The sequence below is a fragment of the Cibotium barometz genome, chromosome 35, assembly GCF_041138505.1.
Source record: "Cibotium barometz isolate CiBa-2024 chromosome 35, ASM4113850v1, whole genome shotgun sequence".
NCBI classification, from domain to species: Eukaryota; Viridiplantae; Streptophyta; class Polypodiopsida; order Cyatheales; family Cibotiaceae; genus Cibotium; species Cibotium barometz.
The window spans coordinates 8,545,727-8,689,905 of NC_141080.1; the positions used below are offsets into that span (position 1 = coordinate 8,545,727).

At 38.9% G+C, this 144,179-nt stretch overlaps 1 long non-coding RNA gene across 1 annotated transcript; it reads right to left on the reverse strand.

Moving 5' to 3' along the window:
* Positions 1 to 3,433: 3,433 nt before the first annotated feature.
* Positions 3,434 to 64,593, reverse strand: LOC147618111 (uncharacterized). The gene is made up of 4 exons (XR_015262181.1): positions 63,510 to 64,593; positions 63,241 to 63,392; positions 8,438 to 8,570; positions 3,434 to 4,036 (listed from the first exon to the last, which is right to left on the reverse strand). It is a non-coding gene; the product is annotated as an uncharacterized LOC147618111 (long non-coding RNA).
* Between the last annotated feature and the right edge of the window lie 79,586 nt (positions 64,594 to 144,179).

Genomic DNA, 144,179 nt, shown 5'->3' on the forward strand with positions numbered 1-144,179 from the left:
AGCAATGGGTTTGGATTGAGTCTCCATGTTGGGTGCACGAAGTGTAAGAACCAAGGTTATACAAAAGAGGAATGTAAAATCCCTCCTACCCATAAGTGTGTCACCCTATGTAACAAGACCAATTGCACAATTTAACAAGTGTTACTACAACACCAAGAACCCAAGGGGTTAGCAACAGAAAGGTAGTAAAGATAAAATTAGTTATGACATGTAGATCAAGTAGCATCAACACAGGTGGAAGGATTGGACTAGGAGAAATTTACACACAGGACATAGTGCCTAGTCTAGAGAATGCATCAACATTAGTAGTTAAAAATACAAGATAATAATGTGATGCGGACCCATGAGGACCAAATTGTAAACATGGTAAGAGTGGATACATCACATTGGAGATTATTCCAAGAGAAGCCCCCATAGGTTATGCTAGAACTGGTTCACAAGGGAATGGGTTGTAAAGTTCAAGAGAGAAACCAAAACTAGAAAAGATGAAGCTAAAAAAATGGATGGGACAACAAAGGGTCCAATAATAGGTCACCGAGAGGTCACCAAGCTTGTCAAAGAGGCATAAGGAGGAGTGATCATAACAATGCAAGATAACCCACACAATCATTAGAGAAAATTGGGAGAAATTTGGATAGGGTTGGCTTGATAAGAAGAAATAGATGTTAGAAAAAACCCGCAAAATTGTGGTGAGAAAAAGGTAAGGAATGGGTGCAATAGTACCAGAAGGAGCCAAAAGCAACCCTAAAGAGGATGGATAAGAAGACCATAATTCCCCAAGATCAACAGTGGAACCCAAAGATGAAAGTGAGAGGCACTTCTCAACAAAATAAAGGTCAAGTGGAAAAGATAGAGGCAAGCAAGTCCTGCCAAGGCCTGCCCCAAGAGCAAGACAACAGGTCACACAAAGAAAGGGAAATGCACTATGATATGAGCATTGGGAAGACCTTAGTAAAATGAATCTCAATATCACTTTGATCATTTCCTATCTCTACTAGTACCAAATTACATGCAAAATTTGCTTTAGAAAGCTGCTACCCAAATTACTACTGATAATATCAGTGTATAGAAGATTACATATTTTGATACAAACGTGCTAGGAGTGGTGAGAGTGAAGATGAGGTGACATGGCATACCTTATTTGATTGTGGATGGAAGATCGCAGGTCAACATACTATCAAGAGAGGTGCTAGAAGTGACGATCGAGATGTGGGGACGCGTCATTGTGGATGGAAGATCAGGGGTCAACAAACTATCAAAACATTTGTCCAAAAGAATGGGCATAATGAGAATGCCTGTACCATTTCAAGTCAAAATGGTGGAGCATAGGTAAAGATAGTTAGAGGCAAAGAAATAGAGATGGAAGGATGTGTATTCCCTATAGTAATCATTCTATTAAAAATAGAGGAATTATTAGGTGCCCAGTGGTAACAAAGGCATTGCCCAACTTTTATTAGCACAAGATCAACTTAAACGAGGGTGTAATTTCTATTAAGAAAATTAGACACCAAATGAACCCAAATTATTCCAAGTAGGTGAAGGAGGAGATAGATAAGCTGCTTATTTACATAATAAACAAGAAAAAATCTCTATCACCCATTGTCATTGTCCCAAAGAAGAATATGAATTTTAGAGTGTATAGAGTATAGAAAACCAAATACATCTACAATAGCTGATATCCATTTTTGTTGCCTTTCACGGATTCATTGTTGCATGTAGTGGTAGAGAAAAAGATGTACTCTTTCTTGGATGGATTTAATGGATATAATTAGGTTCAAAAGGCCAAGAAAAGATTGTATTTGTGTCTAAATGGGGATTTGCATCCAATGTGATGATATTTGGTTAAAAAAATACACCAATAATATTCCAAAATAATGGTTAAAAAAATATTTGATGCATATTTTAACAACATTCATGAGAGTATGTTGATGATTTCAACATGTTTGGAAGAAGGATATCACATTAGGAAAATTTAGTGTAAAAAAAGGGACCTGTAAGAAGAGCTGTGTCATACTTTTCTAAAAAGAGGGGGCCGTGGTGAGCTTTATGTATTTTTACATTAAAACCCACACAAAGACCATATTAGGGAGTTTGGGAAAATCCCAATTTCCATTTTTCAAGATCAAAAAAGGGGGAGCACGGTGAACCCATTGAAGATTTTATGAAAACCCCCTCATGTGACATATCATTCAAAAGCTCTTGAAGAGTAGGTTCTAAATCCACATTCTCCGAGAACTTAGGAACTGGTATGCTTAAGATACACCAAAAAGAAGATTAAAAAGAAAATTCCCAAAGTAATGGGGTTTTCCCAAACTCCGTAAGGTTTAGAATTTACTTTTCAAGGGCTTTATATCACATGTGGGAGTTTTGACATAAGATACATAAGGTTCACCACAGTTCCCTTCTTTCTAGAAAAGTGATGACATAGCTCTTCTTAGAGGGAAATTTTTGAGTCCAATGCTTTTCCAAACACTTGCATCAATTAATATTGTTTCCAAAGAAATATCGAAAGACAAGGCTTATCTTGAATCTAGCCAAGTGCATTTGTAGTTATAAGTTAATCCTTGTTAGGAAACTTGGTGTCGAGAGATGGTTTGACAGTAGACCCAACCAAGGTAAAAGTGATTGAACACCATATTGGGGAATATGGGAATTTCCCACAAGTTTGGGACACGTCGTCAAAAGTTTGGATTAACCATAACTTGAACACCACTAATCCAAAATGAGCGCTTTATAGCTCTTTAGATTCCATTTTTCAAGCGCTTTCCAACGATAGGTCATATGATAGGGTTTTGAGAAACTTACAAATATGTTATCCATGTCCCCTTTTTTAAGTATTCAAAAATGGGAATTGGGAAATTCCCAAATTCACTAATATGGTGTTATTGGTTGAAATGTACGAATAACTCACATACGTGACTTTGTGCGACATTGTTTTTGTTACATGTTGTGCACAACTATTACATAGGAGTAACAACAGTAACACAAAATATTTGTAGTAGCTCATAGACATGTACAGGCAACAACAATATGAGTAGCACAATACGGTTTGCAGTTGTACGGTGGCAATAACTGTATGAGCAATAATAGTATGGTATGTTAGCTATACGATGGTGCTAGACTATACGAGTAGCGGTTGTACGACAGCGAGGGGCTGTACAGTCAATAGTTGTACAATGTGTGAGGTTGTATGGGAGGAGTCCCTCTTTGAATTTTGAGGAGTTTAGTGCTATGATTGTGAGGTGCCTGTTCACCCGAACCCCAAACACATAAAAATTACAAAAGTTATAAAACTATAATATATATGGAGTTTTCAGACAACAAGGCCTCCTCACTCTCATCATCATCATCAAACAACTTGAATTCATTAAAAAGATTATAAAAAATAGAGATTTGTATAGAAAATAACTCAAAAAATAGATTTACACCATACTATAAACAATCACTCTATGAATGTTCTATCAATAGAAAAGTACATTTACTCCATGGTGGAGGTGCTCAAACCTCTCTACCACCCTTGAGCTTTCTCCCTTGTATTTAAATAAATCTCCCCTCCATACAAGTTTGATGAAATTACATGAAAATATCTGAAAATTGTACTAGTCATAGTCTAATCAGTAATTTAGAAATCCCAAAAATTAGCTTGAGTGAACTAAAAATATGCTAAAAACGGCCTTCTTTGATCATCTTTCTTGAAAAGCATGCGTACAACCAATAATAGCCAAGCATTCACTCCAAAGAGGCTAAAGGAGAGGGTAATGTCAAATAGACATGTATTCTTTTTTTTAAAAACTGGGAAAATGGCCCTATTCAAGAGATTATATCTCCCAAACTATGAAGGATTAAAATTTGCATGTATCATTTTTTTCTTAACACTGGGAAAATGGCCCTTTTTAGGAGCCCATGTCTCCCAAGCTGTAGGAATTGAAAAATCTCCATTAAGACAACTTCTGTAGTCCTCTGAATTTTGCACATTTTTCTTAAGAGATGTTGGTGCCAAAACCTTTGTCTTCCACCCCAAACCTCACCTGCAAAACTACAACACAAAAACCATGCAAATGATGAGCTATAAATTATATGTGTATCATCTTGGAGAGCGAATATTTGGGCATATAAACAAACAAACTAGGTTAGGGTATGCTTTGCAAAAAATTTCTACTCTAAAGTATCTTCAGGTCTCTGATATAGACTATCTTCTAATTTTGACTCTAAACAAGTCTAGCATATAGACTTTCTTCTAATTTTGACTCTAAAGCATCTACAAGTCTAGCATGTAGACTTTCTTCTAATTTTGACTTTCAACTACTTAAGAATAGTTCACAAAAGAACAAAAATCATCCTCCGGGCACAAAGTGAAAACTCTTATTGTTTCAGAAAATATCCACACAAGATCCTAGATCCACATATCCATTCTAAACTCTAAATACATGAAGTTTTTGAAACTTTATTTTGATTGGAGCTCCAAAATTGGAGCATTACAATGCTCTTTGAGCATGATATACATGAAAAGGCTAGAGATGACGGTGATTCCACCTTCTCAACAAGCATAAACAAAAGGTAAGAGAAAGGAATATGGTAAACCGCCTTTTTGTTGTGAGATAAGCTCAGTCACATACTATCCAAATGTAGACAAAGGGAAGAAAATGTAAACAAAGGTAAGAGAAATGAATATGGTAAACCGCTTTTCTATTGCGATAAGGGTAGTCATGTCCTAGCCAAATGTATGTAGACAAAGGGAGGCAAATGAGAAGAATGGAATGCAAAAGGATATAGTTAAACATGTTGAAGTGGAATTAGAGCTCTTTTAGCAATCAAAGAGATTAATGGAAAGGCATAGCATTTCACCCAATTGTTCATGGCAGTAGAGTGTCGTGACACATGACTAGGCAAAAAGATTCTACACTTCTCTATAGCCAACATGGGAGTCCAAATTGAATATGGTAGCCATATGTACATGTATGTATGTATGTATATACTTCTATATCTACATATGTATGTATTTGTGTATGTATGTAATTATATACGTATGTATGTATGTACACATTTTTCTCTACATCTATAATTATATATCTCCAAATGATATAAATATTTCTTTTAAAAAAGTAAATATACATAAAAATATGTGTATTTATATGAATAAATATATAATATATAATGGAATATATAATTTTATAATTTTATAAATAAATATGTAAACAAGCTCTTCAGAGGATGAATAAAAGTCTACATATATATATATATGTATAATTTTTGCTAGTAAATCGTCTATCCAAGATGCTACTAGCCCCATTTGTATCAGTGTATCCGTACACCTGTAACTATATATTAGCCTCATAGAAGATTTATTATATGTAAACAAGCTCTAACGAATAAAAGTATATCTAGATATATAATTTTATTTACTATATGTAAACAAACTCTGATGAATAAAAATATATCTATACATATATTTTTTATTTATTATATGTAAACAAGCTATAATGAAGCTATGTGCAAACACCCAAGACTACCTATGTGCTAGGCTATGCAAGACAAAAGAAGATAAACACATGCTTAAGCCTTTTTTGTGAACATCCCCTTAACTATAAGGTGAACAATAATAAGCATGATTTTTAAGGTCTTTATGTATACCTAGTTGCACCTTACCACAACCTTTGTGGCCTTCACATGGCTCAGCTCAAGTTGCTACCCCATCAGCTTCTAGTACAGCATGTAGTAGAGCGTGCATCTTTCTGTTGGCTCACAAACAACTGTGGTCCCAAGCAGAATGCATGTGCTTCAGCTCCACAGCTTCTAGTACAGCTGCCAGTATGTAGTAGAGCGTCCAACTGTCTGCTTTCAGCAAGGCTCACAAACAACTGTGGTCCCGAGCACAATGCATGTGCTTTACTGCGTCAGCTCCACAGTTACTAACCCAAAATGCCAAACCGAACACGACAAAGGCTAGTGGACTGAGTGCCCATGCCCGTCACATCTTGATCACCCCTCCTCTACGCTTCGTTTTTGCACTGCCTTATCTTGTACAAAAAAGCAGGCCCTTCTTACATATAGAATGAACTCCTCCCTCTCCTATTATGAGTTCTCCTACGTGATCACCTTCTTTTCTCAAACACCAGCAACAGTTTCCCACTTGTTCTATGTCACCTTAATCTCTGTGTACTTCCCTTGTTACACTAGCAACACTATTGCATCGTTGTTTCCATACTATGTCGGCTCTAGGTAGATTTTGGGGTGCTTGTGTACGTGGCACCCGGTGGGCCCGGTCATCCAATCAATGGTCGGTGACGGGCCCATTTGTAGACATATGTTGATAAGGTGTTATGAACATGTGTGTATATCACAAGTGTGCGCGCGGTGTAGTGGATAGGAGCTTCTCCTTCCGTGGCCCCAGCAAATGCACCAACATATGGACGTATGTTCATAACTCTTTTGCACCACTGTCTGCACCACTGTCTAGACCGCAACGGTCACCGGCTAGGTGACCGCTCATGCTGGGGCCTGCGGGGTACCACGTACACAGGCACCCCGAAATCTACCGTGAATCTACTATGTCCACCGTAATCTCTGTGTACTTCCCTTGTTACATAGTGCAACCACTCTATGCAAGCACCCCATACTCAATTGTGCCTCTAGCCTCCTCTAGCCTGCAGTAGGCAGCTCCTTGATTTGTGCGTCTAGCTTGATCTAGCCTGCCATGGCTTGGATGCCTTCTTCTTGTGTCGATTGCATGTGTACACAACCTTCGTACAAGTCACAGCCTTCACTCTGTAGCCTTTACACGTGCACTATCATGTTACCGCTTCTATGCTGGTAGGTATGATGGTAGTGTGCTGTCTCACAAGGTCTCCTCCCTCTGCAATATGCTTGAGATGGCCGCCTTTTCGAAGATATTATCATCACCACCTTCACGTGTTTATCACCGTGCTGGGTCCCAGGAGGCTCACAAAGCTGGTTACCTTTCCATAAGCCACTTGTCAAAAGCACATCTGTACTCAGATCTTAATAGCCTTATTTCTTGCATTTATACCCTCTGAAGAGGATGTTCCTATGCTAGATGTAAATTAGCCATGTTTTCACTTATGCATAAAAACAATGGCCACACATACACATACACATACACATGCCTTTGTTTCTTCATATAGACACCATTCTAAGCCCTTTAGACCATATTTATGAAGACACCATGCTAAGCCCTGTTGATCATATTTATGAAGAGCCAAAGAAGTCCTCCTTGCTTTCTATCCCTTGTACATATGTATAATTTGACGGATGTCTGACACATCCAAGCATCACCAAAACTCATAAACACATAAGCTCAAAACATCACAAAATCCCAAACCAAAACTCATGTACACATAAGCTCAGAACATCAAATATATACAAAATGCACCCCCCCCCCCAAATTTTTCAAGTAGCTATGAAATGCCTACTTGGAAAAATGGATCTAACAATTGTACCTTGCCACTATCATGTGTGGAATCTCCTCTAGAAGAGACATCCTTACATCACTACAACCATAGCTATGAAATGCCTACTTGGAAAATGGAGCCAATGTCATGTGTGGCATCTCCTCTAGAAGAGACATCCTTACATCACTACAAACAGGGCAACCCCATCTTCAAGACACTTTACCCATTGTAATTTTATCCTACAAAATGAAGTTATGGAATAGAGATCACCTATGTTCATACCACCTATGAACCACCTTTGAGCAATGCCTAAATCTGGCATCCCCACAAATCAATTTCCATGTTGTCAACCTATGAGTAATGAGGGAATGTGACATCCCTACAAATCAATTTCCATTTTGTCAACCTATGAGAAATGAGTGACTGTGACATCCCCACAAATCAATTTCCATGTAACAGTTGTCAATGTATGCGCAATGAGTGAATGATGCGACATTGCCACAAATTAATTTCCATGTTTTCACTAACAACATCATCCAAGTACTACACCACATGCGACATTATCATAATCAAAGGCTCAATGATCTCTAATGCTTTGATATGTAATGATATGCAACAAATCCTTCCCCCTAGTCTAAAGTTTATGGGCATCTCCTTGTGTACTATCCTCTCATGTATTGCAACCAACACATTTCGGGTGCCCCCTCGGAAAGAGCTACAACTTCAACCACCTCAACCTACTTTCTCAAGCTAGTCAAGTGAAACAACATTATCACTTATGCATCCTCATGTAGCAGTCAGTGGAAGCATCTTCACCCACCTGAACTGCCTCATGATAGTCAAGAGAAATAACACTCACTTACACATCCACATGCTAGTCAATGAGACAACATTATCAGTTACATCCTCATGCAGTGAATGAAACAACATTATCACTTACACATCCTCATGCTAGTCCACAAAACAACATTATCAGTTACACATTCTCATGCTAATCAATTCTAGTCAATGGAAACAACTTCATCCACCTGAAGAAATGTTGAACCATGGTCGACACACTATGTTCCACAGTAGTAACAATGGTAGAGAGAGCATTTGAATTCCTTCGTCTCCAAGCTTGGACAAGATCAGCCAACAAGTGGTACATGTTACTCTCTGCATCTGTTTGGTGGTAGGTGAAAATCAACACCAATGTGACGGTGTTTGAGAGCTTAGAGAAGCAAAGAATAATGTTAAGCTTGAACTTCTAGAGAGTATAATTGCTACCGTTAAGTTTCCAGAGTGCACCAAATGGTGGTGGTTGGGTGAGGTCTTGTGGAATATTTCATTTCTTGAAGGGACTACTACTAGACGTCAATTAGTAAGAAGTTTTATACCCAATAGGATATCTGATACACGAAAGAGGATACGTGCAGTGTATACAAGAGAAAATTCATAAAACGTAGGATCTATTACAACACAAAACATTAAAACTCAAATTGCACAATAGTAGAGATAGAGAAGAACTCGGGGAGGGGGGAAGGGGTCGTCACTCATAAATATGTAAGCGTAGCACATGGGTTCAACAGAAGGGGTTTTTATAATACCTTTTTCACACATTTTTTACATACAGAAGGGTACCATTTAAAGGGGGTATTTACAAATTGAAAAGAAAAAGGGTGTGTTTTTTTCATGAAAAATTTACACATAAGGGGTTTTTAAAATAGGCCTTGAATGCATGTGATATAGAGAGTTTACATATAGTGAACCCCTCGAGGAGAAGAATAGTAGATTATTGAAGTGATACAATAGATGGGAAAGTGCACACCCTAAAGGGATCCTAGATGGTGATCTAGAACTATTAATATAAAGGCAGTATGCTTGTGGAAGCTAGGGAGTAAACTCACAAAGATTACTCATAAATTATGTGAAGAAGAAGGGGTTGGACTTGTATTGAAATAGGCCTGCAATGTGGGGTGGCCATGACATGATCATGTAGATCCACGATCATAGTCGGTGCACCTTCGGTGGTGTAGACTCGGCCATCTGGGCTCATCTTTGGGCCCCATTTAGGCCTCTGCAATGTCAAGACAAGGTGACTAAGAGTAAATTCTACCTATTCCATGTGTGGATAATTATGAGATAACAATCAGTTGAGATATCAAGCTCAACTATTCCATGTGTGGATAATTATGAGATAACAATCAGTTGATATATCAAGCTCAACTAGTCTGGATATGGGTGACACACTAGGGTGAGAGGCCATGCTACTCATTCTCTTTATTGCCTTTAGAAACTTTCAATTGGTGGGTTAACTCACGGGCTACATCTTTTTCCGAGTCATGGTTTTGGGGCTTTGTGTGCTCATACTGGCATCATTTACAAAGGTCAGAATTTTTTGGTGAAAAGATTTTGTTAATAATGTTGTAGATGCCTAAGTTTTTATCGATGCAATTTGATGATGATGACTTTCTTGAGATGACTTTGTTTCCAATGTTGGTGATGGCTCCCTTAATGAAGCCCACATCATATGTACAATGAAAACACTTGAAAATGATGAGCACATGTGAAGAATCCCTTATCAAAGACTCTTTACACCATTTTAAAAATACTAAGGGTTTGAACACTTAGGATTTTAAAAATGAAAGATACAACATTATCTAAAAAATTATGAATAAAACCCCCACTATGGGAGTTCATGGCATGATGCATAAGCATACATTTATTGGCAAAAAACTATATTTGGCACACTTGAAAGTGTTTGGCTACATTGCCTATGTACATGTTCCAGATGAAGGGAGAAGCAAACTAGATCTAAAGGTAAAGAAAATATATCTTTATTAAAAGTCACTTGAACAAAAAGATCATAGATGCTATAACTCCATAACTCGTGAGACATAAGTGAGTAGGGGTGTTTTGTTTCATGAGATGAGTGAAGGATTCCATAGAGAATAATGTAGGCAACCATATGGCTGCAGAGAGAATGGAGAGAAATAATAGTATATGCTTAGTGGATGTCAAGAGTCCTTTGGCAATGGGGGTTTATTATTAGACGTTAGGCATAATGGTTGAGGAAGAATGCCAAGAAATATGACACATTACTTGGTGGTACTACAGGTGCTAAAAATTCAACAAATTCACATGTTTCACGAAACCGCAAAAAGGAGGTGGATCAACCTTTTATAATGCCTAATATTTGAGCAAGTTGTTCATTTTTTTTCATAGGGATAGTGGCTCAAAATGGATCCTTGATGAGGCTTGTGGGATCCCTCTTATTGTTGTACCAAGTGTATAAAGAGCTAAAGTAGCATTGAGAACACGTGGCCATGATCTAGGTGTACGTATGTCTATGAGGATTAGATATCCAGTTGACATGTTGAGATATAACAGGTATACAACCCATCATTATGCTTATATATTCAAAGCAATCCATAAAAATAGATTCCATATGTTTTGAGAAGGAACTTGGACATAAAAATTGGGAAGATTCTATTGATGTGAAAAGATGGTTGCATTGGATGCGAATGAGATGTTGGAGTTAGTGCCTTTAACTAAAGAGAAGAAGACAATTGGATGAAACTCTATAAAGTAAAGCAGAATTCAAATGGGTGTGTGAGTAGGTACAAGGAAAAATTGGTAGCCTTTCCTTAAGGAGAAGAAAACAATTGGATGTAAATGAGATGGGGGAATTAGTGCCTTCTTTTCCTAAGAAGAAGAAGGTAAGAGGATGCAAGTGAAGAAGACATTTGGGATGCAAGTGGGTCTATAAAGTAAAGCAAAGTTCAAATGGATCTGTGAGTAGGTATACGGCAAGATTGATATCGAAGGGATATGCACATACCAATGGAATTAGTTATGAGAAAACTTTCAGTCTGGTTCCTAGGATGGCAATAGTGAGAGAAATCATTGTTGTGCAGATAAGAAATGGTCTTTGTATATGAGGACCATGCATATCCAGATTTTTAACGACTTTAAACAAGAACCTAGAGCATGGTCAAATAGCATAGGAGAGTATCTTGTCACTATTGAATTTCTTATGTCTATAAAAAAAATCGCTTTATGTGAAATTTAGTAACAAGGGCATTGTTTTAGTAGTCATATATGTTGTTGACTTGATTGTCTCAGGGGATGGTGATGTTGACATTCATGAGGTGAAATGAGGTGAAATGAGGTGAAATGAAGGACTCGGGTGAATTGCTATACTCCGTGAGTATGGAGGTGATTAGATCACGTGATGGCATTTGGCTGTTACATAGAAAGTAAGCTTTGGACATGTTGTCTAGATATGGAATGATAGGTTACAAGCCAATCTCAGTGCCATTGGAGTAGAACATTGTCGTGCCATGGCACGTCTATGGTGTGAAACCACGCATGTGAGGCCATTAAATACAAATTCAGATGCATGGGATTAAGTGCCATGACTTGAGTCATAATATGATGCCCATGTACATATGTTCATATTGTAAATGAGGTTCAATAAGATGAGCTGAAGCTGAGCCAGGTCTCGAAGCCTCAATACATGAGTGTGGTGTGAATCGTGGAGTTTTTATGCTTATGGTGAACCTTGGGGGCTAGCAGAAGTCCCTGTGCCTTTGTACATAGGTTTGGATCTTGCTTGAGTATTTAACAGCTTTTCTTGGCCCCACGAGATGGTAAAATGCTCAGAAATCATGCTTGAGATGATAGTAGCATTTGATTGAGGTTCAAAATGGCACGGATATGGCCATGGTCATGACTACATGGTGACGGAGACATGTGAAAGAGGATGTCAAGAATCTTTGGTCAATGCGTGGGAATTACCCCTTGTGAGTCTTGGTGTAAATAAGCCCAAAAAAATGTTGATGCTTATCAACCTTAAGAAATGGAGAAAATGTAGAGGGGTGTGGCCATTATGAAGCTTTAAAAAAAATAAAAAATAAAAAAATAATAATACATGTGGCCACCTTATAAAGAGCCAAGTGGAGGCCTTATTGGCGGCCAGCACATTGTCTAGAAGGTGGCGAAGGCGCTGGAAGGTGGGTGAGCGAGTGAAAAAGAGAAGGAAGGCCGACGAGAAAAAAAAGATCGCTAGGCGCAAAAAGCTGCAGCGATCAAGAGGGTCGCCTCAATGGTGGCCGTCAAGGGCTCTGGGAATCGTAGCGTGGAGCTGCCTAGTAGGAGCAGGTAGAGCTGGCTAAAGAGAAGCTGATCGTGAGCCTTACGGAGGCGCTGCAGGTAACTAGAGAGGAAGCAAGGGCTGTGAAGGGAGCGCTGCGCAGGCCGAGCTGGTGAGTAGTAGTAGCGGAGGTGCTCGAGAGGCAGCAAGCGCAGAGGTGAGGTGAAGGCCTTGTAAAGTGGTGGTCGCCTCTAGACAAGAGAGAGCTGGAGCAGACAGACGCGAGGGGAAGCTGGAGGCCACCTTGTTTGTTTGGGCTTTCAGGCACAGATGCAGGTACACACAGCCGGGGCCTCCCTTGTGACGAGGAGTAGAGAGGTGGGGGTCATATACAAGCGCAGAGCCAGGCTGGTGATATAGCGAGGACACGCAGCCGACGAGAGAGAGAGAGACACCTTGCTGAAGGCTGTCGCGCAGACGGGTCTGAAGAGGAGAGTAGCCGGTCGGTGCTCAAAGATCGCTTGGAGTGTAGCTGCAGGCGAAGAAGGTTTGGTTTATATTCTTGTTGTTGGATTCAATAAGCAGGTTTTCAAGAGATCAAAATCTCATCTTCATATGATGAAGCTAGCAAAAAGTGAAGTATGTTATGTGAATGGTTACATGTATATGGGAATCTTTTGAAGATTGTGCTATGCCTACATGTGTTATGTATGAGGCACTTGGATAAAGGGTCAGGAGATCTATGCTTGAAGCGGGTCATGCTCTTGACTCGTAACATATATGCATTCATCAAGCTGAATTTGGGGTTGCTTTGAAGTGAATTGGCACATGTACATGTCGACCAAAATTGAGATGTCATAACCCCCTTGAAGAGTTATATGTTTTGTTCCCGTGCTGAGATTTGAAGCTACTCTCACAGCCAGAAGTCTCGCACTTGCCCAGCGATACCGCCCATGTCACGAGAGGTTTGGTGAACCCGACGTGAAACTGCTGGGGTGAGAGTTAGTGGTGAAATACACAGTGCAAGCTATGGCTGAGAATCCTGAGGGACAGGGGGTTCGTTTTGACCCTGGGGTTATGCAAATGTTTCAGATGTTTACTATGTATATGCAACAGTAGCAAGCGGCTGAGAGGGGGCAAATTTCCACGACTAAAGCACTACAGTCAATTGTGAGAAAGGTGGATCAATTTGATGGTAAAGATATCACAAAGTACCTGCGCAATTACACAAAGAAAATGGAGCTAAACAGGGTGACTGAGGAGGATATGGTTCAAAGCTTTGAGCTGGTATGTGTTCCCGAAATAAGAGAGCGCATAAGAGGATTACAGGCAGCACATGGTGGCAGAAATTGGGAGGAGTTCAAGCTTGCTTTGAAGGATGATTATTTCATGGAGGATTCCGAGCGGGTGACCAAACGAAATTTCTTGGAGTGGGTTACAAAACCCAAAATTGGAATTTCTGCCCCACAAAGTTGCTAAGAGAGTTTGAGAAGCGCTATGCCCAGCTGTCAAGGATAGAGCGCACAACCTTAGACAGGGAAAAAACAGAGCTCTTCTTACAAGCTGCTGGGAAAGATTCTCCTTGATCCTTGGTTCAAATACACATAATGGCATCATAGCAAGCCATTCAACACATTGTGCTCTTTTGCATATTACCTCCTCATCTATCTTCACCACCAATATGCTGTCAAAGCCTTTACATGCTTCACATGCATCTATGCAAACTGGTGCAAGAAAATCAAGGTGTGATGCTACATCAAAATGTCCCGGTCCATCAATAGCATAAACATCAAAAGCATCATCTTTGCCATGTAAACAAAACACATCTCTAGCATCATCAAGAGTGCAAGAAGCCTCATTCATAGATTGTTGGTTACCGATGTTTGCAAATAGAAACTCATCATCATCAAACAGCTGAGCCATCCCAAGATCCTCACTGTCTTGAGCAATAGACTCATCCACATAAACATTAACTTCACTAAACTGTTCCTCTAACAAAACCTCCTTGTCTTGAAAGAGAAACTCCAAACAAAAACCACCATCTGCAAAGCAAACATCCTCTGAAACAACATTCGTATGACTTCCGGTCACATATGCACTATCCTCCATAACATCATTAGCAACATGCATATCATCAACACCTTGAATACTATCAAACAAACATGGCAAAGCATTCATAGAAGCATCATAACCATCATCCATGGCATCTCCTTCGTCATTTTCCCTCTTACGCTTTTCCTCTACCTGTGCCTCATTATTCTGGCATTTTGCAATGTAGGCATGAACAGATAGAGAATCCACAGGTTCTTCCCAGCCAGTCTCAAGACGTATACAGTCTCCTGCCTCATGCAAAGCCTGCTTAGACACCTTCTTTGACGCAATTAGCTCCATTGTTGATGGCCAAAAATCTTCATTTTCATAGTCTTCATCCTTCTCAGATTCCTGCTTTGATTGACTGGCCTTTAACCCATAGGTTGCTACCTCAACCATAGAGATGGCATGGCTGGCAGCCATATCTTCAACCAGTTTTTTCATCCCTCCTTTTCCAAAGTTTGTGTTTAACAGAAGACCAGTCTCTGTAAGGTGGATTTTTCCATCTTTGAAAAATACAAGTTGGTTTCTGAGAGCTTCCTTATAACTGGCACAGTCTTTCTTCTCATGTTCTAGGTCATCACACCATATACATCTGAATGTAAACCCTTCTTTGCTTTGAGGCCTTTGCATAGAAGCCTGCCCTAATGGTAGCCCTTTTTCCTCAATCCTGGACATCTTCAGTTTTAGCTCTCGCATGCCCTTAATAAGCTCATCCATCGGCCCTTCTACCTTTGGGATTGCAGCAGGTTTTGGTAGATTCTCAGGGGTAACAGCTATAGGAGTTGCCGAGCTCATCACCATTTTATCCCTCCTTCGCTGCCGCTTTGCTAGCATGGCGACCGCATCCTCGACAGGCTCATGTGGAATGCAAATGGGTATTTGATCGTGGTATATGGATTGTTGGCAACCATGACAAATGTATTTGGGGATTGAATACAGAACAATGGTGGATAATCAAGAAGGCTTTGTTTTTTTTACTTGTTTGATATTTATGGAGACCAAAGCTTGGTTTGAAACACTTTAAAGTGTTCCAAACATGGAGGTTGGCCAGATGACAGGTTCTTTTTGCTGATTAATGTATGAAGATGACATTCAGATATATGTGGATCTTGATGATGACTTGGCACATACCGGAGGATGTGCAGGTTTAGAGGGAGTGGATGTCATGCCATGGCACGTCTATGGTGTGAAACCATGCATGTGAGGCCATTAAATACAAATTCAGATGCATGGGATTAAGTGCCATGACTTGTCATTATATGATGCCCATGTACATATGTTCATATTGTAAATGAGGTTCAATAAGACGAGCTGAAGCTGAGCCAGGTCTCGAAGCCTCAGTACATGAGTGTGGTGTGAATCGTGGAGTTTTTATGCTTATGGTGAACCTTGGGGGCTAGCAGAAGTCCCTGTGCCTTTGTACATAGGTTTGGATTTTGCTTGAGTATTTAACAGCTTTTCTTGGCCCCACGAGATGGTAAAATGCTCAGAAATCATGCTTGAGATGATAGTGGCATTTGATTGAGGTTCAAAATGGCATGGATATGGCCATGGTCATGACTACATGGTGACGGAGACATGTGAAAGAGGATGTCAAGAATCTTTGGTCAATGCGTGGGAATTACCCCTTGTGAGTCTTGGTGTAAATAAGCCCAAAAAAATGTTGATGCTTATCAACCTTAAGAAATGGAGAAAATGTAGAGGGGTGTGGCCATTATGAAGCTTTAAAAAAAATAAATAAAAATAAAAAAAAATATAATACATGTGGCCACCTTATAAAGAGCCAAGTGGAGGCCTTATTGGCGGCCAGCACGTTTTCTAGAAGGTGGCGAAGGCGCTGGAAGGTGGGTGAACGAGTGAAAAAGAGAAGGAAGGCTGACGAGAAAAAAAAGATCGCTAGGCGCAAAAAGCTGCAGTGAGTGGTGATCAGGAGGGTTGCCTCAACGGTGGCCGTCAAGGGCTCTAGGGATCGTAGCGTGGAGCTGCCTAGTAGGAGAAGTAGAGCTAGCTGAAGAGAAGCTGTAGAACCCGGGTGATCGTGAGCCTTACGGAGGCGCTGCAGGTAACTAGAGAGGAAGCAAGGGCTGTGAAGGGAGCGCTGCACAGGCCGCGCTGGTGAGCAGTAGTAGCAGAGGCGCTCGAGAGGCAGTAAGCGCAGAGGTCAGGCGAAGGCCTTGTAAAGTGGTGGCCGCCTCTGGAAAAGAGAGAGCTGGAGTGGACAGACGCGAGGGGAAGCTGGAGGCCACCTTGTTTGTTTGGGCTTTCAGGTGCATCTGCAGGTACACACAGCCGGGGCCTCCCTTGTGAGGTGGAGCAGAGAGGTGGGGGTCGTCTACAAGCGCAAAACCAGGCTGGTGATATAGCGAGGACACGCAGCTGATGAGAGAGAGAGACACCTTGCTGCAGGCTGCAGCAGACGGGTCTGAAGAGGAGAGTAGCCGGTCGGTGCTCGAAGACCGCTTGGAGTGTAGCTGCAGGCGAAGAAGGTTTGGTTTATATTCTTGTTGTTGGATTCAATAAGCAGGTTTTCAAGAGATCAAAATCTCATCTTCATATGATGAAGCTGGCAAAAAGTGAAGTATGTTATGTGAATGGTTACATGTATATGGGAATCTTTTGAAGATTGCGCTATGCCTACATGTGTTATGTATGAGGCACTTGGATAAAGGGTCAGGACATCTATGCTTGAAGCGGGTCATGCTCTTGACTCGTAACATATATGCATTCATCAAGCTGAATTTGGGGTTGCTTTGAAGTGAATTGGCACATGTACATGTCGACCAAAATTGAGATGTCATAACTCCCTTGAAGAGTTATATGTTTTGTTTCCTTGCTGAGATTTGAAGCTACTCTCACAGCCAAAAGTCTCGCACTTGCCCAGCGATACTGCCCACGTCATGACGACAACACAAAATTGGCTAGAGATATACATGTGATCTTTTGGAGGAACCTACTATGTATAGACACTTTGGACATGTTGTCTAGATATTGGATGATAGGTTGTAAGACAATCTTAGTGCCATTGTAGTAGAATACAAAACTGCAAATATACGTGTGAGCTTTGGGAAGACCCTACTATGTATAGATGAAGTTTAGGAAATTTGATTTACATAACTAGCACCAGATTTTAGCTATGTTGTTTGATTTACATAACTAGCACCAGATTTTAGCTATGTTGTTTGATTGTTGGTGAGCTAGTTTATGTGCTTGAGGAAGACACAATTGGATGTAGCTAGGAGGATACTCAGATACATAAACTCCATATTTAAATGCTATGACTTTTTCTATGAGGCTAGATTACAAGTACATGTATATAGATATATGGATAAAGATTGGGCTCTGGTAGTGTCTCAGACATGAGATCTACTAGTAGTGGCTTTAAGTGCTGTTGTTAACTGGAGAAGAAGGAAGAAACCAATGTTTTTTTGAGTACAAAGGAGCATTTCTATGGTAACATGTGAGGTAGCTTGGTAACATAAGCTACTAGGAGATATGAGTGAGCCCATGGATAGGGCTATTATCATTTTTTATGATACATGAGAAACATAGAGTTGGCTAGTAACCCACTATATCATGCTAGGAAAAAGAACGAGGTGTATTCTCACTTTTTGAGGGGGGAGATTGTTGTAGTAGGAGGTGTGGATTTGGTGCATATTAGCACAGAGGATAAGTGAGCCAAAATTTTCACGGTAGAAAGAATCTCTACAAGTTAATAAGCTTACTTGGAGTGCCAAATATGGAGTTGAGCTGCTGGAGCAGAAGTGTTGAGATATCAAGCTCAACTAATGTGGATATGGGTGGCATGTCAGGATGACATATCTGCACTTATGCCATTGGCATGGTTGGTGAGATTATGGGTGATATGCCACCAATGGTCCATAGGCTATGTGACAGTTATTTTGGTTTACTAGAGTTATGTCATAGTTAAGTGCCAACTCATGGAGCTAGGTTTGCACGATGGATCATCTATTGTATATTCTAGTGGGAGATGTACTCTTATCTTCATGTTATGGTTGTTGTAGACAAGAGAAGATAATAGATATAAATTTATCCATCCATCTCTTTTGTGTGCTTGTCTACTCTTATGTGTGTGTTTTCTTGCAAGGAGCGTAACCTCACCCTCTCACTCATATTCTTGTAACGATCCAATGTAATATGTAGCCTATTTACTAGTGGTAAATCTAATCTAAGACATCTTCTTCTCATCATCTAGTGTAACATGTAGCCTATTTGGCAGTGTAGCAAATCTAATCCAAGCCATGTAGCTAGCTCACCCTCTCCCCCCTATTCTTGACACAGTCTAATGTAACATGTAGCCTAGTAGTGTGAAAAGTCTAATCCAAGAAATATCCAAACCATATAGCCTATACGCCATATTCCCATATGAATATAGGTATGATGGGTGCTTGTAAAAAGATGTAGGGGAGAAGAGAGCTTGAGCTCTTGCAAGCACACACACACTCACATAACCCTAAAAGAGAACACACAAGGTGAGAGGCTGAAAATCTTCTTCTTCTTCACACAACACTCAACACACCATATACAAAGATAAGAGTACACACCATATGAAAAGATACTCAACCAAATATATACTAGGGTTCTCTATAGTGTGAACCCAACTAAATGAGCTGCCACTATAACTATGGCTGTCACGTAGCCTTTCATCCCACTGGTTGCATATCACCCATGATCTCACCAACCACGCCAGCGGTGTAAGTGTGGAGCCTATCCCCTAGGCAGGTCATCAGTGTCCACCGCCTCACTAGATGAGCTCAATATCTCAACACTCCCACTCGAGCTCAACTCCATCTCATGTACACCAAGCAAAGCCCTGAATGTGCGGAGCTTCTCTGTACCCAATGCTTTGGTGAAGATGTCAACGACATGATCTTGTGTGCTGACATAAACAAGGTCAACGTCTCCTGCCAAAACCTTCTCTCTAACAAAATGGTAGTGGACCTCTATATGCTTCGTGCGAGCATGAAAAATGGGTTCCTGACCAATTGTATACTGCTAATGTTGTCACAAAAAATGACAACTTGTCTATCCACCATAGACCCAAATCTGTAATTAGCTTTCTCAACCAAGCTACCTCACATGTTGCCATGGCAGCACCTTTGTACTCGGCCTTTGGTACTGGATAGAGCAACTCTAGGCTGCTTCTTGCTGCTCCAAGTCACAACAACACTCTCAAAGAAAACATGAAGCCACTAGTAGATCTTCTATCTGAGATACTACCAGCCCAATCAGTATTTGTGTACCCATGTACACATATCTCTGTCTCCCAGTTTCATAAAATAGTCCACAATGCAAAGTAGACCTCACATACCTTAGTATGCATCTCAATGCATCCAAATGCGGCTTCGGAGGAACCTACATAAACTGACTCACCAACTCAACAGCATAGCTCAAATCTAGCCTGGTGATCATGTAGATCTACTATGCGCCTATACATAGTAGGATCCTCCAAAATCTCTCCTGAATTTGCACTCAATCATTCTGATCCAATGGCACTCAGATAGGCTTACAGCCTGTCATACCATACTTGGACATGTCTAAGCCATACTGTCTCTACAGTAATCCAATACCATGTGGTGACCTAATCACCTCAATGCCCAAGAAATATCTGAGCTCCCCCAGATCCTTCATCTCAAACTTCTGTCTAAGCAAGATCTTTACATCAAAGATCTCTGCATCATTGTCCCCTGCAATGATCAGGTCATCTACATAGATGACAACAAGCATAACCCCTCTATCAGTGTGTCTCACATACAATGAGAAATCTGCATTGGCTACATGAAAGCCAATAGTGACAAGATATTCAAAAATCTTGTTAGACCATGCTCTTGGTGCTTGTTTTAAGCCATACAAGGCTTTCTTCAACCTGCAAACATGCTCGGGGTGACTCACATCCTCATAATCAGGTGGCTGCAACATATACACCTCTTCCTGCAAATCCCGATGCAAGAATGCATTCTTTACATCCATCTGATGTAAAGACCATTGCTTTGACGCAGCCACTGCTATCACAACTCTTACTGTTGTCATCTTGGCAACTGGGCTGAAAGTTTCCTCATAATCAATGCCATATGTCTGCGCATATCCTTTGGATACCAATCTAGCCTTGTACCTGCTTATGCTTCCATCACTGTTATGTTTTACTTTATACACCCTCTTGCATCCAATGGCTTTCTTGCCTTCAAGCAATTGCACTAAATCCCAAGTCTCATTTCCATATAGTGCATCCACCATCTCCTCATCCATAGCTTTCTCCCAACACACATTTTCAACAGCCTCATCAATGCATGTGGGCTCTACAACCTGCACAACTTTTGCCATGTATGCATAGTGATGTGCCACATAACCATCATAGGTAAACCTTTGCACAGGATTCTTCACTCTCCCATATCTTCACAGCTTTGCATTCATGGCTTCCATAGCCTTCTTTACACCAGGTGTTCTCATAGCTGGTATCCCAAGCTCCTCATCAAGGCTCATCTCTAAGCCACTAGACTCTCCATCAACATGAGAATGCCCTGCAGAAAAGTCAGGCATACTAAGGGGCTCAACCACTTTCTCTTTGCCTTTATGTGATGTACTAATCACATTTGCAGGACTGGTATTATGATGCAGCCTGCCACTCCATGGTCTATCACTTGAACCACTAGATGAGGACTCTCCTGGTCTCCACTCAAAGACTGTGATTACTGACTTGCGTTTTGTGCAACCACATTTCCACTCACATCAGCCCCCAACAGCTTCTTTTTTAGCAGCATTCATCTCATAAAAAACAACATCCTTGCTTACCCTCAACTCACATGTAGCAGGGTTATAACACCTGTATCCCTTTTGCTCAAGGGAATATCCAATAAACACACATTTTTGAGCTTTTGGATCTAGCTTAGTTCTCAGCTCACCTGGCACATGCACATATGCAATGCATCCAAAGACTTTCAGATGAGACAAATCAGGTTTTTTGCCAGTAAACCTCTCCTCTAGAGTTACATCATGTATGGTTGCAGTTGGTGGAGTCCTGTTCATGATGTAAACTGCTGTAGAAACAACCTCAGTCCAATAGCTATATGTGGCATATTCTTCTCTTCCATCAATGCTCGTGTAATCTCAGCAATGTGCCTTTTTTTTCGCTCAACAACTCCATTTTGTTGCGGAGTGTATCTGCATGTAAACTGTCTCCGAATACCATTCTTGTTCAAAAATTCAGAGAACTCATTGGAGAAGTACTCTCCCCCTCCATATGACCTAGGCACTTTACATATTTCCCTCTTTGCTTTTCAACCATAACTCTAAAATTCTGAAAATGAGTGAACACCTCACCCTTCTCCTTCATGAAGTATACCCACACTTTCCTTGTATGGTTCATCAATAAATGTCACATAGTACCTGTAGCCTCCCATAGACATGATCTTTGTAGGACCCCATACATCTGAATGCACAATCATCTAGTGCATTTCTGCTCACATTTCTATTACATGGAAATACATGCTTTGTTTGCTTTCCAAATTGGCATGCTTCACATATTCTCTGCATACCTTTAACTTTAAACTTTGGCAGCCCTATCATAATTTCTTTAGTCTGCATAGATTTCATTCTTTGCACATTCACATGTCCAATTCTTTTATGCCAAATGTCTATGCCTGCAACAATTCCTGAACCATTTGCAAACATCGCAGCACTCACTTTAGGCATGTTTACATTTAATGTAAACATTCTGCCCACTCTGTTGTCTTTTGCAACCAATCTGCACTTGTCTTTAAAGTCTTCAACATAACAACCATCAGGATTAAACCGAACCTGCAAACCTTGCTCAATCATTTGGCCAACTAAAACCAGATTCTTTGTTATGTTCGGAACATGAAGTACATCTGCAAGGTACTTCACTTTGCCATCCTGCGTAGATAATGGCACATCTCCAACATGGGCAATTGGATGAGCAGTGTCATCCCATGTTTCCACAAAACCTAGTCTTTCAATGTTTTTCATCTCCTTGAACCACTCCCCATGACTTGTCATATGGTTCGAAGCACCTGAATCAACGTACCATACATCATATTTATGTGCTGCTTCAAGATTTTCAGACATGGCATTAACGACATGCTGCATAACAAACAACCTTTTATTATCCTCATTGTTTCTGCTCGAGGATGCATAGTTGTTTTGCTGCAATTTTTCATTTTCCATGTCAGCCTACTTCTCATAATCTGTCTGCACATGTCCAGGCTTACCACAATAAAAGCATCCATGTGTATCACCATAATGCCTTTGCCAATTTCCATGACCTCTTTGACTCCCCCTGCCTCTGAATTGCCTTCTTCCACCTGCGTGTTGTTGTTGTTGTGACGAATTCTCGGACTGTTGTTGTTGCTGCTCCTGGCCATAATTCTGATTACCTATTCGGCCACCTCCTTGGCCACGTCCATGGCCTCCTCTAGCTCATCCTCTTCCTGAACTTGTGTAGAAGGCCTGTTGCTCTGAATTGTTTTTGTTTTGTGAAGGTTGTTGGTCTTCACCCAAGCTCTTCTCTTCTATAATCAACATAGACACACCAAAGCCATGAAATTGGAAATGTTTTCCCTCCCGAGTGTGAATAGACGTCTTGAACGCCTTGTATTGTGGCTCGAGACCATGTGGACAGACTTCCACCTTATCATCATCATCTACTGAAACGCCAATAGATGCAAGGGATTCCACAATACCCTTGATCTTCAATGCATAGTCATTCATAGACACTCTTTTTCTCCACAGTATGTTCATTCTTCAACTATATCTTTCGTGCCTTGGTATTCATTTCATAGAGTTTTACCAAGGTGTCCCACGCCTCCTTGGGGGACTTGGCATCCTGTATGTGCCCAATCATGGTGTCTTGTATACTGATAGAGAGCCAATACATAACTTTTCTGGCTCCTTGGTTCAAATCCTTGAACTCTTTCACATCTGCAGCAGTCGGATTGATCTCCGGTATCTCCGGTGCCTCTTCATGCTCACCTCCTATATAGTCCCAGTAACCCTTTTCCATCAAAAAATTTGTCAGCTTAAACCCCCAAGCATGGAAGTTGTTCTTATCAAGCTTCTTAGCAACAATCTGGTCTATGCCATCATTTGACATCTTACCAGACACACAAATTTACCAGAAACAGCACTCTAGTTTGTCCTGCACCCCACAAACTGCTGTATTTTCTGCGGTATTGTACTACACTCAAATGTCACAACCAGTGACCTCAATGTGCATACATATACCCAATGGCAACTGCTGACCTCCTTGAAGCACACACAATGTCTGCACAACCAATCTGTCTTCCTGTAGTTCTTAAAACAGAGTTCTGCAGAGAAGTGATGACTTACTCGTAGTGCTTGAAATCGCTTGCTTTCTAAAAAACGAAGGTCGTAACGCACCCAAAACGCATTTTTGGCCCGAACAATTTTGTCCAATAGGACCTAATAGTTACCCTATAGCTTTACTCTCGCAAAGAAAGCTCCTCAATTAGAGATCGTTTGCAGGTGCCTCCCATAGAGCTCCCGACAAGGGTGTAGTCACCAACACAAATAGGGAAGACTAGATGAAGCTCTTACCCTCGTACCACTTCTTGTTCTTCTCCTGCTTGGCTCAGTCGTTAGCATGAACCAGGCTCTGTTACCATGAAAATATGTAGGGGAGAAGAGAGCTTGAGCTCTTGCAAGCACACACACACTCACATAACCCTAAAAGAGAACACACAAGGTGAGAGGCTGAAAATCTTCTTCTTCTTCACACAACACTCAACACACCATAAACAAAGATAAGAGTACACAGCATATGAAAAGGTACTCAACCAAATACATACTAGGGTTCTCTATAGTGTGAACCCAACTAAATGAGCTGGCGCTACAACTATGCGAGTCTCTAGAATGGCTATCACATAGCCTGTCATCCCACTGGCTGCATATCACCCATGATCTCACCAACCATGCCAGCGGTGTAAGTGTGGGGCCTATCCCCCAGGCGGGTCATCAGTGTCCACCGCCTCACTAGATGAGCTCAATATCTCAACACTCCCCCTCGAGCTCAACTCCATCTCATGTACACCAAGCAAAACCCTGAATGTGCAGAGCTTCTCTGTACCCAATGCTTTGGTGAAGATGTCAATGACATGATCTTGTGTGCTGACATAAACAAGGTCAACGTCTCCTGCCAAGACCTTCTCTCTGACAAAATGGTAGTGGACCTCTATATGCTTCGTGCGAGCATGAAAAATGGGTTTCTGACCAATTGCATACTGCTAATGTTGTCACAAAAAATGACAACTTGTCTATCCACCACTGATAGACCCAAATCTGCAATTAGCTTTCTCAACCAAGCTACCTCACAAGTTGCCATGGCAGCACCTTTGTACTCGGCCTCTGGTACTGGATAGAGCAACCATAGGCTGCTTCTTGCTGCTCCAAGTCACAACAGCACTCCCAAAAAAAACATGAAGCCACGAGTAGATCTTCTATCTGAGATACTACCAGCCCAATCAGTATCTGTGTACCCATGTAGACATATCTCTGTCTCCCAGTTTCATAAAATAGTCCACAATGTAAAGTAGACCTCACATACCTCAGTATGCGTCTCAATGCATCCAAATGCGGCTTCCGAGGAACCTACATAAACTGACTCACCAACTCAACAACATAGCTCAAATCTGGCCTGGTGATCATGTAGATCGAGCTTCCTACTATGCGCCTATACATAGTAGGATCCTCGAAAATCATACTGTCTCTACAGTAATCCAATACCATGTGGTGACCTAATCACCTCAATGCCCAAGAAATATCTGAGCTCCCCCAGATCCTTCATCTCAAACTTCTGTCTAAGCAAGATCTTTACATCAAAGATCTCTGCATCATTGTCCCCTGCAATGATCAGGTCATCTACATAGATGACAACAAGCATAACCCCTCTATCAGTGTGTCTCACATACAATGAGAAATCTGCATTGGCTACATGAAAGCCAATAGTGACAAGATATTCAGAAATCTTGTTAGACCATGCTCTTGGTGCTTGTTTTAAGCCATACAAGGCTTTCTTCAACTTGCAAACATGCTCGGGGTGACTCACATCCTCATAATCAGGTGGCTGCAACATATACACCTCTTCCTGCAAATCCCCATGCAAGAATGCATTCTTTATATCCATCTGATGTAAAGACCATTGCTTTGACATAGCCACTGCTATCACAACTCTCACTATTGCCATCTTGGCAATTGGGCTCAAAGTTTTCTCATAATCAATGCCATATGTCTGCGCATATCCTTTGGCTACCAATCTAGCCTTGTACCTGCTTATGCTTCCATCACTGTTATGTTTTACTTTGTACACCCACCTGCATCCAATGGCTTTCTTGCCTTCAGGCAATTGCACTAAATCCCAAGTCTCATTTCCATATAGTGCATCCACCATCTCCTCATCCATAGCTTTCTCCCAACACACATTTCCAACAGCCTCATCAATGCATGTGGGCTCTACAACCTGCACAACTGTTTTCATGTATGCGTAGTGATGTGCCACATAACCATCATAGGTAAACCTTTGCACAGGATTCTTCACTCTCCCATATCTTCACAGCTTTGCATTCATGGCTTCCATAGCCTTCTTTACACCAAGTGTTCTCATAGCTGGTATCCCAAGCTCCTCATCAAGGCTCATCTCTAAGCCACTAGACTCTCCATCAACATGAGAATGCCCTGTAGAAAAGTCAGGCATACTAAGGGGCTCAACCACTTTCTCTTTGCCTTTATGTGATGTACTAATCACATTTGCAGGACTGGTATTATGACGCAGCCTGCCACTCCATGGTCTATCACTTGAACCACTAGATGAGGACTCTCCTGGTCTCCACTCAAAGACTGTGATTACTGACTTGCGTTTTGTGCAACCACATTTCCACTCACATCAGCCCCCAATAGCTTCTTTTTTAGCAGCATACCAGCTGCTCATCTCATAAAAAACAACATCCTTGCTTACCCTCAAGTCACATGTAGCAGGGTTATAACACCTGTATCCCTTTTGCTCAAGGGAATATCCAATAAACACACATTTTTGAGCTTTTGGATCCAGCGTAGTTCTCAGCTCACCTGGCACATGCACATATGCAATGCATCCAAAGACTTTCAGATAAGACAAATCAGGTTTTTTGCCAGTAAACCTCTCCTCTGGAGTTACATCATGTATGGTTGTAGTTGGTGGAGTCCTGTTCATGATGTAAACTGCTGTAGAAACAACCTCAGTCCAATAGCTATATGTGGCATATTCTTCTCTTCTATCAATGCTCGTGTAATCTCAGCAATGTGCCTATTTTTTCGCTCAACAACTCCATTTTGTTGCGGAGTGTATCTGCATGTGAACTGTCTCCGAATACCATTCTTGTTCAAAAATTCAGAGAACTCATTGGAGAAGTACTCTCTCCCTCCATATGACCTTAGGCACTTTACATATTTCCCTCCTTGCTTTTCAACCATAACTCTAAAATTCTTAATATGAGTGAACACCTCACCCTTCTCCTTCATGAAGTATACCCACACTTTCCTTGTGTGGTCATTAATAAATGTCACATAGTACCTGCAGCCTCCCATAGACATGATCTTCGTAGGACCCCATACATCTGAATGCACATCATCTAGTGCATTTCTGCTCACATTTCTATTACATGGAAATACATGCTTTGTTTGCTTTCCAAATTGGCATGCTTCACATATTCTCTGCATACCTTTAACTTTAAACTTTGGCAGCCCTGTCACAATTCCTTTAGTCTGCATAGACTTCATTCTCTGCACATTCACATATCCAATTCTTTTATGCCAAATGTCTGTGCCTGCAACAATTCCTGAACCATTTGCAAACATCGCAGCACTCACTTCAGGCATGTTTACATTCAATGTAAACATTCTGCCCACTCTGTTGCCTTTTGCAACCAATCTGCACTTGTCTTTAAAGTCTTCAAATAACAACCATCAGGATTAAACCGAACCTGCAAACCCTGCTCAATCATTTGGCCAACTAAAACCAGATTCTTTGTTATGTTCGGAACATGAAGTACATCTGCAAGGTACTTCACTTTGCCATCCTGCGTAGATAATGGCACATCTCCAACATGGGCAATTGGATGAGCAGTGTCATCCCATGTTTCCACAAAACCTGGTCTTTCAAGGTTTTTCATCTCCTTGAACCACCCCTCCCCATGACTTGTCATATGGTTCGAAGCACCTGAATCAACATACCATACAATATATTTATGTGCTGCTTCAAGATTTTCAGACACGGCATTAACGACAAGCTGCATAACACACAACCTTTTATTATCCTCATTGTTTCTGCTCGAGGATGCAGAGTTGTTTTGCTACAATTTTCCATTTTCCATGTCAGCCTACTTCTCATAATCTGTCTGCACATGTCCAGGCTTACCACAATAAAAGCATCCATGTGTATCACCGTAATGCCTTTGCCAATTTCCATGACCTCTTTGACTCCCCCTGCCTCTGAATTGCCTTCTTCCACCTGCGTGTTGTTGTTGTTGTGACGAATTCTCGGACTGTTGTTGTTGCTGCTCCTGGCCATAATTCTGATTACCTATTCGGCCACCTCCTTGGCCGCATCCATGGCCTCCTCTACCTCGTCCTCTTCCTGAACTTGTGTAGAAGGCCTGTTGCTCTGAACTGTTTTTGTTTTGTGAAGGTTGTTGGTCTTCACCCAAGCTCTTCTCTTCTATAATCAACATAGACACACCAAATCTGTGAAATTGAAAATGTTTTCCCTCCCGAGTGTGAATAGACGTCTTGAATGCCTTGTATTGTGGCCCGAGACCATGTAGACAAACTTCCACCTTATCATCATCATCTACTGAAATGCCAATAGATGCAAGGGATTCCACAATACCCTTGATCTTCAATGCATAGTCATTCATAGACATACTCTTTTTCTCCACAGTATGTTCATTCTTCAACTGTATCTTTCGTGCCTTGGTATTCGTTTCCTAGAGTTTTACCAAGGTGTCCCATGCCTCCTTGGGGGACTTGGCATCCTGTATGTGCCCAATCATGGTGTCTTGTATACTGATAGAGAGCCAATACATAACTTTTTTGCCTCCTTGGTTCGAATCCTTGAACTCTTTCATATCTGCAGCAGTCGGATTGATCTCCGGTATCTCCAGTGCCTCTTCATGCTCACCTTCTATATAGTCCCAGTAACCCTTTTCCATCAGGAAATTTGTCAGCTTGAACCCCCAAGCATGGAAGTTGTTCTTATCAAGCTTCTTAGCAACAATCTGGTTTATGCCATCATTTGACATCTTACCAGACACACAAATTTACCAGAAACAGCACTCTGGTTTGTCCTGCACAAACTGCTGTATTTTCTGCAGCGGTACTGTACTACACTCAAATGTCACAACCAGTGACCTCAATGTGCATATATACACCCAATGGCAACTGTTGACCTCCTTGAAGCACACACAATGTCTACACAACCAATCTGTCTTTCTGTAGTTCTTAAAACAGAGTTCTGCAGAGAAGCGATGACTTACCCGTAGTGCTTGAAATCGCCTGCTTTCTAAAAAACGGAGGTCGTAACGCGCCCAAAACGCATTTTTGGCCCGAACAATTTTGTCCAATAGGACGTAATAGTTGCCCTATAGCTTTACTCTCACGAAGAAAGCTCCTCAATCAGAGATCGTTTGCAGGTGCCTCCCGTAGAGCTCCCGACAAGGGTGTAGTCACCAACACAAATAGGGAAGAGTAGATGAAGCTCTTACCCTCGTACCGCTTCTTGTGCTTCTCTTGCTTACAGCTCAGTCGTTAGCATGAACCAGGCTCTGATACCATGAAAAGATGTAGGGAAGAAGAGAGCTTGAGCTCTTGCAAGCACACACACACTCACATAACCCTAAAAGAGAACACACAAGGTGAGAGGCTGAAAATCTTCTTCTTCTTCACACAACACTCAACACACTATAAACAAAGATAAGAGTACACACCATATGAAAAGGTACTCAACCAAATACATACTAGGGTTCTCTATAGTGTGAACCCAACTAAATGAGCTGGCGCTACAACTATGCGAGTCTCTAGAATGGCTATCACATAGCCTGTCATCCCACTAACTGCATATCACCCATGATCTCACCAACCATGCCAGTGGTGTAAGTGTGGGGCCTATCCCCCAGGCGGGTCATCAGTGTCCACCGCCTCACTAGATAAGCTCAATATCTCAACACTCCCCCTCGAGCTCAACTTCATCTTATGTACACCAAGCGAAGCCCTAAATGTGCGGAGCTTCTCTGTACCGAATGCTTTGGTGAAGATGTCAGCAACATGATCTTGTGTACTGACATAAACAAGGTCAACGTCTCCTGCCAAAACCTTCTCTCTGACAAAATGGTAGGGGACCTCTATATGCTTCGTGCGAGCATGAAAAATGGGTTCCTGGCCAACTGTATACTGCTAATGTTGTCACAAAAATGAGAACTTGTCAATCCACCACTGATAGACCCAAATCTGCAATTAGCTTTCTCAACCAAGCTACCTCACATGTTGCCATAGCAGCACCTTTGTACTGGGCCTCTGGTACTGGATAGAGCAACTGTAGGCTGCTTCTTGCTGCTCCAAGTCACAACAGCACTCCCAAAGAAAACATGAAGCCACTAGTAGATCTTCTATCTGAGATACTACCAACCCAATTGATCAGCATCTGTGTACCCATGTACACATATCTCTATCTCCCAGTTTCATAAAATAGTCCACAATGCAAAGTAGACCTCACATACCTCAGTATGCGTCTCAATGCATCCAAATGTGACTTCCAAGGAACCTGCATAAACTGACTCACCAACCCAACAACATAGCTCAAATCTGGCCTGGTGATCATGTAGATCGAGCTTCCTACTATGCGCCTATACAAAGTAGGATCCTCCAAAATCTCTCCTAAATCTACACTCAACTTGCCATTCTAATCCAATGGCACTGAGATAGGCTTACAGCCTGTCATACCATATTTGGACAACATGTCCAAGCCATACTGTCTCTACAGTAATCCAATACCATGTGGTGACCTAATCACCTCAATGCCCAAGAAATATCTGAGCTCTCCTAGATCCTTTATCTCAAACTTTTGTTTAAGCAAGATCATTACATCAAAGATCTCTGCATCATTGTCCCCCGTAATGATCAGGTCATCTACATAGATGACAACAAGCATAACCCCTCTATCAGTGTGTCTCACATACAACGAGAAATATGCATTGGCTACATGAAAGCCAATAGTGACAAGATATTCAGAAATCTTGTTAGACCATACTCTTGGTGCTTGTTTTAAGCCATACAAGGCTTTCTTCAACCTGCAAACATGCTCGGGGTGACTCACATCCTCATAATTAGGTGGCTGCAACATATACACCTCTTCCTGTAAATCCCCATGCAAGAATGCATTCTTTACATCCATCTGATGTAAAGACCATTGCTTTGACGCAGCCACTGCTATCACAACTCTCACTGTTGCCATCTTGGCAACTGGGCTGAAAGTTTTCTCATAATCAATGCCATATGTCTGTGCATATCCTTTGGCTACCAATCTAGCCTTGTACCTGCTTATGCTTCCATCACTGTTATGTTTTACTTTGTACACCCACCTTCATCCAATGGCTTTCTTGCCTTCAAGCAATTGCACTAAATCCCAAGTCTCATTTCCATATAGTGCATCCACCATCTCCTCATCCATAGCTTTCTCCCAACACACATTTCCAACAGCCTCATCAATGCATGTGGGCTCTACAACCTGCACAACTTTTTCCATGTATGCATAGTGATGTGCCACATAACCATCGTAGGTAAACTTTTGCACAGGATTCTTCACTCTCCCATATCTTCACAGCTTTGCATTCATGGCTTCCATAGCCTTCTTTACACCAGGTGTTCTCATAGCTAGTATCCCAAGCTCCTCATCAAGGCTCATCTCTAAGCCACTAGACTCTCCATCAACATGAGAATGCCCTGCAGAAAAGTTTGGCATACTAAGGGGCTCAACCACTTTCTCTTTGCCTTTATGTGATGTACTAATCACATTTGCAAGATTGGTATTATGACGTAGCCTGCCACTCCATGGTCTATCACTTGAACCACTAGATGAGGACTCTCTTGGTCTCCACTCAAAGACTATGATTGCTGACTTGCATTTTGTGCAACCACATTTCCATTCACATCAGCCCCAACAGCTTCAATTTTAGCAGCATACCAGCTGCTCATCTCATAAAAAACAACATCCTTGCTTACCCTCAACTCACATGTAGCAGGGTTATAACACCTGTATCCCTTTTGCTCAAGGGAATATCCAATAAACACACATTTTTCAGCTTTTGGATCCAGCTTAGTTCTCAGCTCACCTGGCACATGCACATATGCAATGCATCCAAAGACTTTCAGATGAGACAAATCAGGTTTTTTGCCAGTAAACCTCTCCTCTCGAGTTACATCATGTATGGTTGCAGTTGGTGGAGTCCTGTTCATGATGTAAACTGCTGTAGAAACAACCTCAGTCCAATAGCTATATGTGGCATATTCTTCTCTTCCATCAATGCTCGTGTAATCTCAGCAATGTGCCTATTTTTCCACTCAGCAACTCCATTTTGCTGCGGAGTGTATCTGCATGTAAACTGTCTGTGAATACCATTCTTGTTCAAAAATTCAGAGAACTCATTGGAGAAGTACTCTCCCCCTCCATCTGACCTTAGGCACTAATCAACATACACACCAAATCTGTGAAATTGGAAATGTTTTCCCTCCCGAGTGTGAATAGACGTCTTGAACGCCTTGTATTGTGGCCCGAGACCATGTGGACAGACTTCCACCTTATCATCATCATCTACTGAAACGCCAATAGATGCAAGGGATTCCACAATACCCTTGATCTTCAATGCATAGTCATTCATAGAGATACTCTTTTTCTCCACCGTATGTTCATTCTTCAACTTTATTGTCACGTAGGCTGTAACGCCTGTGTGACCGACGGCAGATCGGATGGCCATGTCCGGGGTTCAGTGGGAGAGGACGCCCATGCAGAGTCATGGGTGGCCAGGCTAGTGTGGATGGCAGGCCACACACTATATAGCCTGGGGGATGAGGGGAAATCCTCATTCTTCCTTTATGGCTGGGTGGTGAGCCAGAGGCCGTCCCCTCCTATGATAACGCTCGTAGCGGTGTTACAGGTATCTAACACTGGTATCAGAGCGTCGATTCGATGGGGTCGTCAGGGTCCGCGCGTGACTGGGGGACCGGAGCCACTCAATGGTTTTCAACCATTCATCTCCTCATCCTTATCTCCACAATGGAGTGTGTGGAGGGAGGCGGCCAGAATTGAAGGGAAGAACTCTCTCTCTCTCTCTCTCTCTCTCTCTCTCTCTCTCCCTGTCACACACAACAAGTGAATTGCAGGTAAGATCTCGTTGTGTGTGACAGGGAGAGAGAGAGAGAGAGAGAGAGAGAGAGAGAGAGAGAGAGAGCTCATACTCAAGTTGAAGGGAATCGATGCATTCCAAACATTGAGGGGCTTCAAACGAGGCCTAACAAATGCTTATCTTGAGTATGTAGAGCCCTTGCAGCCTAAGGACCTCTCTCGGGCCATCAAGTATGCGTAAATCTATGATGACATCAAGCGCCGTGTACGCGAGATGGGGCAGGGAGATCAGTGGATAAAGAAAAAAAGGGGTCGGGGTTTAAAAGAAAGGGTTTCCATAGTGAAAAAAAAGGGGAGAGGACGGAGGGGAGTCAAGGGGTCGTTGGTCTAAAAAACCAAGACCCTTCAAGAAAAAATGAAGTTCTGAAACCTAGAAAAAGGAGAAGTACTTGCAAGCACAAAAGGAAAATCGTTGCTTCAACTGCAATGAAGTGGGGCATAACAAGGCTGATTGCCCAAAGTTAAAAGCAAGCACTAGTGGCAAGGTGCCTAAGAGCGATGGTAAATCCTCTAGGTAGTTGCACACGGTGCAGACGCTACCTCTTAGTGCCGGAGAGTTCAGAGAGGTTACGGTGAGTCTTTGTGACGAGCGTCACACTTGTTCAGTGACACTAGCTATGTGGCATGACATGGTGCACATGTATGGCACCATAGGTGGCCGTAGAGTCACTGTCTTTATAGACGATGGGGCTAGCCATAACTTTTTGAACTATTCATTGGTCAAGAAGTTGAAATTAAAAGAGACCACAAGTGATCATGAGTATACCGTTGGTTTGGCCGATGGTTATGATAAAAAGGTATGGAATACCGTGGTCTTGGGAGTCCCTTTGATCATGCAGGACTATGAGGCCGTGCTTGACTTCTAGGTCTTGGGAGTCCCTTTGATCATGCAGGACTATGAGGCCGTGCTTGACTTCTAGGTCATGCGTTTGGCTAGAGCAGATGTTTACTTAGGCAGGGAGTGGCTGTATAGCCTCGGTCCTAGCCTAGTTCGGAGTTATTTACACAACACATTACAGTTTGAGTCTGGGGGTAATATCATCACCCTACAGGGAGACCGTAGTGTCCCCTTTTCACCACTTATATCATCGCTCAAGTTATGCCACACGGTTCACAGCGGCCAGGTAGCACAAGTATACGCTTGTTACCCTCTTGTAAATTCTGTTTCCGTAGACAAAAGCTGAAACTGAAAGTAATGTTTGCGTAGACAAACATGGAAAACAAAGCCTTGGAAGAGACCCACTATTTTTTGGAAACCCTGTTTGGCATGCATGTGATGATGAAACAATAAATTCCAAGGCAAAAGAGACTCTAAAAACAAAGTACGTAGATGCTTTGAAAAGTTTATTGCAGGAATTTCAAGATGTCTTTCCAAATGAGCCGTTTGTTTTGGAAACAGACACTAGTAATGAGGCCATTGGGGCCGTACTTATGCAAAGGGGATGCCCAGTTGCATTTGAGAGCAAGAAATTAGATAGGGCTTAGCGTAACTACTCGGCTTACGAGCAGGAGTTACTCGCCATCGTACATGCACTTAAAAAGTGGAGACACTATTTATATGGTGCCTTTCTTGAAGTACGTATGGATCACGAAAGCCTGACATGGCTTTCGAGTCAAAACGAGTTGAAAGGTCGGAAAGCTCGGTGGGCGGAGCTCCTATAGGAGTTTGACCTTCAGATTCGCTACCAAAGGGGTGAATATAATGTTGTGGCAGATGCGCTTAGCCGCATGCCACAAATTAATGAGTTAAGCTTTACAATTTTCAAGAATGAGTTCTTGGAATCACTCCGTGGCTTGTGTGAGCATGATCCTGTCTTTACAGAGGTCTGGTGCGCTGTACACGTACGCACTTTATCACAGCCACGCCCACCTTCCTCGCCAGCACGTAATGCTAGTTCGGAGAGACTGGCTGTAGGTACGGAGGGTCGCGAGGCGAGAGTTAGTCCGGAGAGGCTAGCCGAGTCTTCGGGGTATAGTTTTGAGCCGGAGAGCTCAGACGTAGGCCCTTCATCACCTTTGTTTTCCGACACGGTTTCAAAGGATGATGCTAAACTTTGTCGGGGGGAGAAGTATGCTAACTACTCCATTGACGACGGGTACTTACTCTACAAGGGTAGGGTGTGTGTACCAACTATTGGTGACTTTCGAGCATGCATTCTTAGAGAAAGTCACGATAGTCCAAGTGCTGGTCATCCCGGGATACAAAAGACCTATGCACTAGTCAAATGATAATTTTATTGGCCTAGTTTGTTCAAGGACGTCAAGACTTATGTGCTGCAATGTAATACGTGTCAGGTCAATAAGCATGAAAGGCTAAAGGTTGGGGGCTTGCTCCATCCTTTAAGCATTCCTCAAGAAAAATGGGAAAGCATTTCCATGGATTTCATCACCAGTTTACCCACGACAAGTCGAGGGAATGACTCAGTCTAGGTGGTGGTGTGGATAGGTTAACCAAGATGGCAAAATTTATTGCTACCAAGAAAACGGTAAAAACGCCAGAGTTGGCAAAACTCTTTATTGAACATCTCTACAAGCTATATGGCTTGCTCGCAGATATAGTGTCAGATAGAGATAGAAAGTTCAACAGCCACTTTTGCAGGGAAGTCTTCAAAAAGCTAGATATACTACTCTGAGTATGAGTACGGCGGACCATCCGGAGTCTGATGGTCAAACAGAAAGGGTTTAACCAAATACTCGAGGATATGTTGCGTTCTTATGTAAGTAAGAAGCAATCAAATTGGGAAGAATATTTGCCCATATTGGAGTTTGCTTATAACAGCTCCAAGCATTCAGCCGGCGACTGGATTTACACCATTCATGTTAATGTATGGATTCCAGCTGAGATCTCCAATGGTTGTAGGCCTAGAAAAGGAGAAGATTCAATCTGTCAAGGATTTCCTTGAAGATATGAATGATATGCTCAGAGCCGCACGTGAGAGCATTCGTAGCGCTCAGGATCGCGCTAAAACTTATGCGAATAAAGTGACCTTTGCAGAAGGTTACTTTGTATTCCTCAAGGTTCCTGCCTAGTCAGAAACCATGAAAATGGAAAAGTGTGATAAACTTTCTCCGAGATATTGTGATCCTTTTAAAATCCTTAAGAAGATTGGGGAGGTAGCATATAAACTTGAGTTACCGGAGAGTTCTCAAGTCCATCTTGTCTTCCATGTCAGTAAACTGAAGAAATCAGTTCACGGGTTAGAGAATGCAGTTTCTCCAGAGATTTTGCTGGACTTGATAGAGCCACCAAAGATACCACATTAACCTGAAAAGATTCTACAGTATTGTGATAGACAAACCCGACATAAAGTATACCAGGAGGTACTTGTTAAATGTACAGATAGGGATGAGGAGGTAGCTACCTGGGAATGCCGTAGTGCAATTTCCAAAAGGTTTCCCCAGTTTGATTTCGAGGATGAAAACTCTTCTTAAGGGAGGGGTAATGTCACGTAGGCTGTAACGCCTGTGAGACCGACGGCAAACCGGATGGCCATGTCCCGGGTTCAGTGGGAGAGGACGCCCATACGGAGTCATGGGCAGCCAGGCTAGTGTGGATGGCAGGCCACACACTATATAGCCTGGGGGATAAGGGGCAATCCTCATTCTTCCTCTATGGCTGGGTGGTGAGCCAGAGGCCGTCCCCTCCTGTGGTAACGCCCGTAGCGGTGTGACAGGTATCTAACATGTATCTTTCGTGCCTTGGTATTCGTTTCATAGAGTTTTACCAAGGTGTTCCATGCCTCCTTGGGGGACTTGGCATCCTGTATGTACCCAATTATGGTGTCTTGTATACTGATAGAGAGCCAATACATAACTTTTCTGGCTCCTTGGTTCAAATCCTTGAACTCTTTCACATCTGCAGTAGTCGGATTGATCTCCGGTATCTCCGGTGCCTCTTCATGCTCACCTTCTATATAGTCCCAGTAACCCTTTTCCATCAGGAAATTTGTCAGCTTGAACCTCCAAGCATGGAAGTTGTTCTTATCAAGCTTCTCAGCAACAATGTGGTCTATGCCATCATTTGACATCTTACCAGACACAAATTTACCAGAAACAGCACTCTGGTTTGTCCTGCACAAACTGCTATATTTTTATGCAGCGGTACTATACTACACTCAAATGTCACAACTAGTGACCTCAATGTGCATACATACACCCAATGGCAACTGTTGACCTCCTTGAAGCACACACAATGTCTGCACAACCAATATGTCTTCGTGCAGTTCTTAAAACAGAGTTCTGCAGAGAAGCAATGACTTACCCGCAGTGCTTGAAATCGCCTGCTTTCTAAAAAACGGAGGTCGTAACGCGCCCAAAACGCATTTTTGGCCCGAACAGTTTTGTCCAATAGGATGTAATAGTTGCCCTATAGCTTTACTCCCACGAAGAAAGCTCCTCAATCAGAGATCGTTTGCAGGTGCCTCCCGTAGAGCTCCCGACAAGGGTGTAGTCACCAACAGAAATAGGGAAGAGTAGATGAAGCTCTTACCCTCGTACCGCTTCTTGTGCTTCTCTTGCTTGCAGATCAGTCGTTCGCATGAACCAGGCTCTGATTCCATGAAAAGATGTAGGGGAGAAGAGAGCTTGAGCTCTTGCAAGCACACACACACACATAACCCTAAAAGAGAACACACAAGGTGAGAGGTTGAAAATCTTCTTTTTCTTCACACAACACTCAACACACCATAAACAAAGATAAGAGTACACACCATATGAAAAGGTACTCAACCAAATACATACTAGGGTTCTCTATAGTGTGAACCTAACTAAATAAGCTGGCGCGGGTATACTAAATTATTAGAAGGGTCTCCTAAGTAAGTTGGAGGACCCTATGGTACAGATGGATACAGTGAATAAAAAACAAAAGCCACCACAATAATGGTTAAGCTAGATTGGAAAATAGCAGTTCTTGAAGTAACACTCAAATTCAAGTCACAACACATTCTTGGCATTCTCTCTTGGATGGAGGGTCTCGAGTAAATATTATCCTAGACACTATGCGAGTTAGAACTTTCTCCTTTCTTAGTCAAGATGGTGGATTAAAGGCATGCCCTTAGGGCTGATCTGTGGAATACAGATCCAAATCAGAGGATGTGGTTATTCCATAGTGTTTGTGGTAATGGATATGGAGGAAATCACTAGACCCTATCTGATGCTACTACGATGGTTAGGGTTATAGTTACGGGTTTCGACCCAAAAGCCACTAAATCTGCAAACCACTTTTTGTGGAAGGTTTGAATTGTTTAGCGGGAGTAAAGGAGGATGAGGAAAAAAGATATTAAATGAAATTTGGATTTAGTCTCACTCTTTGAGTTACATATGAACTGGATTATTTCCCAACATGGTCCCTCTTCCCTCATAATGCAACTAGAAGTTAGTAAGGGTCTCGTTCTGATCACAACAGAAGGTAGTAGTATGGAAGCATGAGTACTGATGAAGCAAGATATTGTCTACAAGCGAAAGGAAGAATACAATAAAGTCTTCAAAGAGCTCAAACTAATGTTGATGGTAGCCCCACATTAGGAAGTGAATGGGGTCTTCTTGGGCCCTTTAATTTGCCCAAGCCTAATCAAGGTGATTAAGGAATAGCCAAATGGGGGGTTGCCATGTGGACTGAAATGTTGGGTTTATAAGAGAGGTGTAAATATGGTCAAAGGGTGCACTTTTTCCCCCAAAAAGGGAGGGAGGTAATTTTACAATTTTCGTACCTCCATAACTTCTACATACAAGCTCCGATTTGAGCGGAGATTATAGATCCGTGATCTACGCATCAAGAGCTTTCCATAGATATGTTACATGATATGGTTTTGTCCGCTAGATTTTAAATTCCATTTTTCCCCCAAAATTCAAATTCGAATAAAGTAGCCGTTTTGGAGCTTCTAATTAGAAAACGTTTCTTCTTAAGAGAAAAGGTTTGACTCCTTAAACTGCCAAATAAAAGGGCCCAAGAAGCCTAATAAAAGGGCCCAAGAAGCCTTCCATTGAGGCCCAAGAAGCCTTCCATTGAGGTCCTAATGATCTTAATAGTCCAATTGGTCTAGGCTTTTTATACGTTTGTAGACATTTCAAATGTTCCTATTAGTTGTGCATTTATGTAGGAGTCTAGAGATGGATGGTTTCGGCCCATTTATTATGCTACTCTATTACTCTCTTTTGGGTAGAGAATAACTATTCTACTATGAAGAGAGAATCCCTTGGGATGATTTATTCTATCAAACAAATTTAGACATTATTTGTTGGGAAATGAATTTATATGGATCATCAAGACCTTCTATACTTGATCAATAAGCCTAACATGTTGGGTAAGTTGGCCCAATGGATGTTGCTTCTTCACAAGTTCCCTTTCCAAATCCACCACAACCCTGAGAAAGAGCATGTAGTGGGCTTATTCCTTGTCAAGAATTGACACGGGTCTAAAGCTCACTTTAGTGTGATTGATTCATTCCCTCGTGCAGATATCTTTTCATTTGAAGTGATCCTAAACTTCTCTTGATTGGTATGATGAGATTTTTATGTTTCGGACACAAGGGAATATTGTGCCTACCCTGACATATGATCACTAGAAGCTATTGGCCTTAAGAAGAAAAACTTTCATGATGATTACCAGCCAATTATATAAGATGGATATCAACCAGGTGCTCCAAATATGTATACTAACACATGAGTAGCAAGCTATCTTGGTGGAGGCCCATCAAGGCATTATAGGCAAAGACTTCTCCGGAGACATTACGAGGCAAAACGTGGTCCATACCGAACTTTGGTGGTGGCCAATGTTCCTTAAGGATGCATGGCGGATGGCTAGAGAGTGCAATGCATGCCATTGCTTAGGCTAACCTGCAACAATCGGAGGACTGAGCGTCTCATAATCTAGTGTTGCACTTGGAACCTTTTTAAAAATGGGGGCTAGATTTTATGGGTCCTTTTAAACCCCTGTGCAAAATACTGGTAACAAATATATTTCAACTGCCACCACTAATGACTACTGCACCAAATGGGTGGAATCTCGTTCCTTAAGGGATAATCGGGTAGAAATTTGTGGCCAACTTCTTGTATGAAATGATTATGACCCATTATGGGTGCCCAATTGAATTAGTAAGGGATCCTGCTTATTGTTGTGCCGGGTGTACAAAGAGCCAAAGTGGCGCTGAAAGAACACTTGGGAGTGATCCAAGTGTACGCATGTCTATGAGGGTTAGATATCCAGTGGACATGTTGAGATATGACTCAGGGGGTGCACTACTAAGAAGAAGCAGAATTCAAATGGGTGTGTGAGTAGGTACAAGGCACAATTGGTAGCCTTTCCCTAAGGATAAGAAGATAATTGGATGCAAATGAGACGGGGGAATTAGTGCCTTCTTTGTTTAATTGGATGCAAATGAGACGGGGGAATTAGTACCTTCTTTGCCTAAGAAGAAGAAGGCAATCCGATGCAAGTGAAGAAGGCATTTGGGATGCAAGTGGGTCTATAAAGTAAATCAAAGCTCAAATGGATCTATGAGAAGGTACATGACAAGATTGATATCAAAGGATATGCATAGACCAATAGCATTGATTATGAGGAGAATTTCAATCTAGTTCCAAGGATAGAAACAATGAGAGTAATCATTGTTGTGCAGATAAGAAATGGTCTTTAGATCAGATGGATGTAAAGAATGCATTTATACATGGTGATTTATAAGAGGATATCTACATGGTGCAGCCACACAATGATATGAGGACCATGCATATCCATATTTTGTTTGTAGGTTGCATAAAGCCTTGTACGGCTTGAAACAAGCACCTAGAGCATGGTCAAACAACATAGGAGAGTATCTTGTCATCACTAGTGAATTGCTTATATCTAGAAAAATCACTTTATTTGAAATAATGTAGTAGGGGCATTATTTTAGTAGTCATCTATGTTGTTGACTTGATTGTCTCAGGGGACAATGACGTTGACATTCATGAGGTGAAATGAAGGACTTGGGTGAACTGCAATACTCCCTCAGTATGGAGGTGATTACATCATGTGACGACATTTGGTTGTTACATAGGAAATATGCTTTGGACATGTTACCTAGATATCGAATGATAGGTTATAAGCCACTCTCAGTGCCATTGGAGTAGAACACAAAATTAGCTATACATATATACATGTGATCTTTTGGAGGACCCTACCATTATATAGACACTTTGGACATGTTGTCTAGATATGGGATGATAGGTTGTAAGTTAATCTCATTATGCTATTGGAGTAGAACACAAAATTGTCTTGCAAATATACATGTGAGCTATCGAAGGATCCTACTATGTATAGATGTGATTTAGGGAGTTTGATTTACAGAACTATCACTAGATTTTAGCTATGTTTTTCGATTGTTGGTGAGTTAGTTTATGTGCCCGAGGAAGCCACAATTGGATGTAGCTAGGAGGATACTTAGATACATAAATTATACTATGGCTTTTTCTATAAGGCTAGAGTATAGGTATAGGTATAAAGATATACTGACAGAGATTGGACTGGTAGTGTCTTAGACATGAGATCTACTAACTAGTAGTGGCTTTATGTGTATTTTTGGTAGTGCTGCTATTAGCTGGAGAAGAAAGAAGCGACCAATACGTTGTTGAGTACAGAGGCTAAGAGTACAAAGGAGCTTTTCTTTGGTAACATGTGAGGTAACTTGGTTATATAAGAGATTATGCATAAATTGCACATTACACACAAGTTTTCAACCCCTTATTATCCATAATGTAATGGGCTAGTTGAGATGTTCAATGGGGAGTTGTGTACAATGCTAACAAAATGTCTGGAAGAACATCCCAAGCAATGGGACTTACATGTATCTTTAGCTCTATGGGCCTACAAGACAACTGTGAGGGTTTGTATGGTAGCAGTCTGACACTGATAGTCAGTTGATAGTTTTTGAGGATTGATTCTCATTGTGTTTAAGTGTTTTGAGGTCCCTGTGGTTTTAGATGACTCAGAGGAGAGATTTTCTATGTTAGCCATGTCAATTAGGTTAGTTGGGTGGAAATAGTCCTTTTCAGAGGTAGCTGTGGGCTTGTAATAGTCAGTAGAGAGCTTGGGAGGTGATAGCTTATAAATTGAGTGACGTCAGAGTGTTTGTGGCTATCAGAGGACATTTTGGGAGGTTTAAGATTAGCTGTAGACTTCGGAAACAGATAGCTCTATGGCAAAATTCTGATGCAGAACTCTGCACAAGGAAGGTGAAGAAAAGGTCAGAGGAGGGTCGGTAGGATAGTCATGAGGGTCTAGGGAGTGTGTCTATAAGTCCGCAAACATTGGAGGATTGAAGAGGATACTAGAGGACCAATTTTGGACTAGAGTAAGCCATGTGATTTCGAAAGAAAAAGACAGATAGAAACTGACTTTTCTATGGCAACCAAGAGAGTTTATGGTCAAACAAAGGTCAGTTGAGGGAAGCTGCTTGGTTCTAAGAGGCTTTAGGACAAGGATTTAAGGCTAACAGATGGTGGAGGACACTTTGGGACTCTGAAGAGTAGTTTTTTGTGATAGAATACAAAGAGAGGACTTTGGAGGCAAAATCTAAGCACTTCTACGTCAACTGGAGATGATTTTAGTTTGTTGGATTTTAGCTATGGTCAAGAGAGGCTGTTAGGTGGTAGGTCAGAGTCATTGAAAATAGGAGTTCACCTTAGAGAACATTTTGATTCAGCTGCTCGATTGATTTGGGAGGTTAGAAGGGTATTAAAGTATCCCATTGGGGCAGCTGAGGCCCAAGGGATAGTGGCTGGGTGTTCTAGGCCTTCTATTCTTCTTTTTGCTAGGCTGTGGTGCTTGTTATAGACTCCTCTCATGGTGGTGTGCTTTAGACAGATCTATAGAGGCAATATCTCCTGAAGCTATCACCGTGCAGCAAGGGCGGTGACAGACAAGTATGGTGAGGTAGATCAATTATTTGGATTCTCCAGCATTTCACAGGATACTCTAAGCATAATTAGTGTGCCACCTAGCCTGACAAAATCTCTTTATATTAGAAGCCAATCTTCAAAAGATGGGTTAGATGACTACATTCTGCCCATGAATCCTTGTAGTGTCGCTGCTGCTGCCAACTCATTGGTAACTGGACTTCTCTTGTTGGCAGATCTGGTCGCTTTGTAACCACCTCCGCAAAATCTGATTTTGGGGTTATTATTCGTCACCTCTCCAAACGGTGCAACAACACAATGATAAAATGAAGTACCCCATTTTCAAAGGGAAGCATTCGAAGGATCTTGATACTCATGTTAGTATGGCAACAATCAGAATCGACCAAATGATTTAAAAGGAAATGTTTTTGCCTATACCTTGGGGTCCAAAGCTAGTGGTAGTCGATGGAAAGCACCGTACACTCCCAATTATACAACATTACGTGACCTGTTTCTTCAATGGTATTACACCATAAAAATGTCTTTAGAGGTGCTAGATAAGCTTCAATTTACTCAGGTCGAAGAAGCTACCCCATGGAGGATTATGGAGCAAAAATTTTCACTCCACTCGAACAAGTGGATGTGGCCAATCATCCATCCAATGAAATCATTGGTGGATGTTTCATCTAGGGATTATAGCCGAATCTATTTCAAGTACTGTCTCTGATGGATCTAGCTCACATTGATTTTGATGTACTAGTAGAGAAAGTTGTACAATCAGAAGGGTGCTAGCAGTGGGATTTACATACAAAGAAGAAGAATAAAAGAAAAATGAAGGCACATGATGAGTCAAGTTCTACAACATTTGATAGTGGGATAGATTCTACATCCAATGATTTGAAGGACTCATTAGATGAGAATGAAAAGTACAAGCAGTGAAGGAGCCGAAAAGCTAGCAAGACACTCAAAGAATAGCTAATTAGAGCTCTGGCTAAAGCTACTAGAGGTAATGTGCAAACATATAGATTTGGATGTGCCTCTCGGTACACAGTATGCCTTGTGTTCTGATCTCTAAATCCAAGAATCCTCTTGGGTTCATGTGGAAGAGTCGTTGGTTCAAAAAGCTCCACCAAAATGCCTAGAGAAACTACGTTCTCTTTATGATCCAAAGTTTTTCTTAGATTACTAACATGAAAAATAGGATGAGCTCGAGAGCTCTCGAGCAACTCAAGTTTGTATGCTAATCTACAAATCTTTTAAAGGATTTTAAAGGGATCGCAATATCTAGGCAAAATTTTTTGACACTTTCCTGTTTTTAACGTCTCCAACATCGCAAGGACTTTCAAAAATGTAAAATCACCTTCTTCAAAGGTTACTTCTCTGCGACCCTTGTCTATATACATCTCTGAAACGATCTTGTGCACTACGTACGCTATCTTTTGCTACTTGTAGCATATCTTGCATGTCTTCAAGAAAATCCTTGATAGACTGAATCTTTTCCTTCTCTAGCCCTACAGCTCAGGAGACCTCTACTGGAAACCATACATCAACATGAATGGGCTAAATCTAGTCCGTTGAATTTTTGAACTATTATAAGAAAACTCTAAATATGGCAGGTACTTCTCCCAATTGGATTGCCTTTTACACTGACATACTCTCAAAGCATTTCTTCCAACACTTGGTTGACTCTTTCTATCTGATCATTAGACAGGAAGGATGATTTAACGTACTCATACTCAGAGTAGTGTACAACTTTTCACCTCCTTTTAGTAGGTATAAACTTAGCTTATAGAGATGCTCGTTAAACAGCCTAGCCAACTCATGAGTTTTCACCTCCTTTTTAGTAGGTACAAACTTGACCATCTTGGTCAATTTGTCAACCACTACCCAAATTCAGGAGTTTTCACCTCCTTTTTAGGAGGTATAAACTTGACCATCTTGGTCAATTTGTCAACCACTACCCAATTGAATCATTCCCTCAATTTGTTCTAGGTAAACCCATGATGAAATCCATGGAAATACTTTCCCATTTCACTTTGGGAATATCCAATGGATGAAGCAAACCTCCTACCTTGAGGTGCTCATGTTTGTTGACCTGACCCTTCTTGCATTTCAACACAAAGTCCTAAACGCCTGTAAACAAACTAGGCCCAATAAACTATCTTTTAACTAGTGCATAGGTCTTTTGTATCCCCAGAGGACTAGCACTTGGACTATCATGACTTTCAATAAGAATTTGGCATCCAAAATCACCAATAGTTGGTACACAAACTCTACCTTCATAGAGAAGGTACTCATTGTCAATGGAATAGTGTTTGTACTTTTTCCCCCGATGAACTTTATCACCCCCAAGCTCTCCATCTTAGTACATAACCCAAGAGACTTGCCTAGACTCTCTGAACTAATTCGCGCTCTTCTCATGGAAACCTTAGTTAGTCATGCTGTGGACTAGCACTGCTTTCCAATGAGGAAGGTGTAGCCTGCTGGCAATTGTGTGTGCATATAGCAAGTCATACCTGTGAGAAAACAAGATCATGCTCACAAATATCATGTAGTGAATCCAAGAATTTATTTTTGATTATAGTGAAACTTAGCTTGTTCACCATCAACGTGCAACTCAACACATCTGCCACTACGTTAGACTTACCTTTTTGGTAACTGTGTTTAAGGTCAAAATATTGTAGGAGCTCCGCCCACCAAGCTTTTCTACCCTTCAACGTATTTTGACTAGAAAGCCATTTCAGACTTTCATGGTCCATTCGGATCTCAAACATAGACCCATACAAGTAATGTTGTCACTTTTTCAAAGCATGAACAATAGCTAGTAACTCTCGCTCATAAGCCGAGTAGTTACGCTTGAGCACAATCAAGCTTTTTTCTTTCAAATGCAACAGTAGGGTGTCCTCCTTGCATTACAAAGGCCCCAATGGCCTCCCCACTCACGTCTGTCTACACTACAAACAGCTTTTTTGGATCCACAATACTCAAAATAGGTTCCGTTGCTATGGTCGCCTTGAGTTTCTCAAAACTCCTTCATTGGGTATCCTCCCAATGAATGGTTTTATCTTTTGTTCTTAACTGATCCATTAAGGGGACTGACATCTTCACATATTGTTGGTAAAAGCCTAACAATCCTAGAAAAATTTACAATTCTTCTAGATTTCTCTGCTCATACCATTTGAGAATAGATTCCACCTTTCAAAGTCCATCTGTGTTCCTTCTATGGATATGATATGGCCTAGGTAATGAATTTCCTTAGGGACAAATGTGCATTTGCTTTCCTTTGCAAATAGCTTGTTTTCCCTAAGCAATTCGAACACCAAGCATAAATGCTGTAAGTGTTCTTTCCTTGACTTACTATAAACAAGTATGTCATCTAGGAAAACTACTACGAATTTTCCTAATTATGGACATAACACACCATCCATAAGCATTATAAAAGTTGCCGGCGCATTCATCAAGCTAAATGGCATGACAAAGAGCTCGTAATGTCCAAAACGATTCCTGAACGCGTTCTTGGGAACATCATGTTCCATTATTTCTACCTGATGATACCCCGATCTAAGATCAATCTTAGAAAAATACCACACACCATTAAGTTGGTCAAACAATTCATCAATACGTGGCATGGGGAACTTGTTCTTAATTGTAATCTAATTAAAGGCGCGGTCATCTACGCCTCAAGGGATTCACTTTATGTAAACCCTCTGTATCACGTGCATTCAAGGCCTACTTTAAAAACCCCTTATCTCTGAATTTTGCATGAATAAAACACACCTTTTTTCTATTCAACATGTGAATACCCCCTTTAAATGGTATCCTTCTATATATAAAAAATGTGTTAAAAAAGGATTTTAAAAATCCCTTCTATTCAACCCACATACTACGCTTACATATTTATAAGTGATCCCCGGGTGGTTGCAAGATCAGGGTGCCCAGTTTTGTCCACTCAGGCACCCTGTAAACAGTAAAAAAACAGGCATTTGTTTACCTTTAGTGGCTAATCTCTCCTAGTAAATGAAGGAATTTCGTTTCAAGTTCTTTTGTTGGAACATCATATTCAAAGTTGGAAATATAGTTGCATAATTTGATTAAGCATTAGATGGTCAAAAGTCCTCATTTTCTTAGGTACAAGGTCAATGTATACACCCTGTCCCAAATTTGAACTGATTTCATAAAATGCTAATATCTTTTACATATAAACTCATATGAGATTCCCACTTTGTACCTTAGATCTTCACATAATATGGAGCTTAACTTGATTTTTCAAGAAAATTTTAAGATATTTGTCTATTTTCTTTAAATATTTCAAGGTCTCTAAAGTGTTATAATATACGCCTGTTTTTGTACCCACAATAGCTACCACTTAAAATCCTCAATCTTGTAGATCAAAAGAGTGGGTAGATACTAAGACATTAGTAGAATGTGGTGGTTAGTAAAAATTACAAATCCAATGGTTGGATTTTTAATGATCTCTTTTTCAAAATTCTTCCAGACTATTAGAAGGCCTGCAAATATTAATAATCTAATTAGTAAAATTACATTTTTGATGTGAATCATCTAAAACCTATAGGAACTAGTGTACTTGTAATGGTGCATCTATGGAAAAATAAATTGGATCACTCTAAGTATGGAAAGATCATTTGTTTATTATTTCATCATATTTTTGATTAATTTTGATTAATTAGACTAATTTATATTAATTTAAGTTATATTAGGTTAATTTAAGGGCAAGTGTATTTTTTATTATTTGCTTGATCTAATTTTAAGTACCTTGCCCCCCAAAATTTGCTCTCCAAGCTATGTCCCAGTTCTGCATAAACTGGACAAAACTGGATACCCTGATCTTGCAACAACTCCCCCCCCCTCCCGAGGTCTACGCATATCCGCATAGATTTATATTTCTTTTTAACCAAAAGACTGGGCGATGCCCAAGGTGAAGAACTCGGTCAAATAAACCCTTTCTTCACATACTCGGCTAATTGTGTTCCACCTCCTGTGCCTCGGAGTGGCTGATCCTGTATTACAGGTTTTGACCCAGGGGGCACTTCAATGCTATGGTCAATTTCTTTCGATGGTGGAACACCATCTGGAAAATCTTCGAAAAAAACATCCCTAAACTCTCACAATAAAGAACATAAAGTAGCTAGGTGCTTATTAGTTTTTATTGACTCGATTTCTGTCTTGGATTGTTGTTTTTGTTCACAAGACGACAAGACATTGTTGAAGAAATAGGGGTCTCATCCACCAAGGCTAATTAAGTTTCCTCTAGTTTCAACGATGAAAACATTAACTTTATCACTTATTTCATCTATGAAAATAACATTATTCAAACTTGTTTCATCTACGCAAAAAAATGATGTAGCAAGGTACAAATATATACCTCTCAGAGATAAAGTCAATGTCGAAAGGCACGGCACAACTCTAGGGAAGATATATGGGGTGGAATTGGAATGTCTCTCTCACCCTATAGCCTCACAACTCTACCCTCATACATAAACTCTAGGCTTTTTTCTTGGTAACTACAACTCGGGGTAGGGCCGAAATTATATAACCATTCCCTACCTAGATATATATCTGCTTTAGCTAAGAGCATGACCTGGAAATCGAATCTAGCCTCATAGTCTTGCATAGCCAAAGGTACATCCAATACCACCGTGTCCCAAACGGTTTTGTCATGAACATTTGCCAATGAAACAATGTAGTTATGACCACTTTTGGTTTCGAGTAAGCGCAACTTCTTAACCAATGCATAGTTAAGAAAGTTGTGTATGGCTCCATCATCTATCATGACAGTGACTCTACAGCCATCGATCGTGCCATATAGATGGACCAAATCATGTTGTCCCACCATCGGTTGCCACATGGCCGATGTAATGGGTACTATCCATATGTTAGACAATTACCTCTCGGAACTCTCCGGAACTGAGTGGCAACCTCTGGATGGTATATGCCTATTGGGAGGACTTTCCCTCCGCCTCAAAGTAGTGAAAGCATAAATTTTCTTTTCTCGCTTTCTCGTACTACTCTTTTTTAAGGATTCTCGCCTGGTTTTTCTTTTTTAGTCAACGTGGTTTCTTCGATTAGCGTCCACCCTCCCTTCTCTGCTCATCAAAGCCCCCTTGCTCCCTATCACCTTGAAATAACTTTCTTTTAAAGATCGAACCACCCGTTTCCTCTCCTGCTTTACTAAGACTCGATTTAGAATGATGAAAAACATCATCATAAATCTGTGTGTATTTAATGGCCTCATTGAGATCTTTCAGTTCCCTGGACTCCATAAAAGCCTCATAGTCCCGATGTAATCCCCTCGTGAACCCACACAAAGTTTTGAATTCATCAATTCCTTTCAAGTTAAACACAGTCTCACGGTAGTTGGAGATATAGTGGGTGAGAGAAATGCCATTCATGCTAGGATCTCTGCAACTCATTCACAAGTAAAAACTCTTTTCAAAACAACATTTCAAAATCCACCCAGTCGTAATAAGGACATCTAGCACTGTCAACCAAACTCATCCACCATTTATATACTTTGCTTCTCAATGATAGGCTGGTCTCTGCGAGTCTCATATCCTCAAGTGTCTGCCTAAGGTTATGAATATCTGACCATTTCTGTACAAAGATATTCACCGAATCCTTGTTGCGCTCTTTCTCCTCTCCCGAAAGCTCGGTGGGTTGAGATTCTTAAGAAGATCAGCAGCCACTACGGATTGCTTGGCAGGTGTTGCAGCTTGCCTACTTGCATTGGGCCCTACGTCCCCTGGAGAAGGGAATCTTACTCTCTTCTGCGCTAGTCACGCTATGCAAATGTACTCTCAGACGGAGTGGTCGGAATAGCATTTAAACACCTGTGGATGCTCCTCAACATGGTCAAAATCTCAAATTGGCCTCTTTCAAGTTCTTTGGTCCTAGCAAAGAGTTGTGAGATAGACTCTCTCTAGATATCTATATCCGAATCATCTCGATCCATGGTATTAGTGTGGAGAGAATCATCTCTCCATACTTCTCATCCATGAGGTCATCCTCCAGTTGGTCATAAACCACCACCAACATCGTCAAATAAGTTTGTGGTGTCCACCAGTGTGGATGGACCCCACGGGATCATTTACGGACAGGGGTACAATGATATCCCGGTTTAGGATAAAACTGGAACTAGCTACGCCACAACTCTCGAGGTGTCCTGCGGTGCGGCAACGAATCTCACGTTAAAGTTCGGTAATCCGATGACAACGCCATGCGACGGCGCGATGCCATGAAGTACCCGTGGTGGCAGCGCACAACGGTGCACGGTGACTCCAGCCCGAATTGCCACCACTTCTGACTTTGTAATCCTGTTCCCGTGCGCCGTCTATTGCTGCCTTTTCTTACTCGTGGCGTCGTTTGTGGCTGGAACGTTGTGTTAGCCCCGGTCAACTGAAATGAGAGAGAGGGTGAGAGAGAGTGGTAACTTCTCTCCTGAGGGTGTGGCGGCGCTGCAAGAACGCTCAGGCCATTGGCTCTCCGGAAAAGCTGTTTCCTTTACAAGTAAAAGAGAGAGGAGAGAGAGCATTGTTTGCCTCTCCTCGCATGGCTGTGCGCCGGTATGATTTTTTACTTGTCGTTGCTTCACCACGACTCCTTACCGGCTGCAGTGTACGACAAGTGAGAGAGGGAAGTCTTCGCATGCTATTGTGACGACACCTGTAGTATAGCGTGAACAACTAGCGCACACAGGCAACAACAAGGGCACCAACAACAGCAGCGCAGAGCGCCAGGGCAACTCCACGAACAACCGGTGCTGGGTGTTTATGTCGTCTTTCTTATGTGTGCGCTCCACACGGAGATGGCGCATGCCCACTGCCTGAGAGAAAAGGATGGCGGGAGAGAGAGATATTGCTTCTCCAGCTTCAAGATTCCATGCTTCTCCACCACACACAGTCGCGTCCGTGCAAAGCATAAGTTTCCCAAAATCCAATTCTATCCAAAAACTATAGTGGACCTGGCCCCCTTCACGCGCGGTGAGGACGCGCGGTGAGGATGACCACCTATTCTCTGATACCAACGTTACACTATCGTACTAGGCCTGCTGGCTCTAGTTCACCTCCCAGCTGTAGAGAGCAAAATGAGGAGTTCACACTAGCGCTACGTCTCATCCCTGACCCTCGGACTCGCTCGCCGCCCGGTCTCCAGTGTGCGTACTCGAAGCCCGGGCGATCCCTCATGCAATCACTACGAACTACGTGACACATTAGCTCAGTAAATCCACAAGACCACTGTATGCTGAAGGTTTAAATTGCTTGGCAGGGGTGGAAGAGCATAAGGTGGAAAGGATTTTGAAGGGAAAACTAGATTTGGTCTCTATTTTTGAGCTAGATATGGAATAGATTATTTTCGAGTAGGGCCCCTCTCCCTCATAATGCAACCAAAGCTCATGATGGCCCAGCTATGCCACCAATGGAAGATAGTAGTGGGGACACACAAACAAAAATGCCTACTCCTGAAAAAGTTTTAAAGCTTTTGTGGCCGTAGAAGCTGCACACAAAGCAGGAATGCAGAGAATCCACAAGGTAAAGGACGACAAATTGAAAGACGTGAACTTAGGGGATGTCGATAATCCTCGTAAGGTATGGGTAAGTGCCAAGTTAGGTGACAACTTGAAAAAGAAGTTGTATGGATTGCTTAAGTCCTACGTGGATGTGTTTGCTTGGAACTACACTTATACAAAATCAATTGATCCTTAGTTCTATGAGCATTGCATCAACTTAAAAGAGGATGAAGTTGTGATTTGCCAATAGAGGTATTGTATGAATCCCAATTATGCCAACCAAGTTAAGGAGGAGATTAAAAAACTATTACAAGTTAGGTTTATTTAGTGGGGATAAAGCAAATTAGTTGTCATCAATTGTGATTGTATTGAGTGGGTCTCTAAAGATTATAGAAAGTTGAATATAGCCATAGTCACGGGATCCATTCCCACTATCATTTACGAATTCTTTGTTGGATGCAGGCCCATCATGAGATGTATCCTTTTTAGATAGGTTCATCTAGATATAATCAAGTGCTAATGGCACCTGATAATTGGTGGATGTGGTGCACCCACCATTGCATGCCTAGATGAAACAAGACATAATCTTTCTGTGTGGATAGTGGAGTGCAAGTAACCCTTCCTAGCTGAAGTTTATGCTAATGGTGGCCCCTATCTTACAAGTGCCAGACTTGTAAGTATTTTCAAGTGTTTGTAGATGCCTTAAATGTCGCTATCAGCTATGCACTAACGCAAGAGTGAGGATGAATGTTTTTGGCTTGTCTTTTATGCTAATGGTGGCCCCTATCTTACAAGTGCCAGACTTGTAAGTATTTTCAAGTGTTTGTAGATGCCTTAAATGTCGCTATCAGCTATGCACTAGCGCAAGAGTCTGAGGATGAATGTTTTTGGCTTGTCTTTTATGCTAGCTATCTAGATTCCTAGTCAGAAAAGAATTATTACACTAAACAAAAGAGAAGCCATTAGGATGACTTATGTTGTTAACAAGTTCAAATATTATTTGTTAGGAAATGAATTCACTTTCCATGCGGATCATCAGGCTCTTTTATAACTTATCAATAAGCCAAATCTAATAGGTAAGCTCGTTTGATGGATGCTACTCCTTCAGGAATTTAACTTTCAATACTATAGTCCTTGGAACGAGTATGCAGTAGTAGTTGATTTTCTATCAAGAATTGAAACAAGAGAAGCCCCCACTAATGTGATTGGTTCACTTTTGGATGCGGATCAATTCTTAGTAGAAGTAGTCCCATCTCCATTGGATTGGTATGATGCGACGATGTTTTTGACACAAGAAAACTTTTCGCCTACCCTAAATTCTACAAAGGAGAAATCATATGGGATGAGTTCTTGTATTTGTTTTGCTAAAAAAGAGACACTAAGCAATATCTCACCATTGATTACACTTTGCAACAAAAAGGCAATTTCTAAGTGCAAAATTTATCCATGTACTAAAATGGTAAGGAGCATACGGAATGAAAAAAAAATTCCTAAATGCTTGAGGTAGTTAGTATGGTTTTGTACATTCTTAATAGGAATGCAACAACTATTGTCAAATGCATGCCTACTTGGATAAGAGACCTATGTGAATATACATTTTCTAGATGCTAGTTAGATACCAAGGGCCAAAAATGCATTTTCTAAGAGTTGGCTATATGGCCCTTGAATGAAGAAGATTACAATAAGGTTGAGATATGTCATTCTATTAATAGACACATTGGATTGAGGATGATCTTTCATCTTCTTGAGTATGCAATAAGGAAATCACGCAATATCTTCTTCATCATGCAACAAGGAAATCACCAAAGTAACCCTACCTCCACCTACATCATAGACTTCCTAGCATTCTGATGAATGGGAGCCTATACCATTTTCGAAGGATTTGGATTTCAAAAGATTCACAACATGTTATGTATGCCATAAAGAAGAGGCCCCATTTAACTTGACAATTGATATTTTACATAAAGGTGAGGTCCCATTTAACTTTGCAATTAATATTCCACATAAGGCACAACGAAATTGAAAAATTAAAACAAATACATTTTTCTTGATACTTTATAACTCATTTCAATACCTTTAAAAGCCTCATATATTCACTTAAATAATTATTCAACATGATCCATAAATGAAATAAAACATAAAATAGACAAGATATTTCCATAAGAAAATTACACATTTGTAAGATAGAGTCCTTTTATCTTTCTTGCACATAAAAAACTGGCATTTAGAAATAATAAAACCTTTACTTAAATGCCACTTAAAGCCTCGTTTCTTTGGTTTACAGGATATGTATCATATCCACAATTTAAAAGAACATACAAGCAAAATTTATTTCACGCAAATTCAATGCACCATAAGATAAATATACATGAACAAGAAACGGACTCCCAAAAATATAATGATTTATGTTTATACATCAAACTTTCTCCCAAAAAGAGTTTATAACCCCGTGATCATCCTCAAGCTCCAGAGAGACAAACAAGCTCCTACCTAGGTCCCCCACCATTGGTCATAGGATCTAGGTTACACCATTCCCATATAGAGGTGCCACTAGGAATTCCTCATCTTGCAAGTTCAACACATCACCAACGACATGCGAGGAATTTCCACTCTAGTGGACTCCAATCTCGAATCCACAAAGTAAAAAACTTTCATAGAAGCTAGACAACTACGATCGCAATAGTGTGTAAACCAACAACCACAACAAGACCCATGAAAAATTCCACAAAGACTCTTATTATGCATACATCAAAGAAGACCATACTCATACTATTACCTTATAGTCTTATTAAAACATCGTTATTCTGAGAAATGCATTCTTTTCTCATAAATTTCTAGGTAAAAGGTAAACAATTTATGCCCAAGATCTAGAGGGGTCTACATCCAACTCCTAGGTTATAATGTCCAATGCTTTTATTAATTGGTGGGAATATCCATAGCTTTTTCCCTTCGCACATTGCAAAGTTTGCTCCTGTGAGCCCTTATTGATCTTCTTTCTCTTTTTTAATTCTATGTTCGAGAGAGGTCCCTTATGAATGGGGTCCCTTGTGAGCCTTGTGTGATGCTCTATGCATTATTAGGGGAGCTTTGGGAGACTTGTTCCACATAGAGGCTTTAAATTTGCATTTCTGTGCTCCATTAATTTTCTTGTGTTAGAGGTAAGAAGGCATGGGTTTATTTGGATTCTTATCTCTCACGTTTTCATGTAAGATAATGCACTCACATTTACAAACATGACGGGATTTACCACCCCATATATGGTGCCATAATTGGCCCTCAAGATGCGTGGAGAGGAGCTCTCTTATCTTCTCTCTCACCACTTGGTTAGAAAAGAAGAGAAAACTTTTTATCCTATATAGGGTAGCTAGGAGCAGGCAAAGTATTTGGAAGGTTTGTGGATTTAGTAGCAATGCACGAGAAGCATGCAAGAAGTGCATGGTCCCACAACTAGCTGGGAGCAGCTCCATCATCTTCTCTCTCACCACACTTGGTTAGAGCCTAGAGGAGAAGAGAAGCCTTTTTCACCTATATAAGATAGTGGAGGAGTGGGTTTTTTTGGGGGGGGTGCAAAGTATTTGGATGGTATGTGGAATTAATGAATTCAAGGGTTTCTTATTTTCGTCCACGTTCCAAGTTGAGAGGCATTATAGTGTTTTTCGAATTCATGGGAATAGATGGCTTGTGAGGAAGGTATGTATCTTAAGCTCTTTTTAACATTTTAAATTTCATTTACGTGCTAGTTCAAGGGGGGTGCTTTGGAAGGATCAAAGGACCATTTAATTATTCAAAATATAAAAAATGGAGAATCAAAAAGATAGTTTTCGGGTTTTATGCATTGACTTTGAATTGGGAGAGAGATAGAATCTTTTTTTTGGGTTCTATGCCTTGGTTTTTTGAGAGACATAGAGTCTGTTTTTTTAGATTTTGGGAGTGACATGAAATCTCTTTTTCTAGAGCCTTTAAGCTTTGAGGGGACTAGGGGAGTGACCAATTGCGATCGATTGGGAAGTCTAGATTCTGGTTGTTTCACTTCATAAGGAAAGAATTAAAGGATAAGCTCTTCAAGCGATAAAATTATTTGGACATAATTTTAAATTATTAAGCATTTAAACCTACAAATTGGGATAAAAGAGTAGATATTGATCAACTAGAGTTCATAAAGAAATTGGGGTAACCTCTTTAAGCGATTCAATATTTGGACATAGTTTGAGATTAATAAGTCCTTTGGGGATTCATAATTTTTAAGGAAGCTTCAAGGCTTTTGTCCTTATAAATATATTAAAGGGGGGTTTAAGGGAAGGTAGACCACATCAACTCATACAAGCAAACATGAACTGAGGTCAGTTGCTAACAGCAAGAGGAATATTAAATATTCCACTGTATGGTTGATCAGGGATGCCTAAGACACCATTGTACCATGCTAGTAATTGGTATTATGGGTGATACCACATATATTATCGAGCTAGTGTTATTGGTATATATGTTTGGGGACACACTAGTGTTATTGGTATTCCGAGTGATTCACCTTATACTAAATATCGAGCTAGTATATTTAGTAATCCGAGTGATTTACCTTATACTAAATATCGAGCTATCATATTATTGGTGTTATGTGCTTGTGCCTATGAGCGTAATCATGTTGGGATTAATTGTTGGAGGAGTCTAATTAATTCTTCTAACTAATGTGATGTGAACGATTGTGAGTAATAGGTGTTGAGTGCAAGGGTATAGATTGAGGTGTCAAATGCATATGAACTATTCATGAACCTTCCCAATAATTCTATGAACTATTCATGAACCTTCCCAATAATTCTTGAGAAGCTCTCTATTCTCATGAACTCCACAAATATTACAATGCCTCTTGGCTTGGAACATGGCAGGCAGAATATATAAGAAACCTTTGACTCCACAAATATTACAGTGCCTCTCAACTTGGAAGATGGCATAATATAAGAAACCTTTGAATCCCCCCTCCTCCCCTGGAGCATAAACCACCTTATATAGGACTCTCTTGAGTCTTCTCCAACTGAGTGGTGACAACGAAGACAAAGCAGCTTCTTTCTACGCTTCTTCACGGCCAACTGTGGGACCGTGTTCTTGCAATGTTTCTCTCATGTATTGTTACTTGGTGCTTCCTGCTACAACTTGTCTTGGGCGGCGTCGTGCTTGCCTCTACTTGCTTGTCTGTGTGTTTCTTAAGGGCTTGCCCATGTTTGCGATAATGTCATCCTTGGACGCCGTTCGTCTACGCATGTGGTACTTTGGCCACCTGTCCGTGTGGCTTGATGACGGCTACTTCTCGGGGTGGGTGGTCTTAAAATTGGTGTGGTTCTCTCTCACCTAAGGTTACCCCTCCTGTTTGAGCATGTTGAGCTTGCAAGAACTCTTTTTTTTCGAAAAATACCCCTCTTAAAATAAATTCCAACTGGAATGATAGCTTCTTCTGTTGATTAAATAGTTAACAGCTTCCCGCTTCCCATAATCTTATACTTAACTAATTAAATTTGGCATTTATCCAAAGTAAGAGGTGGTTCACAAGGTTAATTTTATCTCACATTTGCTTCCACATTGGGCTCCGACTAGAGTTTGATACTCTTGTGCACATATACTCATTAACTAAATTTTAAAAAAAATAGGTACTTCATTTATTGCTTAAATTCTCACACGAAGACTTCTTTATTAAGTTCTACCCCAGTTTTAGATCTCATTACAATATTTTTTAGAGGCATCACACCAAAAGGGTAAGTCATTTCCTAAGTGGTATAAGAAACTTCTAGATGGAATAGAAAATATGGCCATTAAGAATGCACCTCAAGATATTTGTACATTTATTCAAAAATAAGCCTAGAGTAGACTAGTAAGTCCTCTTATAGTCAACGGAAAGATATTTCCCGAGAATCTTGTAGACTATGGTTTTATGTCATGGTATTGAAGATTAAGAGGTCCACCGCCCTTTTTGAAGCACAAGGAAATTTGAATGGGATGTGGCTTCATCCTCAAAAACCACATTTGAGATCTTGTGGATTATTCTTTAAAATCAAAGTGGGTGTATAAAGAAAAAATTAAATATGATGGTACTTTAAGGAAGACTGTACAAGGCATGATTGGCTGCCAAAGATTTTGACTTGTATTAAACGTTTCCTTCCACATCCAAGTTGACCACAAACCACATCCTCCTTGCATAGGTAGCAACTTGGCCTCTTGACCAATTGGATAAAAAATGCATTTTCCTTAAAGAGAATCTCATCGAACGAGTAGGTATATGTGGAGCATTCACAATGGTTTCTTCTCCTTAATTTCAAAAGCAAGGTAAACAAGTTAAAAAACGTACTCATGGTACCACTAGATTGATGTAGATGGAGACTTATTTTATGAGTATTGATCTATTTTTCTACATAACCTTCTATGTATTTTGTGAGCAAGGTAATTGCTAGTGTTCTTTAAATAGATGACCTCATGTATTAAAAAAGATCTCAAAGAAAGAATGTTCATATGCTCAGTGTAAAGTCTGAGATGATTGATCTTGGACTTATACATTATTGTTTGGGGATTGAGGTTTGGAGAAAGCTAGATGAGATTTTTATATCTCAAAAAAAGTATGCAAGTGAAATACTCAAGGTGTTTGGCATGATCAAGGTAGTTGGTACTTTGATGGAGTCTTATTTAAAGTCTTCTATTGAAGGCATTTTAGATCTTATGGAAAAGAGCATATATAATAATAATAATCTAGTTGGTACTCCTATTTTCTTATGAGTACAACACTAGGCTAAACATTTTGTTTTATTAGCATTTTGAGTAAGCTCTCCAACAAGCCCTTGTAAAGTCATTAAAAGTAGGTACACACATGTTTTGATACATCCAAGGTACTCAAGAATATAACATCACGTATGATGTTGCATGCAAGTTTCTTCATGGCTTTTGTGACTAAGATTGTGTGGCGAATATAAAAAATCCTAAACTAGTAAGAAACAACCCCCCACATTTACACTCTTTTTGACAAAGGTTAATTACAAAGCTTTATGCTTTGGATTATGTGAGACATACTCTAGTTGAGAAGGATTTTACATGATGTGGGAGTGGTGAAGAATGAGCTTATAATGTTGGAATGTTACAACCAAAGTTGCATGGCCATTGATTGGAATCATGTGTTTCATACTTGTACAAAACACATTATCACTTTGTGTGCAAGCTCATCATGTGTAGGGAGGTGAAGATGGTATCCACAAAGATAAAGAATTGTGCACACATCGTGTGTGTAGGGAGGTGAAGATGGTCCACAAAGATAAATAACTATGTACACATCAGCATCAAGGCTCTTAGAAGGGACCAAATAGAGTGTCATATGTAGGGGGTGAAGATGGTCAAAGATAAAGAATTGTGCAGACATCAACATCAAGGATCTTAGAAGGATCCAAATAGAGTGACATCTTTATCATCATATATATAGTGCCAGACTATAGAGGCAATTCTTCTTTTTGAGGGGAGAGTGTTGGATATCAATGTTCCACCCTTGTGCTTTATTTTTTAGGCATCATCTAGCTAACTCATGTTTATATAAATCCCATTGTGAGAAGTAGTTGTTGTTGAGCATCTATGGCACAATGATATCAACATATTCATGCAAGATAATGGCCTAGAAGAGAGTTTAGATACAACTTAGATTAGATATGTCACATTGTCAAATTGGCTACATGCTATAGTTGATGATTATCCACATGTACCCACTTTCTAATAGTTCTTTAGGGGCCAAGTCTACATTGTGGATGGTGGAATTAACTTTCTAATTGATCATGTCTTAGCCAATCCACATATACAAACCTATATGGATACACAACCAACCCCTTCTCCAACCTATATGGATACACAACCAACCCCTTCTCCAAAAAGGTCATCTAGCATCATTGTAAGTTTAATTCCTAGATTTGTGTAAGCATACAAACTCAACCTTATCAGTTCAAAATTATCCATCAAAGCTCTCTTTCATTGGAGCAGTTAAGTGTGGGGATTTTCCATCTATTGTTTTCACATTAGTAATATAATATTGTTCTCCATCTTTGTTATTATATGTAATTGTTGCAAGAGACTCATTTTTGTGTATTCATACATAAACAAATTACGCCTCAGCATGACCATAGAGTTTCTCCAAATTATATTTTCAAGGTTCCCTTTGAATTATAATCAATATGGTGTATAAATGAGTCATGTAAAGTTAGCCTTATCATGGATAATTATTTTTAATCCCTAACTTAAGAGAGCCTTATCATGGATAATTATTTTTAATCCCTAACTTAAGAGATAGTATTTCCTTTGGAGCATCTTTGGGTCCTTTTTCTCTACCTAACACTACACCTAAAAAGTTCTCCCTCAAGGATGTAACCCTTAATTTCACTTGGCATACTTGGGTGCTTTTTTTAAACCCATCACTACACTTGAAAAGTTCTCCCTCAAGAATGTAAGCCTTAATTTCACTTGGCATGTTTGAAATTTTTGACCATCAATTTTCTCAATCATGAATAAATTAGATTGGATCATTACACTAGATTTTGTAGATATTAAGTTGAGGCTTTGAGAAGTGTATCTTATTTTTGCATATGAACAACCTCTATCTTTAGGCACCTTGGTTTCATGGTAAATAAAAAATCAAGGATTGACTTTCATGTAGTTTTCTATAGATTTTATTATTGACATAGGTTGCCTCATTAAGCTAAGAATGTTGAGCTCGAGTTTCTCTTTGTTGTGTTAACTCTAGGATGTCTAAAGTGTTGGGTTGACAAAAACGACACCATCTATGTCCAGGCTAAGACCTAGTGGCTAAAACCAAGATCTCTTCCCTAATATTGATATGTACAATTCACATACATCACATGCATTGCTCTCTAGAACAACATCACGATGACAACACTTCTCATCAGTAAATGGATGTACTCAAGCTAGTCAAATCTCATGTCTAGATGGTGTGGAACTTGGGTTCAAACCTCACCAATTATGTCATAATGACCTTGTCTTCTAGTAAACCTACATGAAGTCTTTTGCTCGATTGAACTTGGCATGAGGTTGGAATCCTTTACATCTAGGCACATCTGTGATGTGGAAAGACAACTAATCAAAATTTTCCACCTTAGTCAGTGAACCCTTCTACCTCCATGGTCTCTTTTAGCAACAAGACCTTGGAAATGGAAACCAAGAGCTTTTCACCTACAATAGACATGTGCCCGTCTATGCACAATACTCACTGACAAATGAAAGCTAACATCACTTCTCATTAGAAACAAGTAGAGTCCAAATAGTCAAACTCTTGTACAAATGTTGTGGGACCTACGATTTAAGCTCACCAAGTGTGCAACCATCTTGTATTCTAGTAGAGAAGTTTACATGAAAGCTTCCACTTAGCTGACCCATTGAGGTCAGAATCATTTTCATTTAGGTGGACATGTTAGATGTGGAAAGATAACTAATAAAATTTTCCCACCTTAGACAATGAACCTTTCCACTACTACTAAGGTTTGAACTGGGCTAGGTTGTTGGACATACCATTTTTGCTAAGCAGGATTAAAGTTTGTGGTGTCATGGGCAATTGCTATGGTGGAGCCTAATTATAGTCCTATGGAGATTGGAACCCTCAACACCACCTATAGGCCTATGAGATGGTATGCATAGGGCACCAAGGAGCTAATATAGCAAGGCTTACTTTTGATGATACTTTGCAACTCTTGTGCATGCACATAGAGTGGGTTAGAAAGGAAGAGAGTAGATGAGTGAGGCGCTGCCTATTGAGAAACAATTATGAGCTTCAAAGAGCTTGGAATCATGGCTTTTATACCATGTTGATAAACTATAGTGTGAGAGTGAAGAGTGTGAGCTCTATTTAAGGTAATTAAACAAATCTGTAATGACATGTGGAGGATGCATGGATTTTATATACCATGTTGATAAACTATTGTGAGAATGAGAGTGTTAGCCCTATTCAAGGTAGCTAAAATAACATGTGGTGGATAGAGGAAAGAAAGTTGTTGATAAGAGATGCGATAGATAATGCTCAATCTCAAAGATTTCTCATATTATCCCAATGTCAATTACACGTTTTGAGGTTCTAGGATCTCGCCCATTTCATACTCTACAAGGTTCCCACCAATTAAACTCTCTTACAATGCACTCACCTAATCAAATACCTCACTTTCAAACTAAAAAACACATTTTCACATGCACACACATGCAAGCATGCACATGTGCACACACACACACACACAAACACACACACACACACACATGTGTGTGTTAGCACTTGCTCCTATTGAGTTTAATTGTTAATAGACAGACCTGTTGGTTTCTTTTTTAACTTACCTTTAGGTTATTTTGACAATAAACATCAAATTTGTGTTTATTTTTACATGTCTGCCTTCTTTTTATAAGAATCCAATTGTTGTATACAGATGCTTTGTACATGGGGCAAATTGAGGATTTTCAAGTTTGTCTCTTACTCATTTGTAGGTTTTTAAACAATGTTATCACCAAAATGGGACAGATTAGGATAAATCCCCTAGTTTGTGCACAATAAAGTTTGTAGGTTTTCAAAATGTTGATAGAAGTGTTGATCGACCAGACCGCAGTTCAACATTTATATTAGTATATATAACAACACTTATAGAAGCACCCCCGAGTTATGCTTCTTTCATGGCATATATAGAACACTTTGGGATTTTTTGTTCATCATGTGCTAGCATTATCTCGAGGGGTTCACTATTTATAAACCCTCTGTATCACATGCATTCAAGGCCTACTTAAAAAACCCCTTATCTGTGATTTTTCATGAATAAAACACACCCTTTTTCTATTCAATCTATGAATACCCCCTTTAAATGGTAGCCTTCTGTGTGCAAAAAATGTGTTAAAAAAAGATTTTTAAAATCCCTTCTATTGAACCCACATGCTATGATTATATATTTATAAGTGACTCCCGCCCCCCCTCCCCCCTCTCCCTGAGAGGATTATAAGCCTCAAAATCAACCTACTCTCTTCTAGTTAGAGGTCATATATTCGTTTCCCTTGGATGCTAAAATCTCTCTCTCTCTCTCTCTCTCTCTCTCTCTCTCTCTCTCTCTCTCTATGCACACATGTTTGCATGAATGTGTGTGAGTACATGTATGCACACATGTTTGCATGAATGTGTGTGAGTACATGTGTGCGTGTATGGGTGTGGGTGTACATAAACAATTCTACAAGAATCAAAGATGTCAAAGAAGTTTAAAGTCAAGTCCTTGATGTCTTAGAAGAAGTGAACAAAAGTCATTCATGAGCTCCAATAGTATTAAGTACATTGACCTCAAAAACACATTCACATAGAGCCTTGAAGGATTTGTTAAAATAAATTTATTTTAATATACGATTTGTTAAAATAAATTTATTTTAATATATGTAATGAGCATCATAACCTCAAAATTTAAATTTGTTCTGTTTTTAAAGTTAAGGCATGGATCAAATTAGATAAGTCACGTTCATGGGGGGCTAGATTTCCCCGTCCAATTTTGCCTAGTGTTCTAAATGGTATGGTCTTCCAGCTTTTGTCTTCTTTTGTTCAAAAAAATTAAATAAAAAAAAATCTATTTCTCTTTCGCCCTCACGCGCACAGGCTACTAGTCTAAAATTAGTAGCAATAAACTTTCTTTGCTTGGATTGCGAGCAATTATGTGTGCCTCGCTCAATTGAGTTTCCCCCTACAACCAAACCTTTAAGCTAAAATATGATTTAAAAAATTAATGGCTATCTCTATGTTTACAGAACAGAAATTATGTCTTACCTGGTATATATCAGCAGCACACCAAAATGTTTGGAAGCAGGAACACAGATTGCATCGTCAGGCACAGCTAACGGCCTTCGTCCTTTGCACTACTGTCAAGTTAATAGCATGCTTAGGCTCAAGCTTGCACAACGTTCAGGGGGAAAGTGTACCTACAAGGCAGTAAACACGATGTTTTGGCGATTAAAGCCTAGTTTCACTAGCACAGAAAGGAACGCTATAGTAAATAAATTGTAAGTAGACAGTCATAGGTGTGCACTGCAGCTTACCTCACGTAAACAGGCTTGTATGAGGAGAGGCCAGGTACTTGCGAAATTTTAGTACGTCACCCGGAGGTTAGGTGATGATACGTGCAGAATGGCATCTGAATGTACGAGCTTGAGAGGGTCGAATAAGGGGCAACACAAATTAGAGGGCGTTCTTATAACTACCTTTGTGAGCTAGACAGCCAGAATGCTATCCTCTAGGGCGGTGCAGGCAGAGGGGGGTTGAATAAGCGCGACCCTGAGGCTCTTTATGTACAGAATTTGAGGGCTCTAGCGTGCTGATGTTTTGATCTGAAAGACAGCGCGCCATAAGTGGAAATGCGAAGGTATGTGAAGCTGTAGCTGATACTGCAGGGAGTCGAATCAAAGACAAAGCGGCTGGCACACTGCAAAGCGCGTGAAAGAGTTACAGAGCTACTAAGAGACAAGAGTAAAACTCTTGCATGCATTTCATAGTGTGGTGGTATATTGGCTTTTGCTTATGATCACACTGCGAGAGTGCGAATCTCGCAAGTGTAAGAAGTAGTGCAACTAGCCCACTATATACCATTTCCGTTTGGCCAAGTTGCGGTATTGGTGATCTGGAGTTCTGGGCCTGACTGTGACCCATTTGTAAATATCAAATACTTTTCCATCCTTGCAAACTCTCAGACGGCTCTTCAGTCTTTCACATGAAGGTTGCTTCTGAGTACCGGGCAGGATCTTCAGTCTTTCACTTGAAGGCTACTTCTCATGACTGGACAGGAAATATACTAAACTATATAAAACTTTGGAAACAAGTTGCAGCTAGTGATGAGACCAATATTATATTGAAAAGCCCCATGAAGCTCTTAGCTCGGCGCAAGGTGGAGCCTGCAGGTTTTTAAGCTGACCTTGTCTCAGCGGTAGAAGAGAGGAAGCACAGCCCTATCTATCTTGAAAGTAGACTAAGATATGCTTCGTGGGCTGTGCTCTCTCTCTTCTGCACCTGAACCAAGTGCGTTCTGAGCACCTCCTCTCTTCTGGAAAACTCACTCTGGCTTGGATTGGATGGTTTGTATGTATATATATTTTAGGGCCCTACTAGAAACCAAGACAAAATTCATAGTTGGGATTTTTTTGATTGTAAGGGGATTGCGCAGACAGAGAGAGGGGTATTAACGTCGGTAGAATGCAACACGAGGAGTTAAATTACACAAACCGCTACGTCCTTTATATGCACTCCAGAGTCCTATGCATTCTCACGCACCAGCCCGTTATGAGTCATCCAGCACGATTGAAGAATCTCGATAAGCCCACCACCCCATCCAACATCCGCACAGAAGAGAGAAGCTGGGCCTACGTGCACAAGTGTGTACTAGGGACACGCCAGCACAAAGTTGATACCATTCATGTCAGGGCACAAGAGAAAGGCACTTTCGAGAGAGAGTGTGTGAGCACGCGTGTCACGCGTGTCAATTAAAAATCATGTGTTAGAATGTGATAAGGATGGAAGAGAGCTGAACTAGAGAGAGAGAGGGGGAGAGAAATCAGAGTGTGTGGAAGAGAGTTGAAATTAGGGACAGGAGGAAAGAGATCATGCGCAGCAGAGGCCAAATTAACACACCTTATGAGGCCCAATCAAACAACGGATTATTTGCGTATCTAAATAAGTGGAGCCAATGGCTAGGTAGGTGTGCCTATGTTATGCTACGGATCATGCGCATATCCCAATACATATCCAAATACATATGTTCTCGAGCCAATGGCTACAGGCGTAGAATTTCAAGGGCACTTTTTTTTTATTATAAAAAGCTTTTCCTTGTTTTTCCACCCTTCTTGTGAAAGTTTTGACCCCCTTTGAGGGGTATTGCAACCTTCAAATTCTAGCACTAAATGGCTAGATCTAGTAAGTTTTCTGTAATGAAGAAGAGCAGGAGAGGGGACAGGAGTGGGCGGGGGCAAAGGGATAAGATAATCGTTCGTACTGATAAAAATTGTAGGACCAATAATAATGGGACATACGTACCAATAATGGAAAAACCTTGATAATAAAAGTTGAAAGGATTAGTCAATGTCACATGGGCACCTTAGTGTATCTGGCTCATGTTCTAACCTTGAATTACACATTTCGGAGGGGCAATTATTGAGTCGATTGAACTAGCCTATCCCAAAGCTCTAATCTTCAATTACACATTTTGAAGAAGGGGCAATGATTGTGTCTATTGGTGAGAGCATATGTGAAGACGGAAGGGCAAACGTTTCCACGGCGTTTGAAAGCACCCATGCCACCATGACCCACAGGCCTTCCCATGTCGTCGGAACCTGGAAGGCTCGCCATGTCAACACACTTTTGTTCGATGTCCTTGAACAGAACAGCACACGGCCACTTTGATGCACGCACCAATACCACTTCACTATTGATATTGTGATGGTGCCTACACAGTAATGTAATGTAGCTTCTCTCGAGTCTCGACACAGAAGAACGTCATGCCCACATCAAGGCATCGACACCACTCGATGAAAACGGAAAAAGAAATTCTACCCCCCCTCCCTCAATTGAGTCTTCCCTTATCTAGAATCGACGTTCATTGGATCCTCGAGGTGCTTCTAAAATTCTACTCCTCTTTGCCTTTCTCTTTGTGAGCTTAATACTTGCACACTTCCATGGCGTTCCCCTAGGAACTCCTTCCACGCGGGCAGCTCCATAGCTCATGGGTAGTTAATTCCGTCCTTAAAGCACAAAACAATTCCTCCAACTTTGTTGGTTCTAGACTCGAGAATGCGTGGGAGACATCGTCTTCAAAGGGCACACGCAAAGTGCACACTTTTGGAGTCATCATAAATGTCCCAATAATGGAAAAAGTAGATGGGATAAGAATTCTCCCTCCTAAGATTCATAATGCACTCTCTTGAGCTGTAGGCTACTCGCTCCAAGCTTGAGCTTTTTGCACTCATTATGCTCATGTTTCCAACAAAACATATCACCACTCCATGTATTCTCAATCTCAAGGTGAGCTCAAGACTTATGGATGTCGTAAGTAATAAAGGCCTAATATTTACAAGGTGAAAACTATTTTCTATTAATTTATTCAACCTTTTAGTAACAACTTGGTAAATCTTGTTAAAAGTGAAGAATCAATAAATAAGCCTTGTTTTTGTTCTCTTGTCATGTGGAGAACCTCTCGCATTTAGTGAGAGGTTTCACTTTCTTTAGCTACAACATTGCTTTCTCCATGTTGGAGTTTAGAGAGTGCACATTAGTGATCAAGAGAACCTCTAACATTTAGTGAGAGGTTCGCTTACTTTAGCTACAACATTGCTTTCTCCATCTTGGAGTCTAGAGAGTGCACATTAGTTATCCAATGATGGGAGGGCAATTAACATCTCAGCAAAACCAATAGATACACTTGAGGGCATGTAAGAATACCCCCTTCCATATTGATCAACACTCCTACATCAATGCCTTAGATTTTGGTCTTGGTGATGGATAAATTCCTTTTATTCACACCATACTTTATAGATTACCATTTTCCTCCCAACATGTCTAAGACAACGCAAACTAGTGATAGTTGAATAAGTGTGAAGTTCTATGGATGTTAATGATCTTATATTTTCTTGTGGGGTTCACTCTTTGAAAGCCCTACATGGATAGCATGTATATTCAAAGGGTAACTATCAAAACCATTACATATATATTAAAAACTTTAAAATGTTTTATCAAGAATGTTTAAGTGACTTATGTTTTATTTTTTTTAACAAACATTCAAATATATTTTATGTTATGGATTTCAATACTTTTTTGATGATTACTATTGAAACCCCTTTTCTTTAGAACATGTTGTAGGCTTAAGTATCTTTAGGTGACAAACCCACTCGTTCCCAATTGTTGTGTATATTTTCAAACATATGTATCATTATCCTAAGCCTTTCTTCTGCTCCCCATAGCTTGATTGTAGAATTAAGATTCAAGAAAACATGGTTTATTTTGTTTTTAGAAAGTGCTTGACATAAATTCAATTATATGGTCTTCATTGGATATTCATGTTGTTGTTTATATTATTCATAACTTTAGTCTATATATGTAGTTAAACCTTTCGGCAACATTGGATGTGATCTCATCTCAAGAGTAATTAATCCTTTGGGCAACAAGAGTTAAACTTTATTCTCTAAACTAAAATTACATGTGTGCATTTAAAATTCACATTCTTAATATGCTCTAATAAATTTGGATCAAATGAATAAGAAACTTACGATAGAAGAAAAAACTATCTAAGTGAGAATCCTTGCTCTTGCTGTATATCACATATGAATAGCAATAGAAACTAATCTTCTAAAGAATATAGAAGTCTAATTTTTTAATTAAAGACTTGAAATTTAATATGTACAAAGGCATCAAAAGGATAATAATTCCCTAGACCAGGTGGTTTTACATAAAGTTCATTGGTTCTTATCAAAAGGCTAGGTGTACACCTAAAGATCTTTTCGCAATCTTCACCTTTGATCTTTAGGTTACTAATTATGCCTCCAAGTTAGTACCCCAGGCATAAGGAGAAGGTTTTCACCACCCTAATGATGACTTTTTTATAGCATAAGATCCATGACATATCTACAAAGCAATAAGGACCACGACATATATAAGAAATTATCTCAAAGTTGCTCTAGTCAAATAAATTGTTTATTTTTTATATCTTGGTGGTAGGTCCTTCAATTGCTAACATAGACACCACTAAGAATGGATGCAAGAGAATCAACTCCATCAAATCGTGCACTTGATGATCATGTAAGATGATGTAAGACTTGCACTAAACTTTTGGCGTGCTGCTTTAAGTTGTCAGTATATTAGTAAGTCGAAGCCATTACTTTTATGTAATTTTAAAACACAATAGAATCTCATGCTTTGCAATAATCAAGTCCACTTCCTCTCGTGAGTTAAGATTCCTAACTTTTGATCACCAAAATGAACTAATAATACCATGTAAAAGAATATAAAAGTTTATAAAATGGCATAATTTTGCTTACATTACCTTTTTTTCTCAAGGTTTTGGAGAAAGGTTGGAAAATAGTATTTTAAAAAAAGGCTTCTGAAGGTCTTATACAAAAACTTTCTTAATTTTAAATTTTTTAATCCAAATTCGCTCGTTAATTTCCCTTTCCAATGTTTAATCACAAAGTCTATATGAGATTGGAACTTTGAGCCAACATGCAAATCTATTGACATCAAAGGAAGATAAAAAACTAGTCTTTTGAAAGATAATATTTATACTAATAAGAAATCAACTGAATAAAGTGTAACTTCTTGTAAGAATATATTATACGCTTAAGAATAACATCACATTACAAAAAGGCTTTTCTTGTAACATAATCAAGAGATTACAATATAGGGTATATATACATCATGACAATCCTTTCTCTCGAGCTCATTGAAAATCTACAACTTGTGTCTAGGTCAAAGGTATATGTTTTAAAGTGTAATTATCATAATGTATTTAGGAAATGTCAAAGAGTAAACATACACATATGAGTCATAAATGTTCTACAACTCTATTACATCAAATGCCTCTCTTGTTGGTTATAAAAAAAAAGTAAATTTTGATATGTAATGACCAACAATAATGTTGAACCTAGCCATACACATGGCTTAAGCCATGTGAGAGTTTTATTTATTCATTTTTTTTAAAAAATGACAACTATCAGTAAGAGTTGTAAAACTGCTATTTAGTATGCAAAAATTATAAAGATTTAGAACAAAAGTCAAGATATTTTAAAAAATGTTGATTTTTAAAAATACAAAGAAATGATACAAATTTACACAAAATTTCTAAAAATATTCATTATGGTGTAAATAATAATACTTCATAGTTGTGATAATTTTTTAGTAAGTAGATCTTGAAACACCATGCAAAAATACCATAAGTAGGATACTCTGGATGCTTGCATTTTTTTTTAAAATTACTAATTTGTGTTGAGAAAAAACATGTAATAGAGTTATTTACAATTGAATACTAATGTTTTTACTACAAAGGTCTCAAATCCCCATAAAAATAGTACTTTTCTTGACAAGGGTTGTATTAATTAAAGAGACATTTATGTTTGCATTTTAAACTTCTACTGAGCTACAATAATGACGTGTGTTGAAAAATAATACACACCCCAATATTGTTCAAGAGTCTTATGAAAATTCCTTTCAACACATATAACACTATCTCATTAGCAAGTTGATGGAACAAGTCATTCTCAATTCATTGCCAAGTGAAAATTTTAGTTATAAATATCTGTTGTAATATGATGCACTTTAGAATGTCATAATTACTCTAATCAAAGTTGCTATACAATTATATAATATTTTTTTACGCTTTCTTGTTCCACTTTAGACTTTTTCTAAGAGGTACTATGCAATATTGTCAAAGAAGCCAATACCATCACTTTAATGATCTTTTAGGTGCAAAGGTGCATGCTTATACCAAGATCAATGAGGCACTTATTGCAATTGTAATAATACCACTGACAACAAATACTCATAAAAAAGTGAAATTATATTTCGTATCCTCTAATTTCCCACAATTATTGATTTTACAACAAGGGTCATCTATCAAAAAGATATCACTTAGGCCACATATAATGAGGAACATTTAACTAGATATTGCGACTCCTTCATATTTTACTTTCCATTCCACATTATTTTGTGGTTCTTCCCCTTTATCACTCCTCCTTGTAGCTACTATAAGTCCACTTAAGCTACATCACTTCAAAAGCTAACACTTTAAATGAATCCAATTACTATAATAACATAAAAAATGCAAAAATGAAGAACCTAGCATTTCAAAGGCATACCTGGTCCACCCCTTGTGCTATACTATATTCAAAAGTGACCCTCATATAGAATTTAGGGTGATCATACATATTCTCCATGTCTATATATTATTGACCAACCGAATATATTTGTACGTATCACAATGATAAAACGGATCATGGTAGAGCATAAATTTTTACATTATGAATTTTAAGGTAGAAATCAGTCAAGATTTCTCATAAAGCAAATAGTGAAAAATCAATCAAGATTTCTCAAAATGAAAATAATGAAAAAGATCTCATAGATAATTCTAAACTCTTTAACTATATAAAGTATAAATATACATCTAAACATTTCTCTTATTTTAGAGAGAGAGAGAGAGAGAGAAAGAGAGAAGAAGAAGAAGAAGAAGAAGAAGAAGAAGAAGAAGAAATGCTTACAAATTAATCAAAGATATATTACATAAATAAGAGAACAAGAAAAAGAAGAAGAACACGAAACACAAGAGCATAAAGAGGAGGACTTGGAGGTAGAAGAAGAGGAAATAAGAAGTACAATGAGAAGAAGAAAAAAAATGAGAGCAAGAAGAGGAAGAATAACAATGACAAGAAAAAGAAGGAAAATCAAAATAAGAAAAATAATGCAAAGAAGAAGAAGGAAAATGAGAAGAAACAAAATAAACAAGAAGAAGAAGAAGAATCCCATTAAGGAGACGAAGAAGAAACTAAAAAAGAAGATGTTTATGAAAGAAGAAGTTGAAGAAGAAGAAGAAGAAGAAGAAGAAGAAGAAGAAGAAGAGTGCAGGAGGAAAAGATAAAGAAGGACAAGAAGAGGAGGATGAGGACAAGGAGGCAAAAGAAGCAAAAGACGAAGAACAAGCAAAGATAAAGAAGAACAAGCAAAGGCGAAGGAGAAGGAGACATAAACAAGAACAAGAAAAGGAGGAGGAGAAGGAGGATAAAGGAGGAGAATAAAAAAAACAAGAAGAGGAGGAGGAGGAGGAAAAAATAGAAGAAAAAGAATAAGAGTAAAACACGCACACACATATGTGCATGCACGTGCACACACACACACACACACATTGTGGTTACACTTAAACCTTTTTTAAAACATTATAATTATCATTATTATTACATTGTAACTATCATGATTATTAGCCATGAATATGGAAAAATATATAATCATGCCCACTTTTTATTATTATAAGTCGTAATATCTTCAAATTGTGCAATAAACCACATAAACATTAGTCATTAGCATGACTTACATATGATCAAATGTATATGGCTAGAATGAATTTTTTTAGTCCTTTCTAAATTGACTACTATCTATTTAGATGGGTATATGATGCTAACATTATACTCTATTTTTGTTGTGATGAATTATGTACCTAAATCTTTCCCAAGTTAGCAAAGTTTGTGGTGATGGATTATGTAACCTTGGTTAGGTGAGTGATAATACCAATCTTTCTCAAGCTGTGAGTGATAAAAACAAATATTTCCAAAATTGGCAAATTTCTTGTAATATTTTCTAAATCTAAGGGATTTTCTTACTCTAAGATATGCTCCTTCTTGTAAACAAAGTGTTCTTAGGATGCACATGCACATGGGATGGGCCTAGGCACATGGGCTTAGGGTCATTTACATGTGGGATTAGGGCACATGGGCCTTGGGACTATAAAAGGCATGTGCTCTAGGAGTATTGTACCTTTTAACACCTTTTGACCTTTTTACCTTTTGATAATCATCAATATACAAGTCAATTACTCTCTCTTCTCTTTAAACCTACGGTAATCAACCTAATCTAGGCTAATCTAGGCTAATCCAAGGGCTTGCACTGGCCACAACTAGCCCATTTCATGGTGGCTGGGCCAGCCAAGGCAGCCTGCTAGGCCAGCCTACAACATAGCGCATGGTGTGTTCAAAGGAAGATCTTGAAAAGCCAAAGAGCGTGGGTATATCATCATAGAGCCCTGGAGCTATAAGCAATGCACCATGACATTAGAGTTGGGAAAATCAAAAGGGACGATTTGTGGCTCAAGCATAGCTCTAGCTTTGCTCTCTTTAATTTGCCAATCCTTTTCCCACTCGACCGGCCACCTTGGATTGTTTTGAAAGGGTTGCGCCATCCAAGATGCTCTCTGGACTCAAAATTTTCATTTCTTTTTGCTTGTGAAGTGACTTTGTCATCTAAGCAAGACCTCCCATAAAGCAATTGTGTTCTGTATAGCACAACAGCAACCACAAAGTGAGGCTTCCCATAAAGCAGCAGTGGTACTCAATAGCCATGGCCAAAAACCGCACAAAATAGTCGCAAAAACCAACATAAGAGAAAACAGCAGGCTCCAAGGTCTTATTCACTACATCTATCACCAAGGAAGAGTGAAGAACAATGCTAGCATAAAGCGCTTACTGTGGTCGTCACCTTGCTCATGCTCAATGCAGATTCATCATTGCAAGTAGCAGCATTTAACTGTGGCTGTCCAGGTTCAAACGCAGGCAAGTAAACAAAAAAAGAAACGCGTATCATGGCGCATTATCAGTACAAGTTCAATTCATTTTCAAGAGCTGGCAGTAGCACCATTGCCTGATCAAGGCTTACCAAAAAGGCTCAGAGAAACACTGTAACACCTAGCAAGCCATCGCTAGCATGAGAGAGAAGAGAAAATTAGCTCTCAGCTTTAACATTCCTTGCTCTAGCGCGCAGAGAGGAGACGAAGAAGATTTTTTTTCCCTCAAACACAAAATGGTGGCTAGTATGAATTTTTCTTTTTGGGTCTAAGTTCTAGGGTTTGGAACCCATTTCATACGTTGTAAACTCCACACTTTATTCACACTCCACACATCCTTCCCATTACTTGTCCACATTCCCACTATGCCCATCCAGATTTTGTCCAACCACACTTTGTCCACTATTTTGTTCTCAAGACAGGGCGCTCACACGCTAGCTTGGGGGTTTGAGGGGAATTCACAGACGTTTGAGCTTTTCATATGCTATGTGTGGATTACCAGGATTCTCTAATATGTGAGTGCATCTTTATGAGTTTACTTGGATTTGTTCACACGTATTTGATATTGGGGGCCTCATTCACACATTTTGGGCTTCTTTCACATGTCAGTTGAGTCTTGGGAGTTGTGGAGAGCGTTCACACAATTTAAGCTATTGTTCACATGTTTAGGGCTTTTATGGAGCGTGTTCATATGTATTAGCACATTGTGGGTTTTATTCGCATGTTTGGGTGCATATTGTTCTTTGCATGCACATTGACACTTAGTTTGGACACATTCAAACATGGTGTGAGTTCATTGTGCATTGTAGCCCTTGTTCATACAGTTTGAGCATTGAGTAGTATATGCGTGTAGCCATGGTTTATTATCATTACCCCTCTGCTACTCGCCATGGTCCTTTCTTTATTCATCCGGTAATGACATCATCTTGTGACTCTTGATGATTGGGGAAGCATGTGTGATGCTAGATTCCTAGTTGAGATTCTTCATACGCAGTACCATGGGTTACCCACCATGGTCAAATTATACATCACTTTTGCCGACTTTGTGCATACATTTGGGACATCTAGACTCCGACCATCAGATTCTTCATCATCTATGAGGATATAGTTCATTTAGCCCCCATAGATGGAGAATGGAGTTGTCGAGTTTATGGTCTATACATGTTTGACATCTATGGGATTAGAGAGATTGGCAAATTCAACAATCTTTCATTAGTATATTTCTTGGAGGCAGATGGATCAACTTTTCTTAGTTTAGATGACTCCTTTGGTCGCTTATTCGAGTGTCCTACATTCTTGAGTAGTCGTGATTATGTTCTTGAGGATGTATACTGCATCGACATTAGCACCGATGATGATGCATCACACCCATATACCTATGATGATGTATCATGCGCACATACACATAATGATATTGATGTATTGCACACACATACACATGATGATAGTGATTCACATGCACATGGTGCTATTGACACATATGCATATGATGATGATGTATGTGATAGTGATAGCGAGGGTGATGTGTGTGAGTTAGATCATGTGGGCGTGATATTGATGGGAGGGATGGAAGCAAGCATTTCGAGCATTATGATTGATGATACCCCTATGTCTACCTACCTTCAAACAGATCACAGTGTTGCATTAAACTATCATGGGGGTAAACTCTTGACTAGTGATGCATCCATTGCAGTGTGTGAGATTCGGGATGATTATGTGGCATGGCACTTCAATGCACAAGTTTGCGACACATCTTTATCTTGGCCTACGCGATCATTCTTTTGCTCTAAGACCATTTTTCATTCCGACCATGTGTGCTGGTTACATTCGGTGGACGCCACGAATGTCAAATTTACATTATGCTCATGAGGATAGACTTACAAGTTTTCCTTACGACCCAAGAGCTACTATATCAACATCGGAGGCCCGTGATGTGAACCATATCTATCCATTTGACCTAGGAGGGTTGACCAACCATGTCATTGACATTGGCTTTTCATATTTTCCATTCGATCTAGGTGGTTCGAGGACATTGCTTTGGAGTCTAAATGGCTTGGGTTTCTCTTTTATCTAGGCGACTGCACTTATATAGATTGCTTCATCCTCAAGGCGACATTTGTATCTTTTCCGTTTAACCTTGGAGGATACCCGACTAGCCTCATCATCGACAGGATTCCTTTATCTTTTCCATTTGATCCAGGGGGTCATGAGATTCATGTATAGGTATTGGTGCTATGCGATGGTGACACTTGGTCATGTATTTGGTTAATTATATATAGCCTTTATATTTGTTTTGTGCACGACGACCCTTTGATTTTGAGGAAAAAATCATGTTAGGAGGAGATGCTTTGTAACAAATTGTTCTTAGGATACACAGGCACATGGGCTTAGGGTCATTTACATGTGGGATTAGGGCACATGGGCCTTGGGACTATAAAAGGCATGTGCTCTAGGAGTATTGTGCCTTTTGTTCTTTTGATAATCATCAATATACAAGTCAATTACTCTCTCTTCTCTCTAAACCTAGGCTAATCAACCTAAATCTAGGCTAATCCAAGGATAGTTAAGATGATCCAAGGCTAATCTAGATGCTCCTTTCTTTCACTTCTTTTAATAATACTCTTAGATATTCTTGTATAAGCTATTTTCATAAATGGAGAATAATGAATGACTTCCACATGTTAATATGGATAGTTTGTGTTCACAATACCTTTTATGGATTTTTGTGGTGGAAGTTGACTATGTAGAGTACACCTTTATTTAAAAAAATTGGGAATTTTTTATCTTAAATTAGAACTTTATAAAAATTTGACTGCATAGATTACACCTTTACAAAGAAAAAAAGAGAGAATTTTATATCTTAATTTAGAACTCCTTCACACAAATGTTGAAAATAATGTGACTAAGCCTAGATAATCCCTACAAAGAAAGAATATATTTAAAGGAATATAAATAAATAAATAAGAGGCCATAATCCTAGTATAAGTATAGATAGGTTTAAAATTTTCATTAATAAGCTTGAGATTATGAAAATCTTTCACCTTACTTTTCTTATATGTGAAAAATATATAAAGTTTAATAAATTTATCTCTATAGGCTACAAAATAATTAGGAATTTTCAAAGATGAAAAATTAGGCACTTGGAGAATATTTTGGGTCTTAACATTGGGCCTCTCAATATTTCTCTCTAATCACGCTGTTACAATATGTGTGGCATTAACCTTTGCAATATCCCTTGCTATTTGTAAGGAATATTAGAAGAGTTATAACAAGTAATATCACGATGAATATTTGTGATTATGGAGATTTGTGAGGCTTTTTTGATATTTACAATGTATACATTGTGATATTACAAGTAATATCACCATGAATATTTGTGATTATGGAGATTTGTGAGGATTTTTTGATATTTACAATGGATTCTCATGTAATACATATTTACAATGAATATTTGTGAATCGTGATTGTGGATATTCGTGAGGCTTTTTAGATTTTTTTTCGTATTCTCATGTAAGACATCTTTTAAAGTGGGAAAACTACATTATGTTTATGGATGAATAAAATAAAATATTTTTTAAAAGTGGGAAAACTACATTATGTTTATTATGGATGAATAAAATAAAATATTTTTTTAAAGTGTGCATACCAAATGGTATGTATATATAAAAACAATATATATATTGGTGTGCCTAGCACACAAAAGGACCACACGAAAGGAATACATAGAGTGCTTTGCATAAAAATGATAATTTGAAAAGAAAAGCTTCATGCTCATGAGTATTTATCTTTGGCCAAGCTCAATAATAGAGTTTTTCTCCAAATCTTGAAAACTAATAATATGTCTATCTCTAGATCTATAGCTATAGATAGGCCTTAGGTGATATATCATATTACATGTACAATATATCTTTACAATGTATTCTCATGTAATACATTGTGATATTACAAGTAATATCACGATGAGTATTTGTGATTATGGAGATTTGTGAATATTTGTTTATATTTACAATGTATTCCCACGTAATACATCTTTACAATGAATATTTTTGAGTCATGACTATGGCAATTTGTGAGGATTTTTTCTATATTTACAATGTATTCTCATGTAATACATCATTTAAAGTGGGAAAACTAAATTATGTTTATTATGGATGAATAAAATCAATTATTTATTTAAAGTGTGCATACTAGATGGTATGTATATATAAAAAGAATATATAGATTGGTGTGCCTAACACACAAAAGGACCACACAAAAGGAATACCTAGAGTGCTCTGCAAAAAAATGATAATTTGAAAAGAAAAGCCTCATGCTTATGAGAGTATTTATCTTTGGCCAAGCTCAACAATAGAATCCTCTTCCAAATCTTGAAAACTAATAATATGTCGATTTCCAGCTCTATAGCTATAGATAGGGCTCATGTAATACATCTTCACAATGTATTCTCATGCAATACATTGTGATATTACAAGTAATATCATGATGAATATTTGTGATTATGGAGATTTGTGAGAATTTTTTGATATTTTCAATGTATTCTCATGTAATACATCTTTATAATGAATATTTGTGAGTTGTAACTATGGAGATTTGTGAGGCTTTTTCAATATTTACAATGTATTCTCATGTATTACATCTTTTAAAATGGAAAAACTACATTATGTTTATTATGGATGAATAAAATCAGATATTTATTTAAAGTGTGCATACGAGATGGTATGTACTATGTATAAAAAGAATATATAGATTGGTGTGCCTAGCACACAAAAGGAATACATAGAGTGCTCTACGTAAATATGATAATTTGAAAAGAAAATCTTTATGCTCATGAGTATTTATCCTTGGCCAAGCTCACCAATAGAATCTTCTTCTAAATCTTGAAAACTAATAATATGTTTATCTCTAGCTCTATAGCTATAGATAGGCCTATAGTAGACATAGTTTATCTCTAGCTCTATAGCTATAGATAGGCCTATAGTAGACATAGTATAATGCATTGAAATTTTAACACACAAATTATCCTCAATATGATCTTCGTGGTTCCCTACATGTCGAGTAGCTGACTATTGAGGTCTCTTGGAGGTTCCTCTTAATTTTTATATTGTCCTGATTCTATGTTGAGGTCCTCCTATTTTATAGCTAACAATTAACCAACTGGCCATCCAATATGCCCTTTAGCTCCTTGTCTTCTAATTCTTAAAATATTCATTTACTTCTTGCAAAAACTTGTATGACATACAAGCATCTTGGAACATTTTGATCTAAATGGAAAACTTTGAGTGGATTTTTACATTTTAATTGACACATGCTCGTTTTGTTCTCATGAAGGTAATGTACAATACTCTATTATCTTAATCCTTTTAAATATTTAAAAAAACTTGCATCCTTTCTAATACTAATTATGGGACCTCATCATTGTATCTTGAATCACCTCACACACACACACACACACACATATACTTACTCCCTAAAAGTCACCTTAATGATACCTTGTATTGTTCCACATTAATCTAATAAAAGTCATCACATGATACAAATCTTTGGTGTGGTAGCTTTGAAATCTTATACAAAAAGGAAGCCATGACATCACATTAGAATTTTTCTCTGCAAAAGTGTTAGCCTTGTTACTACATTTATGAGTACTTATCGTACTAAAATAAAACAAGTAAAATAGTTGGTATTGATACATCATTATAAATAAGATAAATTCAACTTGTATATAAAAGCTAATCATGGAGATGGAAATCACACACTCTTGTATACTCCCATTTATAATTGGTTACATAATTAGTTTCATTGTCTCCAAATCTCCCTGAATTGTTTTGAGAACTTTTGTAGTCATTTCTTTATCATATCCTTTGGGAGAAGACCAAGGTAATTTGAAAATGCTTTATTTCTATGTCTTCTCTTGGATTCCCTTCAAGCCATCATTTCATTCTTTTTTTTCTTGTTTGTATCTATCAATATTTTTTTGCATTTCCTCCAAAAACATAAAACATAAGAAATTCTATTGTTTTGACACCCATCCAATCTTGACCTTGATGCTTTGCCTTGAGCAAGTTATCCACAAAATGTATCTCATCGATCATAGCTCCATAGTTGTTGTTGAAATGCATATCAAGTACTATTGGAACTAGACATTCAACCATATTCTCCACTGGCTTTCTCCTTACTTTTACTAAAACTTGCAAGCATGAAATCTACTTATCTTAGTGAGAACTATAACATAAGCAATTTAATATGAAAATGGTGAGGACTCTGCACATTCAAGATGTAACTAAAATAAAATGAGTAAAGTAAGGTATCTTAGGAAGTACATAGAATAATCATGCATCATCCACATTAAGGTTGCTTCATGTAAAAGGTTATATATCATATTGGCTTGCATATTGTTGGTATCCACAGGATCACACATCATGCTATGGACATTATAAGAGATCTTCGCAATACCGAAGCTTTCTATACAGATGTTTTTAAGGAGATAGTTTTTTTAGGCATGTGATGTTATTGGCCTTGGTATTTTAATCAATAAATATCATGATATAAGCATTAGTATAACAGTCGTAGGCCTTAGTATTTTCATCATTAAGTATGTCGATATAAGCATTGGTATAATATGCATGTGATGTTATGGGCCTTGGTATTGTCATCATTAAATATGCTGATATAGGAATTGGTACAACAGCCGGTAATACCATCGGTAAATATCAATGTTTTATCAACACTTTAAAGGAAGCGATGCATATACCAACTCAAAAAATAAAAATCCAATGCTTATACACCAACATTAGAGTAACTAAAACCCAAGAACATTTCTACTCTTTTCCTCCTTTTCAATATTTTGGTTTTGAAAAGCTTCTTTTCTCCCTCTTCTCTCACATATGCCCTATCGACACTAAACCTTGCAGATCTTCTATCCTTTTCTCTCATTGTCTCCCTCATCCTTTCCCTAGAGATAAGGGTTTCCTTTATGTAAGAGTTAGTTTTTTTTTTCATTTTGTAGTTTTTTTAAAAAAAACTTTTTTTTAGGTTTTGAAAGATCCTATTCCCATCTTCTCCCATGCAAGACCTCTCAACCCTAAATGTTGTAAATCTTCTTTGTTTTTCCCTCATTCTCTCCCTTTGCCAAGCATGCATTTCCTCTACGGTAGGATTTTTTACCTTTTTTTTTTGAATTTAGTGTTATGAGGAGTAAATTCACAGAATTTAATTTTATAGATTCTCCTAGATGGATTTAGATTGGAGCGCCTTTCTAAATCTGGATGATAGCAGCTTACTTTGTGTTTACGTGGATGATTTTGTGCATGCATGAGAGTATGGGTTGCATCATCTTCATCATCTTGATTTGTTGAGTTTTTTTATGGTTACTTATTTTTAAATCAATTAATTTATTAATTAATTAAAATAGAAAATTCAAGTAAAAATGTTGAGTTAGATAACGAAAGTGAGTTGGTGGTGAGGGGACGGGATGGCCTCTACACCCAAGCCACTTTCCTAACTCACTAAGGGCTACTAGGGGAAGGGCGTCCCTAGCAACCAAGAAGAAGGGGGAACCACCTAGCCAAACAAGGGTGGGCTAGGACACCTACACAAAGACGTGGTCATTCACAATGAGAACAAATTGGTAATACACTAAGATATGACTCCAAATAAATGTCACCTCAAACACACAACTCAAAAATCTCCCAAATGAAATGCTAAGAAACACATGAAAGCCATGAAAGAGGAAAGGAATGATCATTTATTCAAAGAGTTCCTTATATACAAGCTTTATCATAGGGGAGAGAGGATAGGAGAGAGTGAGGAATTGAGTGACATGAGAAAGGGGACCTACACTCCAACATAGAACAATCCTCAAAATATATGAAATTCCACCAAATTCCCTACAACTATAGACTCCTCATGATTCTTGCCCCTCAAATGCTTGGGCTATGATGCGTAACCTTCCCAAAGGTGGAGTTTTCCTAAGCATGGTGCAACAATATGGAGTGCTTGTACAGGCTTGATTGTATGCTTTGCAATATGGAGTGCTTGTGTAGGCTTGATTGTATGCTTCACTAGATATGATGATTTTAGTATTCTGTAATTTCTAAAGAGTGGAAATGGTGAGGTGATGAGGGTAAGGATGCATGGGATTATGATGTTGAGATATCGAGCTCAACTAGTGCTATGGTGGACATTGATGACCCACTTGGGTGACAACTTCCGCACTTATGCCACTAGCATGGTTGGTGTAATTATGATTGATGTCGCTAGTATATGACAGGCTATGCGACAGACACTTTAGATTACTAGAGTTATGGCATAGTTATAGCGCCAGCTCATATAGTCGAGCTCAGACTATACATCGACCATTTTGTATGTTGTTGAAGGAGAGTACTTTCCCTTTATGTATATACTCTTATCTTTTAGTTATATGGACATTGTAGAGAAGAAAAGAAGATAGAAGAAAAATTCAGCCATCCATCTCTCTTGTGTCTTGCACTCTCTTGTGTGTGTGTTTGCTTGAAAGGAACTCAAGGTCTCTCTCCCCCCACATTCTCTTTATGGTATCTGATGTTGGATAGGTGTCATCTCCAGATGGTGTCAGGCTAGTGGCACACTCTTTAGCCTCTAGGCATTTTCGGGATTTATAGCATTCATTTTCATTTTTTCCTATTTACACATTTTTGGGTGGAGGAAAGGGTGGAGGAACTTTTCTAGAGATCCGTTCATCTTGTGCCTATATATATGAGGCATTGTAGTTCATTTCTAATCAAGTTGGCTAGTGGTTCATTGGTGAGTTCTTGAGTACATTATCTCTTCTCTTATCTCTTCTTTCTTACATGGTATCAGAGCAAGGTGGTGGCACACATAGAGCCTCCTTATCCTTCTTCCTCTCTACCTCTAGTCCTCTTCAACAACCTCGCTTTCAATGGCGTATCTTCATTTTTTGATTTTCTGCTAAACGAATGCATTTTTGAGGATTGTGCCCGCGAACCTACTAGAATCATTGTGGTCTACAACTTAGCAGAAGAAAGTTTTCGCAAATTCCTCATCGTTTTTGTGTTATTTTTCACAGACTGCCTGCATACAAAATTTCTACTTACGTTTTTTTGCAGAAGCCCTTACTCATTATCCTTGCACTCATTTAATGACACAAAAGGCTTCAAACCAGTCTCTTACCATCCTCTACAAGTGTGTTTTTAAAGCACTTCAATCCAAGTCCTATAACTCTACTTGCGGTGAAAACATTTCCAACTAGTTTTCCGTACATGCGGTAGCATTTTTTTGGAGGCTTCTTGTGGAGAGATTTGTAGCCATTTCTTGGCTGCGTTTTCATCAGCCCTCTTCATGGTGTTTTGAGGTACATATTCATCCTCTTTTCTACACCTTTCTACCGGTTGAAAATTTCACTTTGCTACACACTTTGTGTTTGCACTTTTGTGGACAATCAACTCCTCCATACTCCTTCTACCTAAGGCTATATTCTCAGCCCTCTTTTGGTGGTTTCTATGGAGTCTATTGGTTCATATATCGGCTGCGTTTTGTGGCTGCATTTTTGCACTATCTTTGTGCATATTTTGGAGATACTTCCTTGGTGGACAGCCCATCTATTGGCTGCATTTTTGGAGGTACGACACTTCTTCCCTTGTGTTTTCCCACCCTCCTCTCCCTATGGGATCTCGGAAGTCCTCTACTCAAAAAGACAAAGGCAAACTTGAAGATACTATGGATCCTACATCTCCTACGATGGTTGGTGGACCGGCAACTACTACAATGGAACATGGTGCAATTCCTTCTCCGGTAGGTGCTTCTACTTTCTCTTTTCCGTCATATCCATTACCTTCTACAGATCCTTTCTCTCTTTCTTCTTTATCCTTTATGCCTTCATATCCACATACTTCTATGTCCTCTATGGTATATCCCCCTACATCATCTATGCCTTTTATGGCAACTTTATCTACTATGATTCCTCCTCCTACTACTTCCACTACTACTCCTCTCCCCACTCAATCATATCAACCCTTTAACCCATTCACTCAATCTTTGAGCCTTCCAAGTCTTTCCGATTCACAAAAGCTTACCCCAAACAACTACCACACTTGGTCCTTGTTTATGCAACTTCTTTTAGAAAGCGCCGGGGTGTGGTCTATAATCACTTCTCCTCATATGGTGCCTTCTCAATATCAAACCTATATGGATGTACGGGCCAAAGCTTTACTTGTGCATGGCATGTCTACATCGGCGGTTGTGTCTCAATTTCTTTCTACAAGGAGTACGGCTCAACAATTATGGCACGCTATACAAATGCAATATGGAAGACTTTCAACGGTTAAGATGGCTAAGTTGGAAGAAGATTTGGATAAGCTTTCTATCTCCGAATCGGACAACATAGTGGAGAAGCTTGGAGAATTCAATCGAATCAAGCGGCAACTTGAAGAGTTTGGTACATTGGTAAGCAATCCGGTCCACAAGCTACTTGATAAATTGCCTTCTTCTTTTGAATCATTCAAAGATAACATCTTTCTTCGAGTTCCTTTCCCTTCCTTTGAAGAGACTATGGGTCTTCTTCATGATAAGTGCCTTACTCTCGCAAGCAAAACAAAAAGGACTCAGCTTTTGTAAGCCAAGGCAAGGGCAAAGGCAAAGGCAAGGGGAATGATCAATGCAAAGGCTCTAATTCCAATGCTAAAGATTCTTCAACCAAAGGCGACAAGGACAAATCAAAGGATTCTTCCAAGGAGTGCACTTTCTATGGTCGTAGTGGCCATATGGAGGATCGTTGTTTTGCTAAGAAGGCGACATCCAAGAAGGTAAAAGCTAAACTTGAATCCAAATCTAAGGGTTCTTCTACATCAACATCTTCTCACGACAAAGACAAAGACAAGAAGGAAGACGGTAACGCCAAGGTTGCATATGTTGCTATGTCTTCTACTTCTTCATGTGACACATCACTTGTGGTAATCAAAGATCTTGATACGCATACTGTGGATGAGTGGATTGCCGACAGTGGTGCTACCTCTCACATGACGAATAGCTCTTCCTTATTGGAAAACCATAAGTCTATCTCTTCATCAATACACATTGGTGATGCTTTGTCTCTCCCTGTGTGATGATTGGTATTGGTGATGTTTCTTTTGGAGATGCTATCTTACATGATGTTTTGCATGTGCCTAAGATGTCTACCAACTTATTTTCTATCTCTAAGACTACTTCTAAAGGTCTTGGGGTTTACTTTGATGATGAAGTGATTGAAATCATTGATAGACAGTCACTTTCTTGTGTGGCACATGGTTATCAAAATGCTGGGCTTTATCATATAAGCTCTTTTACAGCACAGTTGCCACCACATGAGTCTCATCTTCATCAATTATTTGCTTCTCCCTAAAGCACTTGTTTCTAATGAAGATAGTGATCTATGGCATTTCCGCTTTGGCCATGTTCCTCTTACTACTTTGCAACATCTTGTCTCACATGACATGGTTACAGGTCTACCAAAGCTTCAGAAACCTCGCCATCACATTTATACTTCTTGTGCTCAAGGAAAGCAACATCGGGCTTCTTTTCCAAAGGAGGCTACTCATAGGGCCACACGCATACTTGAGCTTATTCATGCTGATCTTGCAGGACCTATGGAAGTACAATCGCTTGGTGGATGATCTTTCTCATTTCAAGGTTTGGCTTGCCCAAATGGAGAATCAAGTAAGTCAAAAGGTATCTTTTCTCAGGACTGACAATGGAGGTGAGTTTACATCATTTGAGGATTTTCTAGCTTCAAAAGGCATATAACGACAAACCACCATACCCTACACTCCTCAGCAGAATGGTGTGGTTGAAAGAAAGAATAGAACGGTGAAGGAAATGGCCCGCTCCCTCTTACATCATGCGACGCTACCTTCCTCCTTTTGGGGTGAGGCTATAGCTACTTCAGTTTATCTTCTCAATCACTCTCTTACGAAAGCAGTGGATGGCATGACCCGAGAGGAGGCTTTCACAGGCCACAAGCCTACTGTTTCTCATTTTCATGTCTTTGGTTGTGTTGCTCATGTGCATGTGCCTTCTTCTAAGAGGAGGACTCTTGATGCTAAGTCCAAACCTATGATATTCACAGGATATGCTTCTCGCTCCAAAGGGTTCCATTTTTGGGATCCTTCTCGTGAGGATATTGTTCTTTCACGTGATGCCATCTTTGATGAGCATGTTTTTGGTCTTGATGAGTTACCACCTTCTACATCTCTTGAGCTTGAGCCTCTCTCATTCCCTATAGTCTCATCCTCATCTACACCATCAGTTCCTACTTCATCCCCTCCATCCATTTCGATTGCGACACCTACTACTTCATTGGATTCTACACGGACTTCTGGTCCTCCAAAATGGGTTCGCTCTCTACTTCAGGATTCAGGTATATCACTTTCAGATGCTCAACAATCTACTACACGTCTCTTACGTACACGCCCTTCAGTAAATATTGCCTTGATGTCTCATATTGGTGATGTGTTTGAGCTCTTTCCTTACCATATTGGTGTGAAGCAATGCAAGCAGAGATTTCTTCTATTGAATCTAATAACACATGGTGGTTAGTTCCACGACCTTCACATAAAAAGGTCATTGGTGTTAAGTGGATTTTCAAAGTCAAGTTTCATTCTGATGGTACTCTTGATAAGTACAAGGCACGACTTGCTAAAGGTTATGCTCAAAAAGAAGGTGAAAACTTTGATGATAATTTTGCTCCTACTGCCAGATATTCTACTATTCGTGTTTTTTTTGCTCTTGCTGCACACTATGCCTGGCCTATATATCAAATGGATGTTAAATCTACCTTCTTGAATGGAGATTTAGAGGAGGAAGTTTATGTGGCACAACCTGAGAAGGATTTCTTGCACAGGGTCATGAACATGATGTGTATTTATTACAGAAAGCTCTTTATGGTCTTAAGCAAGCTCCTCGAGCTTGGTATCAGAAGATTGACAGTTTTCTCCTTTCTCTACATTTTGAGAGGACTCATGCAGATCCTAATCTTTATGTGCTTATTGTGGATGATGATATATGCATTCTTGTGCTTTATGTGGATGATTTGACACTCACTGGCTCTAATTTGGACCTACTCAAATGGGTTCAAACTCAACTCACAACATCATTTGCCATGACTGATCTTAGACTACTCCACTATTTTCTTGGTTTAGAAGTGTGGCAATTTGCTTCTGGCATCTTTCTTTGTCAAAAGAAGTATACTTTAAGGTTGCTTGAGAAATATGGCATGCATGATTGTGCATCACTCACTTGTCCCATGGATCCTAATTCAAAATTATCCAAAGATGATGATTCCCCTGAGGTTGATTCTACAGAGTATCGCCAACTTATTGGTTCTCTAATTTATTTGGTTAACAGTCGGCCAGATCTCTCCTATTCTATGAGTATTCTCAGCCAATTCTCTTCACAGCCTCGTCGATCTCATTGGCAGTAGGCAGCTTTGAGGGTTCTTCGATATCTTCATGGAACTCTTGAGTATGGCATTTCTTATGTAGGTGTGGAGATACACTTATTGGTTACTCAGATTCTGATTGGGCAGGGTGGTGTATTGATACTAGGCGTTCCATGTCAGGCTATTGTTTTATGCTTGGTAAAGGACTTGTTTCTTGGAAATGTCAAAAGCAGCGAATTACTTCTTCTTCATCGATAGAAGAAGAGTACAAGTCATATCTTGATGCCACTTCTGAAGCACTTTGGCTTCAGTAAATTCTGAATCACCTTGAATGTTTATCTACTCCGACACTCATATACTCAGAATCACACAGTGCTATTGCTTTAGCCAAAAATCCAATTATTTGAGGATGATCCAAACACATTGATGTTCATTTTCATTTTGTTCGTGATTGGATTTCTGAAGGTCGCATTCAGCTTGAGTATTGTCCTACGAAAGATAATGTTGCTGATTTGTTTACTAAGCCTGTTCCTCGACCTACCTTGGATTATCTTCTTCAGCGCATTGGCATTGGTCCTCCCATCTGGACCTGAAGAGGAGGTGTTGGATAGGTGTCATCTCCAGATGGTGTCACGCTAGTGGCACACTCTTTAGCCTCTAGGCATTTTTGGGATTTATAGCATTCATTTCCATTTTTTCCTATTTACACATTTTTGGGTGGAGAGGAAAGGGTGGAGGAACTTTTCTAGAGATCCGTTCATCTTGTGCCTATATATATGATGCATTGTAGTTCATTTCTAATCAAGTTGGCTAGTGGTTCATTGATGAGTTCTTGAGTACATTGTCTCTTCTCTCATCTCTTCTTTCTCACATCTGAGATACACTTCGTGTGAGAGATAAGGAGACAAGAAAAATTCAAGAATAAGCAAGCAAGGAAGTAGTACACAAGAAGTAAGAGAATCATCATCTCTTTTCCTTCTTGGTTTAGGTATAAAACCCCTCTGTAGCTCCGAGAGCTACAAATCTCCGATTGAGGAGCTATTTTTACAGGCTTGGAGGTTCCTGTGTGTGGTACACAATACTTTTGTAGTAAAGTTTAGCAGCTAGAATCACGTTTCGGGTGCGTCTTGGTCTCCGTTATGTCATTATAAGGTATTTTCAAACAGTTTCGGGAAGTTCTGGTTGAGAACTGTCTCTGGTCAAAATCTGGTGATTGTAGTGCAACAGTGTAGTTTGGGAGTGCAAACAGTGTTCGCACATGTACTATTTTGAAATTGGGTGTATGCACATGTACTTTGGTCAAATCTAGTGACTAGTGACCTATAGGGTAGTCACAAAAGATATTGCTGTGTTACAAGTTGCATATAGAAATTATCCGTTGCTGTTTTTTTAATTGTTGTAGGAAAAGATGTCTTGATGGAATCAATCAGATTGTCACTGAGAAGCTGGAGACGAACAACTTCCATGCTTGGAGGTTCATAATGACCAATTTTCTTATGGATAAAGGATTTTGGGACTATGTCGAAGGAGACTGAGGAGTCTTCTGAGTTGTCTGAAGAGAATGCCACTCTAGCAAACATAAAGGCATTTAAGGATTGGAACTAGGGTGAAAGGAAAGTCATGTATTGGCTTTCAAATTAGTGTCACATACATGATGATAGGATACATATACAGGATGCCAACACTCTAGCAGTTGCGTGGTAGATGTTCCAGACCAACACAAAGGTAAGAAAATTGCAGCTAAAACAAGAGCTGCATAATGTGGAAAAGAAAAGCATGTCTATCAATGAGTATGGTTTAAAGATCAAGGGTATTGTTGAATCCCTTGGGTCTATCAATGTATCGATGAAAGATGATTACTTGGTAAGTGTCTATTTGAATTTTTTTGGTAAAGAGTACAAGCCATTCAAGACCTCCATTGTAGTTAGGGAGAATATTCCCAACTTTCGGGACTCGGTGTCTATGTTGATCATAGCAGAAAAGTCTTTAGGTGTAAGGACTCTTCTTCACAATCAAGAACACATCAAAACAAGCCTTCTACTCCAATTTAGGTAGAGGTAGAGGTAGAGATAGTGGTCGAGGCCAAGGCGGTGACCGACAAAGAAATCAGAATTCTAGAAAATAGTCCAACTATTCACAGCAGTCATACATAGGTGGAAGAGGCCAGTCTAGAGGCAGGGGGAGCCATAGAGGCCAAGGTAGTTCACAAAGAAATCAAAATGAAAATAGCAGAGTGCTATTATTGTGGAAAACAAGGGCACATTGCAAAGGATAGCTATAAAAAGTAGAATGACATTAAAAGTGGAAAGTTGTAGCAAGGAAACTATGCATCTTCTAGTAAACAAGGAGGTGATGACAGAAGTGAGCAGTTATTTGTGATGCAGCACATGCTCAATTCCATAACAAGATATGTGTCAGGATCTCAAGATACATGATATGTGGATTCTGGCATGTCTAACCACATGACCAGTCATGCTAAGTGGTTTAGAGACATGCAAAAAACTAACAAACCAAGTTATGTAGAAACATGTGATGATACTGCACATCCCATTGTGCATGTTGGTAAAGTGACATTGTCTATGCCAGATGGAAAAATGAAGTACTTGGAAGATGTACCTCATGTTCCAAATAATACAAAGAACATAGTTTCTATTGGACAGATGGTTGATCAGGGTCTGCAAGTGAGGTTTAATCCTCAAGGATGTTTTGTGGAAGACTTCAAAAATCAGTGTTGCTTGGTTGCAAAGGGTAACAAAAATGGAAGGATGTTTACTGTGGATGTAAACATGCCTGAAGTAAAGACAACCATGTTTGTGCATGGAACAGGAAGCACATTGGACATGTGAATGTACAACGATTGAAGTCTATGCAGGACCAAAATATTGTTTTAAGTTTGCTAAATTTAAGGTTGATGGTATGCACAAAGTATGTAAAGCATGCCAGCTTGGTAAGAAGGCCAAACATGCTTTCACACATTAAAAACATGTCAGTTCAAGGCCATTAGATGTCATACATTCATATATATGGGGACCAACCAAGACTACAACAATTGCAGGTTGCAGGTATATTGCTGTACATTCATTGATTGACCACACTAGGATAAAAGTGAGGTGTTTGCTCACTTTCAGAGATTTAAAGCCTTGGTTAAGAAGGAAAAAGGCATGCAAATAAAATTTTTGAGCTTAGATGGTGGGAGAAAATATTTCTCCAATGATTTCAACGATTTCTTGAGGAAGCAGGGAGTCAAGAGATAGTTTACATGTACGTACATTCTGCAAAACAGAAAGAAAAAACAAGCACATTACAAAAGTGACACTTGCCATGATGGCTAAAAAGGATATGCCACATTATTTTTGGGCGGCAGAAGTAGTAGCAATGATTTCTTGAGGAAGCAGGGAATTAAGAGATAGTTTACATGTAGGTACATTCTGCAAAACAGAAAGAAAAAGCAAGCACATTACAAAAGTGACACTTGCCATGATGGGGCTAAAAAGGATATGCCACATTATTTTTGGGCAGAAGTAGTAGCAACTTCTATGTACATTATGAACGGGAACCCCACTGCAGTTGTTCATGGTGTGATGCATGAATGGAAGTTTGCAGGCATAAGAACGGATGTGTTTCGCGTGAAAGTGTTTGGGTGTATTTCATATGTGCATGTTTCTAATGAAGTGAGAACAAAGATGGATCCAAAGGCAAAGAAATGCATCTTTATTGGCTATGCTATGGAGCAGAAAGGTTATAAATGTTATAACTCTACCGCTCATGAGATGCAAGTAAGCAAAGATGTTGTTTTTGACAAGATGAGTAGCTAGTATGCACCAGCAGTGTGAAGGTAATAGAAGATGCAGATGTAAGAAGTGGTGATGTTGCACTACATGTAGAGCAACAATCACAAGTGCTTAGTGGACCTAGAGAGTCCTCTAGCAGTGGAGCCAATGTTAGCCCATGGTTAGGTAGGTTGAGGAAAAATGTAGGTAACATGTATCACGCAGAGGGAACAAAAAGGTAGATCAACCTTTTGTGCTTGATTTGTCAGCAGGTCACTCATATGTGGATGGTGACTCTAGAAAGCGACTATGAGTAGAGCCTTGATGAGGAGCTTGACATTCCATCTGTGGTTACTCCTAGTGTTAGGAGAATGAGGGTTGTTTTGAGGACACTTGGTAGTGACCCACGTGTATGCAGGTCTATAAGGGTTAGGCACCCTATTTGACAGGTTGAGATATGATGGATATATAGTTCATCATTATGCTTACATGGTTAAACAAATACAAGAATTAGAGCCCACTTTTTTTGAGCATGCACTTGGAAATAAGAAATGGAAAAATGCCATGAATGAGGAGATGGTAGTGCCTTTGCCTAAAGAAAAGAAGACAATTGGATGTAAGTGGGTGTATAAAGCCAAACATAATGTTGATGGTTCAGTGAGTAGGTATAAGGCAAGATTGGTGGTATGCGCAAACTTATGGCATTGACTATGAAAAGACATTTATCCCGGTTGCAAGAATGGCAACCGTGAGAGCTGTCATTGCTATGGATGCAACAAAGGGTTGGTCTTTACATCAGATGAATGTAAAGAATGCCTTCTTACATGGTGATTTGCAAAGAAGAAGTTTACATGATGTATCCACCAGGTTATGAGAGTGATGCACACCCAGATTTTGCGTGTAGGTTATGCAAATCCTTGTATAGCTTGAAGCAGGCACCCAAAGCATGGTCAAACAAGATCAAGGAGTATCTTGTTACCATTGGATTTTAGATATCCAATGTAGATTTTTTACTTTATGTAAAAAGACAGATAGAGAGATCATGCTCTTAGTCATCTACGTGGATGACTTGATTATCTCACTGGTGATAGTGATGTTGGCATATATGATGTTAGGAGGCTTTTGAAGAAAAAGTTTGAGATGAAGGACTTGGGTGAGTTGCGGTATTTCTTGGGCATAGAGGTGGTGAGATCACCTCATGGCATTTTGTTATTGTGTAGAGGTAATATGGCTTAGACATGTTACACAATTATGGTATGATAGGCTATAAGCCTATTTCAGTGCCATTGGAGCATAACACAATTTAAGCTTTTTGCAGATATAGGTGAGCTTTTGGGGAGGACCCCACTACATTACAAACGCATAGTGGGTGGCTTGATCTACATGACCATTACTAGGCCAGACTTGAGTTATGTGTGACCAAACTTTGCAAGCATGTGGGGGTGGGCCCCCCCCATGCTTGCAAAGTTTGGTCCCCATCGGAGCATGTTTGGGTGCGATGGTATGGGGAAGGCCTGGATTTTCCATGGCCTCTTGAGCACCAAGAGACTTAAAAAATCCAGACTGGGCGCTAATTACCAATCCAAACATGCTCTGATTGTGACCAAACTTTGCAAGCATGTGGGGGTGGGTCCCCTCCCCATGCTTGCAAAGTTTGGTCCCCACCATCAGAGCATGTTTGGGTACGATGGCATGGAGATTTTCAACAAACAATATGATAGCCAAAGTGTTAAAAAATATAATAAAATCAAGAACATCAACTAAAATGTAATGATACTCAATAATGAGAAAACTCATAATGATATAAACATCAAATAAGTACATCAGAATGAAAATGAGCTACCCCAGCTAGTCTGAGGTTAGTCACTGCCCAAAAATCTAAGTACAATGTAAGTGAGCTAACCCAGCTAGTCTGAGTTTAGTCACTATCAAGATAGAGATCTAGTCAGCAGCACCCTCTCTAGCTCTCAACTGCTCTAGAATGCTCTCATGGTCATCCACTCGAAGCCGAAAACGAGAGTGAGAACTGTGTTTTCGGCTCTGTACTCGAACAAGAGTGAGCTTGGTAGCAACCACTAGATGAGAGAACTGAAATGCCTCTAACTCCCACTTCCACTGCTGGAACTCAAGACTCCCGATGAAGTCGAATCTGCTGGTAGAACCGGCCTGCCACAATCATGCTATGGGCGTCATAAGAAAACCCATGATCATCCACTGTATCCTGGTCAAGCATGCACTTTGGCCTAGTGCAACTCATCAAATAGTAGTCTACTCCCTCGCTATTTTCCTCACTGGTAATAACAGCAAATACATCACCCTCCTGTAGCAAATCTGTCAGGTCATCATAACTGACCATGAACGCAGGACCTGTGTGCTCATCAGACACCACTGGATGTGAAGGATGCTCGAGGGAGAGGAATGTCTGTATCCATGCATCTGCCCATCCTCTCGAGGCACAATGTGACCAATCGCCATCCATACATGCTCCACAGAAGCATGCAAACCGTCGTGTGTAAATCGTGGGGGCCGCCATGCACGTGCTCCTGATGGAATGTAAGCCCAAGGTGCCAGGTACTGTGTCACAATCATGGGAGGCTCTACGGTCAATCATGCCACCATCCACATGCCAAAAAAATCTCCTGACAATCCGAGCATCACGTTTGGGGTACGATGATGCTGCACTCCCACACAAATGTTGGGAGCACCACTCGACTACGTGGCCCGCATCTCTGAACCGCTGAGCATCCTGTCGCAGCTGATGACGCCTCAAGGCACGTTTCACACATGCGCCCGCACCATCATGCTCTCCCTTCCCGTGACCAGTCTCAAAGAATGACCAAATTACTGGGATACTAGACTGCACATGCCACCTATAAATCCATAAAAGATAGTCTTAGTTATTGTTTTCTTTAAGATGTTCTAGTGAATTTAGTTTAATTGTAAATGTAAGAAAGCCATAAGTACTACCTGTAGAGACAATAGAATTGACGTGATGACTTGAACTGTGCGCCACAACCATCCAACCAAACCCATCGCTGGACATGTCTGATCCCACAATCTCCTAAAAAATCGTCATGGAGACGAAAACAGTGTTGCACAAAATGTGCATCATGTGAACGATCATCACTGATATAGAAATGATACTCTCGAATAATGACACGGGTCTCGGGGGTACTCGCTATCCCATCTACATGAGCCTCTGCTGCATGTCGATAGCTAATGTGGACCAAAATAGCAACCTGGTGAGGTAAGCAATACATACGTTTAGGACACAAAAAATCAATTAAGTAATGTAGCTCAAACATAAAACAAATATTACAAAATATAACCATTACCTGCTCTGAGAAGTAATACTCAGATTGTATCTCCTGAAAAGGTGTGAAAGTGTAGTTCTCTGCAAAATCAATCACAGAGACGACCACACCAATAGGAAACTCTGCTAGGCATGCTCGGAACTGATGATCCTGCCACTTGGCACAATGACTGTGCCGTATGTAGGGGTAGATCTGCTCCCTAAATGTGGCTGTGAAGTGACAACGTGGTGTATGTTTGTCCACGAGCTGCAACTTCCTAGAGTGTCCACCACTCTGGAGCTGGTGTGTCACATACTCATAACGTTGCCATGCCACTATCTCTTGGTCACTTGCATCAAGATCTACCATCTGTAGATGTGCAAGTGAACCACATGATGTGCAATTGCTCTCCACACAAGGCATCCTATGGAACTGGGCATCCTCCGTGCGTGCACACAAAAGAGAGTGGATGAAATCACGTGGACTACGAGGCAACTCTCTATGCCCACTAAGAGAACGGAACACATCATAAAAAAGTTTGAACTCAACATGGTAGCGACAACAACATGTGTCACGCTGACGTGAGTACCTCACAAACCAAGGCTTACACCCCTCAAATGACCTTTGCCCAATTTTAAGCTCTGGATACGAAGCCACAAACTGAGAATACAACTCAGTTTGGGTCATTTCAAGAAAGCAAGCACCGTGCTCAATGAACACTCCTCTTGTCACTCTCTTACGCAAAGCTTTCTTGAAAACTGGCGATGTACGACAATTCTCCTCCCAAAAACTTTCTATCAAGGTTCTAGTGGTTTCATCTAGTAGGCGATCATGCCTAGCTACACGACCACTACTCGCCCACATAGCACCAACCTCATTGGCATCTAAACTTTGTCGCCTAATAGACCCAACTCTAAGTGCGTGTGGTGCTATGGAAAGGATGCGAGATGTGGCACTAACCTTACCCTTCATTTGGGAGCTACTTATGGCTACCACAATAGCCCGTCGAGCAGCCAAAGCGTCCGTAGAGTTCCTCTTCTTGTTAACTATATAGGAATGACGAACACTTTGTAGCACCGCCATGCCAGCTCTCCTCTCTCTTCGACCTCCAATGTCGGAAAGCGCCCTGCAGTTGGCCATGTTGGGCAGATCAATCAAAGCATCAATCACACATGCCTGTGATGAAGACGTGAGGTCTTTGAAATAGGAATGGAAGATTGCATGGGCACGACGATGTGCCCCTGACTTTGATAGTTCTTTCTTGTAGAAGAGAGGACTCAAGAAGGGCGGGTTCATGTGGATTATCTAAACTAAGGGGTAGTGGGGGGGAAGAGGGCGAAGGGAGAGGAAGTGGAAGAGGAGGAGCAAGGCTTGGATCATCGCCAACGGAAGGTGTTGCTCGTTGACGTGCTCTCCACTCTCTCTTTCTCTCACGAGCTACCCTTCTCCTCTCCTCCTCTTGAACTTGGTGGATGGGGGGGAGTCTACTCCTATCACGTTTCCGACTCCTACGACTTTGAGAACCCATTCTCAAGGAAGCTAAGAGAGAAAATATTATAAAGGCTCAATGATGGGATAGTACTAGAGATAAGTGTGGGATAGTACTAGAGATGTGTGATTATATAGGAAAAATAGGTTATCCACTTCAAATCTCATTGGATTTCCTATCTAAGATTGATTGGATAACTAAGATAAATATAAAGATAATTAAAGATAAACTATTATCCACTTAAAAATTAATATTATTTATAATATTTATTAACAAGTCTAAATATTTATCATTACTAGATATATAAATATATCTTTAAAGATATCTTTTATTTTATAATTATATAACTGCTTTTTTTAAATAAAGTATTTTTTTCAAATTTTATTCAAAGGTTTATTCTACATAAAAAAATTTCAAGAAATATAAAATTAAAAAATTTATTTTTTTTAAATTAATAATATGATCTTTAATAATATTTTTATTGATCTAATCCCAAAATATAATCCTTTAAAATTAGTGATATTCTAAAAAGAATATGACACATTATTTTTGGGCAAAAGCAGTAAGAACTGTTGTTTACATTATGAATAGGACACCCACTGCAACTGTTGTTCATGGTATGATGTCTGAAACAGAAGTTTACAAGCATAAGACCAGATGTGTCTCACTTGAAAGTGTTTGGGTGTATTGCATATGTGCATATTCCTGATGAAGTGAGAACAAAGTTGGATCCAAAGGCAGAGAAATACATCTTTATATTGGTTATATTATGGAGCAGAAAGATTATAGATGTTACAACCCTACCACTCGCGTTGAGATGTAAGTAGAGATGTTGAGATGTGAGTAAGTAGAGATGTTTTCTTTGATGAGATGAGTAGCTGGTATGCACTCATAATGAAGGCAACAAAAGATGCAGTGTTGCACCACATGTAGAGTAGAAATCACAGGTGCTTAGGGGACCTGGAGAGTCCTCTAGTAGTGGATCCAATGTTAGCCCATGGTCAGGTAGGCAGATGTAGATACACACGCATCATGCAGAGAGAAGGAAAAGGTAGATCAACCTTTTGTGCCTGATCTGTTATTAGGAGGTCACTCATATGGTGACTATACTAGATCTGAGCACAACCTTGATGAGGAGCTTGGCATTCCATCTGTGGTTACTCCTCGTGTAAGGAGAACGAGGGCTATTTTGAGGACACCTGGTAGTGATCCACGTGTACGCAATTCTATGAAGGTTAGGTACCCTCTTGATAGGTTGAGATATGATGGATATACAACCCATCGTTATGCTTACATGGTTAAAGAAATACAGGAATTTGAGCCCAATTGTTTTGAGTAAGCACTTGGAGAAAGAAGAAATGGGAAGATGCCATGAATGAGGAGATGGCAGCATTGGATTCAAATGCAACATGGGAGTTAGTGTCTTTGCCTACTAAGGAAAAGAAGGCAATTGAATGTAAGTAGGTGTATAAAGTCAAGAATTTCGATTGATGGTTGAGTTGAGCAGGTATAAGACAAGATTGGTGGCCAAAGGCTATGCGCAGACTTAGGGCATTGACTATGAAGAGACATTCAGCCCAGTTGCAATTGAATGTAAGTAGGTGTATAAAGTCAAGAATTTCGATTGATGGTTGAGTTGAGCAGGTATAAGACAAGATTGGTGGCCAAAGGCTATGCGCAGACTTAGGGCATTGACTATGAAGAGACATTCAGCCCAGTTGCAAGAATGGTAACCGTGAGAGCTGTGATTACTATGGCTACAACAAAGGGTTGGTATTTACATCAAATGGATGTAAAGAATGAAGTCCATATTAGATAAAATGGGAAAAAATCTTACATTTTGGGAATTTTGACATTGGTATGTTTCGCATAAATTGGGAATTTTCCACTTATTGTGGGAATTTGTACGCATGTAGAGAATGGCCGTTGGGCCATTCCATACTTGCAAGGAGATAGATAGATCATGTAGGAAGGTGGTGTTGATAAACACCATAATAAGGAAGCCACATATGTCTTGTACATAAATACCCATAGACTTTATGATTGTGGATCAAACTAATAAATGATACTCTACCTTTAAAATTTAAATGAAACAATCTTTAAATTTAAATACCAAGTCTTGAACAAGTACGATGGTAGATTATGATGGTGGAAAAACAATCTCGTTTGCAAATTAGGTTGTGAGAAATAGGAAATTTCAAATAAGTGAGAATGCTGCATTTTTACTATCATGCAAATTTAAAGCACAAAAGTCATAGCACCCACACAAAAGTCATAACTCTTCAATGCAAGCACTGTCAAAGTCTTTCTCATGAGGTTGATCTACTCCACCTAGGCGCATTCTTTCTTGTTTTTTTTGGCTTCCTTGACTGGTATCTTGATTCTCGTATAAAGTCCTCATTTTTTGGGCCTCCATGAACAAACAATTGCATCCGCCTCTTCCCACACTCGAGGATCTACCTTGTTCTCCGCCCAAAACCCCTTCCAACAATCAGCATAGGCCTTTGCATCTATCAAACCACCATCTTCTTGTAGTTTCTTGACTTCCTATCCATATCAATGTTTGATTCAGCCATAGCAAGCCAAATAGGATACACATTTCTGTTTGGTGGGAGCAACAAGATAAATTTCTCTTACTAGACATCTAGCATTGGGTTGAATTCTTCCCTTGGTTTCTCTCATTGAGGTCCACAATAATGATCATTGTACTCCACATAACCTAAGAACCTTTAAGGCTCAAAGGAAGCATCCATGTCCCGTTGTTGAGAGCCTTGAGACTTTAGCCAAAAATGTGTGTACAATCTAGCCTATGATGCTATAATTGGTTTATTAAGCTCTTGGATTACATTATTCCAGTAATCTATCATAGGTCTATAATATATTGGAACAAGAAAACTGTTTCCAAGATTTTGCCAAAATCTAATATAAGACTTTATACCTGATGTACATGCTCTGCCATCGACAACAAAGGTGGATTACATTGTGGTAACATTGGCTTACCTTCCACTATATTTCTTCTGCAATGGAATACCTTTGTCATTAGGCCTCCAATCAGGTGTTGCTACACATGCACTTTATATTGCATTACTGGTGTGTTCCCATTAATGAAGAATCAAAATTGAAGTGGCCTAGAGTGGCCTACAAGTGCATCTTGCCAATCACAAATGTATCCATCACAATATCGCTTGAAGTTGGGCACTTGAGTTAGCAAAAAAGGCACTGGTGAAGAGCTTGAGCTGTTCCTTAAGGTGTCCATCAAATGTGGTAAAGTGGAGGTCTATCCGACTCTCAATTTTTCTGAGAACCTACTAAACATCGCATCTATGTCCTCATGTGTGTGTCCGACCATTAAAAATCCTAATTGAACAGTTTTGAAAACCCCCCTTGCAACTAGAAGAGATAGATATGCAAACAAATATCGATTCTTATTTTCACCTACACAATTATCTAGTTGCAGTAGCAAGTTATCTGGCAATCTGCAAAAAGATGAAATCACATTGACACCTTGTAAATCATTTGGACCTGATGCATGTTCTCCTAGAGCAATGGTTGGTGTGGAATTTGCATGTGCATTGTCACTCCATACCTGCTAGCCAATAAGCTCTTTACCATCAGTATCATAGTGGTAATCTAAAGCTTCCCTTGAGCTCAAGGCATGGATAAGTGAAACATTACTCCTTGAAGCCCCATGTGTAGCTAGATCACCAAGGGGGTGCCTATCCAACCGCTCTAGGTTATGCAAACACAATGCAATTGATCCAATTGTGAGATTAGGATCCTATGGCCATAACCCATTTAGCATAAAGTGATCGTAATGCCCCTTCCCATGTCCATGGAGAGTACATGTAGAGGAAATCAAGGCCAAGGATAAGATGATTAAAGATTTCTAGGGCTGGGCCAAAAGGGAAAGGGAAGCTAAGGAAGAGCTGCAAAAAAGTGTCCACAAACAAGCTAGGACAACAAAACCTGGGTGTCTAGAAGGGCCCTACCCTAAATTGCATGCATACTTTAATCCAGACAACCCAAAAGGCGAGCACCATGAGGCCTTCCAACTAGGAGGAGATTTTAAAATTTATGAATCAGTTGGAAGGGCTGAAGATCGATAGGCATGGGTAGGACAACTCTCAAGCGGGTGCATCAGGGCAAGGAAGAAGCCCCTCCCCTGGATCTAGAGTGGTACGTGGAAGCAGTGCTCTTATGACTCATGGATCCGGGTGAGGAGGAAACAACTCATTCAAAGAGCAACCCTACTAAAGTCCCTTGCCAAATGGAGTAAACCAGCAGACAGGCAAAAGGGAAATGCCAAAGCGTGAACCTAGAGGAACACCACCTTATGGGTGGAAATGGGATTGGGGTGGGAAGATAAGGCCCAATAGGGAACCAGAATAGACAGTGTTCAAAGAAGACCTCATCTCTCTACGTGGAAGTAATGCACAGGGAAAGGGCGAGGTGTCCAGATGTAAGGCCCATTGAAGTAAAGTTTTGGAAAGCCGATAAAAGGATCGGCATTGGGCATGCTTGGGTAAGTAGCAACAACAAGAAGAGAGCATATGTGCCATGGTATACCACCAATCACCCATCAAGTTCATCTAAGGGGGCATTGCCATAGAGGAGTCACCAGCAGAAGAAGGCAGCTAGAAGAACAAGCCATAAGGAATCCAGACGGGAGGATCAAGACCAAGTGTTTTTTCAAACCGCAACTATGGGCTTTGTTGCTAGCGTAGTGTCCACCATGATCCGCTAGGTGTTGGAGGGGCCAACCAGCCTGTTTGGCCGCAACCCCCCAGATTGCTACTAGACTAGCCGTTGTGCAACAAACTGGGTCTTCTTATTTTGTAACAAACTTGTACTAGTTTTTTTATGAACGGGTAGTACACCCGTGGTTGTAATGGAAAAAGGGAGGTTAGTCAGATAAGGGGATAGAGGACTGGGAGTGAGTCGAGTCTACCTGACTGAGACTATAGAAGAGGGTGTATCACTGTTTGGATAGAGATACATGTCAAGTCTACTCAGGCTTTGAGGAGAGAAACAACACCGATTAGGGACATAAGAGTGTGGAGCAATCAGTTCATGGGCAGAGTTCTTCTAAGGCATTGTACCATAAGATTCAAGAATGGATTGGTCTCACTCTTGCTTTCTATGTATTCATCTCTATCTATGTTGTATTCAATCTTGTGTTAAGTTATTCCTATCTGGATGTGATAGGTTGTATGGAATACACATGAAGGCATTAAGGTAGGATTTGAGCTTTCCATTGCTCCTTCTCTCATTACTCTCTACCTAGCTTATGCAAACTTCACTTGGGTGATACAGGTGATGGTGGAGTGAACCCCATCGTCTTTACATCAATGAGTTAACCCTCTTAGGGTTGGATAAGTGCATGTTCCCAAATTGTCCCTTTCATCTTCTCTCTTCTCTCTTCTCCCTCTTCTCTCATGCAAGGATAATATTCATATAGGTGAATATCGTTTCCCTTAGCTTCTTCTTTTGACCTTGTAGGAGTAGCTTTGGATGTAATTAAATAATCTATTCATTTGTAGCTCTAGACATTCCCAAGCTAACATTCCCATCATGCTTAGATCCTAATATAAGATTGGTGATCGTTGGTATATCCCCATTGGCTACTTTCCAGCTCTTCAACTTCTTCTCCAACTTGTTTTGTGTCTACATTAATACTATACTCTCCTCGTCATGCAATTAAATTTCTTCTCGAGAGGAATACTTTCATCTCTAATCCCAAACTCATATGCAAACCCCCTTTCAAATGAAACAACAATATCTTGGTTCTACATGTTGTTCAGATGGTATACCTTCTAAAACATCAATCTCTTGGTTCTACATGTGGTTCTCTTGGTATACCTTTTGATACAACAAGGCCATTTTAATTTGGCAGATTTTATTCTTCTAGAATTTAACATTGTCTATGCTTGTTCTAATATTAGTGAATACTATAAGCCATAGTGCATTTAAGGATAACCAAACCTATCATGTTTTGGGGACTGTCACCCTCATTAAACAATCCATACTCCTCACTTCTGCTATTATAAAAAAGTGAGTTTGTTGTGGATAGACCACACATGGTGCATGCCACCTTGCAAACATGTTGGTTGTATCACTGTAAAAACAACAAGAAAGATGGACTACTTTCAACACCCTGGCAATGATGAGAAGTATTGGAGAAGGGGGTAAATGAGATTACAACAGTTTTTACCCAATATTCTATGCTTGGTCCTTGATCTTCTTCCTATCCTATGCTTACCCTCTTCCATAAGGTGAAGACATGTTCAGCCACCTTAGGTATGCTCAAGTTTTTTCTTCATGAAATGATTTCTCTACACCTTTCTAAAAATATTTCTCCATAAGTTTTTAAAGTTATTTCCCCAACACACCACCTGCTTTTGAAAATGGTCGAGTGCCCATTTCTTTCTCTTTTTCTACAAATTTATTTATATTATTTCCACCATTAGAGGACTATCTACAATATGACTAGTCTAAAAAGTGGCTAACCTTATCATACTTCCCCCCCTTATACTTCAATAACTGCATCATATATGTTCCTAGGGAAGGTGAATTCAAGAAGAGGATTTTGATTGAGGCTCATGATAGTCCAAGCATAAGACATAATTGGGTTATGTAAAGATATTTATGAAAATTAAAAGGAGTTTCTTTAGGCCAAGATTAAAAAAGAGGTACTTCAACATGTCTGTCAATGTTGTACATACCAGAGTATTGAAAATGCCAGAGTATTAAGCACGAAAGAAAAAACATGTCTTACACGCCAATAGAGAATTGAATCCAAAAGAGTAACAATTCTTTGAAAATTGCATCCCCTAGATATTTCATAAATGAAACGGGAATACATAAGCATGGATTTTAATAGACTACCATTGATAAGTACATGTCATCATGAGCACTAAGTGTCCTTAGTTAAGGCCTACTGGCCTTGGTGCCCATTAATGTATTATGTGTGATATCACAAGCACTAAGTGTCCTCAGTTGAGGCCTTCCTTGTTAATGTAATGTGCACATTGTATGCAACTTGGGAACCATGATATGAGTTGTGTAAGTACCCACTACAAGTACCCCAAGTACCTCGGTTTCCTTCTTCATGGAAATAGTTAACTTTACCTGCACGACCTAGGCAAAGGCATGCTCTAAGGTCAAATCTATCAAAGGTGCAAAACTAGATGAGGGGAACGTATAGAGTATCCAAAGTGCCTATATACCACCAATCGTCCTACCACTAGCACCTCGCATAATGCCAGTCAATCAAATGATGATTGAAGAGGTGCCAAAAGAAGGAGAATATGCATGGGAATCTTGGTAAGCTATGGAGGAGTTAGATGACATTTGTGAGGTAACCTCAGAATATTTCTTGATGTGCATGGGAACACACTAGTGCCAATGTTCTAGGATCTAGTGTAATGGAAGGGCAATGAGATTAATTCCATAACAAGTAGAGCCCTATTGCAACGCTATCACTACCAAAGGACATCACTATGTGGCTGAGTGTCCTCACACAAGGTCAATGCTGAACCCGTATGATGTTCTCTTGTATAGAGGATTATATATACTTACCTACCATTTCACACTATAGCTACATGCTACTGGATTGGAGTTATACCTCTTGATGGTATGGGACATCAAGGTAAAGGTATGATGTACTTCATTATAATTCATGTGTGTGTCCCTTGGGATCGGGGGTGGTCGGGTGGATGAGTTTCTTCCTGATTTATGCATTTTTATGCATAACAATTATCTAGAGAGATTTTAGGGTTTTAACAATCATATCAGAGCAATCTCTAGTTAATTGTTGTTATTTTTTCTTTCTTATTATAATTTTTGGTATTTTTTGAAGTAAATTTTAATAAAAATATTATTTTGTTGATTTGTGTTGATGATTTGCACGTGGATCGTCGATATGGTGGTTGGAACATGTGTTACTACTATTCAATGTGGCTGAATCGACGTTGCGGGGGAATTCTGTGAGTTTAATGCTATTTTTTCTATTTTTTTAATGGTTTAAAATAAGCATTAATGGAAATTTTTACCAAAATATTACATATTTTATTATGGATATTTTTGGTAGAATGAATTTTTTGAATTTCTATAATTTTTAGAAATTTTTTCCTAATTTTTAAGGAATTTTATAGTTAAAAATGTATTTTTTTTATATTTTACAGGTTTTTCCGTGTGCATGCTATCAAATTTCTATCGATTTTCTGCTAAAATGTAGTAGGGGCAGCATGTTGATGCATGGAATGCTCTCCCATGTGCGTGGGACCCTCTTCGCCTCTCAATTCTGATTTTTCCTTCTTTTTTCCTCTCCCGCGTTGTGTGAACGTCTCTTAATAGGGATTTTTTTAATTAAACATTAATCATAATTAATATTTAATTATGATTAAGAAAAATTTAATTTTTGCTTAATCCTCCTCTCTGATTATAGAGAAGGAGGGGCTGGAGAGAGAATGGAATGGAGAAGAAGGAGAGGAGAGAGGAGAGAAGAGAGAGGGAATCCTCTCACTCTCTCCCTTTTATATTCTCATCTTTGAACTAGACCATGCCAGTATTACCTTAAAATAAGTATATTTTCTATTATCCCCTAAAAATCCTCTACATTTTGGAGAGATTGGAGCTTCTCTCTCTCTCTCTCTTCAATTTTCCTTGGAGCTTTCCTCAACATACTAACCAATTGATTGGTTGGGGGCCTCTCCTAAGAATAGAGAATCAAGCAAAACAAGAGGTAAGGTGTGACTTTATGGTTTTTTCTTAATATTCTAAATGTTTTTCACTTCTCAATCCCTCTCAAGCTTGAGAAGTATTCAATTGTGTAAGATTCCTCCCCAACCTCTCAAGATATCCAGCATCTTCCCCTGTAATCAATCCCCTCTTCATAAATATGAAAGATCTTATTTCTAACTGTTTTAACTTAGAGAGAGAAAATATTCTAGAGAGAGAATATTCATATTTTGAATATTTTTAGATAGAAAAATTTCTCATATTATTAAGATGAATTCCCCTGAAGCAGAAATTCAAAAAGAACTTTCCAATGTGCAATTGGAATTAATTGGAAATGGGTATAAAGGACCTTAGCCTAAGGGTCTAGATTTTCAGAAATTTTTGGATTATGGTCCAATTAAGGTTCTTTTGGGCCAATAAGATCAATCCATGTGTGGGGAGGAGATAAATCCAATTTTGTAAAAGAAGATACCCAAAAATGAGTAAATACTCACATAAGATGAAGAGTTGACTATGTACAAGGTTTATTAGTAAGAAACTATGAGCAATATTAAAAATATGAGATATTTTGGGTATAATGATTCCATTTTGACACATATGTAAGGAAGGGGAGTCCCTTAAAGGAGGTGCATACTTCACATGCTTGAATGAGTTTTAAACTAAAAAATAATGTGATATTTTTATCTCTCCTCTCTCGAATCAAACCAAATCAAAATGGAACCAAACCGAATAAAAAAGGAACCAAACTAGATCCAAATCTAGTCCAAATTCAACCAAACTGAATCTGGAAAATTCTAGAATTCAGTTAGCTTTGGTTAGAGCTTCTCTCTCCTATAAATAGAACATGAGTCCTTTGAAAAAAATAGGAGAATTTTACTATACTAAAGTTATGCTGAAATAATGCTAATTTCTACTATTCTCTAAAATTCTCTCCAAATTGAAAAAATTGGAGCTTCCCTCTTTCTTCAATCCCCATTGGTGACTCCATCAACATGCTAAACCAATTGATTGGTTGGGGGCCTCTACCGTGAACAAAGAATCAAGCAATTTGTAAGGTAATTAGTGAATTTTGATCATTTTCTATAATTTCTCAATGTTTCTCTCTTCTCAACCCCTCTCAAGCTTGAGAAGCTTAATTGGAATGGTTTTTGAATGCTATTGAAGTTAAATGATGAATGGTAGTACTTGAATTACATAAATTGATGAATGCTATTGAAGTTAATTGATGAAAGATAGTAAAGAATTACATAAATTTTCATTTATGCTTAATTCTAATGGTTTTTATGTAATTTCTCTCTCTCACTCAAAGAATGGTCATTCTCATGACCTATTCTCAATCCAAGTGAAGCTTTTCATAAAGCTTTTCTCTAATTTAAGATTAATCTATGCTTGAGAACAAATTAATGGCTTTTTTCTATGCTTTTAGTTTATGTATTTCTTGAATATTGATGATTCAATCCATTATGGGTTAATGATCCAATTAGGGATCATTCTAATCATTCCCTTAATGATAAGCTTTATCCTTCAAAATAATTTGAGATTTATCAATCATAGAAGCGGAGCTATGGTAAAATTTTTATAAAAATTACACATAAAATATTTTCATTCAAAGCATGAAAAGAGGACTTCCTACCATATTCTAAGAATTATCATCCTAGATTAATTGAAAGATATTCATTGTAATCATAGAGAAATTGATTTTTATATTATACTTAATTGGATTTCATGCATAGAGGTATGCATAAAAGATTATTATTTTAATGTAAAAGTGTTACTTTTATCATAATTGGATTTCATGCATAGAGGTATGCATAAAAGTTGATTATTTTAATGTAAAAGTGTTACTTTTATCATATTTGAATTTCATGCATAGAGGTATGCATAAAAGTTGATTATTTTAATGTAAAACTGTTACTTTTATCATATTTGAATTTCATGCATAGAGGTATGCATAAAAGATGATTATTTTATTATGAAAGTATTACTTTTATCATATTTGAATTTCATGCATAGAGGTATGCATAAAAGTTGATTATTTTATTATAAAAGTGTTACTTTTATCATATTTGGATTTCATGCATAGAGGTATGCATAAAAGATATTCTTTTTATACTAAAGGTGTGATTTTCATCATAAATGGATTTTATGCATAACTTAGATGCATAAGAGAAATTCTTTTATTCTAAAAGTGTAATTCCTACCAAATTGAATTTATGCATAAGAAGATGCATAAAAGATTGATTTTTAATTCAAAAGTGTCATTCTCATCTAAATTGAATTTATGTATAGGAAGATGCATAAAAGATTGAATTTTAATTCAAAAGTGTCATTTTCATTTAAAATAAATTTATGCATAGGAATATGCATAAAAGATTGATTTTTACTTCAAAAGTATTAATCTCCTTAAATAGAATTTATGCATAAATAAATGTGTAGAGAAATCTTATATCAAATATAAGAATTCTCTTGTATTTCATAAATAGATATGAGATGTGATAGGATGTGATAAGAGGTGTATGAGATGTGATAGGATGTGATAAGAGGTGTATGAGATGTGATAAGAGGTGTATGAGATGTGATAGGATGTGATAAGAATGCGTATGAAAAGTGATAAGATGTGATAAGAGGTGTATGAGATATGATAAGATGTGATAAGATGCGTATGCGAAGTGATAGGATGTGATAAGAGGTGTATGAGATGTGATAGGATGTGATAAGATGTGTATGAGAAGTGATAGGATATGATAAGAGTGTATGAGAGGAGTTAGGATGTGATAAGATGAGTTAAGATGTGATAAGATGTGTATGGGATGAGGTAAGAAGTGTATGTGATGGGATAAGATGTATATGGGTTGTGATAGGGCGAGAATGGATGTGATGTAAAAGAATAGATATGAAGGCGTATGTGGTTATATGAATGGGAATGTGAAAATGGATGTATGAATTTGAATGTGGATGTGGATGTATGAATGAATGTGGATGTATGAATGAATGTGGATATGGATGTAGATACGGATGTGGATGTATGTATGTGGATGTGGATGTATGAATGAGGACGTGAAAATGGGCGTATGCATGTAGATGTGTATGTATGAATGTGAATGTGGATGTGGATGTGGATGTATGGATGTAGATACGGATGTGGATGTATGTATGTGGATGTGGATATATGAATGAGGATGTGAAAATGGATGTATACATGTAGATGTGGATGTATGGATGTAAATGTGGATGTGGATATGGATGTATGGATGTGGATATGGATGTGTATGTATGAATGCGGATATGGGATTGGATGTATGATGTGGATGTACGAACATGGATGTGTATGTAGAATAATGAATGTGAATGTGTATATGAAATAATGTGTCGTCGAATGAGTGAATGGATGAGAATGAGTACACATATGAATAGAATGTGGAATAAGTAATGTGGACCGAGGAGGGATAATGTGGAAAGACAAGAGTTCGATATAGAAACTGTATTTTGTGACCTGTTTGTAAATGACTGTTTTATGTCAAGAATGTTGGGGAAGCATTTTGACACTCTTGTGGATTAAGGTCATGGAGACCAATCTGATAAAGTTGCAACTGTTGTGACGGAGAGTCAATGGAGGACATCTCGCGTAGCAAGGTCGACCGAGGTCTTGACCAGCCTCGGTTCGATTTAAATGGTGAGCTTCCGGTACGGTGGATGAGGGACCAAGGAAGCGGCCTATGAGTGAAGCGCTAGGTCACCTGCAAAGGATCCTAGAGGGTGCTGACCATACGGTGCTCGGGCTCTGGGTCGCCGAAGATACCCACACGTGCGTCGTGGAAGATATTGGAACAAGGAGTAAGAGTTGTTTTCTGAAACCGGGCATGGATCTGGTTGACTGACCTTGCTGGTCCTCAAAACGGATGAGTCCATGGCTCTCTTATATGGATCTGTTGATTGATCTTGCTGATCTTCAACAAGGATTCCATCTTGATTTTTATATGTGAAAATATGGTCGGGTACTATGAGCTAGGAACTATTGAAAAGGCCCCTGAGTGAACAGGTGGTGAGCGTTCTGGTTGCCAATGATGCCATAAGTACACCGATGAATGAATGACTGGAAATATGGATTCAACTAGAGATTTTGAGGAATGATATCAGTGACATAATGGTTTCATTAAAGGATTGTTTTAAAGTTAGTTGATGCTGAGAAAAAGGCAATTTCATATTGGGTGTGTAAGTGGTGTGACTAATTTTATGTTTGCATGAAATTTCGGCTAGGGGGCCTGGGAACTCTTTTCCCTGGTACCCGGGACAAAAACCTAACCAAATTCCTAATTGGATCCCATCACTACAGTGGTTGGGAGGTTGGCTAACCCATGGGACTGGATGGGGTTAGGCTGGACTGATGGATCCGTAAATCGAGACTCAATTTCTGTTATTACGATAGATAAAGTAAATCCCGGATACTAATTGTTCTATGGATAGGAATCAACGGCTGTGCCTCTTGATGGGGAAAAAGGCGTTGATCCCAATGATCCAAGTGCAAGTTTCTTCCTTGATCCGATCGAGTACCTTTATAGGTGTAGTCGAAACAGTTTGATCAGTAATGGTCTTGACTACGTTAGAGTAAAGAGTTATCTTGGTGGAATCGCCCGTGCTTTCCGGGTGAAGGGAGTTTTTTCCGGGTTCGGTTTTGAAAAAACCGACAGATTAGTCTCTTGTCCGGATATCCGTGGTGGGCGAGGCCCCGAGTGTGGGACCCCTTTCCGCGCATGATGTGCTACTTTCGTTGCTAGTACCCCGAATCTGTTGCGCGGTGGGGACAGGGATCTCACAAATTGAATGGTTTTTCAATGCAAATGAGGCTCTCTAATGAATTTTAATGATTAATCACATAAAGTTTACATTTATGCTTAATTTAGGATTTTTTTATGTATACCTCTCTCTCCCCCAAAGAATGGTCATTCCTATGACCAATTCTCAATTCAAATGATGCTTCTCATGGAGTAATTCCTAATTCTAAAATCAAACTCTATGCTAGTCAAGCTAGAGGCCAAAGAGATGGCTTTTTTATGCTTTAATGTTACATAAATTATGGTAAACTTAGGAATTAAGTCCATAAATTGGATATTGGTCCAAATGATGGTTACTCTATCATAATCGTATTACTAAGTCTTATTCTTTTAGAAAATATTAAAAATTATCAGTAATAGCAACGGAGCTATGGCAAATTTTTTGAAAATTAACACATAAATCATTTTTATGCATAATGTGAAAAGAGGACTTCCTACCATATTCTAGGATTAGTCATCCTATGTTAAATGAATAATTCTTGTCATATCCATGGAAAACTATTTTTTAATGTTTATGTATAAATAGTTAATTAGAGAAAAAGAGGAATTTTTAGTAATTTTGTTTTATGATAAAAGAGGAATTCCCATGATAATGGAGATCCATGTATTCCAATGGAGAAAGAGAAAAGTTGGAATATTAAAATAATGAATATTTTATTTAAAAATTAAAGAAGAATTTTAGTTAAAAATATTTTATGCATGTATAAATTTAAATGGTGAAAGAGGAATTTTCATCATATTTGGAATTCAATCATTTAAATGGAAAAAGAGGAATTCTTGGTATATTTAGAATATTGAATATTTTTATTAAAGAAAAGAGAAATTTTAGATAAATTTATTTGATGATAAAAGAGGAATTCCCATGACATTTAGATTTCAAGCAATTCAATGTAAAAAGAGGAATTCCCATGATCCTGCTGTGTTTTCAACCTTATTAGGCTGCGATCTACGTGGTCGCTTGGAGCGGCGGGCCCAAGGATTGTGCAGTTTAAGCCATTCCAGAAATCAGAGTTCCATCTCTGAACCTACTGCAGAGATTGCCTTGAACCTGTTGCAAACTGCTCTGATTCTGCAGACTGCTCTGATCTTGCAGAGCAGACTACTCAGAACCTGCAGGTGGAGCAGAATCAGAATATGCAAGTGCAGCAGAATCAGAATCTGTAGGTGCAGCAGAATCAGAATCTGCATATCCTTGGATGGGATGGTGAAATTCCTCATTCAAAGTGCTACTTCACATTGGAGGTTGACGTGTTCCAAGTAAGCAAGTTTTGATTGTTGCTTAAAATAATACCTCAAATTCTGATTTTAGAAAGTTTTTAGCAATGTTTGAGCACCTATTTGTCATAAGTGGGGTGGATCTCGGTATAGCACCGCAGCTCTCCATTCCAAGCAAACATATGGCCTCTATTTGGTGTGGTGCATTGAATATGAGAGCTCACATAGCTATCTAATTTCTAACTTCAAATATGGGTAAAAAGAAGAAAAAGAAGTGTTTGATTTGCATGAGGCATAACCATGCCAAAAATGAATGCTCATACATGTGTGAGCCATGTTCAAAAGGAGATCAATGCATGAAATTTTGCATGGTTGGTTTGAGCGCCAAACTTCACAAAATCATTTCAAAGTTCAAATATGCATCCAAAAATGGGTCTTGTGAGAAGATGGAGAGAGCTAGAGAGAAGCTAGAAGCCTTTGAAGAGGTTCTTGTTGATGATGCATATGTATATTGTGAAAAGCATGAGGGTAGGAAGAAGAGAACTTGTTCAAGCCTTAAGCGGGTAGCTAGATTGCAAAAAGCATGTGAAGCATTGCATGAGAGTTATGAAGATGAGTTTGAGTGATGACGATGATGAGTGGGGATACCCAATGGGAGTGTCGATGATTGAGGGAAAGGGAGTACAAGAAGTGGGAGTGAGCCAAAGATGCCACCAAGAACCCATAGATACCCCCAAGCCAACATCAGGCATTCAACCAAATGGGAAAATTCTTCACCACACGCATCCCAACAACCAAGATGATGATGAAATCATGTGCATGAGCAATGTTTTTGCATCACAAAACTCCAACTCTGAATTTTTCAAAAATGGAATCAAATCAGATTTCAGTTCAAAGCTCTCAAAGAGAGTACTTTGAATTTGAGAATTTCATGTTTTTTGCAAGTTTCCTTCACCTAGTGTTGCAAGGTGAAGGGCAGGTCTCAAATGATGCCCAAGATAATGAAGATGGGGTTGAAATGCATCAAATTTCAAATCACAGAAGTAACTCTGAATGTCCCAAAATTCAAATTTTATGCAAATCAATAGATCATGACAAGGTGGATGTGCATGTTGAAGTGTTTGATGTTGTTTTTGATGTTGAGGTTGATGAAGATGATGTCATACATAGTTTTCTTCATTCTTGTGATAATGTTGATACCAAAAGTGGGTATCTTGTTCATGATGATAATCATATGCATCAAATGCATGATTGTGATGAGCATGATGACATTGAGAAGTTTTTACTTTCAATTGATAAGGGATGTGATGATCTCTTTGATGTTGTGGAGAGCCCCTTGATGTTGCAAAACCCATCCTTTTTGTAGGTTTCCTTGACCTAATGATGCAAGGTGATGAGCCATGCTCAATCTTAGCAAGTTGGGGCTAAAAAATCAGCAAAATTCAGATCAGGGTAGTCACCTTGAATGCCAAAATTTTCCAATTTCATGCAAAACAAATGAAAACAAAGCTAACATGTTTGATGTTGATTCTTTGGAACATTCTATTCCAACTCTCATGGCTGAAAATGACTTTGAAAGTGATCCCATGGATCAAAATGGGGATTCTCTGATAGTTGAGGTGGATCAAAACCAATTTTCCACACTCTCTAATCCATGTTTTAGCATTCAAAAGAATTTTTACAGCAACAAGCAGGTGCAAATCTCATTCAAAGAGGCTGCTGTGTCAGATTCTTGGTATGACCAATTATTGACATCTCTGACTGAAGGCATTTTTCCAGGTGAGTTTACTGCAGATCAGAGGAGGAAGTTTGCTTTGAAGAGTAGACCTTTTTTGGTAATTGCAGGGGCATTATATAGGAAGGGCATTGATCAAGTCATCAGAAGGTGTGTTCCAGATTTTGAACAGAATGTTGTTATTCAAGAAGCACATTCTGGTGCATCAGGTGGATATTTCTCAGGAGATATAACAAGAAAGAAAATTCTCCAGGTTGGACTGTGGTGGCCCACAGTTTTGAAGGATGCACATGAGTATGCTAAGAGGTGTGTAATATGTCAAAAGATTGGTCATCCAGATAATAAGGATAGAATGTCAAATCATCCTATTCTGCCACAAGAGCCTTTCCAGAAGTGGGGGATGGATTTTGTGGGACCTGTTAAGCCTACAACAAGGAAAGGATGTAGGTATATTTTGGTTGCAACAAACTATTGTACTAAATGGGTAGAAGCTATAGCTTTGAAGGATAATAAAGCTTCAAGTGTTGCAAGGTTCTTGTATCACAACATAATGACCAGGTTTGGGTGTCCTGTGGAGCTTGTGAGTGATAGGGGATCTCATTTCTTAAATGAGGTGATAGATGAATTAACTAAAACCCACATGATTTTGCACAAAAAGTCTACAGCTTACCATCCTCAGGCTAATGGGCAGGCTAAAAGTACTAACAAAACATTAGTTGGAATTTTGAAAAAGATAATGGTAGACAATCATAAGGATTGGGATGACAGATTGGACACAACATTATGGTCTTTTAGAACAGCCTTTAAGGTAACAACATGGATGACGCCATTTAGATTGGTGTATGGATTAGAAGCTGTGGTGCCTATGGAGTTTGTGGTGCCAAGTCTTAGAATCATAGCTGAGAAGATGTCTCCTAAATTGTCAGTCCAACATAGGAGTAGATATCTGATTCAGTTGGAAGAAGACAGGTTGGTCAGTTCATATATCACTGAGGTGATCCAGAAGAGACGACATGCATGGGTGCGTATGAATGTCAAATTTAAAGTGTTTCAGGTTGGTGACTGGGTGATGGTGTACAACTCTCGATTGGGACCTCATCCAGGGAAGTTGACACTTAGATATAAAGGACCTTATCAGATTTTTGTGGCAGATGTCTTTGGAACAAGGGTAGAGAAGCCAATCAATGGTTTTAGGCTGAAGAAGTTTTAAGGGAAACCACCACATCTTGATTGGCCAGTTTCAGCTATGGTGCATGTTGAGGAAGTCAAATCCAACTCACCAGAAGTTAACACAGCACAGAGATGGATGTTCTTAAGGCAGAACATAGGTGTTGAGATGATGGCAAGAAGCTTAATTGTAGGCACACGGTGTTTTGATCAGTTGTTGCAGAGCTTGAAATTTGCTGAAGCTTTTGTCAGGGTTTGTTTGACTGAATTGTGCTGTGTTGGAAGTTGCTTAGTCGGACTTTACTGGCTTAGAGTTTTTAAAATTAATATTTTTTCCAAAAGTCTCGAGTTGGGGACTGCATGCCCACTAAGAGTGATGATTACTTTATGGAGAGCACCTTCAATGCAGAAAGTGCAGGACCTGGAGAGAAGAACCAGAGTTTCAAGACACAAGTTACAGATTTGCTGGCAGAATCGGTTGAGATAGTTGCAGACCAAGACCCAAATGTAGAGATTGTTGAAAATACAAGTGAATAGGGTGTGTGCGGGAACAAGCCCTTGGTTAGAGGCTGTAAAAGAGGATGTGTAAATGTAAAAGAACCTGTGAAAAGGTGATAAGAATCTACTGGGAGAGAATAAAGGGTAGCATGAGAAGATTTAGGAAGTGTGGAGATATTCTAGGAAGTGTGGAGTTATTCAGGGAGATATTCTGGGAAAAGTGAAGAGGTGGAGAGAATCAGGGAAAAGAGGTGGAATGAATCATGGAGAAATGGGATTTGATGCTTGATGTAAACTCTATAAATTGAGGCATAGCCCTAATGAGAATTTGCTGGTTTTTGAGTATCCATGCCTACATTAATCTATTTGCTAATTACCCACTAATTATATCTTAATTATTTACTAATCATGTCTTAATTATTTGCTAATCACTTTGTTAATGATGTTGATTCTAGTGTTTGATCCACCATAGCTCATCAAAATGCTCAAATTTCAACATGGTATCAGAGCCATGCCTAGAATCCATCAGGTTTATGAGCCCATTATTTAATTAATCAAGATTAGTAGATAATTAGGAATTAATCAAAATTTTCGTTATTTTTCACTTCACTTTTGTACCCCCAGCCAGTGGAGGATCTCATTCACCTTGCACACTCACATTTAGCTCAAACCCTTCTAGCACATGGTAGCCAACATCCTTGAGCTACAGCCAATCGAAACGGAAGCGAAAACCGCCAAAGCGTTTAAGAGAAATCGTCATTTTTGCCGGTGCCTTTTTTCTAAAGGAGATTGGAGATTTCTTCTTGCTCAGTTCAAATGTCTCTAATTACTCCTAGACCAAGGTGTTTTGAAGCATGCTCTACAAGCTGGTGAAGATAGAATTCAGTTTCATCAAGTCTACAATGAGATCCAAGCTCTTCATCAAATCTACAGGTGACTTTGGTAAAACAGAGATTAAGCTTTCAATATTTGGTCAAATATTATGTTTCTTGGCTTAATCCTCTACTAGAATCATTGCTATTGATGCCTTTGAAAGCATTTGAGCTCATTGGAAGTCTAAGGCACCAGATCTAGACTCCCCGCATACTCTGTTTTTTGCACACAAAACAGAGTATTAATTTGCTAATCAGTGATTAATCAGTGCTAATCACTATATTTTGGTGCAATTGAGGGTTCAAATTAACCATTAGGTATCTGATACAGATCCCTATAACTTCAGATTGCAATTCGGAGTTGCTTTGATACTTCAACCATTCCGTACAAATTGGTTACCCTTGATTTAATTGTAATTTTTGGTGATTTTATGCTGATAAATTTATTGTAATCATCTATTAAAAACCAGATTGAGTTGTAAAAGGGTAGACATTGCCCTTGAATCTTGAAATTGGATCAAGAGGTAAGACCCCCTTCACATCACCATGAGTACAGCACAGGAAATAGCCAAATTTAATGGGGAGCAATTTTATACATGGCAGACAAAAACCATGTATTTGCTCATGAGGAAAAATCTGTGGGGATTAGTTGAAGGGAGAGATGAATGCCCAGAGAGAGGGAAAAATGAGTGGAAGATCAGGAATGAAAAAGCATTGGGACTTATTGCACTCAGTTTAAATGATGAAATCATCACATCACAGGGATACAATGGGCAAAAGATGCATGGGATGAACTCAATAAATTATTTGGTACACAAGCAAAAAATTCAAAGATAAATCTGTTAATGCAATTCTACAAATTGGACATGAAGGAAAGGGAACCTTTAATCACACACTTGAACAAATATAAAAGCATTAAGCAACAGCCTATTGGCAAAAAGGTAGAAGATGATGAGGCACTAGCAGTGCTTATGAAGAGTGTGGATGAAGGTGATTATGAAAACATTGTAGCAACACTAAAGAATGTACCTGAATTGAAGCTACACGAGATACAAGCAGCTCTACTAGAGTAAGAGAGCAGAGGCAAAGAGAAGAAATGGCTCGACTCAACAGCAGGAGAAGAAAAAGCATTCTTCACCCGAGGAGGATTCTCTCGAGGATGAGGACGAGGACGAGGCAGAGTAGGAGGAAGGACCTTCACTTGCCACAAATGTGGAAAGCCAGGACACATGGCAAGAGACTGCTACAGCAAACCCAGTGGAGAAGGAACAACATCGGCAAACTTCATGGAGCCTCCAAAGGAAGTGGAGTCGGATCATCTTTTCTGAGAGAGAGAGAGAGAGAGAGAGAGAGAGAGAGAGAGAGAGAGAGAGAGAGAGAGAGACCCCACAACCCAATGTAACCTGCCCCAACAAAGTAAAACCACCTCTGAGCCACCGATGATGTAGGCCACGTGGTAGATGTATGTGTGAGCACTTTAGTCAAGGTCGCGGGCACTTATAGTAGCCTTGGGCACATAGAGAGAGAGAGAGTGTGTCAAGGACTATGGAGTTTAGGGACTTGAGGCACTGGTCGCGGGCTATCAAGTAAGAGGGAAACTTGGTATAGGGTCCAGGTGTGCTAGAGAGTATTCACTTGAGGGGAGGTGTTGAAAATACAAGTGAATAGGGTGTGTGCGGGAACAAGCCCTTGGTTAGAGGCTGTAAAAGAGGATGTGTAAATGTGAAAGAACCTGTGAAAAGGTGAGAAGAATCTACTGGGAGAGAATAAAGGGTAGCATGAGAAGATTTAGGAAGTGTGGAGATATTTTGGGAAGTGTGGAGTTATTCAGGGAGATATTCTGGGAAAAGTGAAGAGGTGGAGAGAATCAGGGAAAAGAGGTGGAATGAATCATGGAGAAATCAGTGGGATTTGATGCTTGATGTAAACTCTATAAATTGAGGCATAGCCCTAATGAGAATTTGCTGGTTTTTGAGTATCCATGCCTACATTAATCTATTTGTAATTACCCACTAATTATGTCTTAATTATTTACTAATCACTTTGTTAATGATGTTGATTCTAGTGTTTGATCCACCATAGCTCATCACAATGCTCAAATTTCAACAGAGATGCATGGTGCAGAGCAGATACAGATTGCTGATGAGCAGTTCAAGGAACCAGTTTCATTATAAAGTATGGATGTAGCAGCGACCCGACAGACAAGGATGTTCAGGTTGCTGAACCTGATGTTATGAAGGAGGTGGACCAGACTTTTGATGTTGCTACAACTATTTAATGAAGCAGCATGATTTTACTTTTGTCTGACATTTTGATCACATCAAGGGATATGTGGATCCGAGTCAGATTTCTTCGAAATCTACCACCGCCGGGACGTGCCATGTGTTGAAGAAGGCATAGTTCTCTTAGGTTGAATGTTGCTTAGTCGGATATTTTGTAGTAAGTCAGATATGTGCTAAGTTGGATATTTAGTAAGTCGGATATGTGCTAAGTCAAAATTATGAGGTGGTAGGAATGTCTGATGAATATCTTGGGATCTTGGAAGTTAACAATGTCTTGGGATCTTGGAAGCCAAGATATGTAATTGTTATTCAAGAGTAACGTTTCCGAGGGAAAGGAGTAACATTTTGGACAAGGTAGAAAGAAGGGAAGCAATGTAATGTGAAAAAAGAGAATGAAGCAGATTTTAGGGTGTTTGTCTCTCTTGGTGACGTTGCTCTGTCGGATTTCTGTCTGCATTTAAGTTTTTGCTGTGTCTGAATTTTTGTTTTCGCCTAATCAACATGTTTCTTATGGAGAAATTGTGTCTGCTTGTTGTATTCGTGTTTGTGTTGATGAACCCCAACACTGGACATCCGTGGGTGAGGCCCCAAGTGAGAGGCTCTTTCCCGCGCAAGAAGTGCTGTACCCCCAAATTCGTTGCGCGGAGGGGGTAGGGATCTTTTAGCTGGTATCAGAGCGAATTGGCTAAAGTGGAACAACCGAGAAGCCAGAAATGTCAAAAATTCATGAAGTACCAGAAAAAGATTGTCATTGTGTGATGAAATTCATACAAATTGATATTCAGAATGTAGATTCATAAATTTGTAATTGGGTCTTCATATGGAAGTACCGCAATCGTATGGAATCCCTGACTTGCTTGAGGCCCAGACATGATGGTATTTACCTTATAATTACAAGGACCGTGACTACCCGCATATACCAAGGGTATAACTACAGCTCTTTACTGCTAGTATATACGAGTAAATCTAAGACCTTGAAAATTTATAAACAAAAATGCTATCCAGATGATGAATTCGAATGCTGATTGATATGATTTTAGAATTCTGGTTGAGAATTGATGAGTTGATTTGGATTCTGATTGAAAGATAATGATTCTTGAATTCTAGTTTAAAGAAGATAAGTTTAACAAAGCCACAATGAGGAGGAATGGGACGGATCCTAGTGATGATGATAATAACTGGAATGATGATTGTGACTTCAGCAAATCACTATGAGATTAGTGGATTGTGCTGGACAGATTGCTACTGTTGACCTTGACCTAGTGACTCTAGTTAAGGGATGACAAATTGAAAATCTGCATAACTAAAATTCCCGTGGAGGAATGTTCAGATGAAATTTTTGGTCTGATGGACCATTACTGTGTTAATAATATGAATGAATTATTCTATGATAATGAGTTCTGTATGTTCTTCTGTTAGAAGGGATCTTTATCCCAGGATTCTGTGGGGGGGGACTGACCAATCTAAAGAACCCCAAAATCAATTGGATCTAAAGTCAGATTTGAATTATAAATAAAGCAACTTAACAAGAATTTTCTTATTGATAGGGTCATGGATTGAGGTCATCGTGGTAGGAATGATAACCTCCAACTCGATGAGGAAGAGCTCGACTTGGATGTTCGTAAAACTCTTCATAGATCACAGCCTGGACCTTTCAAGGGTGAAGGGAAAAACTTAGGCGAGGCTGTGGAGAAGTGGATCGAAGCAATGGAAGAGTACTTCGATGTCACCGGGTATAATGAGAAGAGCAAAATGGCTCTTGCAAGACTGAAGATAGTAGAAACAGCCAAAGTGGCATGGAGAAACTACTGCGAGACAAACCATCTAGATCAGAACACTTAGACATGGAATGATCTCAAAATTTACCTAAGGAAGAGATTCTATCCTCCCGGCTTTTTGGAAACCAACATGAACAAGTTCTTAGAGTTAACCAGGGGAGCAGAACTATTGAAGTGTATCACCAAGCGTTCGCTCTCCTCCTCAAATAATCTCCACTGTGCTAGATGAAGAACAGTTGATGGCCAAGCTCATTCCAAGGACTGAACGAACCTTTGAATATCCTAGTGAAGAATGCCAAGCCAGTTTCTATGGCTGAAGCAGTGCGGATGGTGAAGGATTTCGCCAAGGCCTTTGATGTCAAGGTCCCGCCGAAGCTAGCACCATCATCTTTTAAAAAGATTTCTAGCTCCAGAAGGTGATTCCAACATTCCACCGCCTAAGAGACAATAAGGTCAAGCTCAGAATATGGAAAGTTGCAGAATGGAAGAAAGGTCCCTTTCCCGAAACTCATAGAATTCAACTTTAGAAGTTCCACCCTTGAACAAGAAAGTGAAATACTATAACTCTCAAGGATTTGGACATCGCAGTATGGATTGCCCAACTCCTTTTGGATCAAGGTTTTTGGGGCGGGGAAATCATGGACTAAGATTCTAGACTCCAGCTCCTTCCTTCCAGAGTAATCAGGTTCCTTTCCGCTAAAATCAGGGAAATCCCAGAGGTAGACCCTTTAACCAACCTACAGTTTCAATCCAAAGTAATGCAAGACCTCCGCCTCAGAACAGGGGAAGTCAAAGAGAGATGTTCCCAAATCGGCCGTCCACTTCCAAGGCAGTAACGCTGGAAGCAATTGAAGAAGAAGAAGAAGATGAAAGAGATCATACTCCACGTGCGAGATGAGGACATCTTGCGTTTTTCAAGTGGGAGAGGATGTAAGATTCCTCCTCAGCCTGAATAATGAATAAGCTTTACTTCAATCCCCTATAAACATCTCTGTTTCTGAATACAAGAAAATATTATTTTTCCTTGTTTTTGCCTAGTGAGATAAAAATTTCTAGAGAGTGATAATTCAATATCGAGATATTTTTCCATACATAAATTCTACAAATATCAAAAATATGTTTTCCTGAAACTGAAAATCAAAATAAATTTTCCAAGGTGCATTAGGAATCAATTAAAGATGATTTAAAAGACAATCAAGGGTCAAGATTTTCTAAAAATTTTGGATTATGGTCTAATTAAGGTTCCTATGGACCAATAAGATTAATCCAAGTGTTGGGATGAGATAAATCCAATGAATAAAAGGATGAAGAGTTGACTGAGTACAAGATAAATCCAATGAATAAAAGGATGAAGAGTTGACTGAGTACAAGATTTATTAGTTAAAAATTATGAAATATTACTAAAAAATGAGATATTTTGGAGTAATCATACAATTTTGACACCTTGGTAAGGAAAGGGGGAGCCTTCAAGGAAAGGGGGAGCCTTCAAGGAAGCGCCTATTCACACATGTGAATGAGTTTTAAACTAAAAAATATTAAGATATTTGTATCTCTCATCTAGACTCCTAGATCAAACCAAATAAAAAAGGGGGCCAAACTGGTCCAAATCTTGTCCAAATTAAGCCAAACTTAAGCTGGAAATTTCTAGAACTTAGTTGGACTCAGTTAGTGGCCTCCCTCACCTATAAATAGACCCCCATTCTTTTGTATTCTCATCTCTGAACTAGACCATGCTAGTATTACCTTAAAATAAGTATATTTTCTAATATCCCCTAAAAATCCTCTACATTTTGGAGAGATTGGAGCTTCTCTCTCTCTTCAACCTTCCTAGGAGCTTTCCTCAACATACTAACCAATTGATTGGTTGGGGGCCTCTCCTAAGAATAGAGAATCAAGCAAAACAAGAGGTAAGGTGTGACTTTATGGTTTTTTCTTAATCTTCTAAATGTTTTTCACTTCTCAACCCCTCTCAATCTTGAGAAGTATTCAATTGAATAGTTTTTCAATGCAAATAAAGCTCTCTAATGAATTTTAATGATTAATCACATAAAGTTTACATTCATGCTTAATTTAGGATGTTTTTTATGTATATCTCTCTCTTCCCCAAAGAATGGTCATTCCGATGACCAATTCTCAATTCAAATGATGCTTCTCATGGAGCAATTCCTAATTCTAAAATCAAACTCTATGCTAGAGGCCAAAGAGATGGCTTTTTTATGCTTTAATGTTACATAAATTATGGTAAACTTAGGAATTAAGTCCATAAATTGGATATTGGTCCAAATGATGGTTACTCTATCATAATCGTATTACTAAGTCTTATTCTTTTAGAAAATATTGAAAATTATCAGTAATAGCAGCGGAGCTATGGCAAAACTTTTAAAAATTAACACATAAATCATTTGTATGCATGATGTGAAAAGAGGACTTCCTACCATATTCTAGGTTTAGTCATCCTATGTTAAATGAATAAGTCTTGCCATATCCATGATGGAAAACTAATTTTTAATGTTTATGTATAAATACTTAATTAGAGAAAAAGAGAAATTTTTAGTAATTTCATTTTTATGATAAAAGAGGAATTCCCATGAGAAAATATTCTAGAGAGAGGTTATTCAAATTTTAAATATTTTTGGATGAAAAATATCTCTTCTTATTAAAATAAATTCCCCCAAAATAGAAGTTCAAAAAGATTTTCAGAAGATGCATTAGAAATCAATTATAATCTATTCAAAAGGCCTTATCCTAGGGATCCAGATTTTTAAAAAAATTTAAATTAAGGTTTTGAGGGGCCAATCAGATTCATCCAAATGAAGGGAGGAGATAAATAGAAGAAATAAACAAAAGACTCCCAAAAATGAGTAAATACTCACATAAGATGAACAGTGGACTAAGGACCAAAGGAAATACTAAAAAAATGAATTTTTGACATCTCAGAGTGGGGATTCCCCCTCATGAAGGAGGCGCCTGTTTCACATGTGTGGTGGAGTTTTAAATTCTCAAATATTGAGATATTTCATCTCTCCTCTCTCCTAATTCAAGTCTAGTTCCAAAAAGTAAGCTAAACTGACCCAAAAATGGTCAAAAATTGACCAAACTGATCTAGAAAATTCTAGAATCAGTTTTCTTGGTTAGAAGTTCACTTTTTTCTATAAAAATAAGCCTCCCCCTTTGTTGAAACTTAATAGTGTTTTATGCACTGTTACTCTACTCCTCCCCAGAGCCAAAAACTGTGAATTTATCAATAATTCATTAGTTTTTGACCATTCCCTCTTCTAAAGAATTGGTGGCCACTCTTGTTGCAAACAAGAGTAGATCCCTCAAACCATCAAGCCAAAGGAAAGCTCTTAGAAATTCATGTAAGCTAGAAATCTTACTTTTTCTTTATTCTTTTTTAATGGTTTTCTAATTTTTGTTTTCTTAAAATGTAAAATGATGCTATGCCTTGTTGGAAAGGCTTTCCCCCTCTATTCCTTCTTAAATTCAGCCCTTCTTTATCCTAGATAAGTAATCAAATTGTTAGAATTAAACTTTTCATATTGTTTCTCTTTTTTAAAAGTGAAATTTGATTAGTTTATGCTTTAAATCATTTGGGGATAATTTTTAAGTAATTTAAGGATAGAAAAATTTGAAAAATGGTCAGCCATACAAAGGAGGTTATGACAAAACTTTCTTAAATTTTGTGAAATAAGTTTTATCTTTTCTTATTCAAAAAGAGTAATCCCTACCATTTGTGTATTCTAAAAGTGTTATTTTCATTCTAGGCATAGAAAAATGCATAGTAGAAAAAAGTTTTATTTTCTAAAAGTGTTATTTTCATTCTAGGCATAAAAAAATGCATAGTAGAAATAGTTTTATTATAAAAGTGTTATTTCCATTAAAATTAAATTCTATGCATAGAAAGATGCATATTGGTTATTTTTTTTAATTATAAAAGAGTGGTTTTCATTAGATTTAAATTCTATGCATAGAAAGATGCATATTGGTTATTTTTTATTATTATAAAAGAGTGATTTTCATTAGATTTAAATTCTAGGCATAGAAAGATGCATATTGGATATTTTATTATTATTATTATAAAAGTGCTACTTTCACTAATATTGATTTTTATGCATAAATAGATGCATAAAAGAATTTTTTATTATAAAAGTGTTACTTTCATCAATATTGATTTTTATGCATAAATAGATGCATAAAAGAATTTTTATTATTATAAAAGTGTTACTTTCATCAATATTGATTTTTATGCATAAATAGATGCATAAAAGAATTTTTTTATTATAAAAGTTTTACTTTCATCAATATTGACTTTTATGCATAAATAGATGCATAAAAGATTTTTTTAATTATAAAAGTGTTACTTTTATCAATATTGATTTTTATGCATAAATAGATGCATAAAAGAATTTTTTTAATTATAAAAGTGTTACTTTCGTCAAAATGGATTTTTATGCATAAATAGATGCATAAAAGAAAAATTTTAATTATAAAAGTGTTAGTTTCATTTTGCCATAGCTTCATTGCTATTACAGATAATTTTTAATTTTTCTAGAAAAGCATAAGACTTTGTAATACAATTATGATAGAAGAACGATCCTTAAACTTAAATCCAAATTATGGAAATAAATCATAATTTTACCATAATTTTATTAACATAAAAGCATAAAAATACTATTTTCTTAACCTCTAGCTTAACAAGCTTACAATTTGGTTGCATTCTTTTTCTAAAGAATTAGCCATAGGAATGACTATTCTTTTGGGAGAGAGAGATATACATAAAAAGCATTCAAAATAAGCATAAAGATTAACTTTTTGGATTAATCATTCAAGTTCTTGGAGAAATCTTGATTTGCATTAAAAACAACTAATTAGAAACTTCTCAAGCTTGAGAGGGGTTGAGAAGTGAAATCATTTGAGAATATTAACAAAAACCATGAAATTCCTTCTTACCTCTAAGTTTGGCTTGCTTCTTTATCTAGAAGTGAAGCCCCCAACCAATCAATTGGTTTAGTGAGTTGAGAAGAAAGCTCCAAGAGTTGTTGAAGAGAGAGAGAAGCTCCAATCTCTCCAACCAAAAGTAGAGGATTTCCAAGGAATAATAGAAAATATGATTATTTGAATGTAATACTAGCATGGTATAGCTCACAAATGAGAATACAAAAGAATGAGGGTCTATTTATAGGTGAGGGAGGCCACTAACTGAGTCCAACTAAGTTCTAGAATTTTTCAGCTTCAGTTTGGGACAAGATTCGGACTAGTTTAGCTCTCATTTTGATCCAGTTTGATCCACGAGAGAGGAGAGAGAAAAATATCTCAATTTTTTGAACTAAAAACCCTCCCACACATGTGAAGGAGGCACCTACCTCAAAGGTTTCCCCTTCCTTACCAAGGTGTCAAAAATTCATCATTTCTCTAAAATATCACATTTTTTTAAACTAATAAAACTTGTACTCAGTCAACTCTTCATCTCATGTGAGAATTTACTCATTTTTGGGTTTTTTTTAATTCATTGGATTTATCTCATCCCAATACTTGGATTAATCCTATTGGCCCATAGGAACCTTAATTGGACCATAATTCAAAAATTTTTAAAAATCTTGACCCTTAGGCTAAGGTCACTTATATCATTTTTAACTGATTCCTAATGCACATTGGAGAATTTATTTTGAACTTCTGTTTTAGGGAAATATATTTTTGATATTAGGAGAATTTTTATATCAAAAAATATCTCAATATTGAATTACCTCTCTCTAGAATTTTGTTTCTCTCTAGGTAAAAACAAGGAAAAATAATATTTTCTTGTATTCAGAAATAGGGAATGATTACAGAGAATTGAGGTAAAATATTATTCATTATTCAGGCGGCGTTGAGGAGGAATCTTACATCCTCTCCTACTTGAAAAACGTGAGATATCCTCATCTCGCAAAGTGGGGGTAATCTTTTGCCAACTCTTCTTCTTTCTCCCAGGTCACCTCTTCTAGAGGGAAGAACTTCCACTTGACTAAAAACTCTCTGAGGAATCTGCTCCTAAGAACCTTCTCCCAGACGTCAAGGATTTTTTCAGGTTAGAGTATCATCTGGCCTTGAGTTAGAGAAATCAATTGTTCATCAAGTACGTGACTCGGGCTGGGTACATATTTCTTAAGCAAACTGACGTGGAATACATTATGTACCTTGAGATGGGAAGGCAAAAGAAGTTTATAAGCTAGATCACCCACTTTCTTTATAACAGCATAAGGTCCACAGTATTCTTGTACTTCCCTAAAGATAAGGAACTTCTCTTTTTGGTCGTACACGAATGAAGACCATATTTGATTCTTCAAACTCTCTCTCTGATCTCTTTTTATCTGCATACTATTTTTCCCTATCTTGGACTGCCTTAATATCTTTACGGATTGATTGCATTTGTTGGTCCATGTCATCAAGAATTTGTATGGACATCTCGACTCTGATCAATGGGCCGGACCAAGTCAATGGTGTAAGGCAATCTTGTCCATAAAAAGCTTTGAAAGGACTCATCCCAATACTTTGATGATAAGAAGCATTGTAAGCAAATTCAACCAAATGATGCAAATGGTGTAAGGCAATCTTGTCCATAAAAAGCTTTGAAAGGGCTCATCCCAATACTTTGATGATAAGAAGCATTGTAAGCAAATTCAACCAGATGATGCAAATGGCTTAACCACTTCTTGGATTCCTTGCCACAGCATGATCAAAGGATATCTTCTATTACCTGGTTCACTCTTTCAGTCTGGCCATCTGTTTTGGGGTGATAGGCTATGCTGAGATCCAAGAAAGTTCCTATGGCTTCGAAGAATGCGGTCCAGAAATTCGATGTGAATTTGGGATCTCCGTCACTTACTATCCTCTTGGGTAAGCCATGCAATCTGAAGATCTCTTTAAGGAAAACTCTAGCAATATTCATTGCAGTATATGTTTCTTTCACTGGAATCAGATGGGCAACGTTGGTTAGTTTGTCAACTACCACAAAAATGGAGTTGTAACCTGATTGCAATGAAGGTAATCTAGTGATAAAGTCCATACTGATAAATTCCCACTTCATCTATGGAATGTCTAGAGGCTGTAGTTTTCCTGGCATCTTGCCTCTCTCTGCCTTGACTCTCTGACACATTAAGCATTGTCACACATGATCAAGTACATCCTTTTTTAGTCCAGGCCGGCCAGAAGAAGCTTTTCTTCACACACATATAGGTTTTTATAAACCCTAGATGTCGAGCTATCAGGCTATCATGGGCTTCTCTCAGAATCCTTCCCTTTATTCCCTCATCATTGGGAATGCATAGCCGATTATTATAATACATGCATCCTTCATCCAATTTTTACCGAAGAACTCGACTCATTTCCTGAGGAGTCTTGCTTTCTTGCATCAGAAGGGTAGCAATAGGGGCAAAGAATTTGTCCTACATGATTTTCTCCCTTGCTTCAGATTAATGGATTTGACACCACTGTAATTGCAAGCAAGGAGGCTTTTCTGCTGAGCGCATCTGTCCCACCACATTTTCTTTTCTTGGCATCCATCTCCTTTGACGCATGTTGAGATCCCTTTGGGTCTTCTCCACTTTAGACTTTGATGATCTGTCATCAAGGTGAACCTCTGTCCCAAAAGATAATGTCTCCACAACTTCAGAGCATAAACTACTGAGAGTAACTCCAAGTCATGGACATCATAATTTCTCTCATGTGTTCTCATTTTTTTTGTATTCATAGGCCACTGCATGTGTAAGATTCCTCCCCCAACCCCCTTTTTGATGTCTAGTATCTTCCCATGTAATTAAATCCCTCTTCAGGAATATAACAGATCTTGTTTCTAACAGTTTTAACATAGAGAGAGAAAATATTCTAGAGAGAGAATATTTAGATTTTTAATAATTTTGGATAGAAAATTACCTCATCCTATTAAAATAAGTTCCCCTGAAACAGAAATTCAAAAAGAACTTTCCAATGTGCAATTAGAATTAATTGAAAATGGATATAAAGGACCTTAGCCTAAGGGTCTAGATTTTTAGAAATTTTTGGATTATGGTCCAATTAAGGTTCCTATGGGCCAATAGCATCAATCCATGTGTAGGGAGGAGATAAATCCTATTTGTAAAAGAAGATACCCAAAAATGAGTAAATGCTCACATAAGATGAAGAGTTGAATATGTACAAGGTTTATTAGTAAAAAACTATGAGTAATATCAAAAAAATGAGATAAATTGAGTATCCAAAAATGAGTAAATGCTCACATAAGACGAAGAGTTGAAAATGTACAAGGTTTATTAGTAAAAAACTATGAGCAATATTAAAAATATGAGATATTTTGGGTATAATCATTCCATTTTGACACATATGTAAGGAAGGGGAGTTCTTTAAAGGAGGTTAACCGAATCAAAAAGTAACCAAACTAGGTCCAAATCTAGTCCGAATTCAACCAAACTGAATTTAGAAAATTCTAGAATTCAGTTAGGTTTGGTTAGAGCTTCCCTCTCCTATAAATAGAACATGAGCCCTTTGAAAAAAAGGGAAGAATTTTACTATGCTAGAGTTATGCTGAAATAATACTAGTTTCTACTATTCTCTAAAATTCTCTCCAAATTGAAGAAATTGGAGCTTCCCTCTTTCTTCAATCCCCATTGGTGGCTCCATCAACATACTTAACCAATTGATTGGTTGGGGGCCTCTACCGTGAACAAAGAATCAAGCAATTTGTAAGGTAAATGGTGAGTTTTGATCTTTTCTATAATTTCTCAAGGTTTCTCTCTTCTCAACCCCTCTCAAGCTTGAGAACCTTAATTGGAATGGTTTTTGAATGCTATTGAAGTTAATTGATGAATGGTAGTGAGTGAAGTTACATAATTCGATGAATGCTATTGAAGTTAATTGATTAATGATAGTTAAGAGTTACATAAATTTCCATTTATGTTTAATTCAAATGGTTTTTATGTAATTTCTCTCTCTCACTCAAGAAATGGTCATACTCATGACCCATTCTCAATCCAAATGAAGCTTTTCACCTTAATCCAAGATTAATCTATACTTAAGGTCAAATTAATGGCTTTTTTCTATGCTTTTAGTTTATGTATTTCATGAATATTGATGATTCAATCCATTATGGATTAATGATCCAATTAGGGATCATTCTAATTATTTCCTTAATGATAAGCTTTATCCCTTAGAAAAATTGAGTTTTATCAGTCATAGCAGCGGAGCTATGGCAAAAATTTTATAAAAATTACGCATAAAATAATTTCATTCAAAGCATGAAAAGAGGACTTCCTACCATATTCTAGGAATTATCATCTTAGATTGATTGAAAAAAAATATTTTATTATAAAAGAGTTACTTTTAGCATAATTGAATTTCATGCATAGAGGTATGCATAAGAGATGAATGTTTTATTATAAAAGAGTTACTTTTAGCATAATTGAATTTCATGCATAGAGGTATGCATAAGAGATGAATGTTTTATTATAAAAGAGTTACTTTTAGCATAATTGAATTTCATGCATAGAGGTATGCATAAGAGATGAATGTTTTATTATAAAAGAGTTACTTTTAGCATAATTGAATTTCATGCATAGAGGTATGCATAAGAGATGAATGTTTTATTATAAAAGAGTTACTTTTAGCATAATTGAATTTCATGCATAGAGGTATGCATAAGAGATGAATATTTTATTATAAAAGAGTTACTTTTAGCATAATTGAATTTCATGCATAGAGGTATGCATAAGAGATGAATATTTTATTATAAAAGAGTTACTTTTAGCATAATTGAATTTCATGCATAGAGGTATGCATAAAAGATATGGGAAGTGATAAGATGCATATGAGATGAGTTAGGATGTGATAAGATGAGTTAAGAAGTGATAGGATGTGTACGGGATGAGCTAAGAAATGTATGTGATGGGATAAGATGTATATGGGTTGTGATAGGGTGAGATTATGGATGTGAATGTGGAGGTGGATATATGCATGTAGATGTAGATGTATAGATGTGGATGTGAATGTGGAGGTGGATATATGCATGTAGATGTAGAGGTATGGATGTGAATGTGAATGTGGATGTGGATGTATACATGGAGATGTGGATGTATGCATGTAGATGTAGATGTATGAATGTGGATGTGGATGTATGCATGTAGATGTGAATGTACGCATGTAGATGTGGATGTATGGATGGAATGTGCATGTAGATGTGGATGTGAAAATAGATGCATGGATGTAGATGTGGATGTATGGATGTGAATGTGGATGTGGATGTGGATATATGTATGGATGTGAATATATGATATGTGGATGTGGATATATGTATGGATGTGAATATATGATATGTGATGTGAAGGAATCTGAAGTGATGACATGGAAAATGATGTGATGGGATGAGTACACATATAAATGGAATGTGGAATAAGTAATGTGGATTGATGAGGGATAATGTGGAAAAATGAGAGTTAATATAGAAACTGTATTTGTAAACTGTTTGTAAATGCTGTTTGTAAATGGCTGTTTTATGTCAAGAATGCTGGGGAAGCATTTTGATCGTCTTGTGATTAAGGTCGTGGAGACCTAACTGATAAAGTTGCAACTGTTGACGGAGAGTCAATGGTGGACGTCTCGCGTAGCAAGGTCGGTCGAGGTCTTGACCAGCCTTGGTTCGATTAAAATGGTGAGCTTCCGGTACGGTGGATGAGGGACCAAGGAAGCGGCCTATGAGTGAAGCGCTAGGTCACCTGCGAAGGATCCTAGAGAGGGTGTTGACCATACGGTGCTCGGGCTCTGGGTCACCTAGGATACCCATGCGTGCGTCGAGGAAGATATTGGAACAAGGAGTAAGAGTTGTTTTGTGAAACCGAGCATGGATCTGGTTGATTGACCTTGTTGGTCTTCAATGGGATGAGTCCATAGCTCTTTATATGGATCTGTTGGTTGATCTTGCTGATCTTCATCTTGATTTTTATAAGTGATTATATTACCGAGTATTATGGGCTAGGAACTATTGAAAAGGCCCCTGAGTGGACAGGTGGTGAGCGTTCTGGTTGCCAATGATGCCATAGATACTCTGATGAAGGAATGATGGAAAATTAAGAATCAATCGGATAATTTGGAAGATTGTGATAAGTGATACTAGGGTTCATTAAAGGATTGTTTTAAAACTGGTTGAATATGTGAAAAGGCAATTTCATATTGGGTGTGTAAGTGGTGTGACTAGTTTTATTTTTGCATGAACATCCGGCTAGGGGGCCTTGGAACTCTTTTCCTTAGTACCCGAGACAAAACCTAACCAAATTCTTAATTGGATCCCATCACTACAGTGATTGGGCGGTTGGCTAACCCATGGGACTGGATGGGATTAGGCTAGACTGATGGATCCGTAAATCGAGACTCAATTTCTATTATTACGATAGATAAAGTAAATCCCGGATAGTAATTGTTCTATGGATAGGAATCAACGGCTGTGCCTCCTTGATGGGGAAAAAAGCGTTGATCCCAATGATCCAAGTGCAAGTTTCTTCCTTGATCTGACCGAGTATCTTTATAGGTGCAATCGGATCAGTTTGATCAGTAATGGTCTTGACTACGTTAGAGTAAAAAGTTATCCTGGTGGAATTGCCCGTGCTTTCCGGGTAAGAGAAGTTTTTCCGAGTCCGGTTTTTGAAAAAATCAACGGATTAGTCTCTTGTCCGGATATCTGTGGGACGAGGCCCCGAATGTGGGACCCCTGTCCCGCGCGAGAAATGCTACTTCCGCTGCTAGTACCTCGAATCTGTTGCTCGGTGGGAACAGGGATCTCACAGTTGGTATAAGAGCCAAATTGAAGGCTAATAAGGATAATTAAATTCTTATCTGAAATTGGTAATAAGAATTCAAAAACAGTATTTTCATAATGTATTTTCATTCCGTAAGTTTCTTTAATGAAGAAATTTTAATCAAAGAAATTGTTTTTATAGATGGAAGTTTCCCATTTATCTGGTATTCCCGACCTCACCCAGTCTCAAGATATGATTGCATTTGCCTTCGAGCATCTCATCTCTTCCGCTTCAACTCGAACAAGCCGAGCAAGACTCGCACGCCATTTCGAGGAATTATATTTTCCTAATCTAGTGGAGAGACAACATCATAAGTGGTTTGCAGGGCTATATATCCACGCCCCTTGCAACCAGCATGCAATGCTGAGGCAGAACCTCTCATTGGCCATGATTTTGATAAAGCTGAAAATGGTGCGTGGTATCATACTATATCATTCAACGCCTCAAAATTTCAGACTTGCTTATCGAGTTTATAGACTCTTTAGTTGATTTATCCCTAAGGAGAAAATAATAGCTCCCTTCACAATTAGAGAAATTATGTAACAGGGCATGACTATGGCCTAGTACCGTCGTCTTATGCGTCTCCCGAGGAGATTTTGAATTTTGGAGCCGAGCCACTCTATGTACTTATTGCAACTTGTATATAAATATACAAATGTTTTTCCTGTTATTTAAGTGATTGTTTACGGACGATCGAAAAAAGAAAAATCTGTTTATCGGACATATGTCATAAATCTCCAATAAGATCAACTGAGGAGCCAATTATGTCTAAAATTTATCAAGACGCACAAAAGGTTGTAATTGTGTGATATAATTCATACAAATTGTTATTCAAACTAAAATTTGTAAATAAGTAATTAGGACTTCAATTAGAAGAACCGCAATTGTATGGAACCCTGACTTGCTTGAGGCCTAGACATAATGGTATTTACCTTATAGTTTCGAGTATTATGACTATCCGTATATACCGAGGGTATAACTGCAGCTCTTTATCGGCAGTATATACGAGTAAATCTAAGACTTGAAATTATAAGCGTTAATGCTATCCAGATGATGATTTCGAATGTGGTTGATATGATTTTTAATTCTGTTTGAGAATTGATGCATTGATTTGGATGCTGATTGAAAAATGATAATTTTTGAAATTTAGTTGAAATATAATAACCTGAACGAAACCACAATGAGGGTGAATGGGACGAGTCCCTGTGATGATATTCATAACTGGAATGATGATAATGAATTCAGCAAATCACTAAGAGATTAGTGGATTGTGCTGTCAGATTGCTACTATTAACACTTGACCGGTAGACCAAGTTAAGGGATGACAAATTGAGAACTTACTTGACTGAAATTCCCGTGGTGGAGGAATGTTCAGAAGGAAATTTTTTGGTCTAATGGACCATTATCGTATGAATGATATAAATGAATTATTATTTAATGATGAGTTCTATATAAGGAATATTTATCCCAGTATTCTATTGGGTTGACCAGAATATAAGGAACCCAGAATAAATTTAGATCTTAAGAAAAAAGAGTTGTCCTCTACCTTGCGAGATGAGGACATCTCGCACTTTTTTCTTAAGTGGGGTAGAATGTAAGATTTCTCCCCAACTTTTGAGGTATTCAGAAATAAGAATCTCCCTTCTGATCTTATAACTATTCTCTCTAATATATAAATTTTTGACAGAATCATGAGACGAGGAAACCGTAGTCGTCAGCAGCCAGACCCGGTCTCTGAAGATGACGAACTTGACCCTGACGTTCGCAAGGCTCTTCATAGGACTCAGCCAGGACCCTTCAAAGGAGAAGGGGAGAACCTGGGTGAGACTGTGGAGAAATGGGTGGAAGCCATGGAAGAGTATTTTGACGTCATAGGTTATAATGAGCTGAGCAAAATGGCTCTTGGCCGGTTGAAAATAGTGGAAACAGCCAGGGTAGCATGGAGGAACCACTGTGACACCAACCGTCTGAACAGAAATACTCAATCCTGGAACGACCTAAAAACCTATTTGAGAAAGAGATTTTGTCCCCCTGGATTTTTGGAAACCAAAATGAACAAATTTTTAGAGCTAAAGCAGGAGAACAAAACCATTGAAGAATATCACCAGGCCTTTGCCCTTCTACTCAAATACTCACCACCTCTAGATGAAGAACAGCTCATGGCCAGGTTCATTCGGGGAATGAACGAACCCTTGGACACACTGGTCAAAAATGCCAAGCCAGTGTCCATGGCTGAAGCAGTAAAAATGGCAAAGGATTTTGCCAAAGCCTTTGTAATAAAGGTCCCACCAAAGCCTGCACCCTCTAACTTTAAAAGATTACAATCCCAGGGAAGTACTTCAAACTTTCCACCCCTAAAGAGGCAGCAAGGGCCAATTCAGAATCAGGATGTAGGAAGATTCCAAAGTGAAGGGAGACCCTTCCCCCAGAATACTTTCTCAGGAGGCCCACCTATTTTAAGGATTCAGAACGATGAGCTCAGAAGTGAGAACCGGTGTTTTGGATGCCAAGGTTTTGGTCATCAGTTAAAAGACTGCCCAATGCCTGCCATGTCAAGGGGACAGGGAAGTCTAGGGCCCCGAATTCAGAGACCAACCCCTTCATACCAGTCTAATCAGGGTCCGTCTCACCCAAGCCAGGGTAACCCCAGAAGAACTCCAACCCAACCATCTGTCTCTGTCCAGAGTAACCTCAGAAATCCTTTCCAGAACAGGAACAACCAAAGAGAAAGAATTCCACCTCAGACTGCAGCAGCCAGAGCAGTCACAATTTCAGATGAAGTAGAAGAGGAAAAAAGGGCAGATCTATACTGCAATTGAAAACCAGGGGCTTAATCGACAGTTCTCAAGTCATCCATACTCCACTGTCCACTTCCAAGGCGTAACTCTGGAAGAAGTGATTGAAGAAGAAGAAGAAGATGAAAGAGATCATACTCCACCTGCGAGATGAGGACATCTCGCATTTTTTAAGTGGGGTAGAATGTAAGATTCCTCCCCCAACCCCCTTTTTGATGTCTAGTATCTTTCCATGTAATTAAATCCCTCTTCAGGAATATAACAGATCTTGTTTCTAACAGTTTTAACATAGAGAGAGAAAATATTCTAGAGAGAGAATATTTAGATTTTTAATAATTTTGGATAGAAAATTACCTCATCCTATTAAAATAAGTTCCCCTGAAACAGAAATTCAAAAAGAACTTTCCAATGTGCAATTAGAATTAATTGAAAATGGATATGAAGGACCTTAGCCTAAGGGTCTAGATTTTCGGAAATTTTTGGATTATGGTCCAATTAAGGTTCCTATGGGCCAATAGCATCAATCCATGTGTAGGGAGGAGATAAATCCTATTTGTAAAAGAAGATACCCAAAAATGAGTAAATGCTCACATAAGATGAAGAGCTGAATATGTACAAGGTTTATTAGTAAAAAACTATGAGTAATATCAAAAAAATGAGATAAATTGAGTATCCAAAAATGAGTAAATGCTCACATAAGACAAAGAGTTGAAAATGTACAAGGTTTATTAGTAAAAAACTATGAGCAATATTAAAAATATGAGATATTTTGGGTATAATCATTCCATTTTGACACATATGTAAGGAAGGGGAGTTCTTTAAAGGAGGTGCATATTTTACATGCTTGAATGAGTTTTAAACTCAAAAATAATGTGATATTTTTATCTCTCCTCTCTCTTGAACCAAACCAAATCAAAATGGAACCAAACCGAATCAAAAAGTAACCAAACTAGGTCTAAATCTAGTCCAAATTCAACCAAACTGAATTTAGAAAATTCTAGAATTCAGTTAGGTTTGGTTAGAGCTTCCCTCTCCTATAAATAGAACATGAGTCCTTTGAAAAAAAGGGAATAATTTTACTATGCTAGAGTTATGCTGAAATAATACTAGTTTCTACTATTCTCTAAAATTCTCTCCAAATTGAAGAAATTGGAGCTTCCCTCTTTCTTCAATCCCCATTGGTGGCTCCATCAACATACTTTACCAATTGATTGGTTGGAGGCCTCTACCACCGTGAACAAAGAATCAAGCAATTTGTAAGGTAAATGGTGAATTTTGATCTTTTCTATAATTTCTCAAGGTTTCTCTCTTCTCAACCCCTCTCAAGCTTGAGAACCTTAATTGGAATGGTTTTTGAATGCTATTGAAGTTAATTGATGAATGGTAGTGAAGAGTTACATAATTTGATGAATGCTATTGAAGTTAATTGATTAATGATAGTTAAGAGTTACATAAATTTCCATTTATGTTTAATTCAAATGGTTTTTATGTAATTTCTCTCTCTCACTACTCAAGAAATGGTCATACTCATGACCCATTCTCAATCCAAATGAAGCTTTTCACCTTAATCCAAGATTAATCTATACTTAAGGTCAAATTAATGGCTTTTTTCTATGCTTTTAGTTTATGTATTTCATGAATATTGATGATTCAATCCATTATGGATTAATGATCCAATTAGGGATCATTCTAATTATTTCCTTAATGATAAGCTTTATCCCTTAGAAAAATTGAGTTTTATCAGTCATAGCAGCGGAGCTATGGCAAAATTTTTATAAAAATTACGCATAAAATAATTTCATTCAAAGCATGAAAAGAGGACTTCCTACCATATTCTAAGAATTATCATCTTAGATTAATTAAAAAATAAATATTTTATTATAAAAGAGTTACTTTTAGAATAATTGAATTTCATGCATAGAGGTATGCATAAGAGATGAATATTTTATTATAAAAGAGTTACTTTTAGCATAATTGAATTTCATGCATAGAGGTATGCATAAGAGATGAATATTTTATTATAAAAGAGTTACTTTTAGCATAATTGAATTTCATGCATAGAGGTATGCATAAGAGATGAATATTTTATTATAAAAGAGTTACTTTTAGCATAATTGAATTTCATGCATAGAGGTATGCATAAGAGATGAATATTTTATTATAAAAGAGTTACTTTTAGCATATTTGAATTTCATGCATAGAGGTATGCATAAGAGATGAATATTTTATTATAAAAGTGTTACTTTTAGCATAATTGAATTTCATGCATAGAGGTATGCATAAAAGATATGGGAAGTGATAAGATGTGATAAGATGCATATGAGATGAGTTAGGATGTGATAAGCTGAGTTAAGAAGTGATAGGATGTGTACGGGATGAGGTAAGAAATGTATGTGATGGGATAAGATGTATATGGGTTGTGTGATAGGGTGACATTATGGATGTGAATGTGGAGGTGGATGTATGCATGTAGATGTAGATGTGAATGTGGAGGTGGATGTATGCATGTAGATGTAGATGTATAGATGTGGATGTGAATGTGGAGGTAGATGTATGCATATAGATGTAGAGGTATGGATGTGAATGTGAATGTGGATGTGGATGTATACATGGAGATGTGGATGTATGCATGTAGATGTAGATGTATGAATGTGGATGTGGATGTATGCATGTAGATGTGAATGTACGCATGTAGATGTGGATGTATGGATGGAATGTGCATGTAGATGTGGATGTGAAAATAGATGCATGGATGTAGATGTGGATGTATGGATGTGAATGTGGATGTGGATGTGGATATATGTATGGATGTGAATATATGATATGTGATGTGAAGGAATCTGAAGTGAGGACATGGAAAATGATGTGATGGGATGAGTACACATATAAATGGAATGTGGAATAAGTAATGTGGATTGATGAGGGATAATGTGGAAAAATGAGAGTTAATATAGAAACTGTATTTGTAAACTGTTTGTAAATGCTGTTTGTAAATGGCTGTTTTATGTCAAGAATGCTGGGGAAGCATTTTGACCGTCTTGTGATTAAGGTCGTGGAGACCTAAGTGATAAAGTTGCAACTGCTGACGGAGAGTCAATGGTGGACGTCTCGCGTAGCAAGGTCGGCCGAGGTCTTGACTAGCCTCGGTTCGATTAAAATGGTGAGCTTCCGGTGTACGGTGGATGAGGGACCAAGGAAGCGTCCTATGAGTGAAGTGCTAGGTCACCTGCGAACGACGAAGGATCCTAGAGGGTGCTGACCATACGGTGTCGTGAAGTGTGCGGTACAGCCAGGAAAGTACGAAACTTCTAGCTGTGAGAGTGAATGTCAAATCCAACAAGGAATTTCACGTACAAGATTTCCCAAGGAGTATTGAACATCATTATTTCCATTGACAAATACATGTGTCCTCTTCCCTCAATACATCCTTGAATTCATTCAGATAATTGCACAGAATTGCATGAAATCCCTTTGAACCATTCACATGTGGGCATAATAAAACTTTCTAATTTTTCCAGTATACATGTGTTACATCCAGTGCTCTCAAAACCATTATTTCGAGATGTCCTTTATCACCTGAAAACCTGCCTTAATATCCTAACATCTCACAAGCAAAATATTGCATTTGGCATAGCTTTGACATACTCATAATTTTCAAAATCCATATGAGAAGAAAGTAAGGCAAATTTCCCTCAGCTTCAATGCATTTTTCACCAATCACCGAGCTCCAAATTCCTTAGCCTTTTTCCCATGGTCTCTCTATTCATTTCCAATTTCTTTTTGGTGTATCAAATATTCGATTTTCTCCATTCATATATAGTGAGAATAATTTTTAAGGGAAATAAAACAAACAAACACTTAGCTGGCGATTTACAAACGTGCATCTCTTTATTTGCTTCACCAACCACAAGCTATGCGCCGGTCATACGAAGGTGAAAATTCTGAAGCAGCATCGCTGTGTATTGTCCTTCCAAAATGGATTTTTCCCAGAATTGTATCATTATATAGTACTAGAATTACTCTCTAATTCTAGCACCTACAAAGCATAAGCAGTTAATATATTCAAAGGATTAAATGCTCTGGTAGATTCGACGCTGAACTTCAACGCTGCATAATAATTTTTCCCACTCTCCCTTCGCCGTCTCTCTCCGGTCGTTTTTCCTCTTTCCCGCGGCGATCTCGGTGCCCCTACCCGCCACCTTCTGCCAGCTGTACATACCATTAAAAAGCTGCGCTCTTTCTAGAAATCCCCCAATGTTTTGTTAACCTTAGCACTAAGGTTATAAAACATAACCTTAGCATTAAGGTTAAAGTCCTCAATGCACCTATTATTTCCCTTTTTTCCATTGTTATGGAGTGTTGACCATATATATATATATATATATATATAATCAACTCTTTTTCACCTTTACACCATAACCTTTCTAAAGGTTTTTCTCACGCCTTAGCTCCATTTAGCATCCTTATTGTGCATATGATTTTGCCATTTAAAGCATACGATCAAGATCCCGACCAATATGCACCATTAGGTTCTCTGTCTCAGTGCTAATGTCACAAGCAAAATCCAGTCCTATCAAGGCACAAGATATCTGCTAGCTCCAAAATTCTCCATAAGCATAAAAAAAAATCCTCCACAATTCACACCACACTGTCAAAGGCTTCAAAACCTGGCTCAGCCTCAGCTCATCTTATTGAACCTTATCTACAATATGAACATATATACTCAGGCATCATATAATGATTCGTCATGGCACTTATCCCCATGCATCTGGATGTGTATTTGATGAACGCACATGCACGGTTTCACATCATAGACGTGCCATGGCACGACAACGGTGCTCGGGCTCTGGGTCGCCTAGGATACCCACGCGTGCGTCGAGGAAGATATTGGAACAAGGAGTAAGAGTTGTTTTGTGAAACCGGGCATGGATCTGGTTGGAGGCTGAGCTGGCACTCTTCAGGGGTTGCCCTGATTTTGGCACGGGGGACCCTGATTGGACTGATACGAAGGAGTCTATCTCTGAACTCTGGGACCCTAGCTTCCTTGGCCCACATAAGGAGATGGGCAATCCTTGAGCTGGTGCCCAAACCCCTGACATTCAAAGCACCTGTTCTCACTTTGAAGCTCTTCCCTCTGCATTCTTAAAAGATCCAGAGTTCCTGAGAAAGAACTTCAAGGAGGGAAAGGTCTTCCTTAGTTGGTCGTGATTGCCACATCATTCATCAATCACATCTATAAAGTCATGCTAACCTATCATGTCTATAAAATCATGCCAGCTTATGGCATGACGGTTGTTATAAATACACTTGCAAAATCACGGTTGGGATTGTTATGTCACCAATCATAGCCGAGATTTCTATGTCACCAATCATGGTGTGACATGTACATGGTCCATTTGGCCCCATCCTTCTAGGGATGTGTTTGGTGCATATTTCAACACTAAAGACTTGATGGCCAAGCTAGGACTAGGATCCCCACAAATGGTGGTGAACCCACATATTATGAACCAAGTACTTATCCATGTAACATGAATTTGTTTGTTAGAACGACGCTCTCAAGAGCTTGAAGAGTTGCCCATAGACAAAGTGACTTTGTAGAGGGTAATAGAGGAGCACTTTAGTAGTCTTAGTAGAAACTAAGGACTTGATTGCCAAGCTAGGACTGGGATCCCCATTAAAGGAACAAGCAAAGAAGTTGATATTGAAGATAACCCCAACGAGACCCCTACCATTCCTCCAACAACACCAACACCAACTCATACTATGATGAGCAGGAGTATGTAGAAGACGAGGTACCAAGAAGACCGCCCGCACCAACGCATACTATGAGGAGTAGGAGCAAGTAGAAGATGAGGTACCAAAGAAGACCGCCCACACCATGAAACTCCAAACGAACCTACCAAAATTGAGAGCTACTTGAAGTTGTGGATGCTTTCCCAAGCAGAATGCCGATGGTGGAACTAGAGATCTTAAGCTAGGTCCCAAGCCCTTCAATATAAAGCTAGCAAATCCTGCAAGGCCGCTCACACCATGAAACTCCAAAAGAACCTAGCAAAATTGAGAGCTACTTAAAGTTGTGGGGGTGCTTTTCCAAGCACGATGTTGATGGTGGAGCTAGAGATCTTAAGCAAGGTCCGAAGCCCTTTAATAGAAAGTCAATAAATCTCCCAAGCACAAGATAAAGTAGGTGTTTAGGAACTAACAAAGTGAACCTTTCAAACTATAGTTGAATTGATGCAAGAATCCAAACCATCACAAAAGTTGGACCCTCTACTTCCAAGAAACATGACCGTAAAGAGAGCATTCAAGTAAGCTCTAGAGATGAAGTTGAGTTAGTAGTTAAGCGGAAAAGATGGGAGGAAGAGGAAAAAGAAGAAGAATCATACAATCCACTCCTAGTCTAACTACAAGAGATGGACAAGTCAACATGCATGGCAAGCCACTCCTAACTACAAGAAATGGACAAGTCAACCGAATTAGAAAAGGGTATCCTCCAGTGCCTCCACCCGAAGTACAACAAAGTACAAGAATATATGCAAATAGGCCAACAAACAACATTACAAAATGGAAGCTTATGTCTCTAACTTAAGAATTCTTATGACCCAGATCATCGAAATGAATTGTCATGTGCAGCAGGCCTACACCAACAAAATCCTAAAATGGTATGCTTGTAGCCTGAAGCGGGAGAATGAGAAAGCAAAGGAATAGGTGGACAAGTATAACAAAAGAAAGCTACAAGATAAGGACATACGGACACCAACTAGGAGCTCAGCACAACAAAGATCCAAGACCTTCTCCAATTATTGGTAGACCAAAAGCAAGAACTCATGTGGGAAGGGGAGCATCATAGAAAGCTCTACAGATCCAAGTCAAAGGCATCAAAGAACAACATGTGGTAGAGGTAATAGCAGATATAAAAGTCAAAAGCCCACACAACCCTTATTAAGGTTAAAAACCAACTTAGCAATGAGGAGGACAGTCACATAACACTTTATAAGAGGCTAGAATAAAAGGAGAAAAAGGTGCAGGCCATGTAATTTGGATTAAAAGCTCAGATGATGGCAACTATGGAAGGCCAAGTAGCTTAAGCCAAAGAAATGTACGAGCACATGCACCAATGACATCCAAAAGTGAACAATCTCAAAGGATCCTTACAAGCCACAAAAATTGGATTAAAAGCTCAGATGGTAGCTTTGGAAGGCCAAGCAAGCCAAAGAAGCTTATGAGCTCAGTTGCACAAATTATGACATACTTAGAAGCTTTGCAAACGCAAAAAGTCAATATATTTCAAAGCCAGGAGATTGACCACCTTAATGAATAGATCCTAGATTCTCACAAAACTCCAAGAAAAGGTCAATATCCTCACAAAAGAGAAGGAAGATTTAGCTACTCAACATAGACAACTCACTACAACCAACAGTGAGACAGGAAGATGTGGCGGCCAAGGCACTAGAAGCACAAGATGAAAGGTGGAATCTCTCCAATAGCAATTAGGCCATCAAATCAAGCCTAATTAAGTTGACAATGATACCTATGGTAATCTAGTAGAAAGGGTAGCCCCTTTGACCTTCCAATGGCTCCCACAAACCCTTCCCAAAACTTCACTCTATTTTTTATTTCACTAACCCTATCCCTCTACCAATATAACATAAACTTAAGTGAGAAACTAACACAAGGGGATATAACATTAATAAAACAAAATATTATGCATACCCCACAATCATTATGGCTATCTTTAATTGGAATCTAGAGCCAAGGGAGGGGGAATCAATATATACATACCCCCTCCATCCCAATTCTACTTAATTTTTTATTTTGGTGTACATTACTACTACTAAATTCCACTAACTTTACCAAAGGTGAGGAGGTCTTAGAACTCATGAAACCTACTAACATTGATTCTTTTGTTAACCCCCTCCCCAAAATTCAAAAAAGCCTAGGGTGGATTCTCACACACAAGTGAAGTCATGGGACACTCATCAATATCTACTTCTACTTACCATCCTTACGGTATTATAAAACTTTTTGATATCATATGTGCACGTCTACATACTCTCCTAACCACACTTGTGTATGATTTAGATCAAATGCACATAGAATACTCTTCACTCCCTGAGGAAGAGGATCTACATGCCCTTCATGATTTCTTCATCTCTAAGAAGCCTCCATAATTTTCTTTAACTAATAGGGATAAGAATGAGCATGAAAAAGATGAGGAACACACTTGCCTAATGTTTAGTTCTATAAAATCATACTTATCTAGTATTTATGATAATAAAGATAAGGGGAAAACTAACTCACCACACTAACCAAGAGTGATTTCTCTTCCACTTCTTTTGAATTTACAACTAACCCACTAGCCCCCAAGGAAACATTGGATGGCTAGCTAGGCGCTGAACCTACTACTCATAGCACCATCAAGAAGAGCCAACAAATTGCAACAAAGATCCAACCTTGAATCTCCCAATATAATATTATGAGCAAGTAATCATCATAGGTAATCCATTTCTTAAACCCCATCTCATGTGATAAGCTCCCTTTTACAGATAACACCTTTTGATCCAACTTCAATAGGGGGCTACGTAACTACCCCATAAGTAACACATCTACCATATCCCTTGGTAGGGGACATGCCATAAGAGGTGGATCTCGCATAGTTGGATCACAACAAGAGTCATTGTGGATAAATATAGTAAGGAGCTCAAGGCTTATGAATCCATGGCTTGTTGATTTACTAGAAATCCACCTTATCACATTCATAATTTCCCATGATTATAAAATATGGAAGTAGGACAGTAACACAAAGGCTATAAAGAAATCCAGCCTGATGCTAATGATGCAACCAAGTCTAGGTAGAACAATTTGGTATATCTTGCCATTCTAGAGGGTTCCATCTCCTTGAAAAATCAAGTAATATGCTGACATGTATAGGGAATTTCCATGGCACCTTAGAATTTATCCAATTTACATGCTAATTAAAAGAATATTTACTGACAAAGAGTTAAAGAAAATGTGGGACCAAGACTTGCATTTCATTTAAAACTTCCCCTACTTATAGCATAGTAGGTTTAATACTCTAAATAAGTAAAGATAGTTTATTCTCACACAATAGTGTACATGCATATTAACCCCATTTTAAGGTCTACTTATCATCTCTCTACTACATATGATAGATAGTATAACAAAAGTCATGAAATGGAACTATAAAGGCTGTAATTATGAGAAAGGCTAGCCATGTCCAAGCCTATGTAACTTTTGTAGTCATTTGGTTCATCTCTTTTTAAGTTTTCGGAACCTGATGTGAATAAGTGCCATTTGTATAAATGCCAAATTCTACTAATACAAAGACACAATCCCCCTTTGTGTCAATTGAGTCTAGTTCTTATCTCCTTGCTCTCTTGTGTGTCTATGGTGTGTGAGAGAGAGTTGAGAGGAGATAGTACACCATTCTTGGTGCATGTTCCTCTTGTGCAAGGATACTTTGGTAGGTTCCATCAACACATATTTTATAAAGTTGAAACTATTATTGATACCATAAAATCTCTTATTTTTCTTTACTTTTTTAAATTAGTCCAGAAGTCATGTAAAAGATAACTCATATAGTGAGAATATACATTTCCATTTTGTGAGATTAAGAGCACTTGCGTTTGTTTGTGTGTGTATAAGTGCAAGGGTAGAGAGGAATGTTTGTATGTGTATGGGGAAAGGAAATATCTTGGTGACATCTTGAGGAAGGAGGCAAAGGAGTGGAGCTAGCAACAACCACTAGTGTAGCTTGGAGTCTTCAAGAGATACGAACTTGGATCTAGCAAGCTTCCCACAACATGTTAAGTCAAGCATTATCCTTTGCGTTTGAGGAGTAGCCATTAAAACAATCCTAGTTGGCCACAAGTTGTCCCCCTTGATGATAAGCCTTCTGATTCCCCTCTTGATACATTGTTGAAGCCCATACTCCAAGGTAGCATGTGCTCAGATTCATTGCCAGTCTACACCTACAATTGAATCCCTTCTTGAAATACTTGTTTACCTTGTGGGTCAAATAAAACTATACCTCCACTAGCAATTCTTGAGCTTCTCTTGAAAGCGCCATCAAAAAATAGAGTGAAAGTATCTCATAGCCTTGTTTTAGGGTCCTTCATTTTTATGGCACTGGGATCGTGGAAGTAGCAGCCATCGTTGTCCGGCGTAACCAGATGTGCCGATTTCCCTCATAGAACATTTGATCTTCAAGGAGAGCTTTAGGGACCCACCTGTAGGTTGTTGTGGCATGAGGGTGGGGTGTGTGCTTATATCGGGTTTGCTACTTGGGAGGTCTTTGCATGAGGGTATCCTATACTCTGCAGGCTTGTGGTTGGGGGATTGAATGTCAACGCAAGGCACGAGTGGTGGGTCATGCCGGGGTTTGAGGGGGAAGGTTGGACCTTTGGCCGAGGAATCCATAGTCCCAATAGTTGGTATAGCTCCCCAGACTCCTAGATTAGACTAGAGTGGATTACTTTTACTTTGCCCTTGTCTAGGGTCTGCGGTGGTGTGGTAGCTCTCTTTGACTGGCGTTCCATGTCCTTATCCCTGGGATTTGGATCGTTTGATTGTGCTCTTTTTTGTTTGTTCTCTTTTGAAGGTACAAACGTACGTTAAAGAAGGTATGGGCATACGCTAGAGTAGGTATGGGCATATGCTTTAGAAGGAAGGGATGCACGCTGATAAGGGTAAGATCATTCCCCAAGGGAAAGAATGGATGTGTAGTGAAGATAACGGGTACGACCGTTCTTGCTAAGGGAAGGAATGGATGTACACTTTGGAAGGAATAGGCATGGAGTTAGAGAGGGAACAGGCATACACTTTAGTTATTAGTATGGACATACACTTTCTAGGGTTGGTAGGCCTCCTAAATGCGCCAAAATGATGTGTCTTTTGATAGCTACCCTTTAGAACGAACAGGCATGGATTTAGAGGGAATGTGCATACACTTTAGTTAGTATGGGCATACACACTTTCTAGGGCTAGCAAGTCTTCTAAATGCACCAAAATGACATGTCTGATAGCTACCCTCTGTTATTCTCTCGACTATACACTTATACCCTCCTTCAATGCTCTTTATGCTCCTTTTAATGCACTTTATTCCTTTTTAATGCTCCTTGATCTCATTGATGAGTTAGATTTGGGAGGATTTGTTTGGCTCGGAGGAATGAACGGTCATGCTAAGAAGCATATGATTTGCAAAGTGAACGCCATTGATCTCATTGATGAGTCATATATGGGAGGATCTAGCTAGAAGGATTGAACGGCCATGCTAAGAAGCATACAATCGTATTCGTATGTCTGAGAAGTGAATGCCATTCACTTCTTACAAAAATTGGCCAAAATGAAATGCACCAAGTTTCCCTCCTAATATCTATGTGATTTTTGCCCTTTCTTAATGTTTTTTTATGGTTTTCTTTTTGTGGATGGATTGGGCTAGCCCCAAGCTATCCAATGATTCCTAGAATGCTTAACAAAACCTAATGTCCTAAGATTAATTAAAAAATTAAGATATACTTATGTAATTTTTTAAGCTAATTTTGAAGGAAACAAGAAATTAATGAACCTCAAGGGTGGTTGCAGGATTTTTGTCCACTCAGGCACCCTGTAAATAGTAAAAAAACATGCATTTGTTTACCTTTAGCAGCTAATCTCTCCTAGCTAAGAAAGTTATTTCCTTTCAAGTTCTTTTGTTGGAACATCATGTGC